This window comes from Canis aureus, chromosome X (genome assembly GCF_053574225.1).
Source record: "Canis aureus isolate CA01 chromosome X, VMU_Caureus_v.1.0, whole genome shotgun sequence".
Lineage (NCBI taxonomy): Eukaryota > Metazoa > Chordata > Mammalia > Carnivora > Canidae > Canis > Canis aureus.
This window is the reverse complement of record NC_135649.1, coordinates 1,720,573-1,830,839: the sequence shown is the minus strand read 5'-3', so window position 1 is coordinate 1,830,839 and position 110,267 is coordinate 1,720,573. Positions and strand designations below refer to the sequence as shown.

Below are 110,267 nucleotides of genomic sequence, written 5' to 3'. Positions count from 1 at the left end.
TCAGCGTTTCGGCGCCTGCCTTCGGCCCAGGGTGTGATCCTGGAGACCTGGGATCGAGTCCCATGTTGGGCTCCCGGCACGGAGCCTGCTTCTCCCTCTGCCTGTGTCTCTGCCCCGCCCCCCCTTCTCATGAATAAATAAATATTTAAAAAGAAAATTTTGAGAAACAATCAATCAATAAGTAAATAAATAAATAATAAATGAATAAGTAAATAATACGTGTGTACTTTGCAGGTGGAGGTGCTCGCCTCCCGCACAGAAAACCTGGAGATAAGCAAGAACATAGGCAGGTGAGGGGTGGGATTTACACAGGGGCGATGCGGCATCCTGTGGGCCTCTCCCCCCCCCCGGACAAGCGGCCGCCCGGGAGGAGCCCGCCACTCGCCGCATTTCCTCCCTGTCCACCTGCCCTTGGGTACTGAGGCCGGCTGTCGGCTCCTCCCTGTCGGAACATCTGTAGCCAGCGCTGTGCACGCACCCTCACCTGCATTTATGGGGGAGCTCTCTGCATCCCGTGGGGGCACGCTTCTTTGCCTAGTTACAGCAGCTTTGGGTCACGAGTCAGGGAGCAAACCCTACCAGTAAAGCACAAACGTGCCCGTGGGTAGCATGCGATCCCTACCCCAACCCCAAAGCAAGAAGGGAGAGCGAACAAAGCCAGATGTTGCTCGTGGAGACCCAAGGCCTGGAGGCTCCCAGCCCAAGTCCTTCCCAGCAAAGAGAGCCCACACGTTAAAAATAAATGGTCTTTTTATTGTGTCCACGAAAACAAAGTCAGGGTGGCCTGGGTTAATCCCCCCCGACGAGGTGACAACAGACAGGAGGCATGCAATGACAACAACCATGTTCTCCTCTCCAGGAGAAGGGTCTTACCCTCCTGGGCCCTGGATCAGAGGCAAGCAGGACCAGGAGACTCCAGAGGAAGGCCTGCCCGGGCCCGCCATGCCGCGGAGGGCCTGGGCTTGCCACCTCCTGGGCAGAACGAGGCAGGGGAGCAAGCACTGCCCTGGGCCAAGCCCAGCACACCGAAGCTAGAACACACAGAAAAGCCCCCACCCCCTCCCCCAGCAGACACTACTAAGGCAGTCAGCCAGGACTTCCGGGAACAGCTGGCCACGAAGCCAGCCCCTCAGGGCTCCGTCCAGAAGGGATTGCCATCCTCAGCCTGCATGGAGTAGTAAACAAAGAGCAGGAAGGCAGCAAAGACCAGGAACAGGAGCAGCTGGCCCCAGAGTGGGACCTGGCGGTCCTGGCCCAGACCAGCCCCAGGGGCCTGCTTTTCTGGCCGGATAGCACGACGGGTGAGCCACGAAGTGGGGGAAGATGAAGATGAGGATATGGGAGAGGTGGAAGAGGGTGTGGGATAATAGGACAGGCCCAGGGAGCTTCTGGAGATGTTGGAAACAGGGCGGTAGTGCACGATGTTCTGGTAGGCGCTGTCCCGGCCATACCCGGAGCGTTCCCTGAGGCAGAGGACAGCAGGTGAGCCAGGGGGCCTGCGCCCAGAACCACCCGCTGCCCGGCCCTTCCTGCCACTCACCTGTCCTTGCTGTCCTCTTCAGAAGAGAAGAGACTGTCATCGCGCACCTGCAGGTAACAGTCAGGGAGAGGGGACTGGCCAGCAGAGTCAGCAGCCTGTAGCCTGTCCCGTCCTCACTGCAAACTAGCCTAGCTGAAACACCCGGACCCTGTTCCCTCCAAAACCCTCCTGAGTTCCCAGCCTTAGCCCGGTAGGGCTTTGTCACCCGCTCCACAACTCGACAGGTATCCTGGCCGCCTGCACCTTACTTTCTGCCCCGGGGGGTCTGAGAAAGATCTCAAACCTAGATCCCAGGTCAGGGTGCACGGCGTCCCAGGTGCCCTAGTGTTAGGTCTGACACTCCCCCAAGGACGGCCCTGCCAAGGGAGGTGTGCACTTACCTTGCCTCTCGGGAAGCACAGGGCCTACCGCGTGCGCCCCCCCCCCCCCCGTCCAGGTTTTGTCCAAGCCCAGCTATGACCCCCACAGGTTGTATGCAGGTGCTCGGCAGCCAACTCACCTGGTGGTGAAAGGTGTCCGAATCTGCGAGTGAAGCTGATGGCTGGCGGAAGCCCTTGGAGGAGCCCACAGGCTCAGGGTCCCCGTAGGTCCTGGTGCTCAGGTAGCTCTCCTCGTAGTAGTCATCGCCGTAGCCTTGGGAAGGGGGGGAGAGCGGTAGCAAGGTGCACAGTGGCTGCGCCCACCTGGCCCTAATCTCAGTCCCACGTGGGAGCCTGTGGCACCGTCTCTCCCCTCTGGGGCTGCTGAGGATGACGGGCTTGAGATCCCAGGTCACCCCAACACCAGGCTCCCTGAGGGAGGGGGTAAGGGTGACAGGGTGCCCCCCCCAGGGTGCCCCCCCCCGCCCGCCCAGCCTTACCCTTGCTCTGGTAAAGCAAGGCGTCTTCTTTCTTGGGCAGATCGTACATATCCGAGTCCACGGATGCCGAATCTAAGTCTGGGGGGGGGGCGGGACCATTTGCCCCCGGCTCCCCTCCCTTCTTCCTGTGCCCCTCCCAGCCACCGCCCCTGCCACACCCTCCGGACCCCGTGCCCCCCGTCGCCCAAACCCCGTCCCCCTGGGAGGCCAGGTGGAGATCCGGGGCGGGGGCCTCACCCGAGAACCGATAGGAGAAATTGAAGGCGGACGAGTTGGGGGGCGACAGCCTCCGCCTCTGGGTCTCGTACTCGAAGATCTTCTTTTCGTAGAGCTTGCGCGTGGAACCTGGCCAGACACGGGACGCGGGGCGTCAGGGCCGCGGGCCGGACCCCGGGGGGGGGCGGGGAGGGGGCGCGCTCGCCGCCGCGTACCCACGACAGGCCCGTGCGGGATGTTGTACTGGCGCAGCACGGCGGCCAGCTCGGCGTCCGACAGGACCGCGTAGTCGTCCATGGCGGGCGGCGGGGACCCGGGGGCCCGGGCCTGGCGGGCGGCGGGCGGCGGGGAGCTGGGGGGGCCCGGGCCTGGCGACGCGGGCCCAGCTACCGCTGCCTCCGAGCACGGCGGGGGCGGCGCGAGCGTCTCGGGAGCGGCAGCGCTCGCGTCACGCCTGCGTCACGCTCGCGTCACGGCCGCGGGCTCTGCGGACTGCGCGCGGGGCGGGGCGGGGCCGGGCCGGCGGCGCCGGCGCGGAGCGGGGGACCGTGGGAGCGGGCGGGGCGGGCGTCATGACGTCAGACGTCGCAAGCGGGCGGGATAGGCTGGCGGCGGCGGCGGGGCGGGGCCGCGCTCCGGAGGGGCGGGGCCCGCCGGCCGAGGGGCGTCACGCGCCGGCGCGCAGGGGCGGGGCTCGAGCGAGGAGTCGGGCTTGCGGGGGCGGGGGACGAGCGTGGGCTCGCCGCGACGTGGGGGCGGGGCGGGGCGGGCGGTCGAGGCGTCACCGGCTGGCGTGTCGGGGTCGGGAGGGCGGGGGTGGGGGCCTACGCAAGTCGAACCGGCAGAAACCGGCCAGGACAGGAAAGCGGCGCAGGACTGACGCGCTGGGCGCGGCTCGCGCTCCCTGAGTCACGCGGGCTCCGACGGTCCCCGCAGCCCCTTGCCCCCTGCCCCCTCCGCACCCCGCGCTCCCCGGCCGCCCCGGGCCGGCCGCGCCTCCGCCGCAGCGCGAAGGGACCCCGATCCCGAGAGCGGGCCCTCGGGGCCGCGGGGCCCAGGCCCCGGCAGCAGCCGCCTCGGCCCCCGGTGCCACCCCGCCCCGCTCCGCTCTCCACCTGCGCCCGTCGTCCCGCAGGTCCCCAGCGCCTCCCACCCTCCCTCCCTCCCACTGCGCCCGGGAGGAAATGGGGCACTGGGCCAGGAGGCCGCGGGCACCCCAGGAGCGGGCATCCTTGCAAGGCACTGGGCGTGCCCGTGGGCGCTGGCAGGGGGCCGAGCCCGGCGTGCGGGCGGCGGCCAGCGTGCGCCCGACCCCCGCGCCAGCCACCTGGGGCGTCGGGGCTTTCCTCTGCTGTCCAGGGCGTCCCCGTGGCAGCCTGGGGGGGCGGGGAGCCTTCAAGCCCCCGACGACCTGCTGGGCCGGCTCTGCGCGCTTGGGCCTGGGTGGGCCCCGGGGTGAGCCGAGCACAGGGGGCCCCGGCGTACTCGCGGGTGAGCGCGCGAGGTTGCAAGGCCGTGGAGAGCCTGCACTGTCATTAGGAATTCGTGAAGGCCTTGGTCGCAAAGAGCTGTTCTGGGGGGATTGGAAAGGTGGTGACAATCATATTCTAAATGAAGCCAACTCAGGGAATGTGGGTACAAATGAAGCGCCCCCCCCCCGGAGGCCCAGAACTAGGAGCATAGGGAGAAGAGGTGCTATCTTTGATATCAGATGATAGCTAGTGACAGGGACAAGAGACAGGTCTCCGATTCATCCTGGTCCAGCTGGTGAGGGTCACAGACCAGTTCTCCTTGGGTCACAGGATGGAGAAGAGGAAGCCACACAGGGAGTGGTGAGATGGGGCCTTGGTGTGAACACACACACAGACTCGAGACGTGCCCCTGGCGGGGTTTGGGGTTTCAGAGCACAGGCCAAGCTGCTCCGTCTCCTGAAATAGGAGGAGGAGGTGCGTGGGCCTGCCGACAAGTGCATGGCAGTAAAGGGGAGGACAGCCCTGGGCAGGGCAGGCACTTGCTGCTTATCTTTCAGAGCAGGGAAGGAGATGGCATTTGGACTCTGGCGCGCAGAGGCTGCCTCATGGAATTTGGAGTTTTGGCAAGATCAGATTCCCCAGCACCTCTCCAAGCCTTCTTCTGCAATGCTGGCCCCTGTCCCAGAGGCTCAGTCCTCCCCCATGCCACCCCTCCCTGTAGGGATCCAAGCTGTTTCCTTATGAGGTCAAGGAATTCTAGGTTTGCCTTCTCCCCAAGGAGCACCCCCTCCCCCAGCACCTGCCTCGGCACTCTGCCTTTTATGTCCCACCTATGGCCCCACTATGGGGATCCCACCATCAATGGTACCAGGAGGCTGAACTGTGATGCTTCCGTGCGCCCGCCCCTTGGGCACCTGTAGCCCAGGTCCAGCCCCACCGCAGTGGAGACCTGCTCAGACCACCGGAAACCAGACACACTCTTGACCACGGGAGCTAAGAGGCCCTCTGCACCACCGCCATCACCGAGAGGAGGAATTGGGGGCCTAGAGAGGGCGCACACTTGCCCAAGGACCTCTAGTGCAGGAATTCAATCACGGACATTCCCACAGCTGGGTCCTAGTTCTCAGGGCAACGGCCTCGACGGTGTGGCCCAGTGGGGGTTCTGAGTCCTCAGAGAGGCTGGTGGGGGGAATCTTCAGCCTTTAGCGGGGCTTTCTGGGAAGGGTGTGCACAGGTAAATAAGAGGAAGAATTTTTCTGGAACTGCAGCCAGGGTGGGAAGAGGTAGGAAACCACTGATTCCAAGTCAATAATAAAAAGACAGTTTCCTTTGGGGCACTGGGTGGCTCAGTCGGTTAAGCACCTGCCTTCAGCTGAGGTCATGATCCCAAGGTCTCGGGATAGAGCCCTGAGTCAGGCTCCCTGCTCAGCGAGGAGTCTGCTTCTCCCTTTGCCCCACTCCCTGCGTGTGTGCTTTCTTCCTCCCAAATAAATCTTTTTTTTTAAGATTTTATGTATTTATTCATAAGAGACACGGAGACAGAGGCAGAGACACAGGCAGAGGGAGAAGCAGGCTCCCTGCGGGGAGCCCGATGTGGGACTCGATCCCAGAACCCCAGGATCATGCCCTGGGCCGAAGGCAGGTGCTCAACCGCTGAGCCACCCAGGCATACCCCAATAAAATCTTTAAAAAAAGAAAAAAGAAAAAAGTTTCTCTTTTAAGGATGGGAATGGTTCTAAGCAGTATACAGTGTAACTTAGGCTCCCAGCAGGGTTGAAGGTTAAAGGAAATGTATCAACTCAAGCACATTTCTCAGGATTAGTGTCCAAGGAGAGGATTGTTCAGTGAGCAATTAACATTTTCCTTAAAATCAGAATCTTCTTAATACTTTAGTTTGATACGAAACTTAACTCTTTGGCCCGCCTGGGTGGCTCAGAGACTCCTGATTTCAGCTCAGCTCAGGATCTCAGGGTCCTAGGATTGAGCCCATCAGGGCCTCCGGCTCCCCGCTCAGTGGGGAGTCCGCTTCTCCCTCTCCCTCTGCCCCTCCCCCTGCTCATGCTGCCTCCTAAATAAACTCCTTTAAACATTGTTTAAATATTTTTTTAAAAACTGAAGTTTTCAAGGATGTCAAAGATCCTTTGGATTTTACCTGCTGGTATTCAAATGCACTGAAACATTGCTCAGAGGCCGCCCCGGCGGCTCAGCCGTCTGCCTTCGGCCCAGTGCGTGACCCCGGGGTCCCGGGATCGAGTCCCGCATCGGGTTCCCTGCAGGGAGCCTGCTTCTCCCTCTGCCTGTGTCTGTGCCTCTGTGTCTCTCGTGGATAAGTAAATAAAATATTTTTAAAAAGAGAAAGAAACGTTGCTCAGAGAGTAACAAAAGTTGTAAGATCATGACTTGTGAAAATTATTATGTGGAAGATTGTCTCAATCAATATAAAACAGTGAATGGTTAGCTGACTAAACGCCTCTCAGAGAACGCCCTGTGTTCCAATTCTAGAACACGTTGGTTCATCTTGGTACTACTGACACGGCCAGGTGGAGATTCAGCCTGCCTTGGTGGCAAGAATGGAACTGATTCTAGTGGTTTTCCAGAACCTTCAACGCAAGGAGAAAAAGCCTGTAATTTCGTTTGATCTTCACCAGAGAGCCATGGGTGCTGTGGGTGCTGTGGGTGCCGTGGGTGCCGTACAAAGCTTTGCGCCCCCAAAGCCCGGAGGAAGGAGAGATCAAGAGCTGCCTGCCTTTCTGGCTTGCATGTGGAGGGGAAGGGAGGGGGGGTAGGTGTAAAAAAGGATTCAAATGGGGGTGGGGGTCCCATAGTCCAGCCATGTGGCTGGAGCCTCCCTCGTGCCCCCCCACCTGTTGCAGTGGCTCCGGTTGTAATGTCTGTGGTAGGGCGGGCCTCCGTCCTTGAAGGGCAGCCTTGGCCGTGAGCTCCAGCACAGCTACCCCACAGACCCGAATGCCTGCTGCCCATCTGTGCTCATCCATCGAGTGACGCAAAGCACTGCCCTCCCCAGCAGTGTGTGTGGGGGGGTTCCCACCAGAGGGAGCACAGGAGACCCCCACCCTCCTAGGAGATGCCACCGTGGGTGTGGGTGGAAAGGCCATCACCAGTAGAGCTAGCAAAGGTGGCAGTGAATGCCTGGGGGCCTTAGGGGACAACGGTGTCCTCCTGTAGTGTTAAGACTGTAGGTGGCTAGCCCAGTGCGTTCGGCAGCTACCACCAGCTTTGCCCTCCCTCCCTCCCTTTCTTGTTTTTTAAAAAAAAATTTAGGGCAGCCCAGGTGGCTCAGTGGTTGAGTGCCGCCTTCGGCCCAGGGTGTGATCCTGGAGACCCAGGATCAAGTCCCACATCGGGCTCCCTGCATGGGGCCTGCTTCTCCCTCTGCCTGTGTCTCTGCCTCTCTCTCTCTCTCTCTCTCTCTCTCTCTCTCTCTCTGTCTCTCATGAATAAGTAAATAAAATCTTTTAAAATTTTAGATTTATTTATTAGGGGGAGAGAGAGCGCGCACCTGCGTAGGGGGGTGTAGGGCAGAGGGAGAGAGAACCCCAAGCCCACTGCCGGCTGAGCACAGAACCCCACCTAGGGCTCCATCCCAGGACCCTGAGATCCCGACCTGAGTGCAGATCAAGAGTCCCGCGCTCAACCGTCTGAGCCACCCAGGCGCCCCTCTTCCTCCCTTTTAATGAGGTAGAAAAGAATAAAAAAGGTCAGAGCGCTTTTCAGGTACTTAGGAAAAGTCTCATTTTGTGAAACGTTTATTTCAGTTGTTTGCGTCCATGTGCGTGTGTGCGAGGGTGAGCACTCTCCCACGGCAAGGGCGCGCCACTGGCTCGGGACAGAAACCGTAGTTCTCACTGAGGGTTGTGGGCAAAATGTTAAAATGACACTTCTTAATGTGACCTTCCCCAAGGAAGTGACATTTGAGCCGCCTCTGAAGCTACCAAGAAGTAGGCCTGAGGAAGAGGAAGGGGGCCTGGCAGCGCCAGAGCGGAGGTGCCCACCCGGTCAGCAGTACCGGGCCGCGGCCAGGCGCCCTCCCACACTGCAGGCTGCACCCAGTCGTGGTCCGCAGGGGGCTCCCAGCCGGGCCTGGCACCCAGCAGGGGCCGCGTGGGGGGCAGTCAGGAGCTCGCTCCTCGGGTCCCTGCCCGCGGCGGCCCTGCGGGCGCCAGGAGCTCAGTGCACACCTGCAACGGCCTGCCGCGCGACCCCACCCGCAGCCCCGCCAGCCCAGGGGGCAGAGCCCCACTTGCCCCGCCGCCCCGGCTTGGGGCAAACGCAGGGGGCCGCGACTGTGGGCGGCTCCCTGGAGGGCGTGGCCTTGGCCGTTGGGCTGAGCCGTGGGCCCCGAGACCCCGCGGGATCTTGAGGCGAGCCCCCCCCCAGGCGGACCTCGCCGGGCGGTGAGCTCATCGCGGGCGGGGGGTGGCGGCGTCGCCGGGCGGCCGAGCTCTGGAGCTCACGGCGCGCCCGCCCCCCGGCTCCTGGGCGATTTTACCAATTAAGGCTTTCTCGCCGGGCCGGGCGCGGGGCGGGCGCGGGGCGGGCGCGGGGCGGGCGCGGGGCGGGGGTGCGGCCAAAAGAAGGCGGGCAGCGGCGGCCCATTCGCGTGGAGGCGCGCGGCGCTCAGCGGACGCCAGCGGAACCCCGAGGCGCCGGGCGCGGGCGCAGAGGCGACCCCGGCGCCACCCCCGCAGTCGCGGGCCGCCCGCAGGGACAGCAGGTGAGGCCTCCGCGCGACACGGCCGCCGCGCAGCCTGCGGCCCGGCCCGGGGAGCCGAAGGAGGGCGGAGGGGCGCCAAGAACGCAGGCGCCGGCGCGGAACCGCGCCCAGGCCGGGCGCAGCTGGGATTCCTGAACTTGGGAGCGCGGTGCCCGGGGGCTGCCGGCCCTGCTTTACCCGCGAACGTCCATCCGCGCCCAGGGCTGTGGGAGCCCCAGGCCGCAGGGGTCCCCCAGACACAGGGTGTCGGGCCGTCTGGCGCGACGTGGGCCAAGTGGGTGCCCGTGAGCCAGCCACCGCGTTACTGTCTGGGGAAGAAGGGCCCCGAGAGCAGGACGTTGTGCGGGCTGAGCGCGAGTGGCCACCTGGGACCGTCCGCAGCCAGTGTGGCCCCTGGGGGGGGGGACAACAGCGGGTTCCCCGCTGGCACCAGCTGCGTGGGGCACCGGGGAGCTGGTTCCGGGGCTGCGGCGCTCCATGGGGGCTGGGGCAGGGGTGTGGCCAGGCGCGAAGGCAGGGGCTCCTCCTATGGGCCACATTCCCCGGCTGGGCCCCGTCCCAGGTTGGCGCGGAGCTGGATGTTCACCGCCAGTCAGGATGTGAGCGCAACATCCCCCACATGCCCTTGCCAGCCGGGTCCAGGAAAAGTAGGTGAAATCCCCTGGCAGGTCCACCTGCACGTGCTCCAGGCCACAGGGTCAAGGTGGGAGCTCAGGGAATGAGTGTCCTCACCTGCGGCACCGGGGCTGGCCCTTCCCGCCCCGCTCTCTGCTCCCCGTGCCATTGTGCGGCTTTCTCCAGCCGCCCAAGCGCCCCCGTAGGAGGGCCTGGCCTGGGGTCTGAGGGCCCCGGGGTGGGGTGGGGGGCGGGGTGTGTCTAACATCCCAGAATCTACTCCAAATAAGGGAAAATATGAAAGAGCTGGATTTTGGTTTCCAAGGACTGCCCGATCTGGGGGCTTTGGGATGGGGCGCCATCTGGTGGCGATACTATGTTTCCTGGGGCCAAACCCCCTGTACACCCACCGACAGTCTCCCCCAAATAGGGAGAGGGTGGGACGGGAAGCCAGGACACCCAGCTTCTGTGCTCCTTTCTGCTGGAGCGGACTACGGATCGGTTGCTCCGACTTAGTGTCCCTGGCTGCTGACCGTCACTGAATGAACACATGACCCAGTCGATGGCACTTAGTGGAGAGAAAACCAATTCTCCGTGTAATTCTGTCCTTGGGAACTTGCTTTCCAGTGGGGCAGGGGGACAGACCAGGACAAATATCACCTCGCCCTGCATGGGCCCTGCGTAGGGAGAGGTCCGTATGGGTTCCCGCCCCCAGTTCCCAGGCACCGTGGTGTGCTTCGTGCAGGTGTGTCTGACAGTGGTCAGCAGAGGGAAGAGTGCAGATGGGGTGGGCCTCCGACTGGAAACCCCAGTGGGGTGACAGGCAGCCCCAAAGTGAGCGTCCTGGAGGGCAGGGGAGATGCCGAGTGGGACGGCAGCCCCACCGTGGGTAACGCAGGCGTCCAGGGCTGCCTCAGACTCAGCCATATTTGGGCATGACGCGCTGGCCACCCGGGCCTCCTGGTCCTCTGCTCTTTTTTTAAGATTCTTTTCTAAATTTGTATTTATTCATGAGAGACAGAGAGACAGAGACACAGGGCGAGGGAAAAGCAGGCCCCACGCAGGGAGCCGGACGTGGGACCCGATCCCGGGTCTCCAGGATCAGGCCCTGGGCTGAAGGCCGCGCTAGACCTCCGAGCGGCCCGGGCTGCCCTCGTCCTCTGCTCTTTATCACGTGACTTACTACTACTCTGAAGTTCGGTTTAACAAGTGGGAGACAGACCTGCCTTCCTCGGCCAACGCAGAGAAGGGACCCTGCAGAGGGACGTACAGAGGACCGGGAGGAGTGAGTCCCCGCTCAGTGAGCCCCGGCAGGCTGGCTCCTGAGGAAGAGGGTGGCAGTGGCGTCCGGGCAGGCCTCGGCCGCGGCGCCTTTGCGGTCTCGGTCTCCCCGGTGTGACCACCAAAAACTTGATTTTGAGTGAATAGCTCTCCACGGCCTTGCAACCTCGCGCGCTCACCCGCGAGTACGCCGGGGCCCCCTGTGCTCGGCTCACCCCGGGGCCCACCCAGGCCCAAGCGCGCAGAGCCGGCCCAGCAGGTCGTCGGGGGCTTGAAGGCTCCCCGCCCCCCCAGGCTGCCACGGGGACGCCCTGGACAGCAGAGGAAAGCCCCGACGCCCCAGGTGGCTGGCGCGGGGGTCGGGCGCACGCTGGCCGCCGCCCGCACGCCGGGCTCGGCCCCCTGCCAGCGCCCACGGGCACGCCCAGTGCCTTGCAAGGATGCCCGCTCCTGGGGTGCCCGCGGCCTCCTGGCCCAGTGCCCCATTTCCTCCCGGGCGCAGTGGGAGGGAGGGAGGGAGGGGGGGTGGGAGGCGCTGGGGACCTGCGGGACGACGGGCGCAGGTGGAGAGCGGAGCGGGGCGGGGTGGCACCGGGGGCCGAGGCGGCTGCTGCCCGGGCCTGGGCCCCGCGGCCCCGAGGGCCCGCTCTCGGGATCGGGGTCCCTTCGCGCTGCGGCGGAGGCGCGGCCGGCCCGGGGCGGCCGGGGAGCGCGGGGTGCGGAGGGGGCAGGGGGCAGGGGGCTGCGGGGACCGTCGGAGCCCGCGTGACTCAGGGAGCGGGAACACCGCCCCTCCTCCTCAGGGGCCTCGGAGGAGGAAAGTCCCTTGTATGGCGTGCCTGCCGGAGGCCGAGTGGTCCAGCGCCAGACGCCGCTCAGCCTTTCCTTGCTGCAGCGTTTCCTGCAGGGCTGGTGCAGGGCGGCGGGGCTGGGGTGCACCCTGACCCCCTCGGGGCGCGGCGACCTCCCCAGGGCCTCGGGGTCGGGCCGCGCCGCTGGGACTGGGGGCTGAAGGGGGCATTCCGACGGGCGGGGCGGGGCGGGCGCAGCCCCAAGCCCCACCCCGCGGCCCCGCCCCGCTGTGGCTCCGCCCCCACGGAACCCGCCCCCGCCCGCATTTAAAGGGCTCGTTCTCTCCGCAGCACAATCTTCACTGTCTGCCTCGTCCCGCGCGCGCGGAGGTGCCTGCGACTTTAATTAAAGGGCCGTCCCCTCGCCGAGGCTGCAGCACCGCCCCTCAGTTCCTCGCGCCTCAAAATGAGTAGCTCCCACTCCCGGGCGGGCCAGAGCGCGGCAGGCGCGGCTCCGGGCGGCGGTGCCGACACGCGAGACGCCGAGATGCCAGCCACCGAGAAGGACCTGGCCGAGGACGCGCCGTGGAAGAAGATCCAGCAGAACACGTTCACGCGCTGGTGCAACGAGCACCTGAAGTGCGTGAGCAAGCGCATCGCCAACCTGCAGACGGACCTGAGCGATGGGCTGCGGCTCATCGCGCTGCTGGAGGTGCTCAGCCAGAAGAAGATGCACCGCAAGCACAACCAGAGGCCCACCTTCCGCCAGATGCAGCTCGAGAACGTGTCGGTGGCGCTCGAGTTCCTGGACCGGGAGAGCATCAAGCTCGTGTCCATCGGTGAGGGCGCGGGTCGCTCCTGTGGCACGGGGGAGATCGAGGTCGAGGGCGGGGGCTCCACGCGTCCTCCTCTCTCCTGGGCTGGCCCCTCCCAGCCACCCCCCCCCCCACCCCAGCCCCGCCGCTGCCCCCGGGGCCGCCGGGCTCCTGCACGCAGGCCTCGAGAACAAAGGCGCGCTGGCAGGCTGGCCGGGCGTGCAGACCGCTACGCGCCCCCGCCCGCCGCACCCCGGCTGGCCCGCGCCCAGGCTGAGCTCACATCCTCCGCAGGCCGCGCCCCCGCCACTGCACCCGCGGTGGGAGATGGCCTGCGGAAGGCGGGCACTGGCCGGGCTCTGGCCCTGCGCCCAGCACCCCATCCCTGAGGAGGGGGAGCCAGGGGCTCACCACCCCCCACCCCCTTCAGCAGTCTGGGAAGGGCCCTCTGGCCTTCCCGAGCTTCTGTAGTTCCTAAACAGGGTGCTGGAGCTTAAGGGTCCCATTGTCTAGGGCTCTTGGCTCTCTTTGGCCTTAGTTGGTGGGTCCTTCATTGGAGATGGCCCCAACCCCCAGTTTAGATCTCCCCTGGGGAAACTGGGGGCCACAGAGGACCGTGGCTAGCCAAAGGGCACTTGAGAGGAGTTGGCCAGTGAAGGGAGCTGGTTTGTCGTCCACTCCAACACCAAGTTACTGTGGAGCTTCAGCCAAACTCTTGCTTCCATGTACGACTCGCTTTTCTGCATCTAGAATGCACGAGTTGGTTGGGAGGTACTCTAGCATGCACTGGGCTCGCCGCCAACCCGGCGTCCGTGTCACCGGACTCGTGAGGCTGGCATTGACCAGACCTACTGCAGCATCCCAGGCTCTTCTCAGGATGGGGGCCACTCAGGGACAGGCACCAGGACTGGTGACTCGGGGGCAGCGTGTTACAGCGGCAGGAGGAGCGCTTTCTTTTCTTCACAATTCTCCCAGTTGTCCCTGAGGCCAAGAGCCTTACGGAGCCTGGGAGTCTAAGGGACTCGGGACTCAGGTGCCCCCAGCCACTCAGAGGGCAGGTCTCCCGGGCCCCACCTCTTTCTTTGGAATGCCAGTCGAGGCTGAGGCCCACCCCTCAGTCCCAGCCTCCGTCTAGGCAAGCTGAGTCATCTCTGAGCCTTGGGTGGGGGGGCAACCGGATGTGGGGAGGCAGGCCACACCCCAGCTGTCTGGGGGGGGTCTCCTCCTCCCTCCTCCCGTCTTCTCCTCCTCTTGTGAGCTGGCTGGAGCAGGCCTAGTTCCCAGAGCTTTGCCATATAAGGCAAAAAAATGTTGGAAAGCAGCGGTGATTAGGGGAGGGAGGGGGCGGGCTAGCCCCGGGGCTGGGGAAAGGGGGTGGGATGGGGCGGGGCCACTCCAACGGGCTGTCTCCCAACCCTGGGCCCCGGTTCTCTTCCCTCCCTCTTTTGTGAGGGGGATGAGGAGGGCTTAGGCTGGCCTCCCATGGACCAGGGGGAGGGCCCAGCCCAACCCACTAAGGCTGATGCGCTTGGCCTTGTGCGTCCCAAGTCCCCGCAGGACTCTGGCGGTGGGGTTACTGGGAAGCCCTGGCTGGTCCTGGGCCCTCGGTCTTCTCTGAACCTTCCAGTCATCCCTGGCCCGAAGCCCCTCCGCCAGCTCCACCTGCCGAGTGGGGACGGCGCGGCAGTAGTGCAGAACTTGGGAGCAAGCTCAGTCTGGGACTTGCTTTGGGTGCCTCAGCTGGTCCTCGAGGTCCTGCCTCCTGGCTTCAGAGGCTGCCTGTCACTGGTGGCCCTCTTGCTGGTGTCCATCCCCTCCCTCCCACCCTCGAGTTGACTCATCCCACAAGTATTTTCTCTTGATGTCGATGGGGGGGTGCAGGACTCCAGTGGCTCTTAGACCGCCCTCCCCTTTTCAGGGCCCCACCCTTAGGAAGCTGAGACCCACAAGTGCCTTGGGTGGGGTCCAGAGCCTGGAGGGGTTGCCGTGGCGACAGGGTGCTGGGTGCCCGCCCTAACCACTTCCCCTGTGGTGAGCTTGGCAGCCACCCGCCTGAGGCCCAGCACCCCGTTAGGTGGTGAGGAGGGCAGGCGGCGGCGGCGGCGAGCTCTGCTGAGGCAGCAGGACTCCAGGACCCCACCCATGGCTCCTGCCACCCCAGCTCCCAAGCTGGGCCCCGGGTGCCCCACCCAGGCGTGTCAGCTCGGCCCTCCTCCCCCTCCCCCTTCCCCTCCTCCTCAGGCCGGGTGAGGGGCTCTCTGCAATGTGTCCTGCCCGGCACCCCAGGTGGCACCCCATCTCTGCTGGCTCCCCTCGAGTCCAGGCCACGCAGCGCCACCGGCGGCTCCTTTGTCCTCACTGCCACCCTCCCCAGGCCCGCTCCCAGTTTAGGTCTGTGGGGGGTGGTGGGGGAACTGAGGAAGTGGGGGTGGGGCTCACATCCTCCACCCAAAGGGTCCTTGCCCAACGCCTCCACTTCCCCTGCCTCCACTTCCCCTGCCAGGCCCTTGGCCCACCCGCCCACCCACCCTGAGGCAACAGCTTGCTTTCCCAACCGCCCCACTGGGCAGCCTTCCTCTTCTTTGGCCTTGGCCCCGGCCCCCGCTAGGGTCAGCTCAGGGGGCCCGTGTCGAGGCCTGCTGTGCCGCGCTGTCCTGACCGCTCCCCTGGGGACCCCAGGACACGGGCAGCCCCAGAGCCCTTCCAGCAGCACCCCTCCTCCGACTGTACGGTGGGGATCTGTCCCTCCCCGCGGTCCCTTTCATCTCCTTTACTCCCAAGGAGCCTAGCAGAGAGGTGACCGGCGTGCCACCCTCGGGGGGCCCCGCCCCCTCCCTAGGGCCCCGAGTCGCCTGGAGTGGCCACGCGGCCTGTGCGCACACAGCGACGCCCACGGCGGCCCCCTGCCCGCTCAGGCCTCGCTCTCCTCACAGACAGCAAGGCCATCGTGGATGGGAACCTGAAGCTGATCTTGGGCCTCATCTGGACTCTGATCCTGCACTACTCCATCTCCATGCCCATGTGGGATGAGGAGGAGGATGAGGAAGCCAAGAAGCAGACGCCCAAGCAGCGCCTCCTGGGCTGGATTCAGAACAAGCCTGCCGCAGCTCCCCATCACCAACTTCAGCCGGGACTGGCAGAGCGGCCGGGCCCTGGGTGCCCTCGTAGACAGCTGTGCCCCAGGTGAGCGGGGAAGGAGAGGGGCGTGGGGGCGGCCTGCAAGGGGGCCCGCGGACGTCTCCCCCTCCAACCCACAGCCTTCCTTGCGCCGCAGGCCTGTGTCCTGACTGGGACTCCTGGGACGCCAGCAAGCCCGTGAACAACGCGAGGGAAGCCATGCAGCAGGCTGATGACTGGCTGGGCATCCCTCAGGTACCCCTGCCCGGCTGCGTGGGGCCATCCAGGGCTTGCGGTCCCCGTGGGGAGCTGTGTCACATCCCGGGACCTGAGGCCTGGCGTTCAAGTGGCCTCTATCTGGCATCTGTGATAGGTGATCACGCCCGAGGAAATCGTGGATCCCAATGTGGACGAGCACTCCGTCATGACCTACCTGTCCCAGTTCCCCAAGGCCAAGCTGAAGCCAGGGGCTCCCCTGCGGCCCAAACTCAACCCGAAGAAAGCCCGAGCCTACGGGCCAGGTGAGGAGGGCGGGCTGGGGATGCCCTGCGTGCCAGCCGCGTCTCCTCGGGGCTCGGAGGTCTTGGGAACCCTTTGGTTCCGTAGGGGCTGGGTTGTCAGGTGCCCCCTCGCAGTCCAACGAATGGGTCGAGGCTGCACACACCTGGCCACCCGGCCAGAAGTTCCCCGAGTCAGCGCAAGGTGGAGCGTGGTCAGGGAGGGAGCGGCCGGCTGCGTTACCGTCAGCAGAGACAAAACCCCGCCAGGGTGTCGCGCAGGAGCTAGGGCCCAGGCATGCCCGAGCGAGGGTTCCAGAAAAAAGGCAGCAGGGCGCTGGGCCGGGGCTCACTGGGAATCCGTGGACCCGGCTCAGAGCACCCCTGAAGGGATGATGGCAGCGAAGGACGCTGGACCTGAAGCGGAGGGGCCCTGGGGTGGGGTGGCAGTGCTCGGAGCCGGCTCACAGCTCCCGGGCCCTGTCCGGCAGGCATCGAGCCCACGGGCAACATGGTGAAGAAGCGGGCGGAGTTCACGGTGGAGACCCGAAGCGCAGGCCAGGGAGAGGTGCTGGTGTACGTGGAGGACCCCGCCGGCCACCAGGAGGAGGTAGGGCCACCGAGCGGCGGGCGGGCGGGCGGGTGCGGCAGCGCCTCCCTTCAGAGCGGGGCTCACGCGCTCCTTCCCGCCGCAGGCGAAGGTGACAGCCAACAACGACAAGAACCGTACCTTCTCCGTCTGGTACGTCCCCGAGGTGACCGGGACTCACAAGGTGAGCCCTCAGCCCGCGGGGAGGCTGGCGGCGGGGGCAGTGGCCGGAAGGCCCTGACCCTGCCCTCACAGCCCGCCCCTCCCGGGGACAGGTCACCGTGCTCTTTGCCGGCCAGCATATCGCCAAGAGCCCCTTCGAGGTGTATGTGGACAAGTCCAGGGTGATGCGAGCAAGGTGACTGCCCAGGGCCCTGGCCTGGAGCCCAGCGGCAACATCGCCAACAAGACCACCTACTTCGAGATCTTCACGGCAGGTGAGGAGGCTGTTGCTGAGGGCAGAGCAGCGGGGGTCCAGGGACCATCTAGGAGCTGAGCCGGTCCCTTGTGGCAGGAGCTGGCACGGGTGAGGTGGAGGTCGTGATCCAGGACCCTACGGGGCAGAAGGGCACCGTGGAGCCTCAGCTGGAAGCCCGGGGCGACAGCACGTACCGCTGCAGCTACCAGCCCACCATGGAGGGCGTCCACACGGTGCACGTCACCTTCGCTGGCGTGCCCATCCCTCGCAGCCCCTACACTGTCACTGTTGGCCAAGGTAGGCCGGTCCCAGCCGCCCCCACGTGGGGCGCTGTAGACTGGGCCTCCCTCAGGAGGGGGCGCAGCTAGGGCGAGACTCCCCCCAGCCCCTGCCCTGGCACCCTGGGCCTCTATGCTTCCACTGTCCGGGCGCTCTTTCCTCCCCTGCTGGGGCCCTTCCTCCTCCTCCTCCTCTCGCCCTCCTCCGTCTCTCTCCTCCACGCTTTCACCTTCAGAAGATCTCGCTCCAGCTGTTAGAAACCTGCTGCTCTCTGCTCTGCCCACAGGGTCAACGGTACTTGGATCTGTCTTCCTCTGGGAGGGGGCGGGCGGGCGGGCGGTGGGCGGGGGGCCGGCCCCCCCGGGTCCCGGGGGCACGGTTCTTTCTTGCATGTCCTTCACCATCCTGTGGGACCCCCAGGTTCGGACGGCCCAGCCGTGGGAGGGGAGGGCGGGGTCCCCCGGTGCCGGCTCCCGGTGGCTTAGCTGGGCCTCTCCCCACAGCCTGTAACCCGGGGGCCTGCCGCGCCGTTGGCCGGGGCCTCCAGCCCAAGGGCGTGCGGGTGAAGGAGACCGCGGACTTCAAGGTGTACACGAAGGGCGCCGGCAGTGGGGACCTCAAGGTCACCGTGAAGGGCCCCAGTAAGTCGGGCTGCAGCTGGGATGGCCGCTGGTGGCCTCGGGGCTGCGGCTGGGCAGGCCTGACGCCCTCCCTTGTGTCGGGCAGAGGGCGAGGAGCGCGTGAAGCAGAAGGACCTGGGGGACGGCGTCTACGGCTTCGAGTATTACCCCATGGTCCCCGGCACGTACACCGTCACCATCACGTGGGGCGGCCAGAACATCGGGCGCAGGTGAGGCCGTGGCGGAGCCCTCGGCCAGGTGGCACCCCCCCCCCCACCGGGCCCTCACGGCCCCTGCTGTCTCTCCGCAGCCCCTTCGAGGTGAAGGTGGGCACCGAGTGTGGCAATCAGAAGGTACGGGCCTGGGGCCCCGGGCTGGAGGGCGGCGTCGTGGGCAAGTCCGCCGACTTCGTGGTGGAGGCCATCGGGGACGACGTGGGCACCTTGGGTGAGCTGGGGGCTGGGGTGGGGGGGCGGGGGGGCCACCGCGCGGGGCCGGGCGCTCACGGGACTCGCTGCTGTCGCCAGGCTTCTCTGTGGAGGGCCCGTCGCAGGCCAAGATCGAATGTGATGACAAGGGTGACGGCTCCTGCGATGTGCGCTACTGGCCCCAGGAGGCCGGCGAGTACGCGGTGCACGTGCTGTGCAACAGCGAGGACATCCGCCTCAGCCCCTTCATGGCCGACATCCGCGAGGCGCCCCAGGACTTCCACCCGGACAGGGTACGGGGCCCCTGCTGCACCCGCTTGGGGACCTGGGCACTCGGGGTCCCCGCGGGGGGCGGGGGACCACCCTTGATGTCCTGAGACCTGGGTGGCCTGTCCTCAGGTGAAGGCGCGCGGGCCTGGGCTGGAGAAGACAGGTGTGGCTGTCAATAAGCCGGCGGAGTTCACGGTGGACGCCAAGCACGGCGGGAAGGCCGCCCTCCGGGTGCAAGTGCAGGTGGGGCGGCGGGGACGCGGGGCGGGGACATGGGGCGCGGGGCGGGCGGGGACCGGGGCACTGACCCCCGGCTGCTCCTTCCCGCCCGTGCTCCAGGACAACGAGGGATGCCCCGTGGACGCAACGGTCAAGGACAACGGCAACGGCACGTACAGCTGCTCGTACGTGCCCAGGAAGCCCGTGAAGCACACGGCCATGGTGTCCTGGGGCGGCGTCAGCATTCCCAACAGCCCCTTCCGGGTGAGCCGGGCGCCCCGTCGCCCACCTGCCTCGGGTGCCTGCTTCGGGTCTCATCCGGGTCGGTTACAGAGAACCCCGGCACCGCCCGGGTCCCCCACTTCTAGTGTTCTGGGTGCCTTGGCGTCCGCTCGCTGCGCGCGTTTGGACGTTTCCATCATCCGCAAAGAAACCCGTCCCCCCTCCACCCCCCTCCACCCCCCTCCACCCCCCTCCACCCCCTTACCCTGAGCAACCGCTGCTCTGCGTCCCGGCCGCTGCCTATTCCCGACGTTTGCTCGGGACGCATTCGTACGGTGTGTGGCCTTTTGTACGCGGTTGCTCCTGCTCGTTATCCCCCCCGTAGCGTGAATCAGCACTTCCCGCCCGTTCAGGCCTCGATGAGTCTTCTGTTGTGGGCACGGACCACGTGGACTTTTTTTTTTTTTTTTTTTTTTTGCCTTTCGGCTGTTCGGAGTAATGCCACTGTGAACGTTTGAGGACAAGTGTTTGTGGGGATGAGTGACCTCCTCCCTCCCGACACATCGTCCCCTCCGGGTGGAACTGCCCTGCGAGGTGGCCACCCAGATGTTTAATCATTTGAAGAACCACTAAACCCCTTCCCGAGGTGGTGGTACCATTTGGTGTGCCTGTCGCCCGCCACTGGGTGAAAAAGCCCTGGCTCTCCAGGCTGGTCATGCCCTTGCCCTTGCCCCCCGTGCCCTGCAGGTGAACGTGGGAGCCGGGAGCCACCCGAACAAGGTCAAGGTATACGGGCCTGGAGTAGCCAAGACGGGGCTCAAGGCTCACGAGCCAACCTACTTCACTGTGGACTGCACTGAGGCCGGCCAGGGTGAGGCCCCGCCCTGGGCAGGTGGGCAGGTGCGCAAGGGGCGGGGTGGCCCGATGCGATCCCAGCCTCTGCTCCCACCTCCACAGGTGATGTCAGCATCGGCATCAAGTGTGCTCCTGGCGTGGTGGGCCCCACTGAGGCCGACATTGACTTTGACATCATCCGGAACGACAATGACACCTTCACGGTGAAGTATACGCCCCGTGGAGCTGGTAGCTATACCATCATGGTCCTCTTTGCTGACCAGGTGGGTGCCGCTGCCCCCAGCCCCTAACGGTGCTCAGTGTGGGGGTGCTGCTCTCCCCCTGAGCCCTACTCCTCCCACTGCCTGCAGGCCACACCCACCAGCCCCATCCGGGTCAAGGTGGAGCCCTCCCACGATGCCAGCAAGGTGAAGGCCGAGGGCCCTGGCCTCAGTCGCACTGGTGAGGAGGAGCAGCACCCTGTGGGGCGGTCGGGGGGCCACAAGGAGGCTTGGGGCAAGGTGCCCCTACATGGCCATTGTGCTTCCTCAGGCGTTGAGCTTGGAAAACCCACCCACTTCACGATCAATGCCAAAGCGGCCGGCAAAGGCAAGCCGGACGTCCAGTTCTCAGGGCTGGCCAAGGGGGACGCGGTGCGTGATGTGGACATCATTGACCACCACGACAACACCTACACGGTCAAGTACACTCCTGTGCAGCAGGTAACCTTGACCTCCCAGCAGCGCACTCCTCAATGACACCTCCCTCCCGAGCGCGTGGGCTTCCTGGAGCGGCGGGCTGGGCGGGCTGCTCCAGACAGCTCCCCCCCCACTCTCGAGTCCCAGCTGGGAGAGAGCTAGCACGGAAGGCTGGGGGTGGGGCAGGGGGCAGAGCCCGTGGTTTGCCCTCCTCCGTGCCCGAGTGGGGAGGGCACAGGCCAGGGCGACCAGGATGCTGACTCCAGACTCTGCCTTTCTGCACCCTTTCCAGGGTCCAGTGGGCATCAATGTCACTTATGGAGGTGATCCCATCCCCAAGAGCCCCTTCTCAGTGGGGGTGTCTCCGAGCCTAGACCTCAGCAAGATCAAGGTGTCTGGCCTGGGAGAGAGTAAGTAGCCGGGGCCCCGTCATGGTCACTGAGGATGCCCCAGGGGCTGCCTCGGCCGGTTGCCATATTTCTCTCCCTCGTTTCGTCATCTCAACAGAGGTGGATGTCGGCAAAGATCAGGAGTTCACAGTCAAATCGAAGGGTGCCGGTGGCCAAGGCAAAGTGGCGTCCAAGATCACGGGCCCCTCAGGCACAGCCGTGCCCTGCAAGGTGGAGCCAGGCCTGGGGGCTGACAACAGCGTGGTGCGCTTCGTGCCCCGAGAGGAGGGGCCCTATGAGGTCGAGGTGACTTACGATGGCGTGCCTGTGCCCGGCAGCCCCTTTCCTGTGGAAGCGCTGCCTCCCACCAAGCCTAGCAAGGTAAGGGGCATGGGAGGGCCCACCTCCTCTTGCCCAGGCTCGCCCTCCCCCTTTCTCAGCTTTGTCCTATGGCCGGAGGCCCTGCCCGGGGCCCCTAGCCAGTGGGGGGAGGGTAGCCAGAAGAAGAGAAAGGTCAGGTTGGGGGTCTGGGGTCAAGGGGCAGGGAGGTGATCTGGGTTTGGCGCCTGACCAGTCCCTCTTCCCTCAGGTGAAGGCGTTCGGGCCAGGGCTGCAGGGGGGCAGCGCAGGCTCCCCTGCCCGCTTCACTATCGACACCAAGGGGGCCGGCATGGGCGGCCTGGGCCTGACGGTGGAGGGCCCCTGCGAGGCCCAGCTCGAGTGCCTGGACAACGGGGACGGCACGTGCTCCGTGTCCTACGTGCCCACCGAACCCGGGGACTACAACATCAACATCCTCTTTGCTGACACCCACATCCCCGGCTCCCCATTCAAGGCCCACGTGGTTCCTTGCTTCGATGCCTCGAAGGTCAAGTGCTCGGGCCCCGGCCTGGAGCGGGCCACGGCGGGGGAGGCCGGCCAGTTCCACGTAGACTGCTCCAGCGCGGGCAGCGCGGAGCTGACCATCGAAATCCGCTCCGAGGCGGGGCTGCCGGCCGAGGTGCACATCCAGGACCACGGTGACGGCACACACACCATCACCTACATCCCGCTCTGCCCCGGGGCCTATACGGTCACCATCAAGTACGGCGGCCAGCCCGTGCCCAACTTCCCCAGCAAGCTGCAGGTGGAGCCTGCCGTAGACACCTCGGGCGTCCAGTGCTACGGGCCTGGGATCGAGGGCCAAGGTGAGGCCCTGCCGTGGGACGTGGGGGTGGGCGGAGGCCAGCGCCCCGAGGGTCCCCTGGAGCCCCACGCCTCCTCCTCACGCCCGCCCCTGCAGGTGTCTTCCGAGAGGCTACCACCGAGTTCAGCGTGGACGCCCGGGCCCTGACGCAGACCGGAGGGCCGCACGTCAAGGCGCGTGTGGCCAACCCCTCGGGTAACCTGACGGAGACGTACGTGCAGGACTGTGGCGACGGCACGTACAAAGTGGAGTACACGCCATATGAGGAGGGTACGTGCCGGGGCTCCCGGGGGACGGGGCCGCAGACACAGGGTGGCCTCGCCGCCCCCTGACCCGGCCTGCCCTCCTCCAGGGCTCCACTCTGTGGACGTGACCTATGATGGCAGCCCTGTGCCCAGCAGCCCCTTCCAAGTGCCTGTGACCGAGGGCTGCGACCCTTCCCGAGTGCGGGTCCACGGGCCAGGTATCCAGAGCGGCACCACCAACAAGCCCAACAAGTTCACCGTGGAGACGAGGTGAGCCCGCGCCTGGGCGGCCAGGGGCTGTGGGGCCGTGACGGTGGGCTTCGGAGCCCCCCGAGATAACGGATGACTGTTTGGAGCAGGGGTGCCGGCACCGGGGGCCTGGGCCTGGCTGTCGAGGGCCCCTCCGAGGCCAAGATGTCCTGCATGGATAACAAGGACGGCAGCTGTTCGGTGGAATACATCCCCTATGAGGCCGGTACCTACAGCCTTAACGTCACCTACGGTGGCCACCAAGTACCAGGTGAGGGGGCCTCGTAGCCCGGCCTGGGCCGCGACTGGTGGCCGGCCCTCGGCTCTCACACGCACATGGCCGTCCTCTTTCTTCCCTCTGCAGGCAGTCCTTTCAAGGTCCCAGTGCATGATGTGACGGATGCGTCCAAGGTCAAGTGCTCTGGGCCTGGCCTGAGTCCTGGCATGGTCCGTGCCAACCTCCCTCAGTCCTTCCAGGTAGACACGAGCAAGGCTGGTGTGGCCCCTCTGCAGGTGAAAGTGCAGGGGCCCAAAGGTGAGTGCTCGCCTGCCTGGGAGTGGGCGGGCAGGAGGGCACGGTCTTCTTGGATGATGTCCAGCACTCAGAGGCTGGGGCAGGCACTCAGGCAGTTCATGGAGGGGCCTCAGGCCACAGGGAAGCCAGTGGCCCAGGACAGAGGACCGCCAGGACATAGAACAGACACACTTGGTCCCTGAGCAGATGTGGCAGGAGGGGAGGGCGGGCCAGGCTCCAAGGTGGCACCCAGATTAGTGTCTGGTGTCACAGGGGCTCAGGACCATACCTAGAGAGGGGCAGGTGAGGACCAAGCAAGGTCTAGGCCTGAGGTGCGGACAGGAGGGCAAGCCAAGCCTTGGGGGGCACTGGGACCCCAGGCAACTGGCTGAGTGTCTCTCTGGGACTGGGACCAGGCTTGGTGGAGCCCGTGGACGTCGTGGACAACGCTGACGGCACCCAGACCGTCAACTACGTGCCCAGCCGGGAGGGGCCCTATAGCATCTCCGTGCTGTACGGGGAGGAAGAGGTGCCCCGCAGGTAGGAGGCCGGGCCTGCCGCCAGCGGGAAGGTGCTGCGCTGAGCACCCGGAGGCCTCCTGACCGTTCACGTAACCCTCCCCCCCCCGGCCCACAGCCCCTTCAAGGTCAAGGTGCTGCCTACACACGATGCCAGCAAGGTGAAGGCCAGCGGCCCCGGGCTCAACACCACCGGTGTGCCCGCCAGCCTGCCCGTGGAGTTCACCATCGACGCAAAGGACGCGGGAGAGGGCCTGCTGGCCGTGCAGATCACGGTGAGCTGACCGCCTGGCGAATCGCAGCCCCAGGCGCACGGGAGGCGAGGGACAGAGGAGCCTAGGCCCGAGCGGCGCGGTAGAGGGGGCAGCAGCCCAGGTCCGCGGCCTCCCTCGGGAGCCGTGCCAGCGAGGCCGGATCCCTTGCCTCGAGGCCGCCGGTGACGGGCGCGGGCCCCCCCCTGCCATGCACACACTGGCTCAGTGCGGACTTTGAGCACACAGCCAGAGCCCTTGCTGCCTCAGCTTGTCCACCTGGAACATTCTCGTGGGGTGGGTAGGAGGACCCCGAGATCTTCCAGGGGGCTCTTCCGAGTGCTGGAGCAGGCCCTGGGGCGGAAGGATGGGGGCCAGGAGGTGGTCGTGGCGCTAAAGCAGGCCGGGCACCCGGCTCCCCGGCCCTGGCCGTTGTCACGCAGCGGCGCATCGGGCATTCGGGACCCCCCTCTGGATCCCGGCCGGCTGTGGCAAAGTAAAGGTTGGCGCCGGGCGCAGGCAGCTGTTTGGAGCCACAGCGGTTGAGTGATTGGAGGCGGCCCCGGGTGCTGGCTCCTCCGAGAGGGTCTGAGGCCCTCCTGGGCCTGGCTTGGCCCCGGGCCGACCGCCTGCGCTATGCTCTGCCGCACAGGACCCCGAGGGCAAGCCCAAGAAGACGCACATCCAAGACAACCACGATGGCACGTACACGGTGGCCTACGTGCCAGACGTGACGGGCCGCTACACCATCCTAATCAAGTATGGTGGCGACGAGATCCCCTTCTCCCCCTATCGCGTCCGGGCTGTGCCCACCGGCGACGCCAGCAAGTGCACGGTCACAGGTGAGCCGGCCTGCCTGCGGCCGCGGCGCTCAGCACGGGGCTTGGGTGTGCCTGTGTGCAAGGGCTCGCTGCTTGGGGCGGCGTGTGGGAGTGGGGGCCGCCCCCCTGAGTGACTCACCTGACCTTTCTCCTTGCTCTCTGCCCTCTCACCTCAGTGTCAATCGGAGGTCACGGGCTAGGTAAGCTGCTTGCTGGGGCCACTCCCAATGCCCCTCCTGCCCAGAGGGCAGCTTCCTTTTTCCTCTTCCGTGCCGATTCCCAGGACAGTTCCAGCTGCAGCTCTTGGCAGGGATAGAGGGGGAGCTGGAGGGTTAGCGCCCGGGGAGGCCTCCAGAGCAGAGCGTGAGTGCTCCGGCCCTCCCTCTCTCTGGGCCTCCGTTTCCCCACCTGAGACGTCGGGTTGCAGCTGAGAGCTTTGGGGTGAGGTGCATCCTGAGACGCACCCCACTGAGGGGCTCTGGGGTCTGGGGATCTTGGCACCCTGGGGAAGTCCCAGGGGTGGGCAGCAGCAGGCCCTGCCTTCTCACTTCCTCCTTCCGTGGCAAGGGCTCCTGCGCGGGCTGAGGGGACGAGGGGTCTCCCGTTACCAGTGGGAGTCCCGGGCCCTGGCCAGATCCGCAGACCTCCATCCCCACGTCCCAGGGGCCTGTGTGTCCCAGGCCGGGGGAGGAACAGACTGCATGAGTGGGTGGGGCGGGCTGGTAGTGCAATAGCACCAGCGTCGACTGCTTGGGCGGGTAGCATGGCAGGGCCCAGCCCAGCCTCAGAGCCCCAAAGTGCACTCGGCGGCCTGCCCGCCCTCCCTGCCTCCTTCCCTCCCCCCGCCCCCTTCCCCAGCAGTGACGTTATTCAGATAGGACCCAACCAGGCATGGAGGTTCTCCTGCCTGGGCATGGGAGGGCAGCTCTCGCCCCAGCCAGGCACCCCAGGGACCCCGGTAAGAGGCGACAGTTACGTGGGAGCCTCTGGAGGCTGCAGGCCTGGAGCTTGGGTGGGGGAGCCAGGACAAGGTTTAGAGGGTGGCTAGAGTCTCTGGGCAAGGGCCCAATGGCTTGGCAGCGTAGGCGCCAGGGTCTGAGATGACAGGCACGTGTGCCCAGGGCGGGGGCCAGGGCCTCGGGACCAGGGGAACAGCGCCAAGACGTGGTCGAAGGAGTGGTCTCTGTTGACCTGGCCGCCGTGCGCAGAACGGAGGCAGAGAGCCCGACAGGAGACCCCACTTTTGGATCAGACCTAGTGGTGGCTTGGGCCAGCTTGGCAGCCATGCGGCTTAAGCGGGGAGCCAACTCGAGAAGGGTAGTTAGGATGGAGCAGCCAAGACCTGCCCAGGGACTTGGGCGGGGAAAGCGAGCAGTTGGAGGTGACCGAGGTCAGGGTGCCAGCCGCTAACTGGACGGGGGTCCAGATCACGAGCCGCGGAGAGCAGGCCGGGGGGAGGTGACGCCTCCCGGGGCGGGCCGGGTGGCAGGGGCCAGGTCTAGAGCGTCAGGGAGCCGTGGAAGGCCAGCGCGGAGCCGGGCGCGGCAGCAGCCCTCGGCCAGTGGGGGAGCTCAGCGGCAGGCCGGCCAGGGGGACCCCTTAAACAGCCCTTGAGTGGGCTGGGTGCTCCTAGCTGCTTCCCCGCGGGGCCGGGCTGCAGGAAGCACTCTCACTGCCAGGCCTCGCAGCCCACAGCCCCCCAGGCCTCCACGGCTAGGCTCAAACCATAACGTCACTGTCCCCCCCCTTTCCTCGGGCACTCTGGGGCCCTAGAGGCTGCTCAGCTGCTCTGCCCTTGCACCCTAGCGGCGGTGGCTGTGGCTTGGGCCCCCTGTCCCTCTCTCCCCTGGGTGCTGCCACTGCCTGCTGCGCTGTGCTGCTTGGGTGCTAACCCCGCTACCCCCCTGCTTCCCCGCTCCCAGCCCCCTGCCTGTGCCGGGCCGCGCCGGCCACCCCTCAGCACGAGCCCCCGGTTGAGCGAGTGTTCTCAGTTGTCAGGAAACTCCAGTTGCACCTTCAGGCCTGGGCGGGGGGCAAGTGTCACACTCGCACCCCACGCTGCAGCAGGACTCTCTGCCTCACCGCATCTGCACGTGGCGCTGCCAGGGCCAGGCTGCAGGGGCGGAGGTGCTGTGGACCCAGCCAGGGGGCCCGTGTTGGCCCACGGCGCCGGCTGAGGCCATGGGGGCCAGGGAGGTGGCAGCGGACAAGTCGTGTCCTGGCAGCAGCGGTGGCCTCGTGGGCCTCCAGGCCCTTCCTTGGTCCCAGACACCCGTGTGCCACCCATCCGGCCTTTCCCACGGAGGGCTCTCCCCAAGACAGGACTCCCTGGCTTGAGGCGGCTCGGGGAACCTTTCCTGCCTTCTGAGAAACCCCTCACCGTCCCGGCTTGGGGGGCGGGGGGGAGGCCTGGCTGCGCTTGGTGGTGGCGATCGAGGCCCGGGCGGGCGGCAGGCGCATGGCAGCAGCTCCGGTGCCGAGCTCACACGCCGGCCCCCCCTCTGGGGACCCGCCCCGCCCCACCAGGTGCTGGCATTGGCCCCACCATCCAGATCGGGGAGGAGACGGTGATCACCGTCGACACGAAGGCGGCGGGCAAGGGCAAGGTGACCTGCACGGTGTGCACACCCGACGGCTCCGAGGTGGACGTGGACGTGGTGGAGAACGAGGACGGCACCTTTGACATCTTCTACACGGCCCCCCAGCCGGGCAAATACGTCATCTGCGTGCGCTTTGGCGGCGAGCACGTGCCCAACAGCCCTTTCCAAGTGACGGTCAGGAGGGGCCAGGCTCGAGGGGCCGGGGTGGAGCCTGCCCTGTCCCCACCTTCCAGACACTAGACTCTCCGACCCCTTTTGTGTTGCTCCGCAGGCTCTAGCTGGGGACCAGCCCGCAGCGCAGCCCCCGCTTCGGCCTCAGCAGCTGGCCCCACCTTACACCTATGCCCAGGGTGGCCAGCAGACCTGGGTACGGCCTCACCTGCCTCATTTGGGCTCTCCTAGCCCTGGGGGACACTTGGGGACAGGCCAGTGGGGTGTCCTGTGAGGCCCCATCCTGCCACGTGTGAGGAGGGACCCCCAGATGCTTCCCCTGGGATTTCCGCCCCTCCTATGGCCCCTCACTCAGGCCCTCTGGTCTCCACCGCAGGCCCCGGAGAGACCCCTAATGGGTGTCAATGGGTTGGATGTGACCAGCCTGAGGCCCTTCGACCTTGTCATCCCCTTCACCATCAAGAAAGGCGAGATCACGGGTGAGTGGGGGCAGGAAAGAGCTCGAGAGCCACAGAGGCCAGGGTTTGCCAGAGGGTGCTCTGACCCTGGCCCCGCTGCCCCGCAGGGGAGGTGAGGATGCCCTCGGGCAAGGTGGCGCAGCCAGCCATCACCGACAACAAGGACGGCACTGTGACCGTTCGCTATGCACCCAGTGAAGCCGGCCTGCACGAGATGGACATCCGCTATGACAACATGCACATTCCAGGTGCGCCTCGATAGCACGCTGTCGCCGCCTCCAAGGGACCTGGGTTGGTGGGGAACCCGGGAAGGGGACACAAGACCCCGTGCACATGGCCCCTTGTCCTGCCTTAGGGAGCCCCCTGCAGTTCTACGTGGATTATGTCAACTGCGGCCACGTCACTGCGTACGGGCCTGGCCTCACGCACGGAGTGGTAAACAAGCCTGCCGTCTTCACCGTTAACACCAAGGATGCAGGAGAGGGTGAGCGGCGCCTCGAACCTTAGCTGGGCTGTGTGCCGCGGGGCCCCCGCCCGCATCCAGTGGCGAGCCGGGCGCAGGGGAGACGCTTCCCGAGTGGGGCTCCCCATGCTGCCCCTCTGGCCTCTCGGCCTGCCCACGGGGGCTCTTCCCTCCTCGGTGCGGCGGTCCTGGGCATGGTTTCCATCCTCACCGGTGACTCTCTCTAGGGGGCTTGTCCCTGGCCATCGAGGGCCCCTCCAAGGCAGAAATCAGCTGTACCGACAACCAAGATGGGACATGCAGCGTCTCCTACCTGCCCGTGCTGCCCGGGGATTACAGCATCCTGGTCAAGTACAACGAGCAGCACATCCCAGGCAGCCCCTTCACCGCCAGGGTCACAGGTGGGTGGCATTGGGAGCAGTGACAAAAGCAGGTAGGTGGCAGGGTGGCCACGGTCCCCCTCCGCACCTGGGCATACAGCAATCGTCCCCCGGCAGGTGACGACTCCATGCGCATGTCCCACCTGAAGGTGGGCTCCGCTGCCGACATCCCCATCAATATCTCCGAGACGGACCTCAGCCTGCTGACGGCCACTGTCGTGCCCCCCTCGGGCCGGGAGGAGCCCTGTCTGCTGAAGCGCCTGCGCAACGGCCACGTGGGTAAGAGGCTGGGGGCCAGGGCCTTCTGGAAAGGAGGGAGGCTGTGGGGGGGTGGGCAGGCCTTTCCTCCGCTGACCGCCCCGGCCTGTGCCCAGGGATCTCGTTCGTGCCCAAGGAGACAGGGGAGCACCTGGTGCACGTGAAGAAGAACGGCCAGCACGTGGCCAGCAGCCCCATCCCTGTGGTGATCAGCCAGTCGGAGATCGGGGATGCCAGCCGCGTGCGGGTCTCCGGCCAGGGCCTCCACGAAGGCCACACGTTTGAGCCTGCGGAGTTTATCATCGACACCCGTGACGCAGGTAGGTGGGGGGGGCCGACCAGCTGGGGCCAGAGCCCTGTGCTCGGGGCCCCGGCTCAGCGGCGTCCCTTCCGCAGGCTATGGCGGGCTTAGCCTGTCCATTGAGGGCCCCAGCAAGGTGGACATCAACACAGAGGACCTAGAGGATGGCACCTGCAGGGTCACCTACTGCCCCACGGAGCCCGGAAACTACATCATCAACATCAAGTTCGCCGACCAGCACGTGCCCGGTGAGTGGGGTACCCACACGCGGCCCCTCGGATGGAGCCACCCTCTGTGCCGCACCCCGGACCCCGCCGCGGAAACGTGACCCATACGACGCGCGGGCTGTGCTCTGTCCCCGCAGGCAGCCCCTTCTCCGTGAAGGTAACGGGAGAGGGCCGGGTGAAGGAGAGCATCACGCGCCGGCGACGGGCCCCGTCGGTAGCCAACGTTGGCAGTCACTGTGACCTCAGCCTGAAGATCCCCGGTAGGCACTGTGGGGAGCCGGGGGGGGCCTCGGGGGGCCCCGGGGCCCAGGCCTCCTGCTCACCAGGCTGTCCCCACCTGCAGAAATTAGCATCCAGGACATGACAGCCCAGGTAACCAGCCCATCGGGCAAGACCCACGAGGCCGAGATCGTAGAAGGGGAGAACCATACCTACTGCATCCGCTTCGTGCCTGCTGAGATGGGCATGCACACGGTCAGCGTCAAGTACAAGGGCCAGCACGTGCCCGGGAGCCCCTTCCAGTTCACCGTGGGGCCCCTGGGGGAAGGGGGAGCACACAAAGTCCGCGCTGGAGGCCCCGGCCTGGAGCGGGCTGAAGCTGGAGTGCCAGGTACGCTTGCTTCCCGCCAGGGTTTTGCTCCGCAGGGCTGGGGCGGCGCGGGGCAGCTGAGGAAGGAGCCAGCAGCCGTGCTGACGTCAGGAGAGCAGCCTTCCATGAGCACGCCCTGCTTTCCCACAGCTGAATTTAGCATCTGGACCAGGGAAGCTGGCGCTGGGGGCCTGGCCATTGCTGTCGAGGGCCCCAGCAAGGCTGAGATCTCCTTCGAGGACCGCAAGGACGGGTCCTGTGGTGTGGCTTATGTGGTCCAGGAGCCAGGTACGGAGAGCCTGGCTGGGGTCGCGGGGAGCGGCGCCTGGGTGTGGGTGCTGGCCTGGGTCTACACCGACAGCTCCACCTGGCTCCCACCCTCCACCCTGAGGGCCCAGGGCCACCCAGGCTGTTTGTGGGAAGTGGGAGGCGTCCGCGCTGACCGACGGGGCCCTCCAAGCACGTCCTCTGTGCTCTCTCCCTGCGCAGGTGACTACGAGGTCTCAGTCAAGTTCAACGAGGAGCACATCCCCGACAGCCCCTTCGTAGTGCCTGTGGCTTCTCCGTCTGGCGATGCCCGCCGCCTTACTGTTTCTAGTCTTCAGGTGAGGCACCGAGAGAAACCGCCCGCCTGGGGCCCCTGGGCCCGGCCAGACCAGAGCCGCCGCACAGAGCAGGCCTTGGCCCTGTGTCAAGTGACCCGCCCAGCCCAGCTCGGGGCGCCGGGCCTCTGCTCTGGCCGGGTGCAGCCCACGCTTGGGGTTGGCAGGAACCACCCCTGCCCGCTGTGTGGAGTTTTTCTCGTGTCTCAGGTCTAAAGGCTTTGAACAGAAGCCTGTGCCCGTTGTGCACCGGGGCTGAGGTTTAAAGAGGGACAGCCTGCCAGGGCTGAGGGCTGCCCTCCGTCCCTGCTGCCTGGGTGTGTGAGTGCCGAGTGTGGATCTGGGGGCGGGGGCGTGTGCGTGTAGCTTGCTGGCCCCCAAGAATCCGTGGCTCTCCCTCTTTAAACCAAATTGGACGCCAGATGGGTAAGTGTAACCCCAGGGGCCTTCCTGCTGCTGGGGCCCTGCTCTCCCATGCCCCTGCCACCGTGTCTAACCACGTCTGCTGTGCTTCCAGGAGTCAGGGCTAAAGGTCAACCAGCCAGCCTCTTTTGCAGTCAGCCTGAACGGGGCCAAGGGGGCGATCGATGCTAAGGTGCACAGCCCCTCGGGAGCCCTGGAGGAGTGCTATGTCACAGAGATCGACCAAGGTGAGGCCCTGTCCCTGCCCGGGCCACCCACCCATCTTCCCTGGCCCTGCTGGGAGCAGCAGGCCTGCCCAGCTGGCTGGAAGCCGCCTGAGAGTACAAAAGGAAGGTACAGATTCTGCAAGCAGGGCCCAAACTGGGGCTCCCTCAGCCAGGCGACCCCTCCCCGACTCCCAACCCAAGCCCTTGGGGGAGGCGGCTGGCTCAGAAGCCACAGGCACTAGGAAGGAGGCCTTCCGTAGGCAGTGCGATGCAGGCTCCTGGGGGAGACCCCCGAAGTCCAGCCACAGGCTGGCCCCTCCTCAGCCAGGGCCTGGCCCTTGCAGGACGGGACCGAGGCAGCCTGGAGGTGAGCGGAGCTGGTTCAGCCAACTTCACTAGTCTCACGGCTAGTCCCGCCCCTTCACAGCCCCGAGACCTTCCCGTAGCCCCTGCGCCCCTGGTGACACGCAGGGGCTGTGGCGATCGTGGTAATCTGTAGGGACGCAGGGAGGCAGGTGCTCGGCTCGTAGGTTTGCAGGCCCCATGAGCGCCAACGGGGGGCTGCTCGGCCATCCACGGCTGCAGCCGTCAGGCTTCGGGGAGTGGGTGCTGCGGGGAGCGGGTACCCCGTGCGGTCCCTGGAAGAAGGGGCGTGAGCCACACACACCTGCTGGACCGGCGGGCGAGGAGGCCTCCTCCCGGATGCCACGTGCTCGGTCCTGGAGAGCGGGGACCTCAGGCCCACAGCACGGCCCTCTGTCCCTCAGATAAGTATGCCGTACGCTTCATCCCGCGGGAGAACGGGGTCTACCTAATTGATGTCAAGTTCAATGGCACCCACATTCCTGGAAGCCCCTTCAAGATCCGAGTTGGGGAGCCTGGGCACGGAGGGGACCCAGGCCTGGTGTCTGCCTATGGAGCCGGCCTAGAAGGTGGTGTCACAGGTAGGTCGGTGGGCGCAATTTCCAGTGTGTCTCAGGGACGACAGGGGGGCGCGTGGAGGAGGTGACAGAGCTTCGCCGGGGGGCAGGGAATGGGAGTCGGGGGATGGGGCAATGGGCCAGGCTGGCCCTTCCTGACCTCCCACGCCCCCAGGGAGCCCAGCTGAGTTTATCGTGAACACGAGCAACGCGGGAGCTGGTGCCCTGTCGGTGACCATCGATGGGCCCTCCAAGGTGAAGATGGATTGCCAGGAGTGCCCCGAGGGCTACCGTGTCACCTACACTCCCATGGCACCTGGCAGCTACCTCATCTCCATCAAGTATGGTGGCCCCTACCACATCGGGGGCAGCCCCTTCAAGGCCAAAGTCACAGGTGAGCTTGGCACCAGTCTGCTGGTGCCCAACCCAATGCCTGGCCCTCTGGCCACATTGTAGTGCCCTACCCTGCCCTGCCCTGCCCTACCTGCAGGTCCCCGTCTCGTCAGCAACCACAGCCTCCATGAGACATCATCGGTGTTTGTGGACTCCCTGACCAAGACTGCCAGCGCCCCCCAGCACGGGGCCCTGGCAGGTTCCACTGATGCCAGCAAGGTGCTGGCCAAGGGCCTGGGGCTGAGCAAGGCCTATGTGGGCCAAAAGAGCAGCTTCACGGTGGACTGCAGCAAAGCAGGTGGGTGCCCCGCCCCCGCCCTTCCAGAAAGACGAGGCCAGAGATAGGATGGGATGACCAGTGCCCGGGGACGGGGGGAGGGTTACGCCGGGTAGGAGGGCCTTTGGAGACATGTGTGGCACTTCTAAAGCGGCTTCCCATCTGCCCCCACCCCCCGCCATCGTCTCTACCCTTCAGGAAAGTGGCTTGGGAGGAGCTAGAGTTTCCTGCGCTGGCCTGGGGAGCAGGGGAGCTGGCAACTCTTCAGGATGGGCGGTGTCACCCCTCAACAGATGTGGGTGGCAGGGGGAGGCCACCAGGGCGGAAAGAAAAGGGCTCAGCATGTGCTCGGCTGAAGGGAGGAGGGCTTGGGGCGTGCCACTGAGGCCCCTTCCCCCCCAGGCAACAACATGCTGCTGGTAGGGGTGCACGGCCCCCGGACGCCCTGCGAGGAGATCCTGGTGAAGCACGTGGGCAACCGGCTCTACAACGTGTCTTACCTACTCAAGGACAAGGGAGAGTACACGCTGGTGGTCAAGTGGGGTGACGAGCACATCCCGGGCAGCCCCTACCGTGTCCTGGTCCCCTGATCTCTGGGCCTGTGCCAGCTGCCAGCTCCCAGGACGAGACGTGCCCCCACACCCATCCCCCCAACCTGAGCAGCCCCCCTGGTCTCCTCAGCCCTGGAGCCCCGGCCAGCCCTGGCCGCCCCATCACCGCAGCCACCCCAGCCCTGCGTTGCACTCACCTGCCTCCACTTAGGCAAAGGAGAGAGGCGGGCAGAGGTAGCCTTTGGTGGCTCTGCCTATCTTCTTCGGTTCTGGGGGGGGGGGTGAGGGATGGGGGTAGTACGCACGACCACCCGCTAGTTCTCTTCCCCAGCCAAGAAGAATAAACGTTCTGCTTCCATTCTCCTGAGGGTGCCTCGAGCTTTCTTGGAGTGGGGCCTGCGGGATGGAGCAAAGTGTGGGTGCGAGCCACGGCTGCTAGCTCTCCAGGCCTGGCACCCGGGGCCCCTTATTGCCCCACCCATGCCCCATCCCCAACTAGGAGGCCCACTGGCGCTCAAGTCTTGTCTGCCTTCCTGGGTTCACACCAACGTAGGGTGAGAGGTGTGTAGCGCCCCCAGAACAGGACCTGACGCCGGTGCCATTTCCCCAGGCCACACCAGGAATAGATCCGGGCCTAAGGGAGAGCCAGGCCAGGATCAGACTGCTGGAGGCAAGGTGCTGGGTGGGAGGGCCGGATAAACAGGCCTTGAAGTCCCAGCAGGCCCTGGCCATCTCCCAGGCTTTTTTTTTTTTTTTAAGATTTTATTTATTTATTCTTGAGAGAGAGGGAGGGAGAGAGGCAGAGAAGCAGGCTCCGCGCGGGGAGCCTGACCTGGGACTCGATCCCAGGACTCCAGGATCACGCCCTGGGCTGAAGGCGGCGCTAAACCGCCAACCCACCCAGGCTGCCCTCCCAGGCTTCTTAAATGTGCCACCGTGCCCGTGGGACAAGGGGCTGACATGTGGACTTCCGCCGCAAGGGATCTCGAGGCCGCTCAGTGGCCAGGCGGACTCATTCGAGGTGGCCAGTTTGTCGACCTCCCACCCCAGCCCCATAGCCCTGTGTCACCTCCCTCCTGCCCTGACAAGGCCTTGCCATGGATCCCTCTTGTCAGCACGGTGGGGCCACCTGAGGCCCTCGCTTCCCTTCTACGCGGCATCCGTCCCTCACTTCCCATGGACCACCCCACTACCTTCCAGTCTAAAAAGCCTATCAAGGGATCCCTGGGTGGCACAGCGGTTTGGTGCCTGCCTTTGGCCCAGGGCGCGATCCTGTAGACCCAGGATCGATTCCCACGTCGGGCTCCCGGTGCGTGGAGCCTGCTTCTCTCTGCCTGTGTCTCTGCCTCTCTTTCTCTCTCTGTGATTATCATAAATAAATAAAAATTTAAAAAAATAAAAAAATAAAAAGCCTATCAAACCCTGCAAAGCTCCGGCCTGGTTCTGCGGCCATCTACACAGCACTGCTGATCTCCCTGCGGCCCCGGACAGCGACCCCTCTACGGCACCCCCACGTGCAGGGCAGGGCTTTAAACACAACCAGGCCTCAGCTTCCGGGCCTCCCTGACCCCCACCCCCACCTGGCCGCTCCAGGCTCGCTGGCAACACCTGCATTAGGAAGCACGTTCTGGGCCAGCGAGACCCAGCGCCTAGGGGCGCTTCTCCCAGCCCGCTGAAGCCCCAGGAGCCCAGCAAAGGGAGAAAGAGGACCAGGCAGTGGCCACCTTCCCAAGCCACAGACCCCCCTCCCCAAACACGCTAGGAAAACCCACAGCACGTGGAGTCACTGATCAGGAGAGTGGCGCTCGGGCATCTCCATGACTGCGGGCCTGCCGCCCCGCGCTCCTGGTGGCCGGCCCCGGGACCCCCCTGCGCACCCGAGGCAGAGGGCACCGGAGAAGGCGCTCAGGCCCCGCCGCCGGGCGAGCTGGCCGGGCCCCCACGGGAGACGCTCCGGAGCCGCGCCCCGCTAACCCGGGGTCCCCGGCCCTCCCCGGGCGGCTGTGACCCATGTCGGGCGGCCAGGCCAGGAGATGCCAGCTGGGGGACAGCCCCGCACGGAGGCCACAGGCCGGGCCCGAGCCCGACGCCCCCCCAGGCGGGGGCAGGAGGGAGCAGGACCGGGAGGCCGTCCCTGCGGAGGGCTCGGGGGTACACAGGCCCATGGCACCCGGCCAAGGCCCGCCAGGGCTCCATCCTGCGGGGGACAGACGGCCTGGGACCCTCCTACCCCCCCGCCCCCAGCCAGGCTCCCGGACTCGGGCACCGGGTGAGGAGGCCTGGTAGGTCCCCCAGAGCCAGCAGGGGGCGAGGCTCAGCCCCAGCAGGCCCCACACCAGCCCCGACCGCCAACCCCCCCCAGGGCCGGCCCCACATCATCCATTAGGTCCAGGGAGGGGACAGGGTCACCCTGGTCGGGAGCACCCCCGGCCCGCAGGTCCCGGCTGGTCCCCAGGTCCAGGCAGGCCCAGGCAGCAGATGGCCGAGGTGACCACCCCCACCCCACAGGCAGCCTGCAGCCCTGGCCCAGCCACACCTCTGCGGCGGACCCTCCCCTGTGTCCCCCCGCCCCTCCGGGTGAGGAAAGGGGAGCACTGGGCCTGCGGGGGGGCTGGGGCTGCTGCTCCACTGAGCCGGTGACGGAGTCCCAGCACTTGAACACAGGGATCGTCAGTCCGGGGACCGTTGGAGGTCCCTTGGGCCACCCAGCCCCGGTGGGCTCACCCCACTCCAGGACGCGGGGCCAAGGTGCTCCAGGGCAGCCCCACCGCCAGGGCCCCGACACAGCCAGGGGGACGAGGCTGGGGTGGCCCCCCAGACAGGCAGGGCCGGGAGCACGCAGGTGCCGCGTGACATGGGGACCTCAGGTGCACTCAGCGCTCTGCTGCCCCGGACCGCGGGGTCCTGGGCCCAGGCCGGCTGCGGACAGGCCCCCCGGAGGCCGGGGTCTCCTCCTTGGGGGGCAGGTGCCTCCGGGGGCGCTTCACCCAGCAGCCCCCGCCCCACCCGCTCAGTGATTGGGTGACAGGCCCGCCTCCGCCACTACCCGCGGGACAGTCCCCGAAGGTGTCACTGAGCCACCCTGAGGCCGCAGCCAGGGGCGGCGGAGGGTGAGGCGAGCCCTGCACAGTGGGAGCGGCTGCCTTTGCCCTGGGTCGGCACCCCTGCAGAGGACAGGCCTGCACACGCGGCGAGGAGAGAGGCAGGCCCCTGGGGGGGGGGGGCGTGGGGACAGGCCGGGGCCGGGTGGCAGGGCCACTCCCAGGGCGGCCACCAGTGGGAGCCCCTGTGCACGGGGGGAGGGAGGGCTGAGCACCCACCAGGCCTCCGCGGGACAGGCCGGCGGGATGGCGAGGTCGCGGGTGGCCCGGGGCTGCGGATCCAGGGGCCTCGGTGTGTCCGGGGAGCCCTCTCAGGACCCCGCGGCCCTGCCCCTGCTGACGGGTGTCCCCGGGAGCCCGAGCACGTCCCCGAGGCAAGGGGAAGGCCCAGCCAGCACCGCGGCCTGTGCCTCTGCGCCCGGGGAGCCTGCCCCGCTCCCGAGACACCCGCCGTCCTCGGGCTCGACGGGCACAGGGCGGCCACCAGGGGCCCCGCTGCGACAGCCAGCAGGACAAGCGGCCCCCGGAAGCCGCGTGACGCAGCAGAGCTGCCGAGCGAGTGGGAGCGTGTCACCGGGGAGTCCCGTGCCAGTCCCCGCCGGGGGGGAGGACGCGGTGGCACCTCTCCGGAGCAAGGACGTGCCGACAGCCGCTCCTCTGCGCCCCTGCCCGCGGCCCCGCCACCCCCAGCCGGGCCGCCCCCACCTGGGCTGTGCCCCCGGGCCTGTCCTCCGCACCCGCTGCCCCCACCCGCTTGGCAGCCGCCGGGGAGGCCAGGGCAGTGGGGGAGGCCAGGGAGGAGGCCTGTGTGCACACAGAGGGGACCCCTGCCTCAGGGCGGCCGCTCCCCCCACCGGGGGAAGGAGAGGACGGGGTGGGGGCAGGCCGGAGCCCCTGGGTGGGGCCCTGGGAGCCGGGAACCTGCTGCCACCCAGCCTGGGGGTCGACAGCTCCCCCGCGGGGCGCCCCCGGGCTGCGGATACGGCAAGGGCTTCCCGGGCCTCCCCTGCACCGGGCGGCGAACTCCTGCCAGAGGCCCGGAGGCGCCCCCCCTCGGGCCTCCCGGGGCGCTGGGGCCTCGCCTCCCCCGGGGGATGTGCCCTAGGACGGGGACCCTCTGAGCTGCGGAGCCGCCGCTCACTCAGTGGGCTGAGCGTCCCCTCTTGGTCTGGGCTCAGGTCACGGCGTCAGGGTCCTGGGATGGAGGCCGTGGGGCTCCCGGCTCAGCGGGGAGTCGGCTTGGGGATCCCGTCCCGCCCTCTCCCTCTGCTCCTCCTGGTCCCTTCGGTCTCGAAAAATAAACGTTTCTTTTTTTAAAGCTTTCCTTTATTTATCCGTGAGAGAGGCAGAGCCACAGGCAGGGGGAGAAGCGGGCTCCCCGCGGGGAGCCCGGCGCGGGACTGGATCCTACACCCCGGGATCAGGCCCGAGCCCAAACGCTGAGCCAGCCAGACACCCCTCAACTGAATCAATCTTAAAAAAGAAAAATGTGGAAAAGCCTGGAGAGTCCGATGACACCCAAACTCAAGTTGTGTGCCTGACCAGAGACAAACCCCAAACCACAGAGTCAAGGGACAAGTGACAGGCGGGGCAAAAATAGCAGGCAGATGTGACTCAGCGCGCGTCTCCTGACAGCAGAGCGCCAAGTGTCCACAAGGAAAAGGCCGAGGCGCCCGCGGGCGCAGGGCCGGGGAGGCCGAGGCCGAGGCCAGCCGAAGGCCACTCACCGGACCCCGCGGCCAGGACGCGCTCACGGGCCAGGGTCCCCGAGCTGCTCGCCCCGGGGACACGCGGTGGCCAGGGACCGGCCTTCTTGCCCTCCACCTGCCGCTCCCGCCGACCGCAGCCCCGGGCCAGAGCGCCGCCGTGGGTGGGGGAGCCGGGGGCAGGGAGCGGCCTCAGCCGGGGGCGGGGAAGAAGGGGTGCGAGGGGCAGCGCCCCAGGAGAGGCCGGCCGCGCCGAGCAGAGCGCTGGGGGCCCTCGGCGGCAGGCCCCGCGGCCGGGCTCCCCCAGGCCACTGTCGCCGTCCAGGCCGCTCCTGGCCCGGCTGGGGCGCGGCCGCGGGTCTCCGCCCTGCAGTCCGAGGTCCTCCCCTCCCGTCTCCTGGTGTCCACGTGCTGTCACCTGGGCCTGGGGCCGCCCGGCAGCGCCCCGAGCCGACGCCCCTTGCCCCCGGGCCGAGGCCGCTCCCCCCCACCCCGCCCACCCAGGCAGGGCAGGGTGACCGCCGCTCAGCGGGAAGTCCCCACCCCTCGAGGGCTGCAGCGCCAGGCGCGGGCCACGGGGACCCTGCGAAGGAGCGGGGCCCAGGAGGGCAGGGAGCATGCGCACACCTAGGACTCCCCGCCGGGCCCGGCTGCTGGGGGGCGGGGACGGGGGGGGGGCGGTCCCGGTCGCGCAGGCGCAGCAGCCGCAGCAGCCCGGAGCTGCCCGAGGCGCTGTTCTCAGGCCCCACCTCAGGTGTGCAAGCTCAGAGTCCGGGGCGGAGCCCGCGATCCGAGTGTGAACAGACCCTGCGGGGCTTCCCATGCGGCCCTGCAGCGTGAGAACCGCGGCGCGCCCGGGTCCCGAAGGCCCCGCTCCTCCAGCAGCCTGGAGCCGCCCGTGCCGGCGCACCCTGCTGCGCTCCCCCGACGGGCCGGCAGGCGGCACAGCTGACGGCCGCGGGGAGGGGCCGGAGCGGCCCGGGCGTGCGGGTGCACGACTCCCCCCCCCCCCCAGCACACCTGCCCAGGGCCGCGGGAAACGCTTCGTTACCTTCCTGCCGTGCCCACCGCACGAGTGTGCACACATGCCCCGGGGAGCACCGCGCCCCCGCGCACTGGCCGTGGTCCTGCCCACCTGCCGGGTACTGGGCGTGTGTGTGCACGCGTGTGCGTGTGCGTGTGCGTGTGCTGCCGGGACCTCTGGACCCGCGCTTTGCAGAGAACCGTCCCCATCACTGGCCGCCGCCCTGCCCACCTGCCGGGCACTGGGCGTGTGTGTGCACGCGTGTGCGTGTGCGCGTGCTGCCGGGACCTCGGGACCCGCGCTTTGCAGAGAACCGTCCCCATCACTGGCCGCCGCCCTGCCCACCTGCCGGGCACTGGGCGTGTGTGTGCACGCGTGTGCGTGTGCGTGTGCTGCCGGGACCTCGGGACCTGCGCTTTGCAGAGAACCGTGCGAGGCACCCCGAGGGCGCTGGGACACAGTGGCCTGCTGCAGGGGGTGCGCGCGGCGGGGCCCGTGGCGGGCGGGGCGAGGAGCAGGGCGCGCGCGTGGGTGTGGCAGGGCCACGGTCGGGGTCGGCCCTGCGAGGGGGACCGCCCCGGAGCCCCCCGCCGAGCCCTCTCAGGGGCCTGGCCTGCGACGGACTCGGTCCCCGGTCGCCCCGGGGGGGGCCCACCGCCCTGCCCCGACTCCGGCCCCGGGGGCCCCGGTACACCGCGCCCGGCCGTCTGCGGGTCAGACTCCCAGGACGGCGCGGGCGGGACCTGCAGGGCGCGCGGGAGAGGAGCCCGACGGAGCCCCCCACCGCGCCCCGGGGCCCGGACGCCCTAGGGGCTTCTCCTCGGCCTCCCCCGGAAGGACGGGGCCCCCAGGCCTCGGGGAAGGCGGCCTCCGGCCGGGCCCAGACCCCCGGAGCGGCGGGGCGGCAGCCCAGGGACCCGGGCGCGTCGGCAAGGCTGGGCCGTGGTTCCCGCGCGCTGGCCCCGCCCCGACGCCCCGGTGAGTCCCCTTACGTCCCTCAGCGCAGGCGCGGGGGCCCCGCCCCGCCCGTAGCGGGGCCCCGCCCTCCCGGCCCGCCCCTTCCGCTTCGTTCCGCCAATCACGAAGCTCGGTTCCGGACGGGCCCGCCCCCCCGGCCGCCTGAGAAAGCCCGGCCCCTGGGAGCCTGACGGACGCCCCGCTGCCCAATCACAACCCGCAGGCCCCTCGGGCTCCGCCCCCGCGCCCCTTCCTAGCCCCGGCCCGGGAGCGGCGGGAGGCCTGGACGCGGGCCCTGGGCCTCGGCGGTGGCGTGGGGACTGGGGACTCTGCAGAGTCGCCCTGCCTGTGTGCTTTGGTCTGGACTTGGGTCTGGCAGCGAGGAAACTCCGGGGAATGACCCGGAGCCTCCAGGGCGCTTCGCTCGGTTCTCCTAGGGCCGGCGTGTTGCACGACTGCGCGGGGCACACTAGCAAATGGCACGGGGCACCCGAGGGCCGCTCGGAGCGTGGTGCGTCCGTGTGCGCGCGCGCGGCCCCGCACGCGGGTAGATCCAAGTGACCCCTGGGCATCCTGCCCACTCGGTCCCTCCCGAGGAGCCCCCCGTTGGCCTAAGCACAGCCTCCTCCCCTCTCCTCCCGCCCCTCGGCCACCAGTGCTGTGTTCTGGTCTAGCGCTTGGTCCCTTGATCACTGAGGGAAACGGACCGGTGCGCTGTGCAGGCCGCATCAGTAACCCGGGGCGATGGCCCCCCCTCCCCCCCTCCCCTCACACCACGCCCTGGAGGCCCATCCAGATTGCTGCGTGTGTGCGTGTGTGCGTCCACAGTCGGTTCTTCCTGCCTATCGCGAGCTGCTGCAGCCCTTGCCCTGGGGCGGCCAGGGGCACGCGCATTCCCCCGCCCTGCCTGCGGAGGGCGGGATGCCTGTTGCCAGCTGCGGGTTCCTACCACTACACCTGCTGGAACATTCATGGACACGTTTCCGTGTCATCCTGTGTCCATCTGTTTGGTATAAATGCCCAAGGGTACAATGGTGGGGCCTGTGGCGATGGACGCTTGGCTTTAAAGTCTATCTTCTTCGGGATCCCTGGGTGGCGCAGCGGTTTAGCACCTGCCTTGGGCCCAGGGCGCGATCCTGGAGTCCCGGAATCCGGTCCCGGGTTGGGATCCCTGCGTGGAGCCTGCTTCTCCCTCTGCCTGTGTCTCTGCCTCTCTCTCTGTCTGTGTCTATCATGAATAAATGAATAAATCTTAAAAAAAATAAGGTCTATCTTCTCTGCACCCACTGTGGGGCTGGGGCTCAGGATCCCGAGATCGAGATTCCCACGCTCTGCAGACTGAGCCAGCCCACGCCCCTGGACGTTTAATTTTAAGGACCTGCCGGAGGGGCAGCCCCGATGGCCCAGCGCTTTGGCGCCGCCTTTGACCCAGGCCATGATCCTGGAGAATCAGGATGAAATCTCTCATGAATAAATGAATAAAATCTTAAAAAAAAAAAAGCTCTGTGGAAACCTTCCAGGTCATTAAACAAATGTCTAGCTCACTGCTTCTCGGGCTGCATGGCTTTGACAGCATCCATGTGCCATAGTTTACATAATGCGGCCCCCCAGTTGGTGGTACCTGTCCCTTTCTCCTCTCTCTCTGCGGTTCATCGCAGCGCTGCAAGTCCACACCGTGAAGGTGTCAGTCGCCCTCCAGGCCGCTCCCTCTTCCTGGTGGAATCGCCAGGTCACGGCCTGTGGGCACTGGACGTCTTAATACGCGAAGTAATTGCCTCCCCGAAGGACGCGTACTTGCCCTCCGCTAGGGCTCTTAGTTGTCACGAATGTTGCACGTGTTTCCCTCAGTACGTCTTTGTCTTGAAAGACTCAGCCTGCTGGTTGGGCTGTCAGGAGGTTATGGGTGTTGGGCGCGGGGTGGCTCAGCGGTTGAGCGTCTGCCTTTGGCTCAGGGCGTGATCCCGGGGTCCTGGGCTCCCCGCAGGGAGCTGCTTCTACTTCTGCCTGTGTCTCTGCCTCTCTCTCTGTGTCTCTCAGGCAGAGTCAGAGACAGTCAGAGGGAGAAGCAGGCCCCATGCAGGGAGCCTGACGCGGGACTGGATCCCGGGTCTCCAGGATCACGCCCTGGGCCGAAGGCGTGCTGAACCGCTGAGCCGCCCAAGATACCCCCCAATAAGTCTTTTTTTTTTTTTTACAAGAGAAGTTACGCCTCTTTTTTAAGATTTTACTTTGAAGCGCTGTGTACAGCCCCGTGGGGCTCGCACCCACAACCCCGAGGTCGAGTTGCTTGCTCCTCAGCGGAGCCGGCCAGGCGCCCCGAAGTTGCACTCGTTTGTAGGACCAAATGTACGAAGCTCCCAGTCGATGATCCCGGGCACAAAGGCCTCTTCCCTCGCGAGAGGCTGGTCAGGTGACTCGGGGGGAGCTCGGCAGTCCCCGCTGCCAGTCCCTCCGTGCTGGGCCCATCGCCGCGGCCCCGGGCGTCGTCCACACGGTCCCGTGCTGCCCGGGGCCGCAGGGTGGGGGCCGGCCCCGCCGCTCTGCCCCCGGGCCCTGCCGACCGGCCCCGGGAGGCCAGTCCAGTGCGGGAGAAGGGCAGGAAGTGGGGAATGGGGAAAGGTTAGTGACGCTGTTTCAGTGCATCGTGGCCCGCAGGTCAGCCAGGGAGATCCCTGGGGAGCAGAGCCCGGGAATGAGAGGAGGGAGCGGGGATGAGGCCGCGGCTGCGGGGGGAGCTGCCCTGGGGTTTCCCGGGTGCCAGGGGGGACGGCTTTCAGCAGGGACAGCAGGTCCCGCCAAACCCAAACCCAGGTTCTGGAAGGGTGAGCTCCGCGGGGGAAGGAAGGACAGGGATAGGAAAAGAGGTGGGCGTGAATGAGCTGCGGGTGGGGGCGCGGGGGAGATCCCCCCACTGCCGTCCCAGTGTCCCCGAGCAGGGGCTGCCTTCCCCAGGCTGCGGGCCCAGGGGCTCCAGCGGGCCCCCTGCTGCTGGAGGAGCCGCCCCCCACTGTCCTGCCAGCACTGCTGGCTCCTGGCCCAGCTCCCCAGGGGGGAGCCCGTCTGCAGGTGAGGAAAGGAGGAGAGCCCTCCAGCGGGTGGGGCGGCTTCCTCTGCACCCCGGCTGGCAGGCAGCTGAGGCCCCGTCCAGGTCCAGGCCGCAGGGCTGCCAGCCGAGCCCTTCGGGGGGCCTGCTCTACAGTCCCCCGGGGAACCCGTAGGCTCCTGAGGCCTGAGAGGGGGGCCCAGTCGAGTACCCCCGGGGGGCCTCGGGCCAGCACGCAGCCGAGGGCGGAGGGTGAGCCCGAGAAGGGCCTGCTCACGTGGTTAACCGTGTGTGCGCGTGTGTGCGCGTGTGTGTAGGGGGCTGCACCTCAGGGACTGACCTTTGAATCCTGCTGAGCTCACGGAGGGTGCTCACAGGTATTTACACACGGTTTGCACTACTGGGGTAGAAAGCCACTCGCTCCGCACGTGGCCACCAGCCCCTGAGCTACACGGACCCGAGGACCCAGGGCAAGGCGTCACGGGAAGAGCCGACATCCGAGGGGCCCAGGCCAGGCGCAGCTGGGCGGCCGGTCGCCAGGGCCGCACCCCTGCGTGTCGGGGTGGGGCGTCCCAGCCCCAGGCTGGGTGCGGGGCTTCCTTCAAACACAGGGGAGCGTCCAGGCAGGTGTGGGAAAGCACACGAGGCCTAAGAACCACAGTCATTGCAGCAGGAATGGCAGCGGGGGGCGGGGGTACAGCAGAGGTGGGGCGCCCAGGCCAGGCCCAGCGGCGGGAAGCCGGGGCCTCAGCAGCCCCCTCCTGCGCGGGGTCCCCCCTTGGAGGGTCATGTGGCTTCCTCCTTCCCCGCGGGCGACAGCAGTCCCCCCACGAGTCCAGGGCCCTCGCTTCGCAGGCCAGCCCCCCCTCCTGCCCTCGCCCTGGGCCTCAGGTTCCTCCCACAGCCCCGGGGCTCCGGGGGGCTCCGGGCCGCCCGTCCCCGCAGTCCCCGCCGTCAGGCCAAGGACCCTGCTGCTCGCCTGCAGTTCCCTCCGCCGAGGGACTGTTTCTAGAATGCTGACTCCTGCCGCCTGATTGGGGACTGAACCGGCGTGGGCCCCGAGCCGGACCGCCGGGATGGATCCTGGGGGCGGCTCCGCCCTTGCCCTTGGGGGGGTGAGACTCCGGGGCCGGGCGGCAGGGACCCCCCAGGCGGCAGGCTCCAGGCCCGGCGCGGGGAGCCGGGGGCGGGCGGGTGCTCCCCTGCCCGTGGTGCTCACCATGGCTGTGAGGTCGGGGTGCGCGAGGAGCCCGGGGCGCCCCGACAGCGCGGCGAGACGGCACGAGCGCAGGGTACTTCCCTGTCCGCTCGGCTCACAGTAGGACCAGCAGCGCCCCTGCACTGCAGCCCCCCAAATTCTCTTACTCCCTCTCCCTCAAGGGCTCAGGGCAGGAAATCAGACACGGGGTTTCATTGTGCGGCTCACAGATGCCAGCGTCAGTGGAATTCCCAGGCTCTCTGTGTTTCCCACGTGCAAGGGAGGCCGGCGTGGAGGAGCGCGGCCCTGCAGCCCGGAATTGGGACCCACGGTTGGCCTCGCTGGGAGCTGAGAATTGAGATGCCCTGGGTGCCTCTGAGCCCTGCTTGTGGGTGGAAGTAGTTGCTTTCTGCATCTAAGGGAGTAGTATTTCCTCGCTAGAGGAATGTGTCATTACTTCTGGGGTAGATGCCTTGCAAGGGAACTCAGTTGTCCTTGAGTCCCCGTGCAACAGCCCCTTTACCATTCAACCCATTACTAGGGTGCAATAATAGTATGTGCCACGGGGACAAAGTCTGAACCATGAGGAAATAGCCCGCAGATCAGTATAAATCCCCAGATTTAACTGGGGATTCACAAATGAGTCCAATTTGATTTTGCATCACAGTGCATTCTCGGGCTGTCACAGTAAGTAAGGAGGTGAATTGAGACAGTCAGTGGTGCTGAAATCACTGATTGTGGTGCACTTAGGAGAAGTTCCAGATTGAATGTGGTAGCGGGTGCGCTGGTGGGAAATCTAGCCCCACACTTGGTTTGTTGACTGCAATTTGGACTCACTGCTGTCCTTATTTGATTTTTTTAAGATTGTATTGATTTATTTATGAGACACACAGAGACAAAGAGAGTCATGGGTAGAGGGAGAAGCAGGCTCCCTGTGGGGAGCCCGATGTGGGACTCTATCCCAGGACCCCAGGGTCACGCCCTGAGCCAAAGCTGATGCTCAACCACTGTGCCACCCAGGTTCCTGTACTTGATGGGTTTCAGTGCTAGGATTGCCTTCGTATGAGGTAGAGAAGGGAATCCAACGTGTTAGGGGGAGAAAAAACAAAGTGTTAGATGGAGGGACGCCTGGGTGGCTCAGTGGTTGAGCGCCTGCGTTCAGCCCAGGGCGTGATCCTGGAGTCCCCAGGATTGAGTCCCACGTCGGGCTCCCTGCATGGAGCCTGCTTCTCCATCTGCTTGTGTCTGTGCCTATCTTTCATGAGTAAATAAATTAAATCTTTTTTGAAAAAGTGTCAGAGGGAGGGCAATTTGTAGGTAGATTCATCACAGTGGATCTGAACACCCCACTCTCTATGTTCCATGGAAAGCCCTAGAAGCAGCTCTTTTTATTTTTATTTTTTAAAGATCATTTATTTATTTATTTATTCATTCATTCATTCATTCATTCATTCATGAGAGACACATACAGAGAGAGGGAAAGAGAGAGGGCAGCCCTGGTGGTGCAGCGGTTTAGTGCTGCCTTCCGCCCAAGGTGTGATCCTGGAGACCCTGGATCGAGTCCCATGTTGGGTTCCCTGCAAGGAGCCTATTTCTCCCTCTGCCTGTGTCTCTTCCTCTCTCTGTGTGTGTCTCTATGAATAAATAAGTAAAATCTTTAAAAAAAAAAAAAGAAAGAGAGAGAGACAGGCAGAGGGAGAAGCAGGCTCCAATCAGGGAGCCTGAGGTGGGACTCGACCCTAGAACCCCAGGATCACGCCCTGGGCCGAAGGCAGGCGCTCAACCACTGAGCCACCCAGGGACCCTGAAGCAGCTCTTTTTAGTGAAGCTTTGAGAGAACATTTAGAGTGGGAACCCTTGCATCTTTCAAAAGCTCTGAAAAGCTCACCATGGGGCTGCCTGGAAGGCTCAGCTGGTAAAGCATGAGAGTCTTGATCCCTGGGTCAAGAGTTCAAGCCCTCAAAAAAAATTTTTTTAAGTTTTTTTATTTATGATAGGCACACAGTGAGAGAGAGGGGGAGTTTTTTAAGTTTTTTTATTTATGATAGGCACACAGTGAGAGAGAGGGGGAGTTTTTTAAGTTTTTTTATTTATGATAGTCACACAGAGAGAGAGAGAGAGGCAGAGACCCAGGCAGAGGGAGAAGCAGACTCCATGTACCGGGAGCCCGACCTGGGACTCGATCCCCGGTCTCCAGGATCGCGCCCTGGGCCGAAGGCAGGCGCTAAACCGCTGCGCCACCCAGGGATCCCCCAAAAAAATTTTTTTTAAAGATCATCATGAATGAAATAAGAAGCCAGAACGGTGTACCATGTTTGATACACATAACTCTAAATGCTGTAGGTTGGGAACAAAATAACCTTTCGTTGTTCTGGTGGAATCATAGACTGTTACGGAGTTTCCAGAACCACGGGGAGCTGGGTTCCCTGGGAAGCCCTCTGCACTACTGTTCTAAGGAGAAACCACAGGAGACCTGCAGGCATTTACTCAACGGACAGTTGTCCTGGAGAAGAACTGGTGTGCTTGGTCAGGAGTGCCTCCTTGGTAGGCCACACCTATCAAGTGACACGGTTAAGACCTTGTCATCTTTGTCCTGTTCCCCACCTCCAGAACGGTGGGCACTTCTGGCCGGGACTGAGATGGCTGGTAACCGCAGCGCCGCTTCGGCGGCCCTACTGGAGTCCACTCCTGTGGGCGGGGGGGCTTTATTGTAGGGCGATCCATTTCAGAGGCACACTCTAGGCGCTGGCACGCAGAGGCGGGACAAGGGGGCGTGTGCGGCAGGGCCACCATCTGGGGCCCGGGGCGGTGGAAGCGCCCACGAGCGCCCAGTAAGGCGGCTCTCAGAGGCTAGGAGTGGGGCGCGGCCAGAGAAGGAATGACAGTGCTCCTTTGCCGTCTCGGGTGGGGGTTGCCGCCCTCGTTCTCCAAGTCACCCGGGGCGCCCCAAGTTTCTTTTCTCTGCCGGGTCAGGGTGGGCGGGGAGGGGATAGGCGGGGCGGGAGCAAATGGGCACACGGGGTCTCTCGGGCACCCGATCACGGGTGAGGCGCCCGCCCCCCCGCGCGGGCCTTTTTCTCGCGAGAGCGCGCAGCCCCGCCCTGCGCCTCCGGCGAACGAGGGATCTGCGCGTGGTTCCCAGCCGAGCCAGGTCCGGAGCGTCCGGTTAGGGCGGGGGAGGCGTGGGCGGGGGGAGCCCGCGGCTCCGCCGACAAAGGAACGCTGAGCGAGACTCCAGCCTGGCGTGTGTCGTGGGGCCCTGGAGCCCAGGGGGAGGGTGTCAGCCCCGTGACCCCCAGGAAGCCGCACGCAGCCGCGTAAGCCCCACTCGAGGGTGTTTTCCTTCTTTTTCAGGACCACAGGTCTCTCACAGTTAGGGCAAAGCCTCGGCCAAGAGCCCTACACCCAAGATGGCCAGCCGGAAACTGGCCTCTCCGCGCCGATGTGGCGACGCCCGATTGGCCGGCCGGCCGCCCGCGCACCAGCTCCCGGCGGGGACCCAGCCCGCGCAGGTCCGGACGCCACGCCCGTGCGCAGGCGCACCGGGCGGCTGCATCTATGGTCCGGAAGTGTGGCAGAGCGCCCGCCCGCCCCGGCCGCGACTCTATGGTAACTGCGCGGGAAGATAGTCCGCCTATATAAGGCCTGCGCAGGCGTGGGAGCGCCTCTTTTTCCTTCGGCGCGGTGAGTAGCCGGGGTTCCGGGCTTGTCCCGTGCCCTCTCTGACTCTCTGGCCTGCTTGGAGGCCTGTCTCCGTCTTCTCTTCCGACTTTGTCTGTTTCGTTGCAGCCACTGAAGATCTGGTGTCGCCATGGGTCGCCGCCCCGCCCGGTGGTGAGTGCCCAACCCGTACAATTTGGCAGCTGAGAAAGGAGGGAGGACTGCGCTTGGCTGCTAAAAGCAGCCGTGGGGTGGGGCCTCGAGTGGAGCGCTCCTGTGCTGGGGGCACACTCCACGTCTCTCCCAGTGCCTCCCGGGTCGCTTGGGATCTTCGATTATACTGTTTAAGGTCCATGCGGCTTTTCAGAGCATCTTCTGTTTTGTTGGGTGTTGGTGTGGCCGATTTTCCTTGGACTGGCTGCGCTCCGTCACTTTCGGCCTGGAAGCCACGTCCGCCTTGCATCCTTCCTGTCTTGGAAATTCGCCGCCTTAGGAAGCTCGATACCCTTTCAGGGCCTTTGTGTGCTATCCCGGTCTTATTTCCGGGCGACATGCCCGTGCCTTCTCGGGCGCCAAGGGCCGCCCTGAAAAGCGGGCTCAGTCGCCTTGTATGTCCTGCAGGGGGCGTTAGAATCTCTCCACACGTGGTCCGGAGCCCCGATTTAATGCCACGTGCCCAAAAGTCGGTGGATAGCATGAAACTGACTCACTAATACTCAGCAAATCTTCCGTGTCTTGAAGTGAGAGGGTCTTTTTTTTTGTACCTAGAAAAGTCCCCTAGGATCTGTTAGAAGTATGAGGCCATAAAGGATCAAGCGAGGTTTTTGGGCTTTTATATTCTTAGAATGGGTGTTTTCTAAGTTCTGACCACCTTGTTTTGGTTGTCTTGCTTAGATCCAGTTTCCAGGACTGGAAACCGATTGATACGTTGTTGCCCTCCCCATTCGCAGCCCTCCTTTGGTTTTAACTTAAGGGAGCCTCAAAGTGTTTATTGTTACATTCACTTGTGAACTTTAAACTTCGGTTTCCTCCCCTCTCCGCAGTTACCGGTACTGTAAGAACAAGCCGTATCCAAAGTCTCGCTTCTGCAGAGGTGTCCCTGGTAAGTAGTGGGCGTGCTCCTAAACTGGTTTGGCCGCACTGACTCAATTGCCAATGGTACCCCCCTCCCCCACACACCTAACCAAGGTCTTTTCAGATGCCAAGATTCGCATCTTTGATCTGGGGCGGAAGAAGGCAAAAGTGGATGAGTTCCCATTATGTGGCCACATGGTGTCAGATGAGTATGAGCAGCTCTCCTCTGAAGGTGAGGCAGGATTCCTTAATGGCTGTCCCTTCTAGCTGCCCCCCACCAGACCCAGAACACACTGCACTGGATTTCTATTTTAATGAGTGCCTAACGGTGAGCCTTTCTGAAAAACTCACCCATCAGTACAGATATACTGTGAGTCGGGGAGGGTTACAATAAAAACGTGTGTGTTTATCTCCTCTCACTCTGTTGCCACATGTCATCACCCTAGCCCTGGAGGCTGCCCGTATTTGTGCCAACAAGTACATGGTGAAAAGCTGTGGCAAAGATGGTTTTCACATCCGAGTGCGGCTCCATCCCTTCCATGTTATCCGTATCAACAAGATGTTGTCCTGTGCTGGAGCTGACAGGTGAGCTGGGTCTTGGGTCTCTGCTTTTTCAGGTGTTTACTCATAACTTGAGGCCTTTGTTTGGCTTGATTTTTTTCATTAGGGCAAAGAGATGGCCTCACACAGAATTCAACCATTTAATAATACAGCCAGGTTAAATTTAGGCTATGAAACGGATCTTAATGGGCCATTTTTGCCCCATAACACCACAGAGAACTGATTTGCAGGAACAAGCACAAAAGACATTGTGACTGTCTTAGCCTCTTGGTGACAGGTGGAGGGGGCTCCTTCTGAGGGAGTAACTTTAATCCTGATGCCAGCCATCTGCCAGCAAGCAGGTAGCTGAAGCAGTCACAGGTTGGAGGGCTTTCAGATGAGCCAATGACCCCTTAGAGGAACTGGCTAGTCTGTTTTGAGTTTTCTGTTTTCTGCAGCCAATTAAGCCGACTGTGCTCTTTCTCCATGGGGGCCCAGTGTGCCATGGCTGCAAACAGTAGCCTCCTTGGTAGTGTATGCAGCCTGTTGATTGTATGGGTTGCCCTAAGGGACCTTGGAGACAGCCCTTTGTGGTCAGACTTAGAGGTCTGACATAATGTTATCTCCAATCTAGGCTGCAGACAGGTATGCGAGGTGCCTTTGGGAAGCCCCAGGGCACAGTAGCCAGGGTCCACATTGGCCAAGTCATCATGTCCATCCGTACCAAGCTGCAGAACAAGGAGCATGTGATTGAGGCCCTACGCAGGGCCAAGTTCAAGTTCCCTGGCCGCCAGAAGGTGAGTTGTGCTGAAACCACCGTCCTGCCTTTGCTTGCCCCAGTGTCTAGGTTTCCTGATGCCATCCTCTTCATCTCTCCCTAGATCCACATTTCCAAGAAGTGGGGCTTTACTAAGTTTAATGCGGACGAATTTGAAGATATGGTGGCCGAAAAGCGGCTCATCCCAGATGGCTGTGGGGTCAAATACATCCCTAATCGTGGCCCCTTGGACAAATGGAGGGCTCTCCACTCATGAGAACCTTGCACCACCCGAACCCTATTCATGCCCACCAATAAATCCTGCTTCCTGTCTGTCTGTCTTTGCATCTGGATTCATGGAGGGTGGGGGGCTCTTTGGAAATCATGAAAAGACTACAAACTGGCCCTGGGCCAGCAAGGAAACATTAGGAATATGGCCTAGAACATACCATCCTCCAAGTTGCCTAAATGGCACTATGATTTGGACCTGCTTAGGTCAGAAATTCAGTTCAGAATCTCTTTCCACAAATCCAGGCTGTGATGACTCCATAGGCATTGAATGCTTCTTTAGGCCAGTGCCCTGCCCCAGTGTGATGAAAAAGGGCTTGTGGCCTACAGTTAACTTGGAGCTGCTGCAAAAGTTCTCGCTGAGGACCCTACCAGAAACATAACTGGAAATGGGGAGAAGTGAGACTAGGCCTGGTTCCAGACACCTTTTAAGCCAGTCCTCTAGAAGACAGGTCTTGAAGTTGGCTCATGAAGAGTTGTGCTCAAGTTTTCAGGCAGCAGTCCTGACTCCACTCCTTCTGAGGACTCCTTTCACATCCTTGGCCACTGTGGCCAGTGTCCATTCTGATACCCAGCTCCCAACCTTAAGTGGCCCATAGGGCTTAGCAAGAAGACCTCATGGCAAGTAGTGTGCAGCTCCCCTGGGCCTGGGGATTCCGGAGTGCTGTCTGGCACCTCAACTGTGTGCCAGGTTTACAAGAGTAGCGTTGGATTCCACATCCTGGAGGAGGAAAGATACCCCCAGGAACTCTGTTAGGCCTGATGGCACGTGGCTCTGCACCCAGAAGAGAATCCTAAAGGAATCTGGCTCCAGAGCAGGGCACAGTGGTTGCAGAGGCCCCCTCTGCTTGCCCAGGCTGGGCTGTGTGCTGCATGTAAGCTCTGTGGCCCATCTTCTGACCTTTTGCAATCCTTACTAAACAGCCATTTCTAAGGTTTAAAATCCCTTTTATTTTTGGCCTTCAAATGGTTCTAATCTGTAAGTATTTGTGCTAAAATGGCCCTGATACCTGCTAGGTGGTTTTACTGAGCTGTTCCCCGAAAATTGAAACTGGGGGAAGGGAGAGTTCTGTGATCCCGACATCCTAATAAAGAGTCCTTAACCTACAAGCCCGCGTATCCACACAGTTGCTATTACGTGAGAAGTGTTACATCTATTTTCTGTATGCACCTGTCGCCTGGGTAACCAGCCTGAGCCATGCCTCCTACACCTGCCAGTCAGTGTGGACTGGCGGTACCCTGGGCGGAGGGAGGCTGAGCTGCACAATGGTCGTGAATGGTCGTGAACGTGGGCTTGACAGAAGGCAGCAGCAGGGCTGTTTGCAGCTACTTTGATTTATTAGATTACAACGAGTTTAAACATACTCTGTTCACTAGTTACTGCGTGTGTAAACTGCTTATCGGTCATTGTATCTGCTGGAATCTTAATACAGATTCCTGTGAATCCTGTATGCAATAAAAATGGCTCTCGGGCACATCTGCTCCACATGTGTAATATCCCCAAATTTAGCTTTTTCTCAGCGTGTAAGTTCCCTCTTTGTCCTATAATAAAATCTGTTCTGTTGTGATTCCCTTTTCTGAGCCTTGCAGTTGAGCCAAAATCACCTGAGCCCCCTTTCCTCCTCCCCCAGCCCTAGAGCCTACTCTATCCCCTCTCGTAACACTAGCCAGGGGCAGAGTGCCATGGGTCTAGCCTCAGGGTCCCTGCCGCCTTCTACATTCTAATGCCAGGCAGGGGCCCAACCAAAGAACACAAACCAAAGCCAAAGAAAAGGCAGGTGGAGACGGGTTGCAGTCCAGTGGGGCAGAGCTATAGTCAGATGGAGGAGGGCTGCAGCCGAAGCCCCTCAGGAGTCTCTCTGGGTCCCCGGAGCAGAGAGGAGAGACCACGATTTGAGTCCCGAAGGCAGCACAGTCCTCCCATCTGTGGGTAGCAGGCCCCAGGCTGGTTCAGGCCACCAGGCCCAGCTAGGGGAGCAGGAGTAGCAGCAACAGCAACAGAGCAGCCAGGCCAAGAGGCTGGACCCTGGGTGCCGCCCGGCTCAGCTCCACTTCCACAGGGTAGTGGTCGCTGATGTTGAGGGCCTGGGGGAAGGCAGTGGGGGGACAGCGTCAGTGTCTCAGTGTCGGGCGGGGGGACTTGGCCGTGAGCCGGTCCCTGCCTCGCCCCTTTACCTCCTCTTCGTTGAGTCTGAAGCTCCTGGGGAAGTTAAAGGCGGCCGCGGAGCTGAGCAGACTCTGGCAGCGCTCCCCGTGCAGCACTATGCGGTCGTAAGCGCAGTGGGTGCTGGCCCGCACCGTGGTGTCCTCCCCGTCGGCGATCACCCAGCGGAAGCCCGCCTCGGTCCGCAGCGCCAGCTCAGCCAGGCGCTTTTTGTTCAGTGAGGCGCAGTCAGCGTTGAAGTCCCCAAGCAGGATCATGTCCTGGGCAGGGGGACAGCAGTCAGGCCCGGCCACCCAGCCATCGTGTCCCTGGCCCTCCTGTGCGATCTGGCCAGCCCTACCTTGCTCTGCCAGCGCTGGGAGACGTCCAGAAACACGTCGTACAGGGCATTCAGCTCCTTCTCCACGGCCTTCGGAGTGGTGTGCAGTGGGACCAGCACCAGGCTGGGAAGGACTGCAAGGCCCCAGGATGAGGCTCCCACCCGCTCCGGGCATTCCCCACCCAGCCTCTGCCAGTAACCAAGCCCTCAGGGAACCAGCCAGACCCCCCTGCCCGCTCCCACACAGCAGGGCCACCCTTCTTCCCTTCCTACCCTTGCTGGGAAAAGTGAACTGGGCCACGAACGGCTCCCGGGCAAAGAGATCATCCTTGTCCTCGTACACGTAGGAATCCAATACCTGTGTCTTGTGGGACCTGGGGGACCAGGGGATGAGAAGCAGTGGCCCCCCCATCACCGATTTGGCTTCGCGAGTGCCTACGTCAGAGCTGGCACTCAGCGAGGGGCCCTCCACGACTAGCCCTGTTTCATGTGACTGCAGCCTTCCTCGCTGCTTTTCCAGAACTTGTTTTTTATTGAGACATAATTCACACGCACATACCACGGAATTCACCTGTTTCAAACCCAGAATTCAGTGGCGCTTAGCACATTCACAGGGTTGTCAAACCATCGCCACGATCCGTTTTGGAACACTCTTACGGCCCGAAAGAGAAATCTCGTACCCATGAGCAGTGCCCCACCCATGCCCCTCTGCTCCGCCCCTGGCAGCCACTGATCTGTTTTCTGTCTGTAGATTTGCCTGTTTTGGACACTTGGTGTGAATGGAAAGAAAATACTACGTGGTCTTTTGTGTCTGGCTCCTTTCCCTTAGCAGAGGTTTTCAAGGCCCATTGGCTCTGCAGCATGGCTCCCAGCTTCACTCCTTCCTGTGGCTGCGTGACATTCCAGTGCACAAAGAGACCGCCTTTTGTTTACCCAGTCAGCGGCTGATGGGCACCTGGACAGCTACTTCTGATTTGGGGCTGTTATGAGCAATCCTACATGGATGTGTTTCTGCAACCCCCCGCCCCCATTATTTGGGAGTGAATTCTAGACACGTGATTTCATCTATATAAATAGATCTCCTTACCTGACCACCCCCTTGCCCTCTCTATCCTGACCCTGGAGGGCTCCCCCCACCCCAGGCTGTCTGAAGGACTTAGGGCGGTCTCTGGAGAGCGGGCCTGCCCAAGGCCCACAGTCAGCCCCCGTCGTTGTCTCTTCCCAGGAGCTTCGGCCGGCCATTCTCAAAGAGCAGCCCAGCCTGCCCTGAGCCCTTGCAGGGGGGCCCCACATCTGAGCATGGATAGGGAAGGCCTCCTGCGGTAGGGACACGTGGGCGGGAAAGCTGGCTGGGGTAGAGGGGAGTAAGATACCAAAAGAAAACCACTGAGGAGGAAAAAAGTGCAATGAGAAGGCGAGGGCCCCAGCAGGAGGAAGGATCCTGTAGCTCTTGGGACTACGGAGCCATCTCACACACGGCCAATGCCACGTCCGCCCTGGCCGCCACCTGCGCTTACCGGTAGATGTACACGTACTTCTCCATGTATGTGTTGCGCCCTAGCAAGGGGCTGCTCAAGAAGCTGTAGAACCCGGAGTTATCAAATCTGCCAGGACAGGGAAACCCAGGTCAGGGGCCCTGAGGCTCTGGGGGGCCCTCGGTCAGACCCCCAGAGCCCTCCTCACCGATTGAGTTCTCGAAGCAGGAGGGATATAGCACTGCCAGAAGAGTCCACCACCTCCTGCAGCACCATGATGTCGCAGCGAGCCAGGATCTGCAAGACCCGGGAGGGCCGGCCCCGCTCAGTGCCAGCGACCCCAGGAGCAAGGTGGGGTCCCTGGGGAAGTGGTACCGATGCGGCTCTCTGGCTGAGGCTCCCAGACAGCACCGGGACCAGACAGGACCCGGGAGAAGCCTGAGTGCCACCCCAACCACGCCGCACCCGCATCACAGAGGAGGAGACTGGGGTCAGCGTCTCGATGTCCTCCCTCCTCTGGGCAGGCAGGGCAGGGGGCTTCGGGCGGGGGCACCTACCCGGACAAAGATGTCCATCACATGTTCCCTGGCCACCTTGGAAAGCGTCAGCCGCTGGGCATTGAAGGCACAGATGCGAAAGGCCTCAGCCCCACCGGGCAGGAGAAGCAGGAGCACGGCTGGGTAATGCATGGCTGTGTGGGCGCTGCTGGGACCTTCTGGAGGAATCCAGGTCGTCCCAGGGTACGGTCCCGGCGAGGCTCAGTTCTGCTTCTCAGAGGACATGGCATGTGGAACAGAGGAAGTGATGCTCACCCTGCCACCCAGTTCGAACCTCCCAGAAGTGCCAGCATCAGCACTGCAGATTTCCCGCCTTTGTCCCTTTGGACACCTTCCAACATCGGCACATATGGCTTGACTTCATTATTTTTTTTTATGATTTTATTTTTAAGTGGGGATCCTGGTGGTGCAGTCGGTTGGGCATCCAACACTTGATTTTGGCTCAGGTCACGATCTCGGGGTTGTGGGATCGAGCCCTGTGTTGTCGGGCTCCAGGCTCTGGGAGGAGTCAGCTTCTCTCTCTTTCTCTCTCGCTTCCTCTCCCTCCGCCCCTCCCCCTGCTCACATGCACTCTGTCTAAAATAAATACATATTTTTAAAAAAGATTTCAAAAAAAAAAGATTTCATTTATTTATTCATGAGAGGCAGAGAGAGAGAGAGGCAGAGACACAGGCAGAGGGAGAAGCAGGCCCCACGCAGGGAGCCCGACGCGGGACTCGATCCCGGGCCTCCAGGGTCACGCCCTGGGCCGAAGGTGGCGCTAAACCTCTGGGCCACCGGGGCTGCCCAATAAATACATATTTTAAAAAAGATTTTTAGGCAATCTCTACATCCAACGTGGGGCTTAAACTCACAACCCTGAGATCAAGAGTCTCATGCTCCACTGACTGAGCCAGCCAAGCGCCCCTGGGACTTCATTCTTTTTAAATATGGTAAAATACACATAGTATAGGATTTACCATCTTAGCCGGGTTTCTTTCTTTCTTTTTTTTTAACCATCTTAACCATTTTTGAGGGTACAGTTCAGTGGCATTAAGTACATTTCCATTGTGATGCAACCATCACCACCACCCATCGCCAGAATTTTTCCAACTTTCCAAACTGAAACTGTCACCATTAGACACCCCCTCTCCCCCAGCAGCCCCCCTTCCTCTCTCCTTATTTTTTTAAAGAGATTTTTATTTATTTATTCATTCACGAGGGACACACATGCAGTGAGAGAGAGAGAGAGAGGCAGAGACACAGGCAGAGGGAGAAGCAGGCCCCATGCAGGGAGCCCAAGCGGGACTCGATCCCAGGACCCCAGGATCAGGCCCTGGGCTGAAGGCAGCGCTAAACCGCTGAGCCACCCAGGGATCCCCCCCCCTTTTTTTTACATTCCCACCAACAACAGGTCACAAGAGTTCAACCTCACAGCTAATTTCAACTTCTCACCACCATTATCAACAGGAGGATCGCCTTCACACCTACCTCCCTGCTGCTGAGATGATATCTCCAAGACAAACTCCCACCAGTGGAATGGCCTGGTTCAAGGGCATATAGCACCGGAAGTGATCTCAGCCAGGCCAAATCCCCCGCGGCAGTGTGTGATGCACCCCTTTCCCACAGCCCTGCCACCACCGGACAGCCCCTCTTGCTCATCCTACCAGCTGAAGCCCCCTCTTTCGGAGCGTCTCTCGGCTGATCTTTGGTGCAGATGCACCCAAACTTTGTCGTGTCATTGGGGTTCAGCCCCCTCGCTTGATCCCCATCTGTGTCATTGTCATTTAAGCAACATAAGTCCCTCTACTTCTGTCTGCCTGTTTCTCTCTGTCACCTTTGTAGCCAAACTCAAGGGGTTCACCACTTGGGGTGCCCCAAATTGAGCAGAACCCAAGGAAATGTTGAAAGCAAAGAGGTTTCAACTTTTTGTTACAAGGAGATATGGAGATAAATCTCAAAGTACTGTCTCCCCCTGAGGCTAATACAGGAAGCTTTTATCCCGTGTCTTAGCGGGTGGGGCCAGGGGGCTTACACAGGCACTTCTGGCTCAACTGTGCGTGCCTAGCACGTCGACATGCTAGTGCATACAACGTATGTTCAAAACATGGAATAAAAAAATTTTAAAAAATTAAAAAAACAAAACAAAACATGGTGGAAAGCTGTGCCTATAGGAGATTTACTTTAGGAGAACCCAGCAGAGGGGGATCCCTGGGTGGCTCATCGGTTTGGCGCCTGCCTTTGGCCTGGGGTGTGATCCTGGAGACCCGGGATCGAGTCCTGCGTCAGGCTCCTGGCATGGAGCCTGCTTCTCCCTCCTCCTGTGTCTCTGCCTCTCTCTCTCTCTCTCTCTCTCTCACACACACACACAAATTAATAAATCTTTTTTTTTTTTTTTTTAAGAAGGAGAACTCAGAAGAGCTTTGGCGCTCAGCTCCAGTCTAGCTCAGACTGGCTCACATAAGGCGCGATTGGGGCAAAACCCTTGTAGCAAGGGCCTATGGGGTGGAACGCCTAGTTAGTTGGGTCATTTCTTGGCTGGAACTGTTGACTCTGCAAAAGGAATCATATTCGTCCTCTGCTTTTGTCCCTTGCCCCCGTCCCTTCCACTGATAGCGTTCAGCACTCTTCTTTATTTTTATTTTATTTTTATTTTTTTTAAAGATTCTATTTATTTATTTATTCATGAGAGGCACACACACACACACACAGAGAGGCAGAGATGCAGGCAGAGAGGAAGCAGGCTCCATGCTGGGAGCCCGATGTGGGACTCGATCCCGGGTCCCCAGGATCACACCCCCGGCTGAAGACGGCGCCAAACCGGTGAGCCACCAGGGCTGCCCCTTTTCTGTATTTTTATTTTTATTTTTTATTTTTTTAAATTATTTGATTTTATTTATTCATGATAGGCACACAGTGAGAGAGAGAGAGAGAGAGAGAGAGAGAGAGAGAGAGAGAGAGAGAGAGGCAGAGACACAGGCTCCATGCAGCGGGAGCCCGACGTGGGACTCGATCCCGGGTTTCCGGGATCGCGCCCTGGGCCAAAGGCAGGCGCTAAACTGCTGCGCCACCCAGGGATCCCCCTTTTCTGTATTTTTAAAGATGACTTTCTTGGGCAGCCCGGGTGGCCCATTGGTTTAGTGCTGCCTTTGGCCCGGGGTGTGATTCTGGGGACCCGGGATCGAGTCTCACGTCGGGCTCCCTGCACGGGGCTGCTTCTCCCTCTGCATCTCTCTCTGTAATAAATACATCTTTTAAAAAAATAAAGATTAATTTCTTTATTTTAGAGAGAGAGCACAAATAGGGAGCAAGAGGGAGAGAGAAGCCCAAGCAGACTCCGCACTGAGCACAGAGCCCTACTCGGGGCTCAATCTCACGACCCTGAAGACCCGAGATTGGGACCTGAGCTGAAACCCAGTAGGACGTTCAGTCGCGGCGCCACCCAGCCGCCCCTTTCAGCCCTGTTTGAGTCACTTCTCAGTGCATTCCAGCTGCCACTTGGTCACCTCCCCCGGGGGGCTCACTGTGTGCCTCACTCAGGCCCTGTATGCCTCTTTCGCCCCGTCTCTTCTCCGTTCCTCCCTCTTTGTCATAGGGTCTCTGCGTCTCCTTCACGATCCTGGCTGGCCTGAGTGCCCGTCTCTCCCGGGCCACCTGCTCCGTCACTCATGCTGGCTTGGGTGTCCTGCCCTGGTTACTATTCTGGGATGTACGGTGGACATTTGAGCAGCCTGGGGCTGTCAAGGGAAGGCTTGGGGGTTCTAGGGTCAGGGGTCCCCTCCCCCCCATCAGGGCAGAAAGACCCGGAGTGAGTCTCCCGGCTCTAGTCCACAGCGCAGCCCCGGCCCCCAGCCCCCAGCCTTGGCCCCAGCCGCGGGGCTCCCGTCCCCTCTCACCGCAGGCCTCAGGCGGGGTCACCCCCCCTCCGCCCGCAGGGCCCCCTACCTACTCAGAGCGGCCGGTATCCGCGCCCGCGGAGCTGTGAGCAGATCGCAGCACCCCCGCGGGACCGCAGCGCCGTCTGGGCAGGCCCGGGTGGGGGAAGAGGAAGAGGCCGGGCCGCCCCGCCCTTCCTGGCGCTGGTGTGCCCCGCGGGCCGGCGCCCCGGCTCCACCTCCGCCCCCCACGTGGAAGCAGGCGCCGGCGGCCACGGCTGCGGGCGGTGACAGGCCTGAGTCCGTCGGGGCACCAGGCCAGCGGCTGCGCCCGTCCCCACGGCTGGGCGATCGCCGGGAGCCGCCCGCGGGGGACCGCGCCCCAGACGGGGAGGCTACAAGGCCGGCAGCCCGGGGCCCGTGGGCGCCTGCTCTGTCGCGGTGGGGACGACCCGGGCACTCCGGGGACTCTGTAGGCCGGCGGCGGGTCCTCGCCGTTGATGGCGGCGCAATCGCGAGGGCAATGTCCCGTTGGCAGCAGCCGTGGGCCTTAGCACGTTACGACTGCCACGGCGATGAGAAGACTCGAAAGCCTTTTTTTTTTATTTATTTATGATAACACGCATAGAGAGAGAGAGAGGCAGACACCCAGGCAGAGGGAGAAGCAGGCTCCATGCAGGGAGCCCGATGCGGGACTCGATCCCGGAACTCCAGGGTCACACCCTGGGCCCAAGGCAGTCGCCAAACCGCTGAGCCACCCCGGGATCCCCGAAAGTTTTTTTTTAAGATTTTATTTGTTGGGATCCCTGGGTGGCGCAGCGGTTTCGCGCCTGCCTTTGGCCCGGGCGTGATCCTGGAGACCGGGGATCGAATCCCACGTCGGGCTCCCGGTGCATGGAGCCTGCTTCTCCCTCTGCCTGTGTCTCTGCCTCTCTCTCTCTCTGTGAGTATCATAAATAAATAAAAATTTAAAAAGAAAGATTTTATTTGTTTATTCATGAGACACACAGAGAGAGGCAGAGACACAGGCAGAGGGAGAAGCAGGCCCCCTGCAGGGAGCCCGAGGTGGGACTCGATTCCAGGACCCCAGGGTCACGTCCTGAGCCGAAGGCAGATGTTCAACTGCTGAGCCCCCCAGGTGCCCCTTCTAACTGGTTTTTATGTAGAAACTCACTCTTTGGGCCTTCAGCCCAGAGCGTGATCCACCCAGGCTGCCTCTCAAAAGTTTTTTGGTTTTTATTATATTTTAAAGATTTTGGGCAGCCCGGGTGGCTCAGCGGTCGAGCGTCTGCATTCAGCTCAGGGCATGATCCCAGGGTCTCGGGATCCAGTCCCACATTAGGCTCCCTGCGAAGAACCTGCTTCTCTGTCTGCCTGTGTCTCTGCCTCTCTCTCTGTGTGTGTATCTCTCATGAATAAATAAATACAAATTAAAAAAAATATTTTGGGGATACTTGGGTGGCTCAGCTATTTAGTGCCTACCTTCAGCCCAGGGCGTGATCCCAGAGTCCTGGGATGGAGTCCCACATCGGGCTACCTGCATGGAGCCTGCTCTTCCCTCTGCCTGTGTGTCTGCCTCTCTCTCTCTCTGTGTGTGTCTCTCATTGATGGATGAATAAAATCTTTAAAAAAAAGATTTTAAGTTATCTCTATGCCCAATGTGGGTCTTGAACTCAGGACCCTGAATTCAAGGGTGCATGCCTTACCGTCTCAGCCGGCGAGGTGTCCCTATTTCTTATTTTTTTTTTAAAGATTTTATTTATTTATTCATGATAGTCACACAGAGAGAGAGAGAGAGAGAAGCAGAGACACAGGCAGAGGGAGAAGCAGGCTCCATGCACCGGGAGCCCGACGGGGGATTCGATCCCGAGTCTCCAGGATCGCGCCCCGGGCCAAAGGCAGGCACCAAACCGCTGTGCCACCCAGGGATCCCCTTATTTCTTATTTTTGAAGCACAAGTGGATTGACCTTAAAAAATGTTCCCAGGCTTAGAAAAAATAAAGAAGAAAAATGTAGCCTGCTGAGCGGATCCAGGGCTCGCTTCTGGGGTGCTGACCATGTTCAGACCATGTTCTGGAACTAGCTCAAGGCCGTGGGGGACAACACTGGAAGTGCACTCAATGATACATAGTATTCTGTGATCCTAGGCCTGTGTTGGAAGATCCATCACATACTACACATAACACATGTATACACGTACCGCACAAGCCTGTAATATTGCAACGGTGGCAACTGTGTGCGGACGGCAGGTAAAATCACACAATGTATCATAATATGCACGTAAAGTACACTGTGTAATATAAAATGCTACAAGACCGTAGGAAACGGTTAATTCCACGATGTGCACTTAGTCTCAACAACAAGGAAGGGGGCCGCGGGGTCCGGTAACGGCGCCGCCAGCCCGATGGCGGCGGGGACACTTCGGGGACGAACCGAGGGGCCGAAGGGGCGCGCGGCCGCCGGGCCGGGAGCGCGCGGGGGCGGGGGCGGGGCGGGAGCCCGGGGACCCGCCCCCGCTGCCGTCAAGCGGCCTGCGAGCATTTTGCGACAGGCCGTGGGCAGCCGGCCGCCGTCGCCGGCTCGGTTTGCGGCGGGGGCGCGGGGGCGCGGGGCCCCCGTGGCTGCGGCCGCCGCCCCTCTCGCGTCCCGCTGCGACCCCCGGGTCCGGAGCCCGGGGGCGGCTCGGCTGTGGCGACGGAGCGGGGCGGGCCCGGGGCGGCCTGACCTGCGAGGTGACCTTGGTCGAGTCCCCCCGTCGCGCGGGGCCGCGGCGGCCGCCTGGGCCGGAGCGGGGGCGCCGGGTCGGGCGGGGGCGATGCCCCTCCACGTGAAGTGGCCGTTCCCCGCGGTGCCGCCGTTCACCTGGACTCTGGCCAGCAGCGTCGTCATGGGCCTGGTGGGCACCTACAGCTGCTTCTGGACCAGTGAGTGGACCCGAAGCCGAGGCGGCATCGGTCACGGCTCCCCGCGCCCGGCCGGAGTTGGGGTTCCGGGCTGTGGGCGCGGGCAGGGGCTAGTCGGGCTGGGGAGCCCCGGGCCCCAGGGAGGATGAGGCCAAGACCCCTCCCCACGGTCCGGCTCTCCCCCCCAGAGTACATGAACCACCTCACCGTGCACAACAAGGAGGTGCTGTATGAGCTCATCGAGAACCGAGGCCCAGCCACGCCTCTCATCACCGTCTCCAATCACCAGTCCTGCATGGATGACCCTCATCTCTGGGGTACCTGGCACCAGGGTTCTGGGCACAGGGAGGCCTGGGGACAACCCGGGACGGGGCCAAAAGAGCAGAGCAAACGCACTCTTCACTGAGCTCTGGACCTATCCCTGGCACTCGTGCTTTGGGGGGGGGGGGCTGCCCCAACAATGAAAATATGATTTGGGACTTCTTCAGGATCCTCTCTCCGAAAATGATGTGGCGAGGGCCACAGACATTCAGAGGGAATGAGGAAGTGAGGAAACGACCGCAGGGCAGAGTCTGATGGCTGCTTCACCTTGAAGCAACCCTCCATTCTCTAAAGCGTTCAAAGTCCCACAAACTATTGGAACAAGTCTGGGAACCGTACGGTGGCCCATTAGGGAAGGTCTGGCTAGAGGCTGGGTGACCTTGTCCTGGCTCCAGGTTTGGTGCAGGCTGAGCTTGTACCCTCCAACCTACCTCACTTGGGAGTCTGTCGCCTGGGAGGTCCCGCTCTGCTGACTTCACAGGGAGCTAGGTGCTCGGCCCCAGTACCCCCGATGCCTGGGTAGAGAGATACCCAGGGCTTTTATTGATGAATTCAGAAGGTCACACTGTCCGACAGCTCGTGGGAAGCCAGTTGGGCAAATCGAAGCCTCACCCTGGCCACTGAGCAGAGAAGGGCCTGTAGAGTGCCACAGGCAGGTCCCATGAGGCCAGGAAGGAGCTTCTAGAGCCATTCAGTAACCTGGACTAGGATGGTGGCAGTAACACGGGAGGGGGAGAATAGGCAGTGGCAAAACGTGCCAGGGTGCTAGGCAGGCCAGATGTGGTGACTAACAAGGTATATGCAGAGGTGGAAGGGAGAGAGCATCAGAGACAACTTGGGGTCCAGCCCAAGAGTCTGGAAGATGCTACTTTGGGCCACAGGGAGATGGTAGTGCTGCCCTCCCTGTTCCTCATTCCCTGAAACTAGGTGACAGAAAAAGATGCTCCCTAGGGACAAGGCGTGTTGGAGCATGAAGCTGTTTCTTCTCTAGGGATCCTGAAACTCCGCCACATCTGGAACCTGAAGTTGATGCGTTGGTGAGGAGGAATGGGCCCCTGGCAGGCCTCACCCATTTCTGCCCAGATTTGCCCTCCTCCTGCTCTGCCCAGGAGGCGGCATCCAGCAGTACAGGCAGGGCATGGGGTGGGATCCCACAGGCCCTCCTGTGCCTTTCCACATTGCCGACGATGTCAGGCGTCATGTTGGGCGGCGGGCAGGGAATTAGGGTGCAGGGGAGGCAGGGATGACCGCATCTGTCCCTACTTCAGGACCCCCGCAGCTGCAGACATCTGCTTCACAAAAGAGCTACACTCCCGCTTCTTCAGCTTGGGCAAGTGTGTGCCCGTGTGCCGAGGTAAGCTGATCCTCCAAAAAGGGGCTCGTGGGCTAGTGAACGCAGGGAGGCACCCCTGAGGCCTTCTCTGGTTTACTTTGGAGTGAGGACTGGTGGCTAGTGCCTCTGGCTTAGCAGTACGGGGAGTGGAGGGACCCAGGTGGGACGTGGAACCTGGGAATGAAGGGAGCCAGAGGCCACTACCCCACTAGTGTGAGTCCCAGTTGCATGGCGTGGTTGCAGGGGCGGCACTGGTTGCTGGAAGAGTGAGGGGGGCCTGCAGGAGAGCACTCATTTCCTGGGACTGCCTGAGGCTTGTCAGGGAGGCATTGCCCACAGCTGAGAGACTCCCTGATGGCAGTGAGGTGTCATTGGTCTGCGATGGTGGTGGCATGTGCTGGAGGCTGCACAGTTTGGGGAACAAACAGGCTTGTGGAGTGAGGGTATGACATTGAGTGACTACTCGGCACTTCTCAAGTGCTTCAGGAGATAGGGAGCATTTTGATGCCCATTCTCCAGATAAAGGGGTTTGGAAGGATTAAGCTGCTGGCCCAGCGTCATGGGGTGACAGATGGCAGAGCGAGGGTTTGATTCCAGGTTGCTCTTTCCTCCGGGGAAGTACGACATTTTCTAGGCAGAGTATGAAACGCAAGGTGTTCTAGACACAGGAAGCGCATGCCAGGCGCTGAAGAGCTAAGCAGTAAAGGTAGAAAATGTAGGTTGCAGGCCCCATGTGAAAGTTCTGGAATAGTCACGTTAAGAATTTTGGACTCGATTGGCTCATCAGGGTAGTGATGTGCCTTCATCTGTGGTTCAGAGAGAGCACCCTGGCTGCAGCGTGGCTGGTGATGGGAGCGGAGCCCACGGGAGGCAGGAAGCCCAGCTGGGGTTGTCTCAGTAATTCTGGCAGCAGAGGGTTGTAGCTGGGCCGCTGGAGGCCGCTATGGAGAGAGAGCTGGACAAGGGGGCTGCTCCGGACGACGCAGAGCTGGTAGAACTTGTTCATAGATTGGGAATGGAGAGGGGTAAGGAAAAGATAGCTCGAAGATGCCACGAGGTGACATCTGATGACACTGAGCCGCTGGGAGGGTGGGATGAAGGCGAAGCAGTGTGAGGGTTGGGAGGGGAACTGAGTTCTGCTTTGCACATGTTTCATCCGAGGAGCCTATTGCTCGAGGAGGGAGCAGTCCCAGAGTCAGTGGGAGGTGCAGTTCTGGAACTCAAAGGAGCAGTCGGGGACGTATTAGGGACACAAGCACTAACAAAGTTGCAAAAGTAGAGATAAGATTGCTGAGAAGAGGGATCCCTGGGTGGCTCAGCGGTTCAGCATCTGCCTTTGGCCCAGGGCGTGATCCTGGAGTCCCGGGATCGAGTCCCACATCAGGCTCCCTGCATGGAGCCTGCTTCTCCCTCTGCCTGTGTCTCTGCCCCTCTCTCTCTCTCTCTCTCTCTCTGTTCTCTGTCTCTCATCAATGAATAAATACAATCTTAAAAAAAAGATTGCTGAGATGGAGAACAGATGGAGAGCAGGGGCCAAGACAGCCCCTCAGAGCGTGAATTGACAGACAGGCCACCAAGGCAGCAGGAAGCAATGGCCAGAGAGGAAGGAAGGAAAGCAAGCGGGGCCCCTTGACACTGTGGAAACCTCCACTGACCCCAGATAAGCCATTTCTGTCAAGTGACAGCTGCAGGAGCTGCCGGGACAGGACAGAGCAGAGATAGCAGGGATGTCCCCTCCTCTCAGCAGTTCAGTCGTGAGGAGGAGGAGGAGGTAACCAAAGGGTGTCACAGGGCAAGGGAGAGTTTCTTTTCTTTTTTAAAAAGATTTATTTATTTATTTACTCGTAAGAGACAGAGAGAGGCAGAGACACAGGCAGAGGGAGAAGCAGGCTCCCTGTGGGGAGCCCAATGCAGGACTCGAACCCAGGACCCTGGGATCACACTCTGAGCCAAAGGCAGACGCTCAGCCACTGAGCCACCCAGGTGTCCCCAAGGGAGAGTTTCTTATTTCTACTTGGTCAAAGTAAAATGTGAAGTGCAATAAAGTCACCTCAAAAAATAAGGAAGAGCTTTTAATGAAAAGCTGCAGAGCCCACCCCTCAAGATCCTCAGATCTACTCCTTAGAGACAACTAACTGCCTTGGATGCTTTCACTTCCTGCTACATTTGAAGGCTACTTCATTTCTCTGAAACAGAAGCAGAAGCTACAGTGTTGTGGCTAGTGACCATGGAATTGTTTATCACAGCCCACCTGACAGATGGAGACTCTGCTCGGGTACCCTGTTCCTGAGTCCCAGTACCTCCTTTCTGTAGCCTCATGCAGAGGCTTTCCAGGTCTGCTTTTTATTTTTAAGATTTGTTTATATTTTTTTAAAGATTTTGTTGGTTTATTCATGAGAGACACAGAGAGAGAGGCAGAGGCCTAGGTGGAGGGAGGAACAGGTTCCCCACAAGGAGCCTAATATGGCACTCGATCCCATGACCCCGGGATCATGACCTGAGCCAAAGGCAGACACTCAACCACTGAGCCACCCAGGTGCCCCTTAAGATTGATTGATTGATTGATAAGTTTCTTTTTTTTTAGTAATCTCTACACTCAGTGTGGAGCTTGGACTCATGACCCTGAGGTCAAGCGTCATATGCTCTTCTGATGAAAACACCCAAACACCCTCCATGTCAACTCCTTGTCTTGTTGTTTTTGATTTGCATCTAAGTTTTATTGTATAATTAGAAGGATAAAACAATTCTTTTTTAAAAAGATTTAATTATTTATTCATGAGACACAGAGGCAGAGACCCAGGCAGAGGGAGAAGCAGACTCCCCGCGGGGGGCCCAGTATGGGACTAGATCCCAGGACCCCGGGATCACACTCCAAGCCAAAGGCAGACGCTCAACCACTGAGCCACCCAGGCGTCCCCAGAAAACAAAATCTTAATTCTAAGCACCTTCAGTGACAGAAAGTGGGCAGGGACAACCTGTGAATGTGAATCCAACATATATGATGTGCAGCAGAGATCTAACAACATGTGTTAAAGCAAAGGAAGCATCTGGCATATTTGGCTTCTGTATTCCAAAATACTCCATTTCCCCCTCAAACATAGGCCTTACGATATGACATGAAGTATCAGAGGGACCTTGTACAAGTTACACAAGTGAGTAGAAGTAGCATTTGCAAAAGCTAAATATTCGTGTGCTGTTCCAAAATCATAGTAGTAGTAGTTTTTCCCTTTTATTTATTTAAGATTTCTTTTCTTCTTTTTTACTGAAGTATAGTTGGTACACACTGTTACAGTAGTCTCAGGCGTACGTGTAGTGATTGACGACTATACATTACGCCGTGCTCGCCACAAGTGTGGCTACCACCTGTCACCATACACCACTATTACAATCCCATTGACTATATTCCCTGTGCGGTACCTTCCACCCATGTGACTTATATTCACTCGGTAACTGGGAGCCTGTATGTCCCACTCTCCACCCATTTTGCCCATCCCTCCACCCCTGCTCCTCCAGCAGCCATCAGTTTGTTCTCTGTATTTGTGGGTCTATTTCTGCTTTTGGGTTATTCGTTTGTTTTGATTTTGATATTCCACATATAAGTGAAGTCATCTGGTATTTGTTTTTCTCTGACTTATTTCTCTTAGGATAATGTTATTGCAGATGGCAATATCTTTTGTCAGTTTTTAACAGTGGGGGAGAGGCAGAGTGGGAGAGAGAATCAGCCTGACATGGGTCTTGATCTCATAGCCCTGAGATCATGATCTGAGCTGAAACCAAGAGTTAGATGCTTAACCAACTGAGCACCCAGGGGCCCCTTATATATTTGTTTGTTTATTTATTTACTGACTTATTTTTTTTTAAGATATTATTTATTCATGAGAGACGCAGAAAAAGAGGCAGAGACACAGGCAGAGGGAGAAGCGGGCTCCATGTAAGGAACCTGATGTGGGACTCGATCCCAGGAATCCCGGATCACACCCTGAGCCAAAGGCAGACACTCAAGTGCTGAGCCACCCAGGCATCCCTATTTTTTTTTTAAGTACGCTCCATGCCCAGTGTGGGACTTGAACTCAAAACCCTGAGATCAAGAGTCTCATGCCCTACTGACTGAGCCAGCCAGGTACCCTAAGATCGCATTCTTTTTTATGGCTGAGTAATTTTCTGTGTGTGTGTGTGTGTGTGTACACGTGTATGTACACATCACGTTTATTCATCTATCAGTGGACACATAACATGGTTCCATGTCTTGGCTGTTGTAAAGCTGCAATAAATATAGGGGTGCACATATCTTTTTGAATTAGTGTTTTTTTTTCTTTTTTTTAAGATTTTATTTATTTATTCATGAGAGACACAGAGAGAGAGAGGCAGAGATACAGGCGGAGGGAGAAGCAGGCCCCATGCAGGGAGCCCGATGTGGGACTCAATCCCTGGACTCCAGGATCGCGCCCTGGGCCGAAGGCAGACGCCCAACTGCTGAGCCACCCAGGCGTCCCAGTGTTTTTGTTTTCTTTGGGTAAATACCCAGTAGTGGTATTGCTGATCATATGCCACTTTTATTTTTAATTTTTTGAGGAACCTCCGTACTGCTTTCCACAGTGGCCACACCAGTCTGCATTCCCACCAACAGTGCACAAGTGTTCTTTTAACTCCACATCCTCGCCAACTTTTGTTATTTCTTGTCTTTTTGATACTAGCCTTTCTGACAGGTGTGAAGTGGTATCTCATGGTGGTTTTGATTTGCCTTTCCCTGATGATCAGTGATGTTGAGCATCTTTTCATGTGTATATTAGCCATCTGTATGTCTTTGGAGAAATGTCTAAGTTTTTAAATTGGATTATTTGGATTTTTCGTGTTGAGTTATTTAAGTACTTTATAAAGTTTGGATTTTTGGAAATACCATTTGCAAATATCTTTTCTCATTCAGTAGGTTGCCTTTTCATTTTGTTCATGGTTTCCTTTGCTGTGCTGTGCAAAAGCTTTTTATTTTGATGTACTCCCAATACTTATTTTTTCTTTTGTTTCCCTTGCCTGAGGAGACATACATATAATAATGTTGCTAAGACCAATGTCAAAGAGACCACTGCTTGTGTTTTCTTCTAGAAGTTTTATGGTTTCAGGTCTTTAATCCATTTTGAGTTTATTTTTGTGTATGATGATATAAAATAGTCCAGTTTGATTCTTTTGTGTGTGGCTGTCCAGTTTTTCCCAGCACGGTTTGTTGAAGAGACTGTCTTTTCCCCATTGTATAGTCTTGCCTCCCTAGTTGTAGGTTAATTGGTCATATAAGCATGGGTTCATTTCTGGACTCTCTATTCTACTCCATTGGTCTGTGTGTCTGTTTTTGTGCTGGTACTATACTGCTTTGGGTCACACGGATGTTTTAACAACCCTAATTCTTCCAATCCATGAGCATGGAATATCTTTCCATTTGTTTGTCATCATTCATCATGATGAATTTCCTTCATCAGTGTTTTATAAGTACATGTCTTTCACCTTGGTTAAGCATATTCCTAGGTATTTTGTTTTTTTTTTTTTGGTATAACTGTAAATGGAATTGTTTTCTTAATTTCTCCTTCAGCTATTTCATTATTAATATATAGAAATGCAGTAGATTCTATATGTTAATTTTTTAAAGATTTTATTTATTTATTCATGAGAGACACAGAGTGAGAGAGAGAGGCAGGGACACAGGCAGAGGGAGAAGCAGGCTCCATGCAGGGAGCTCGATGTGGGACTCAATCCTGGGACTTTGGGATCATGCCCTGAGCCAAAGGCAGATGCCCAACCGCTGAGCCACCCAGGCATCCCTCCCTATATGTTAATTTTTTAATATTTTATTTATTTATTTGAGAGAGAGAGCAGAAGCAGGGGGGCAGGGCAGAGGGAGAGGGAGAAGCAGACTCTCTGCTGAGCAAGGAGCCTGATGTGGGGCTCCATCCCAGCACCCTGAGATCATGACCTGAGCTGAAGGCAGATGTTTAACCGACTAAGCCACCCAGGCACCCCATCTATATGTTAATTTTATAGCCTATAACTTTATTGAATTCATTTATTACTTTTTTAAAAAAAAGATTGTATTTATTCATGAGAGACAGAGGGAGGCAGAGACCCAGGCAGAGGGAGCAGCAGGCTCCATGCAGGAATCCCAATGCGGGACTCGATCCCGGGACTCCAGGATCACACCCTGAGCCAAATGCAGGTGCTCAACCACTGAACCAAAGACACAGATGCAGGACTGATGCAGTCCTGATGCAGGACTCGATCCCCAAACTACAAGATCATGCCCTGAGCTGAAGGTGACGCTCAACCGATGAGCCACCCAGGTGCCCCTACTTCTAATACTTTTTTGGTGGAGTCTTCAGAGTTTTCTTTTTTTTTTTAATTTTATTTATTTATTCATGAGAGGCACAGAGAGAGAGGCAGAGGCATCGGTCAAGGGAAAAGCAGGCTCCATGCAGGAAGCCCCATGCGGGACCCAATCCCGGGACTCCGGGATCACGCCCTGAGCCAAAGGCAGACGCTCAACTGCTGAGCCACCCAGGCGTCCCTCTTCAGTTTTCTACGCATAGTATCATGGCATCTGCAGTAGAGACAGCTTAATTCCTTCCTCACCAACATGGGTGCCTCTTACTTCTTTTTCTTGTTTGACTGTTGTGGCTGGGATTTCTAGTACTATGTTTTGTAAAAATGGCAAGAGTGGACATCCTTGTCTTATTCCTAATCTTAGAGGAAAATTTCTCGGTTTTTCACCATTGAGTATGATGTTAGCTGTGGGTTTGTCATATATGGCTTCTTTATATTGAGTTAAGTTCCCCCTGAACCCACTTTGTTGAGAGTTTTTATCACGAACAGATATTGAATTTTTTCAAATGCTTTTTCTGGATCTATTGAGATGACCGTATGATTGTTATCCGTCATTTTGTTAACGGGGTGTATTGCATCGATTGATTTGCAGATATTGAACCATCCTTGAGTCCCTGGAATAAATCCCACTCAGTCGTGGTGAATGATCCTTTTAGTTGAATTCAGTTAGCTAATATTTTGTTGAGGGTTTTTGCATCTATGTTCATCAGGGATATTGGCCTGTAGTTCTCTTTTTTGTAACGTATTTGGGTTTTTATTTATTTTTTTTATTTTTTTATTTTTATTTTTTTTCGTATTTGGTTTTGGTATCAGGATAATGCTGGCCTTGCAGAATGTATTTGGAAGCTTTCCTTCCTATTCTGTTTTTTGAAACAGTTTGAGAAGAGTAGGTACTAACTCTTCATTAAATGTTTGACAGACTTCACCTGTGAATCCTTCTGGTCCTGGACTTTTGTTTGTTGAGAGTGTTGTGATTCTCAATTCAAATAATCATTTACTAGTAGGCAGCCTGTTCAGCTTTTCTATTTCTTCCTGATTCTGTTTGGCACATGTATCCATTTCTTTTAGGTTGTCTGATTTGTTGGCATAACGTTTTTCATATTACTCTTTTATAATCCTTTGTGTACCTGTGATCTCAGTTGTCATTTCTCCTCTTTCGTTTCTGATTTTATTTGGATCCTCTCTTCTTTTTTCTTGATGAGTTTAGCTAGAGGTTTATCAATTTTGTTTATCTTTTCGGGACACCTGGGTGGCTCAGCAGTTGAGTGCCTGCCTTCGCTCAGGGCATGATCCTGGGATCTGGGATTGAGTCCTACGTTGGGCTCCTTGAGTGAAGCCTGCCTCTCCCTCTGCCTGTGTCTCTACCTCCCTCTCTCTCTCTCTATCTCTCTCTGTCTCTCATGAATAAAAAAAATAAAATCTTTTAAAAAATTTGTCTTTTCAAAGAACCAGCTCTTGGTTTCATTGATTTTTTTATTTTTAGTCTATTTCATTTATTTCCACTCTGATTTTTTTTTTCCACTCTGATCTTTATTGTTTCCTTCTTTCTACTAACTTTGGGCTTTGCTCTTCTTTTTCTAGTTCTTTAGGTATGAGGTTAGATTGCTTATTTGAGATCTTTCATGTTTCTTGAGGTAGGTCTGTATCGTTATAAATTGCCTTCTTAGAACTGCTTTTGCTGCGTCCCAAAGATTTAGGAGCATTGTAGTTTAGTATAATTTTGATTTCAAGCTGGATGGCTTAGTTACACCAGTAGGGTATAGTAGAGAAGGAGATAACACCTCTGAAGCTCACCTCCTGCCAGGTAATGCTATCCCAAGTAGGGAAGGCACTGCTCCCATGATGCCCTGAGGAACTGTGGTGAGGGATTGCTCTTCAACTCCAGCCCCCAAGGGAGCTGCTGGGCCAGGTCCCCATTGGGTTATGTTGGGTTGAGACTCTGGATGCCTCACTAGCACCTTCTAAACACTCAGCCTTGCAGAAAACAGGTTAAAAGTCCATTTCTTGGTGCACTGACCTGAGATAGTCCCAATGTCTGTCTCCTCGTCTTTTTTTAAAGATTTTATTTATTTATTCGTGAGAGAGACCAAGAGAGGCAGAGAGAGGCAGAGACACAGGTAGAGGGAGAAGCAGGCTCCATGCAGGGAGCCTGACGCGGGACTCAATCCCGGGTCTCCAGGATCACACCCTGGGCCGAAGGCGCGCTAAACTGCTGAGCCGCCTGGGCTGCCCTGTCTACTTGTCTTTATGCCATGTCTCTCCCTACTCGATAAGTCTGTCCGTCACTGTCCACTATATGGACAAGGTTGGGGAGATTGTTACTGCGTGTGGTCACAGATTGTCTCCACAGGACTCCCAGTTGAAAGCCAGCACGTAGCATTAGGCATCTGTATCTGTGTTGTTGCTAACTGCCAGGCCACCTGGGTCCAGTGTCATGGTCTCCAGGTGTCTCCAAGGTGAGTGTCGTTAGCCTCGGGGGCAGCTGAATCCCCCTGTTTTCAGCCCAACAAGTTTGAGTCTTTCCCAACTCTTAGTGACACCATGTGTTGCATCGAATGTTCTCCCTTTCCCAAGAGTCCTCGATAAGCAAGTGTCTGGTTTCAGGGGCGAAGCGGTCAGCAGGAGGGAGGGATGGTGAGGCTGAGGGCTCAGGCGGGGCTGGGAGGCCCGTGAGGCTGGGCTGTGGGGACTGGCCTCACTGAGACCTCAGGAAAGGGTGGCTGTCCGGGATCTGGGGCCCAAGGGGGCCTGGAGATCACGAACAGATGTGCTTTGCTCCAGCAGCTCGGGGCCAGGGGCAGCAGATGGTAGGCTCGCGCCAGGCCGGGGCGTCCCACCGAGAGAAGGCTCCGGGAGCTGGAGAGGGCGGTAGGGCATGGCGCAGGTGTCGCGGCTCAGCGGGGGAGGCTGTGTGGTGGCACCAGCGGGCGCAGGGCGGGCTGGAGGCTGGTGGACATTGGAATCGCCGGTTCGGCATCTGAGTTGGAGGCAGTGTCACCGCCGTGCAGGTGACAGGCACTTAGAGGTCGTCCTTGAACGAGGACAGCAGGGGCCACGGTGCGAGCAGGCTGAGTCCCCAGAGACGGCGGTTGGAGGGTGTCCATGTGGACAGTGCAGCGGGGGCTGAGGAGGCCCTGGAGCGGCTGCTTCATCCCCAGGGGAAGCAGGGAGCCCTGGGAGAGCGGAGACCGACGGCGCAGGCCTTTTCTCGGCAGGAGACGGCGTCTACCAGAAGGGAATGGACTTCATTCTGGACAAGCTCAACCACGGGGACTGGGTGCACATCTTCCCCGAAGGTCAGTGGGGTTGGCGAGGTTGGACACGCCCCCAGCCCCCCAGGCCTCACCTCTGGCCTCTCTCTCCACAGGGAAAGTGAACATGAGCTCCGAGTTCCTCCGCTTCAAGTGGGGTAGGTGCTGCTGCCCGCCGGCCGGGGCGGGGGTGGCGGGGCTCGCGGAGGAGCTGGGCCACGGGAGTTGGTGTTGCTTGGAAGTGGGCGGGGGTGGCTTCGCTGTAGGCTGGCACCGAAGCTTCGCTCGTGCCAACGTTTCTGTCTCTCCCCGGGGCAGGAATTGGACGCCTCATTGCTGAGTGTCATCTCAACCCTGTCATCCTGCCGCTGTGGCACGTCGGTGAGCCTCCCTCTGGGGCCCAGTCGGCAGCCTGGGGATGGGGGTGGGAGAGATGGGGTGGTGGGGCCCTGGGGTTGGGGCTGGGGCCCTGGGGTGGGGGCTGGGGCTTCATCTGTTCCCAGACTGCCCTGCTCCACCCCATGCCCACTTCCTGGCCTCTGTCCATTGTGCTGCAGGAATGAACGATGTCCTTCCTAACAGCCCGCCCTACTTCCCCCGCTTTGGACAGGTGGGTAGGGGCTGCTGACCTTCACCCATCTGTCTTGTCTGCCATCTGCCTCATGTGTCCCACTCGGCACCACTGAAGCCAGATTCAGGAGGAGCTGAGCTTAAAACTGCAGCAGGGGGACCCGAGTGGGACAGAGGGGGGGTCCTTCCTGGCACCAAGGCTGGTAGAAGGAAAGCAAAAGAAATCCAGCTGGGTGGGGGTGAGGTGAGCCCCGGGCTTTGGACAGGACAGGCCATCTGGAGCGTGGACTGCAGGACTGAATGTCACCGAGCCTGACCACCTCGGTTTAAAGAGGGAGCGTGGTCATGAGGGAGCATGTAGCAAGTTAGGGGCAGGGCTTGGCTTCTGGCTCTCTGGGGCGGTGCGGCCGTGGCGGTGGCCACTGTCCCTGTTGCTGTCACCCGCTGTGGCCGCTCTCCCTACAGAAGATCACTGTGCTGATCGGGAGGCCCTTCAGTGCCCTGCCTGTGCTCGAACGGCTGCGGGCAGAGAACAAGTCCGCTGTGAGTTGTCTTTCTCCCCGCCCTCCCCCTCCCCGGCTGCCCTGTAGCTGTCTTAGCCTCCCCGGGCCCTTGGGCGAAGGTCCCCGAGGGCTGCAGGCCAGCCCCAGTCCTTCCCCTCAGGTGGAGATGCGCAAAGCTCTGACCGACTTCATTCAGGAAGAATTCCAGCGCCTGAAGGTCCAGGCGGAGCAGCTCCACAACCACCTGCAGCCCGGGAGCTAGGCGCCGCCCGGCCCAGACCTGCCCTCGCTGCCTCCTGCAGGGCCGCTGGCCCCCAGCCCGGGGGGAGGCAGCTCCCACCCAGGCCCCAGCCGCCTGCTCTCGGGGCTGCCTTCGGGTTCTTGCCCCACACAGAGCTGAACTGGGGGAACGCGCTGATGTTTTGAGATCAGATACGTGTTTTTAGACAGATTTATGCTTAACCCTTGATGGGTAGCGTGTCCTCGTTGGTGAGCATTCCTTCTGCTTTGAGCTGCTTCAGTTGAAGGAAGTGCTCCTCCCACTTGGCCACGAAAAGAGGAGGAAATTTTGGCGGGGGCCTGCCTCCTCCTTGCCTTCAGGTGTTCTCCGCCAGGGCTGGCATCGGGATGGAGGGTACTTGAAGGGGGGTGGGCGGCCAGGCCAAAACTTTGGGTAAGGGGCCCAGGAGGCCCTTAGCCCGGCGTCCACCCACCGGCCCCGATCTGGGAGCCGTCCAGCACCTCCTCAGGGATGGCCGCAGCCACGTCTTCCTTCTGCCCACACTTCCCGCAGATGTGGGGTCCTCGGGCAGGGCCCAACCCTGGGCTGCAAGCAGAAGAGCAGCCTTTTGCCAGGAGTGGAAGCCAGCTGAACGGAGCCTGCAGCAAGGGCCTGACACCCAGCCACTTGCCCATGTGCCAGGGCCCACCAACTGCTCTGTCTTGTCCAGCTCCCTGGCATCACAGGAGTCCCCCCTGGGCCTGGGTTTTTGTATTTTGTAACCAATAAAGCATCTGTGTCGTGTTTTACCTTTGGCCTCTTCACAGGGTGGGCATGGGAGGTGACCTGCTGGACACCCTTAGAGCAACAAGAGCACCTGAGCAGGTGGGCGTCAAGCTCTCCACGTGCACCAGTCACTTAAAACTTCAGTCGTTATCGGGGCGCTGCGGGGCTCGGCTGGTTAAATGTCTAACTCTCGATCTCAGTTCAGGTCTTGATCTCAGGGTTGGGAGTTCAAGCCCTGTGTTGAGTAGGCCCAGTGTGGAGCCTACTTAAAAAAAAAGAAAAAAAAGAAAAAAAAACTTCACTCATTATCTGTAATCCCTATAACAACCTTGCAAAAGTGGGGGTTAATCTTACTTTGCAAAGGAGGCTGAGTAGAGCTAATGGACTCGTTTCAAAACCCAAATCTGGTAAGGTAGGGAGAAGCAAATACAATTCAATCCTCTCCAGGCCAGTTCCCAGGACGGAGGAGTTCTCCGAAGGGCCCAGCCAGCCACCATGAACACGTGCTGTGGTGGGAGGGGAGAGCGGCGACACCTTGATTGAGCTTGAGACCCTTGGTAGGAGCAAAGGCCGTGGTGGTGGTGCTCCTAGTAGAAGCAAAAGCAAATCCTCTAGAGAAAAGTGAGTCCAGTTTGGGTCTCCAGTTCATCCACAAGTTAACATCAACCCACAAGACTTCACAAAGATCACCGAACGTATGGAAGTGTCTGCAGAAACGATAGTTTGAAACCTGTAGGAACTTCTGAAATGGACAGAGATGGATCATGGAGAATAATAGAAATGTGGAAAGAAAGAAAAGCTGGAGCCACAGGAGTAAGCCAGCAAGAAGGGAAGACTCGAAGACGATCAGGGCTGTAACTGCAAATCTGCAATTATTTCAAAATATAACGTCTTTAAAAAATATATATAAAATATATAAATATAAAATATATATAAAATATATAAAGTATAAATATAAAAAATATATGTATATATATTACGTCTTTAAAAATCACCAGAAGGGGAAAAAAATCACTTGGGGGCAGGGAGACAGGCTGTCGGCCAATTTGCATTCGCAGCTCCAAATGTGGCATCACTTTTTTCCCACATATAGTCATTTGAACAACTACAGATATTTACTGTCCAGATGCTCCTGCAATTTGATTATTTCACATAGACTATTTTTTTAGAGTAGTTTTATGTTCACAGTGAAATTTGGCTGGTCCTGGGATTGTGAAATTTATAAATACCACTCACCATATTAAAGAAGAAAAAGAGAAAGCATAAAGGAGAAAGAAAATCCATGTGGTTATTTCAATAGATACAGAAGATGCACTTGATAAAATATTCATAATTTTAAAATTTTTTAACTATAAGCAGAAGGGAGCTTTTTAAAAAATATTTAATGTATTTGTTCATGAGAGACAGGCTCCCTGCAGGGAGCCCCATTTGGGACTCAATCCCAGGACCCCGGGATCACGCCCTGAGCCAAAGATGCTCAACCACTGAGCCACCCAGGTGCCCCTGGGAGGGAACTTAAAAAAAAAAAAAGATTTATTTTAGAGAGATGGGGAGGAGCAGAGGGAGACGGAAAGGGAGAACCTTAAGCAGACTCTTTTCCCAGCACGGAACTAGATGTAGGACTCGATCTCACAACCCTGAGATCATGATGTGAGCCAAAATCCAGAGTCTGCTGCTTAACCGACTGAGCCACCCAGGTGCCTCAAATGGAACTTTCTTAATCTGAAAAAGTCTATCTATAAAAAACCCTTTTTTTAAAAAGATTTTATTTTTTTATTTGACACAGAGATCACAAGGCAGGGGGAAGAGCAGAGGGAGAAGCAGACTCCCTGCCGAGGAGAGAACCTGATGCGGAACTTGATCCCAGGACCCTGGGCCAAAGGCAGATGCTTAACTGACTGAGCCACTCAGGTGCCCCCCAAAAACCTTTCTTAATCTGCTGTAAACTATAAAAAACTAGAGTAAATATTATTTTTTGAGTTTGAAATTTTAGAAACATTCCCTTCAAAATTTGGAACAAAATGAGGATGCCAACACTGTGCTGGTGGTACCAGACGAGTAAGACAAGGAAAGGAAATCAAAGTATAATGATTGTAAGGAAAGAAAGAAAACATTCATTGTATGCTGATTATAGGATTGTCTACATAGAAAACCCAAAAGAATTTACAATTTTTTTGAAATAAGGGCTTAGGAAGTTTCCCAGCTATAAGATCAATATGTACAATATTGATTGTATTTCTTTTTTTTTTTAAGATTTTATTTATTCATGAGAGACACACAGAGAGAGAGAGAGAGAGAGAGAGGCAGAGATACAGGCAGAGGGAGAAGCAGGCTCCATGCAGGGAGCCCGACGTGGGACTTGATCCCAGGTCCCCAGGATCATGCCCTGGGCCCAAGGCAGGCACCAAACCACTGAGCCACCCAGGCTGCCCTCGATTGTATTTCTATACACACACTAGCAATAAAGAATTAAATCATATAATTGAAAATAAGACACTATTTACAAAAGCTACAAAGTACCTAGGAATCAATCTAACAAAATATGTGAAAGACCCATATAAGGAAAATCTTTTTTTAAGATTTAATTTTTTTATTTTTTAAAGATTTTTAAAAAAGATTTTATTTATTTATTCATGAGAGACAGAGAGAGAGAGAGAGAGAGAGAGAGAGACACAGGCAGAGGGAGAAGCAGGCTCCACTCAGGGAGCCTGATATGGGACTTGATCCCGGGACCCTAGGATCAGGCCCTGGGCTGAATGAAGGCAGACACCCAACCGCTGAGCCCCCCAGGCATCCCGGATGTGGAGCCCACTTAAAGAGAATGGGTAAAATGTAAATGTATTGTGGATATTTTACAGGAAAATTTTATCATATGGTTTCACTCCTATGTGGAATATAAGAAATAGTGAAAGTGTCTCTAAGGGAAAGGAAGGGAACTGAGTGGGAAAAATTAGAGAGGGAGACAAACCATGAGGGACTCCTGACTCTGGGAAACAAAGGTTGCGGGAGCGGAGGTGGGCGGGGGGTGGGGGGAGATGGGGTAACTGGGGGATGGGCACTGAGGGGGGACACTGGATGAGATGAGCACTGGGTGTTATATATTGGCAAATTGATTTTAAATAAAATATTAAATAAAAATTGGCTAAGATGGAAAATTGTGTATACCACAACTTTATCTTATTTATTTTTTTATTTTTTGAAGATCTTATTTATTTATTCATGAGAGACACACAGAGAGAGGAGCAGAGACACGGGCAGAGGGAGAAGCAGACTCCCTGCGGGGAGCCCGACGTGGGACTCGATCCCAGGACCCTGGGATCACGCCCTGAGTGGAAGACAGACACTTAACCAACTGGAGGCACGCTGGTGCCCCTACTTTACCACAATTTTAAATACTCAAGATTTTAGAAATCATCTAATGAATCTGACAAGTTGATTCTAAAATTTATATGGAAGCAAAGTAGCCCAAGAAGAGCCTGTTGAAAAAGAACAAGTAGGAGAACTTTACCAGGTATCAAAGTTTACTATGGGGGATCCCCGGGTGGCTTAGTGGTTTGGTGCCTGCCTTCGGCCCAGGGCGTGATCCTGGGGTCTCAGGATCGAATCCCACATCGGGCTCCCTGCATGGAGCCTGCTTCTCCCTCTGCCTGGGTCTCTGCCTCTCTCTCTCTCTGTGCCTCTCATGAATAAATAAATAAAATCTATAAAATAAAAAGAAATATGTTATCAAAGTTGCATAATTTCATTTGGCACTGCCAGCAGGTTAAAGTCTCAAATTAAGTCCTTAACATAATACTCATTTTTATTTTTTATTTAATTTATTTTATTTTTATTTTTTTAAAGATATTATTTATTCATTCATGAGAGACAGAGAGAGAGAGAGGCCGAGACACAGGCAGAGGGAGAAACAGGCTCCATGCAAGGAGCCTGATGTGGGACTGGATCCCGGGAATCCTGGATCGAATCCTCACGCCCTGAGGCAAAGGCAGGCGTTCAACCACTGAGCCACTTAGGCGCCCCTATTTTTTATTTTTTTAATACTCATTTTTAGTCAATGAAAAGTTAAAAAGTTCTCAAACCTTCTTTATCCTCTTGAATTTACCCTTCTTTTTTTTTAAAGAAAGATTTATTTATTTATTTATTTATTTATTTATTTATTTATTTATTTATTCATTATAGACACAGAGATTGAGAGAGAGGCAGAGACACAGGAGGACGGTGCACCGGGAACCCGACGCGGGACTTGATCCCGGGACTCCAGGACTGCGCCCTGGGCCAAAGGCAGGTGCTAAACCGCTGAGCCACCCAGGGATCCCCAAATTTACCCTTCTAAATGATCCTCAGACTGCAATTCCTAGTTTGCAAATAAAAGAATGCACTATGCATCATACTTCAAGGAAAGATGTCGAACTAACCTGCTTCTGGATCTTTTCCTTGCTCCTTTCAACCTCCTTTATAATTTCCGCTACTATGCATACCAACGAGGTGAGACCCACAAGAAACAGCAAATACACTATCTCAGGTAATTTAATTATTGTACCATTTATGGTGTTGGGCTTTCTTACTAATACACGAATAAATTTAATCATTTCAAAGGCATTCTGTTGGTTTAGAAGTTGATCCCCAGGAGTGCAGTATTTCAGCTACTGTTATTTCTCTTATCCCCTGTAGTGTATGCAGCTCAGATACTTTGTGTTACTGTTTTTGTATCAAATCTTTTGCCCAGGATGCAATCACTGTCAGATCACTGTTCTTTTCTTTCTTTTTGTGATTGAAAAGCCTATACTGCAATTTGAAATAAATGTTTGCTTTTCTTAGTAAGTGTAAATGGTTGGTTTTTTTTTAAGTTATGAGTCTTTGGTCTAGAAAAAACAATACAGGGTTGTCAAATGGCCTTCTAGGTAAAGTAGCCTTGTCTATAATTAACACTTAGTCGTAGAATGAAAAGTACTTAAGAGTGATTGGGCTAAAGTTTATGACTGATTATATGAACATGTTAATGCCTCTTTTTTTTTAATTTTTATTTATTTATGATAGTCACACACAGAGAGAGCGAGAGAGGCAGAGACATAGGCAGAGGGAGAAGCAGGCTCCATACACCGGGAGCCTGACGTGGGATTCGATCCCGGGTCTCCAGGATCGCGCCCTGGGCCAAAGGCAGGCGCTAAACCGCTGCGCCACCCAGGGATCCCTTAATGCCTCTTTTTTGAGTTACCTATAAATATACACTTTGCCAAGTATCATTTTGTCAGCCCCTATATATAAATCCAAGTACCTCACCTAAATAATTGAATTTTATTTTTCTTGCTGTCTTTCTTTCTTAGAAGTATAGAATATGCTATACTTAGAGAACAGAAATGCCCCAAGTTCAAATAGATGGTTTATGAACCAGAGTATATATGGAAGACTCTGTGCTGACGTTGCTTTTTGAGTGTCTGCAGCTTCTTTGGTTTAGATTGAAGCACTACCCTGAGCCTGTCCCTTCTTGGCCTTCCATCATTTGTTCTCTGCTTTCCTTTTGATTCATTGGGCATGCCAGAGAAATAGTCTGATTTACTCACATAATGCCAGTTTTTAGAATTGCTTGGTGAGGTGTGGGTAATTTATTTTGTGTGTGTTGTTGTGGCAAATTTGGGCCAGAAATTCAAAATTAGAAGTCCATGTCTCGGTTGAATATTTCTCCCTGAAAGAGAAATGGATTTCAAATTCTTACATGTTTAATTCTTCTTGAAATTCGTGAGTTTTGTATTTTATAATTATTCTACATTTTTTAAACTGTCAGGATAAACTACTCTTAGTTTCTTCTATTTTTTAGATTCTATTTCTTCATGAGACACACACACAGAGAGAGAGAGAGGCAGAGACACAGGCAGAGGGAGAAACAGGCTCCACGTAGGGAGCCTGATGTGGGACTTGATCCTGGGATTCCAGGATCATTATCAAACTTTCTTCTCTCTATATTTTTATTATGAAAAATGTCAAACATACAGCGTATTAGTTTATTAGGGCTGCTATAACAGATTCCCACAAAACTACAGGCTTTTTTTTAAAAAAATATTTATTTGAGAGAGAGAGAGAGAGAGAGAGAGAGAGAGAGAGAAAGCACACAAGCAGGTGGTGCGGCAGGCAGAGGGAGAAGGAGAAGCAGGCTCCCCTCAGTGGAGTAGGAAGCCTGATGCGGGCTCGATCCCAGGACCCTGGGATCATGACCTGGGCCAAAGGCAGATGCTAACCGACTGAGCCACCCAGGCACGCCCCACAAATCAGCAGGCTTAAAACAACAGAAATCTCTTCTCTCAGTTCTGGAGGCTAGAAGTCCAAAATCAAGGTACAGGCATGTGCCCACTCTCTCTGAATGAAAGCCCCTAGGAAGGAATGTTTCCTGCCTCTTCGGCTTCTGGCGGGTCCTGGGGTTCCTCACTCTAGCTCTACTGTACAGTGGCCTTTTTCCCTGTGTTCAAATTTTCCTCTTCTTATAAGGACACTAGTCATGGGGTTTAGGGCTCACCTGAATCCAGCATGACCGTATCTGGATCACATCTGGAAAGACCCTATTTCCAAATAAGACCACATTTCTGGATGGATCATGAATTTAGGGGGTCAACCTTATATCCAGTACCTATAGGAAGGTCAAAAAACAACCCTACAGTGCCCACCCATAGATCCACCCCCTAGGTTCTGCCATTAGCAGTTTACTATGGTTGCTTCATCACACACCTATGTCTGTAGTCCCACTTCGCTCTATTTTATTTTTGGGGCATTTCAGACTGAGTTGCGGGCATCACTTCAGTTCCTCCGAAATCAGTGCGCATACCCTTAACGGGAGCTCAAAATTTAATTATAGTTTCCAGTGTTTCGACTGTTGATCTCTAATAGTCACCAACCTGAGAAATCAAAAATGACCCAGGAAAAGGAAGTCTTCCAATGGGTTTGACGCGGTGTCTCCCACCTTGACTCTAGCTGTCCCATGGCCTCTTTCCTCTCTTTAAAGCAAACGTCGAGAAAGGACGATCTACAACCACGTCTCCTTCCCCCCATTGACATCGCTCCTGCCAAGGCCTCCAGGTGTTGCCAAGTCCAAGAAACGGTTTTCTGTCCTCATCCTACGTGCTTCTTGGCAGCAAGTGACACTGACATTGCTCATCTTGGTGCCCTTGAAACCGCGCTTCTCCCTGGCTCCTCCCCTCCCCCCGACGCTCCTCCTCCTCCCCGCCCATTTTCAGTGCAGGACCTTCCTCTGGAAGTTAGCCCGGGCCCTCCGGCCGCCTCCTCTGTCTCGGCGGGGCCCACCTCTGGGAAAAAGAAGCCACTCCTGCCATTTTAAGCGAAAGGAGGATTAAAGCCGGGAGACGCGAAGCCTGGAGGGCGGGGACCCGGCGAGCCGAGCCGCCCCGGCCCCGCCCCGGCCCCGCCCCGGCCCCGCCCCGGCCCCGCCCCGCTCCCGCTGGGAGCCCGCGGTGGGAGCCGGCCGAGCCCCGCCCTGCCGCCTTTCCCGCACGGAGCGTGCCCGCCGGAGGCACGTACAGCCAATCCGTGCGAAGGAGCGGCCCTGAGTGGCGTGAGCCTTGTCCAATCACCGGCGGGCCTGGCGAGCCGGCCTGCGCCCAAGCCAATGGGGGCGCGGGGCGGAGCTCGGGCGGAGGCGACGGTCACCTGATCTGCGGCGGCAGCGGCGGCCGAGGCAGTGGAGGCCGAGGCTGTGATGGCGGCGATGGCTGCGGCTCGGGTGCTGGCGGGGACGCGCCGGGCCCCAGCGCTCAGACAGATGCGGTGGCTGCCGCTGTTGCTGGTGGCGGTGGCGGCGGCGGAGCAGCAGGTGCCGCTGGTGCTGTGGTCGAGTGACCGGTGAGCGTGGCGGGCCGGGCCGGGGCAGGCTGCGCTGCGCGCCGCGGCGGCTGAGGCGCCCTCGCCCGGCTCCGGGGCTATCCTCAGCGAGCGGCGGCCGAGGGGGGCAGAGGCGGACTGTCCCTTCCTCGGCGGCCCGTGGGGAGCCAGCCGGGTCAGAGCTCGGGGCCCCGCGCGTCACGATGGTCGCAAGCCTGCACCCCCCACTTGACAGCACCTCTTCTGTGCCCTGCCAGGGACTTGTGGGGTCCTGCGGCCAGCACCCACGAGGGCCACATCACCAGCGACATGCAGCTCTCTACCTACTTAGACCCCGCCCTGGAGCTGGGCCCCCGGAATGTGCTGCTGTTCCTGCAGGACAAGGTGCGCCCGCCCCAGCCCTCTCTCCCTGTCATCGGAAGAAGTCAGGCCCCCCTCCCCCCAGGACACCGAGCCCATTCCCCAGGGGAGGCTTCAGTGACCTTGTCCCAACCGTAGGGAAGTGTGGCTCCTCTCTTGGGAAGGCCTGCAGGAGAAGGTTCCGTGGGAACGGTGAGGGCCTTGAAATGGCACTGACTTGATTCGGTTGAAGCCCCGGGTCAGAGGCCAGATGCCTACCCAGTACCAAGCACTTATCCGAGCTACTCTATGTGGGGGGGATTATCGTCCCCCTTTACAGATGAGAAGACTCGGGTCCAAGGACGGCAAATGACTTGCCTAGGGTCACTCAGCTAATGGGTGACAGAGCTGTGATCCTAACTTTGATGACGATAGTAGAGATAATTGAAAAATGATCACTTAATTGAGTGCTTCACATGCACGGTGCTAAGCTGATGTCATTATCTTGGATTCACTGCCAAGGGAACTAAGGCTGGTAGAGGTGCAACCATTGACGAATGATCCGTGGCTTATGCGCACCACACTTGGTTGGTTCCAGCCGGAGTCTGTCAGACACCCTCCACTTTGTGCTCAGGCACACAGTTTTCCCTGCCATGCAGGTCTCTGCCTCCGAAGCAGGCATATGGACCATGAGAAGATTCTAGGGCAGTGTAGAATTGGTGTTTGGGAGCTTATTGAGCCTCTGCTTATTCCTTCCTCAGGGGTGGCCTGTGTGGCTCATTCTCCTGTGGTCTTGCTCAGTTGCTCTCTGGGCACGTCATGGTGGTCATGCTGGCCTCCACTCCTTCCAGGAGGTGGTAAATAATGTAGTTAGACGGGAACTCAGTTCTGGTTCTACTACTTACCACCCTTTGGATGTGGGAGATAATCTGTGAATGCCTGTTTCCTCCTCTGTACAATGAAGATACCACCTGTATCAGAAGACTGTGAGGAGCGATTCTTATAAGCCTCGTAAAACACCTTTCCGGGGTCCCCTTATGGGATCCATCCATTCATTCATTGGCCAAATATGGACTGCCTGTAGTGTCCCAGGTTGCAAGTGTTGGGGACATAGCAGCGAGCAGAGTAACCCAAGCCCCTCCCGGAGGAAGCTGGCAGCCTCGGGAGGGCAACAGGTACATGCTAAGTTGGTGTATGATATAATGGCAATGCTGCTGTAGTTTTCAGAGAAAGAAGCAGGCCATGGGAACAGAATGATTGGCGATACTGTTTAAGATAAGGGTGATCAGACGGGCTCACTGAGGAGGGCTATCTGAGCAGATACCTAAATGGAGGGAGGCACACAGCCATGTGGGTATGGGTGGAAGAGTGCTCCTGGCAGAGGGAACAGTAGGTGCAAAGGCCCTGGGCAAGGAGTGCGCTTGGTGAGCCCATGAAAGAGCTGGTGTGGCTGGAGTGTAGTAGAGGAGAGCCAGGTAGCCAGGTAGCCAAGGGATGACAACCGGGGAAAGGCTGGTTGCAGTTCTAAATGTGGCAGGAAGCTTTGGGCAATTTTGAGCAAGGAGTCCTGAGAGGACACGGTGGTGGTTCCTGGGCTTTCAGAATGAGAGCCAAACAGGGTTAGGATTCCTGTCTAGATGGCAGAGGAGGCTGGGCAAGTGTGTATACTAAACAGAATCAGGTTAGAGAAACGGATTAAGATCGCTTCTGGGCCTAACTGGGAAAAGCCAGAGGAAGCTGGGAGTCGGGTGGAGGGCAGGAGTTGAAGGACACGTCTAGGTTGCAGAGGAAAAGGGATGGGATCGTGGTTACTGTGGTCCGGAGAGCTCCAAGGACTTCAGTGCTCTTTCCAGCAGATTCTACCATCTTCCTCTCTCCCCTTCCACCAAAACCAGGCAGGGAAGGAACTTCTTGTTCTCTTTGAAAAAGGGTCTTGTCCAGGTTGGACATAGGCGGTGCTAGGCGTTGCAGCTGGCACGCAGGTTCTCCTTTTCTCTGACTTCCGCCCCGGGGATGGGGCGGTGGTGGCAGTGGGGGAGCTGCCGAAAATGTTCCTCGCTGTCCCCCAGCCCCTCCCCCAGCTTCCCTCTTCCCCAGCCAGTTCCTCATCTGAAGGCAGGTGGCTGACTCTGAATCTTGAGGTTACGAGTCAGCTGCCTGCAGATTGCCTTCCAACCCCATGACCACCTTCCATGTTTTCTCACCCTACCAGGAAGGAGAAAAAGAGAACCTCCCATCCCTCCACTCGCTACCCCCAAACGTGCCTTTGTCCACCCTTTTGACTAGACCGTGTCTGATTGCAAATGAGATTTGGCTGTCCCTGCCCATGCGCAGGGAAGGTGTCTGCCCCCTGTCCTGGCCCAACCTTCTGAGGCACCTTCTCTGCTTCCCTACTAGCTGAGCATTGAGGACTTCACAGCATATGGCGGCGTGTTTGGAAACAAGCAGGATAGCGCCTTTTCTAACCTGGAGGTAAGAGTCCTCTCCCAGCCAAGGGCCATGGGGGCTCTCCTGCACTCTCTACCTCCATTCAATAAATACTGTCCCATTAGGAACCAGAGGTGCTGGCTTTAGAGGGTAGAAAGGCCTGAGATGTCAGGGACCAGGAGTGTGGGGTGTTTTCTTTCTGACTCTGAATAAGACCCTGGTGTGAGTGTGGGTGTGCCTGTGCCTTGCCCGAGAGGTTTGGGGGCTGGCTCAGGCCTGCTGGTCCCTTGCTAACCTATCCTTCTGTCTCTCCCTGGCCCCCAGAATGCCCTGGACCTGGCACCTTCCTCTCTGGTGCTTCCTGCTGTCGACTGGTATGCGGTCAGCACTCTGACCACTTACCTGCAGGAGAAGCTCGGGGCCAGCCCCCTGCACGTGGACCTGGCCACCCTGCGGGAGCTGAAACTCAATGCCAGCCTCCCGGCCTTGCTGCTTATCCGCCTGCCCTACACGTCCAGGTATGCCCCAGCTTCGGAGCCCAGAGAGTGGTGAGGCTCTGGGCTGTGGTGGCACAGGTCAGCCAGAGACAATGGTCCTCCCGTTTAGTCCCTTGAAGCCCGATCAGAAGGTGCTTTGTGTGTCCGGAAGAGGCGGGAAGGGCCTCTGGTCAGCGGGGACTCAGGAGTTAGTGCCCGGCACTGCGTGAGGCCTGTCGGGCCTCCAGAGATGTGGCAGACGTGGGCCCTGCTGGCGGGGGAGCTAGCTCCCTGAGCCGGGACATGTTCCCGGAGCAGCTGGCACAGGGGTGACGAGGGCAGGGCCAGGCAGTCAGCGAAGGTGCAGAGGGAGGAGTGAGCGTGGCCTCCAGAGCCCCCAGCTATACTGTGCTACTTGAACGCGGCCCGTGGGGAAGGACGGTGGCCTGGAGGGGAGGGTGTGCTGGAGGCGTAGACAGGAGCTGTCCCGAGGCGGTGGGGCGCTGTCCGGATTGCGGGGGCTCTCATGCTCTGCCTCTCTTCCACAGCTCAGGTCTCATGGCACCGAGGGAGGTTCTCACGGGCAATGGTGAGTAGCAGGGTCAGGGAGGGCACACGTTTTCCAGCCTTGCTCAGCCCTTGGCTGCAGAGAGCTGCCTCGCGGCTCCTCCTCAGTCCCTCTTCATTCCCAGGGCGGCTCCCCTGCTCCCCGGAACAACTGGCAGCTGAGCAGAAAGATGCTGGCCCCCCGGGCCTCGCCCCTCCACAGCTGGGCAGAGGTGTTAGGGCATCTGTGGGCCTTCCGAGTGAGAGCCTGTGGAGCCAGTCTCCACTCCAGCAGCGCAAGTCCTAGAAGTTTGGGTTTGGGAGACCAGCAACGTTTCAAAAAACAGTTCTGAGGGCTCCTTTTCTGCTATAAAGGGCAGTCGTTCCCCACGGAAAGGTCATTGAAAACGTATAGGCGGATTTGGAGTTTTCTTGATCTCTGTGTCTTGTGTAAGTTAGTTGGGGCTTGGCATTAGGGAGCCAACTACTGAGGCCGGCCGCAGGTTTCCCCAGGGAGGCTGGGGTGGACGGGTAGGAGGAGTAGCTGCTCGTGGGGGGCCTTGGTGGAAACGGAAAACACGAGTGAATCTGGATGGGAGCTGGCTCTGGGAAGGTCTCAGCGCCCCACCACAGAGGACGTGCCAGTTGCCAGGGGTGGGAGATGTCTGCTGGTCCCCACCCCAACGACAGGATTCCCCTGAACCCCACTAATGTGGCACATGGAAGGGCCCGGCCTCATGTCAGCAGTCTTCTGCGTGGGACGGCCAGATGGTTTCTAGCCGGCGTTAGGGTGTTGCTGTGAGGAGCTGCCCACGACCTGGTCCTTTGCTCTCCCTGTTGCTCCTCAGATGAGGTCATCGGGCAGGTGCTGAGCACACTCAAGTCTGAAGATGTCCCGTACACAGCAGCCCTCACAGCGGTCCGCCCTTCCAGGGTAGGCAGCGTAGCCTTCGGCAGGGCTCTGGGAGGTGTGGGCAGCCACCGCAGGGCGAGTGGGCCTGGAGGGTGTGTGGCTCTGAGCAGAGTGCCTTAGGGGGGTCGCCTTCTTCCCTGGGCCTGTGGAGGCCGCGGTGGGGGGACCAGGATGGACCAGAAAGTCCTGCTTCCTCCTTCCAGGCGGCAGCTTTCCTTCTTGTCCGGTGGGTCTTATTTCCTGGCTTGGTCGGACGGTATGTCCAAGTGTTCCTACTTTGGGGAGACCAGGAACATCATAGGGCTTAGGGCTCAGCCAGGAAAAGCTTCCTGGAGAGGGGCCTCTGAGCACGACCAATAGAACTGCAGATGCTAGACTGGGTGCCCAGTGGGGACACTGAGCTCAGGTCATGTGATTCTGGGCCATTCTGAGAGAAGGCTTGTGGGTTGTTTGTGCAGGTGGCCCGTGATGTAGCCATGGTGGCCGGGGGGCTAGGTCGCCAGCTGCTGCAGAAACAGCTAGCGTCGGCTACGGTCTATCCCCCTGTGAGTTACAATGATACTGCCCCCCGGATCCTGTTCTGGGCCCAGAACTTCTCGGTGGCATACAGGGACCATTGGGAGGATCTGACCTTCCTCACCTTTGGGATCCAGGAGCTCAACCTGACTGGATCCTTCTGGAATGACTCCTACGCCAGGTAAGGGCAGGTACCTGTCCCTGCAGGTGGGTGGGTATGGGGGAGGCGTTCACTGTGGGAAGCAGATGGGATAGTGGGGTGGGGCTGCTGGAGGGCTCTTGGGATGGGGCTTGCTCAAGAGTGCCTCTCCATGCCTTCTAGTCCTTTTCTGGAACCTTGGTTGTTAACACTTCCCAGTCACCTGGGAACCTGACACTCCCCTACCCCTACCCCTACCCCTGCCCTTAACAGCCTCAAGGCAACTGCCCAGGGGCATCTCCCAGGCCTGAGGTCCTTTAAAGGCTTCTGTACCCTCCCTGTGTGGAGAGACAGATACTGACGGACAGACTACCTTTATCCCCAAAGCCCAATCTAGGCATCTCAGTAACCTCAAGGGGGAGCTGAAAGGAGGGGCAGTGGGCTCAGGGAAATCAGAAGAAGGTGCTTTCAGCTGGAGGTGCGGAACCTGGGTGCTGGTTTCTGAGCTAGGTGTGATAGGGCGTCAGTTTTCCCATTTGTCGTGGGCGGGGGCACTGCTTCCCAGGAGGCTGTAAGGACCTGGGACAGCATAGATGGGCTAGGCCTGAGGAGCTCGCTCTCCCGGCTCACCTCTTACTCTGGCCCTGCAGGCTTTCGCTGACCTATGAGGAACTCTTTGGTACCACAGTGACATTCAGGTGAGTCGGAGGGGCAGTTGACATGTGGGCAGGCTGGCGTGGCTCCAGCCTTCCCAGCTGCCTGACACCCCACATGACTGCCTCAGGTTCATTCTGGCCAACCGCTTCTACCCAGTGTCTGCCCGGCACTGGTTTACCATGGAGCGCCTCGAAATCCACAGCAATGGCTCTGTCGCCTACTTCAATGCCTCCCAGGTCACGGGGCCCAGCATCTACTCCTTTCACTGCGAGTATGTCAGCAGCCTTAGCAAGAACGGCAATCTCCTCGTGCCCCGCCTGCAGCCATCTCTCTGGGAGGTGACTCTTCGGGACTTCCAGGTAGGGAATGTGGGGCCCAGACTGGAGATAGTGGGGTACTGGTAGAGAGGCGGGAGGGAGCAGAGACCCGATGGCATCGCAGCATCTCTAGGTCCGGGCTCGGGCTCGGACATGTACTCCAGAGTCCTATCCCACAGTGCTCCCATCCCACGAGATTTGGACTACCCACTAATTTGGGCACGATGGCCCTCACCGGGTGTCCCTCGGTGTGGGGCCACATGGTCCTTTCTCTCCCCTCCCAGATCCAAGCGTTCAACGTGAGCGGCGAGCAGTTCTCCTACGCCAGTGACTGTGCGGGCTTCTTCTCCCCGGGCATCTGGATGGGGCTGCTTACCTCTCTGTTCATGCTGTTCATCTTCACCTATGGCTTGCACATGATCCTCAGTCTCAAGACCATGGACCGCTTTGATGACCACAAGGGCCCCACCATCTCTTTGACCCAGATCGTGTGACCTTATTCCTGTGGGGGAGTTGCAGGCGTGATGGTGTCCAGGTTGTCACTTTCCCACCTCCAGGCATCCTGGACTGAAGGGCTTCCCCTCTTCCTAACCGTAGCATGAACCCCCAGTTTCCCTCAGCCTGTCTTGTTCCCTGTTCAACCCACTGAGGGGCTTCCCACCCCTATTTGTACCAACAAGGTGTACATATTCTTCATAGATAGTAGACAAATCTCCCAGGCCCGGTCATTGTAGGAGAGGTCATGAGTTCTAGGACCCTTCTCCTCCCCCTTATTTATTCTCATCTCCATCTTCACCCCTTGCTGTTTATAGTGCTTTTGTGTAGCAAATGCTCCCTCCCCGGGCTTAAGGGGGTCCCTGCAGCAGCTACAAGCTGGAGGTTCCCTGAGTTTGGGGGGTGTGGAAGTACTATTTAACCGTCCTGCTTGGCTGGTGTCCTTGTCTTTTGGTGATGTTGTGCTAATAATAAGCAGTACATTGGGGTTTATCTCTGTGGCCCGAGAACCAAGGGGCCTCCACAGCAGCTGGTCCGGGGGTGATCACTGGTTTTCTGGCACGTTCCAGCCAGGAGTGCCTGGCAGGAGCCTGGGTTTCTCGGTGGTTTCCTTCCTAATAAAATAAAGACAGGTTGACACGCTCCGGCCTCTTGTCCCTCATTTCTGCGCTGGGCACAGGGGATGCCCTGGGCTGAGGGCTGCCGCGGGAGGCGCCCGGATGTAGCCGCACCAGAGCCAGGCCCAAGGGGAGGCCGGAGGGTCTCGGGCAAGCCAGCCCGGCGGGCGACGCTACGGAGGGTCTGCGGCGCGCGGGCAGGGCGCGGCGGCCGGCGCCCGCGGGGAGGGGCCCGTCGTGACAATAGCCGCCCTGCCGTCCCGCGGGCCGCCCCCGGCTGCCGCAGCAGCGCGCGCCCGCCGCGCCCAGCCTCGGGGGCGGGGGGGGGGGGGGGCGGGGCGGGGCGGGGCGGGGGGCGCGCGGCTCCCGCGCACGGATCCCTCGCGGCCGCAGCACCGGTCGCCGGCCGCCCCGCCCCGCCCGCCCCTCTCCGGCCCCCTCGGGGCCCTCGGCGGGCGGGGCCGGCCGCGCAACGGCGCTGGCGCTGGGGCCCGGGCCCGGGCCGCCCCTCCGGGCCGCGCGCCGGGGAGGCGGGGGCCCCGGCGGGCGCGGCGGGACGCGGGGAGGGGCTGGGACTCTTTGACGCGGCGGAGGGGTCAAGCGGCGTCGGCCGCCGCCATCTTTGGTCCAGTGCGGCGGCGGCAGCGGCGGCGGCTGTGGTGAAGGAGGAGGAGGAGGAGCGTCGCGAGCTGCCAGCTAGGCCTGACCATGGACGAGGAATACGATGTGATCGTGCTGGGGACCGGCCTCACCGTAAGTGCGGCCTCGGGCGCCCGGGAGCCCGCACCGGCCTCCTCCCCGCGGCGCCGCCGCCCCCGGCCGCCGCCCCCATCCTCCGGCGCGGCCGCCGCGCTGCCTCCCCGGCGCCCGGCTTCCCGAGACGACAGCCCCGTGCCCAACCCCCACCTCCTCCCCCGTCCGCGACATCGTCTTCTCGACCGCCGTGGCCCCGTCTCCGTGACACGGCCCCCTCCCTGGCCGCCCCCGGGGCCCGACCCCCGGCCCGTCCCTCCCTCCCTCCCTGTCGAGGCCTCCTGGGCCCGAAGACGCAGCCCCGTCGGCCCGAGGCCCCCCCCTCCGTGCCCCCGACCCCGCCCACCCGGCCCCCACCCGTCATCCGCGCCCCTCACCCGCCCAGCATCCCCCCCTCCCCCGGCCTGTGGTGGTTCCGGTGGGGATGAAGTACAAGGACCCTGGCTGAGGGGGGCTTCGCCTGCGTGGGCCGTCCTCCTGCGTTCCTGGTTTCTCATGGGGCCCGGGGACCCAGGGAATGTTCCAGAAGGAGCAGCAGTGGGGCCAGTGAGCACATTCCCGCTACCCCACCACGGTTTCCCATGGAGATTTCGGGCGGAGTAGTATGTGCAGCCTTTGTCCTTGGCCTGCTGACAGTAACTGCCGAGGGCGTTTCTGCTCCCCCTTCCCCGGACCCTCCTGGACAGCTCCCCTGGAGACACTGCTCTGCCCGTGTCAGGGTGCCCGAGCCCCTCCCGTGGCTGGGCAGGCACAGGGTCTGAGGCTCCTGTCCTTTGAGGGAAGAGCAGCCCAGGGTGGGGCCTGAGATTGCGGGACAGTGCTCGGCCTTTCTTCACTTCCCTTTCTGGTGCCCTTGGCTGTTCAGCTGGATCTCCTCCTCTGTGGCTCATTGTGTCTCGTCTGCCTTTAAGCGTGGCCCTACCTAGGTAGAGGACTTTCTTGGCATGGAAGTTGCCAGAAGACCATCCTTGGGTCTGCTGGACGCTCTTTTTCAGCACCGTCGTTATTTGTCTTCCCTCATTCAACCCTTTGCCCAGCAAAGTTACAACAGAGACTGGCCCGGTGAAGCGGTCACCCCTGATTTTAGGCAAGGCAGCCTAAAAGGTGGAAGGACCTTTCACTGGGGCAAAGTTGCTAGCTTTGCTCTCCTCTCAGATTTAGGGTGGGGAACAAATCAGGGCTGCTGGTGGGAACGTGGGCAGGTGGGAGTGCCGCGCATGTTGCCCTCTTCCCCAGGAATGTATCTTGTCGGGCATCATGTCCGTGAACGGCAAGAAAGTGCTGCATATGGACCGGAACCCCTACTATGGGGGTGAGAGCTCCTCCATCACACCCCTGGAAGAGGTGAGGCTGCCAGGCCTGGACCCATCCCCCAGTAACCTCTCCCGTAGGGTGCTACAGCAGCTCCCCAGGTTTTCTGGGAAGGGGGGCAGGGACAGGAAGCGATGGTCCTCGAGGTGCCTCTCTTTCTCCTGATTGCAGCTCTATAAGCGTTTTCAATTGCTGGAGGGGCCCCCTGAGGCAATGGGCAGGGGCCGAGACTGGAACGTTGACCTGATCCCGAAGTTCCTCATGGCCAATGGTGAGAGGGATGAAAGAGATATTGTGGGGGGTGGTTAGGATGACCAGAGTAGGGTCAGGCTCCCGAAAAGGGACAGCCACACCAGCTAGGGAGCTTCTGGGGGGAAGTATGCTGATGTTGTTTTCACCCCACCGCCTCACAGGGCAGCTGGTAAAGATGCTGCTGTATACAGAGGTGACGCGCTACCTGGACTTCAAGGTGGTGGAGGGCAGCTTCGTCTACAAGGGGGGAAAGATCTATAAAGTGCCATCCACTGAGACCGAAGCCTTGGCTTCCAGTGAGTACACGTTCCCATGGCGAGGGGCAGAGAGCAGGGTGCCCCTTGACCAAGGGAGCGTTCCCCATGCAGTACCGGAAGCCCGCTTGCTCTGTGCTCCCTCAGTTGCCTTGAGCCCCACGATGGATGCCTGGAGGGAAGTCCACATGCCGAGGGGAATGCGTGGGTGGTTGCTCTATCTTGAAAGACTTAAGCCTTTTGACAAGGGCTGGACTCGACCGGTGAAACATCCCCAAGTGTTGCAGCCAGGAGGGTCCTCAGAGCTTGTCCAGTCCAATCCCCTCTTTGTACAGATGGGGAAACTGAGGCCAAGAAGCTCAGAGAGGCTAATTTAAAGTTAACACTGCTGTCAGCAGCAAAACACAGCTGGGAGCAGGGTGCCCGCTTTCCTGGTCTGCCTGGTGGTAAGGAGATGTTCCCGGTCTGTGGCGTGAGGGTTCTTCTCACGTTGCCTCCATAGATCTGATGGGCATGTTTGAGAAACGCCGTTTCCGCAAGTTCCTGGTATTTGTGGCAAACTTTGATGAAAATGACCCCAAGACCTTCGAGGGTGTTGACCCCCAGAGCACCAGCATGCGTGACGTCTACCGGAAGTTTGACTTGGGCCAGGATGTCATCGACTTCACTGGCCATGCCCTGGCCCTCTACCGCACTGATGAGTGAGGGGAAGCTGGCATGGCAGACCGCCCCCTGTTGGCCTGCACCCCGCTCTCCCCATTCCCATGTGCCGCTCCCTTGACCCGCCCTGCACATTTCTCGTACTCAGCCACATGCTCATCCATTGCCTTTTTTTGTTGTTCCTTCTTTGCATTTATTTGACCCGTAATCTTCCCCAGGCTGTAGAGGGTGGTGGGGGAGGTCAGCCTGGTGCTTGGGGGGAGGTGAGCTGGGTTTGCTGCCGCTGGAGCCTCTTCTCTTGACCCGGTCCCCCCAGCTACCTGGACCAGCCCTGTCTTGAGACCATCAACCGCATCAAGTTGTACAGTGAGTCCCTGGCTCGGTATGGAAAGAGTCCTTATTTGTACCCACTCTACGGCCTTGGTGAGCTGCCCCAGGGCTTTGCAAGGTGAGGGCTTGGTTTCTTTCTGGTGACAGAACTCAGGAGGACTAAAGCCAAGAATGGAAATGGCCCCCCTGAGCATCTAGCATTCGTAGTTTCCCGGCGTGGTCTAATTTACTTCATGCCGTGCTTGGGTGACAGGGTGGGGGACAGTGTGCTGCAGCAGGGCGTTGAAGTGCAGGCCTGCACCAGCAGGCTTGCTTGGCTTCCAGCCTGAGTCAGGCAGCACCAGGGCTGGTCCTGGAGCCTTAGAACCTGGAGTCAGAGGGCTTTTCCAGAGGCCTTTGTTCTGTTCCCCAGACTGTTCCCCAGAGGAGCTAGCTGTACCTTCAGGCCACCCTCATACTAGCTCTTTGCAGAATATTCTAGGTGGAAGCTCCAGAGAGGAAGGAGTACTCCAGATAAAATCCCGAGTCTGTGGCAGTGACAGAGCTGGGAAGAACCACCAGGTCTCCTGAGCTCTGCCTGCCTAGGGCAGCCTTCTCTGTACCCCACTGCTGGTGGAGGAGCGCACAGTGGCACTAGTCCCTGTTTCCTCCTGGAAAGGGGATTCTTTGGTCGTTCTCCCCACCACAGATTGAGTGCCATCTACGGAGGGACATACATGCTGAACAAACCTGTGGATGACATCATCATGGAGAATGGCAAGGTGGTGGGTGTGAAGTCTGAGGGAGAGGTACGTCGTCGCCACAGTGCAAGCATCATGGTCTGGGTGGGGCTTGGCCGCTTTCAGGGCACTCTGCCCAGTGAGTGACTCTGGCCCTGCTGGGCCTGCTGCTAATCAGGTCCAAGAGCCTTGGGCTGGGGACCAGAGCTCCAAAAGAAGTCCACGTAGCTAATTCTGTTGGCGAGAGGTATCTCAAACCCACGTGCCGCGTCAGGGACCAGGGAGTGTTCTTGATCACAGTGTCTCAGCAGAAGGGTTTTCCCAGCCCTGCATAGGGGAGCCAGCTCCCTGAGGTACAGGATGAAGCGGAACACTACAGGAGAGTCAGTGGTGACAGCTCAGAGGAGCATAGTGCCGGCCCTCACTGTGCACTCAGCCCCACAACCACCCAGGGGAGTGCTTGGATGGGCCCGCTGGTGTCTTCACAGGTGGCCCGCTGCAAGCAGCTGATCTGTGACCCCAGCTACATTCCGGACCGAGTGCGGAAGGCCGGTCAGGTTATCCGCATCATCTGTATCCTCAGCCACCCCATCAAGAACACCAATGATGCCAACTCCTGCCAAATCATTATCCCCCAGAACCAAGTTAACAGGAAGTCAGGTAGTTGAGTCTCACGTGACTTCTTCCAGTGTGTTCTCTCTTGAGAGTGGCTTTGCCTTTCTCTGTCACTCTTGGGACTGCCTAATCCCTGCATGGAAGGACGGGGACCTGCGTAGCAGTCCCCACGGCTTGGGGCCTTAGTGATTAGGTGGCTTGGACTCTCCTCCTCTGTGAGGGTGGGTTTGGATGCTGCTTGCTGGGCAGGGCTGGGGAGGAGTGGGCCCGCACACCTGAATCGAGTCCAGCCTCCAGGAGCCCTGTGCCCATGTTAACGGAGACCCTTCTTGTGGGCAGACATCTACGTGTGCATGATCTCCTACGCACACAACGTGGCTGCACAGGGCAAGTACATCGCCATTGCCAGCACCACAGTGGAGACAGCTGAGCCGGAGAAGGAGGTTGAGCCTGCCCTGGAGCTCCTGGAGCCCATTGACCAGAAGTGAGGGGCTGGGGCCGAGGCTGAGGCTGGGGGGAAAGAAGGGGGCCAAGGGGCTGGGGGGGCAGAGACCAAGGAGACGAAGGCTTGTTGCGAGGTCTTCCCCCTCCCCTCTCTGCCCCTCAGGTTTGTGGCCATCAGTGACTTATACGAGCCCATTGATGACGGTTCTGAGAGCCAGGTAAGCAGGCTGTCTTGGCCCCAGCTCCTAGCTGCTCACCCAGGGCCCCTGCCCGACTCACCTTGGCCCTGGGCTCTGGATGTTTCCAGGTGTTCTGTTCCTGCTCCTATGATGCCACCACACACTTCGAGACAACCTGCAATGACATCAAAGACATCTACAAGCGCATGGCAGGCTCCGCTTTTGACTTTGAGAACATGAAGCGCAAACAGAATGACGTGTTTGGAGAAGCTGACCAGTGATTGGCGACCCCACCCCACCCCAGCCCTTGGTGCCCCCTCTCCTGACCCAAGTCTGTTCTCCTCGAGGGCTGGGGAGATGGGTGTGGCTGGGCACCCCGGTTTCCAGCATTCTCTGCTTCCCCCACCACATTCTACATTCCTGTCACCCACCTCATTGATTCACTGACCAAATCCTTAACCTTAGCGATGGTTTGGGAGACGGGGGGTTGGATAGCATCCTCTTTCTTGGCCCTTCCTTATTCTGGGAAAAGAGGGTTTTTCTCCTTGTGTGTGTCTCTTCCCCCTCCACTCCTAATTCTTCTGCTCTGTTTGGGAAGAACGTGGAGGAAAAGCTGACTTCTGCCCCCACTGCTCTTACCCCTACTGTAGTGGCCTTTGGAGATGCCCCCTGCCTCCCCCCACCAACTCTCTTGTGTGTTGGAGAGAAGGGGCCCTCCCAGCACAAAGTTGCATTCCTCCCCCCCCTCCGCCCCGCCCTCGTTAATTTATTCTAATTTATTAACTCTGGCCCGCCCGATCTGAGAAGGGAGCACTGTGCCTCTCGCCGCAGCCTTGTGGTGCGGCCTGGGAGGGGAGAGGGCTTGGGTGCGGCCCAGTTGAAGGTTGATCTTGCTGTTTTTGTTTCTTGTTTTTGTGTTTGTGTTCTCTGGCATTTGCTGAGAGAGAAAAGAAATGTGAGCAAAGCAGAAGGAGGTGGGAAAATGGATCCAAACCCCAGTATGCCCTACCCCACCCCACGACCTGTCCCTTAGTGGTGGGAACCCCTTACCTTGCAAAGTGAATGTGTCCCCTTCCCCAACCTCTAGTGTATTTCACAGAAAACTTCCCAATAAAACTGTGTTGAAACCTGAGCCCAGATCTTTAGCCTTATTTCCCAAACCTGGGCAGTGGGCGGGGCGCCGGCTTCCTGGGCTGTTACGTTGTATCAGTATCAGACTTCCGCTCCGGGAGTGTACAGGCGGCCCCCTTCATCAGGCGATTAGCTCCTGGGTCAAAAGGGCAAGTGTTGCCCCCTGCGAGCCCACGGCCACCCAGCAAGTTGGTGCTGGCACCGGGCCGGCAGCCCCTGGGGGTCAGCGGGGGGACGCAGGGCGAAAGGGGTCCGGCCCAGGGCGCGGGAGGAAGCGGAAGCGGCAGCGGGGCCCGTCTCCAGGTCGAGGAGGAGGCACCCAGAGGGCACCCGGGCCGCTCCGTGGCGCGCACGGGAGGTGGGCCGGCGCTTGGGTGGGGTCGAGGGAAGGAGCGGGAAGCCGGGCGGCCTCGGGCAGGGCGGGGCGAGGGCCCTGGAGCGGGCTCAGGACGGCAGCGGGGGCGCGGCGCTCGGGCTTGGGGCAGCGGCACGAAGTAGGGCTGGGGACCGGTCTCGGGCCGGGGTTGACGCGGAGGAGTTGACGGGGAACCAAGGGCGCGGGGAATGGGGTCCGGCCCCGGGGCCGGCGGGGCGGGGCGGGGCGGGGCGCGGGGGGCGGGGCGACTGCGCGTCCCCTGGTGGCCGACGTCACCGCGCGGGCGTCAGCTGACTGCACGGCTGCTGCCGTCCCTGCAGTCGCTGAGACTCCAGGCCGCTGTCGCCTCTGCCGCCGCCGCCGCCGTCTCTGCCACCGCCACCGCCGCCATGGCTCAGTACAAGGGCGCCGCGAGCGAGGCGGGCCGCGCCATGCACCTGATGAAGAAGAGGGAGAAGCAGCGCGAGCAGATGGAGCAGATGAAACAGCGGATCGCCGAGGTGCGGGCCAGGCCGGGCCGCCCCGAGCACGCGCGCTGCCCGCCGCCCCGGCCCTCCCGGGCCCCGCGAGAGCCTGGGCGGCGGCCGCACGGCCCGGATGGCGGGCCGGGGCGGGGCCCTTGCTTGCTCAGCGCCAGGAAAGGGCGGAAGCGATCCGGCGACAGTCTCATCCGTAAAACGTGCCCAGGTGGCCGAGATGAGCTAGCTTGTGACAAGCCTCCGACAGGAGGGAGCCATAGCCAGGGGTCCCATTGGGGGAATTAGGGTCCCCCCCCCCCCCAGTCCGCAGAACATCTTCCCTGGCCCCTCAGGCCTGAGAACCAGGCCTCTGCCCTGATCCAATGGATGCTGGGAAAGGGAGGCCCCACAGGCCCTGGCCCTCCACCGGCCACCGAGGCTCGTTGCAGAGCCCTCTGCGCCGGGACAAAGGCAAGGTTCAGCATCCTGGGCGCTGGCGGTTCACCGAGGGCTTCAGTGAGTGGCCAGTGGCGGTGGACTGTCCGGAAGAAAGGGTTCCTCTGCTTGGGCCTTTTGGGGAGACTTGTCCGAAGAGCAGGGACTCGGGGCGAGAGGGAGAGTGAGCTACCTTAGGCGCCGTAGAAGCCAGGCCCAAGGAAGCAGCCGCACGCCGAGGCCCGGCTTCCTCACTTCACGCTGGGTTCCCAGCGCTGCTGTCTCAGGGTGGACCCGTTGGCCAGCTGGACTTGCCTTTCTCTGCTGGCCACCTCCTCTGGAGGCCACCAGCCAGAGGGGACCTGTGTGGTACCAAGTGGGATGGGTCTGGACTGGAGCGCAGGCTCATGGGAGCTGTTGGCAACATCTAGGGCCAAGACAGAGCCACATGGCTCAATGGAGGACTAGGTCCCTTGGCCGGTCTTCACTCTGTCCTGTCACCCCTTGGCTGGGGTCTCCACGTGGAGCTTAAATGGGTGTGAAGAGCACCAAAGGCAGGTAGAGCCTGTGAGCCCAGGCCACTGGGGGAGCTCTGGGCCCCAGAAGGAGACATGGAGGGGCCAGGAGAGCACAGGGTGCTGAGAACCACCTCCTTTGGCATCCTCAGCACTGGAAGGGCCCCTCATAGCCCCGTAGAACCTTCCAGTGACCAAGGAAAGGGGACATGTCTTTCCCAAGGTCACGAGTCCAGAGGCCAACCTGGACTAGAACCCAGGTGTCCACTTCCACGGTGGGGCGGCAGGTGGTCCTCACTGCTGTCCTCTGTCCTCAACAGGAGAACATAATGAAATCTAACATCGACAAGAAGTTCTCTGCGCACTACGACGCTGTGGAGGCAGAGCTCAAGTCCAGCACCGTGGGTGAGTGAAGCCTGTGCGTGCCACCCCGTCCTGGCCCCGGATGCCGGTTGCTTGGCTGGCTCTGGGTGACCGACCCTGCCTCCCATCTCTCCGCACCTCACAGGTCTCGTAACCCTGAATGATATGAAGGCCAAGCAGGAGGCCCTGGTGAAGGAGCGGGAGAAGCAGTTGGCCAAGAAAGAGCAGTCGAAGGAGCTGCAGCTGTGGGTGCCCGTCATTTCAGCCGTCAGTCCTCCCCTCAAGCCAGAGCCAGTGCTTGGGAGGGGGGGCAGGCCAGGCTGTTCTTGCCCCTTGGTGGGGTCCACCCGTGAGCTTGACATGCCCCAGGCCGGTAGGATCGCTAGGACCGCTCTGGGCCTGTGCTGCGTGCTCCCCCCACCCCCCACCCCCCCGCACTGAGCGCGGGCAGCTCTGGGTCACGGGAGGAGCCTCGGGGTGGGGACGTGGTGCCTCATGGTGCGTGTGCCTTGGTAGGAAGCTCGAGAAGCTACGAGAGAAGGAACGCAAGAAGGAGGCCAAGCGGAAGATCTCCAGCCTGTCCTTCACCCTGGAGGAAGAGGAGGAGGCCGGGGACGAGGAGGACGAGGTGGCCGTGTATGAGGAGGAGCTGGAAAGGGAAGGTGAGGGCCGGTTCTAGCGACCAGGCTCCAGCAGGAAGACGCGGCCCTGCCGCCGGCCTTGGTGGCCCCTGTGCTCCCGGTCTTGAGGCTCAGGCAGAGGTTCAGGCCGCAGAGGGGACCCGATCCGCACCGCGGGGTCCAGCCTCACGGGGTGGGGCTCGCCGCCAGGCCCCACCTGAATCCGAGGCAGGTGGCTGGCCTCTGCGCCGGGGCACGGGGCCTTTGGGCCAAGAGGCCGCCAGAGGGAGGCTGATGCCTCAGCAAGACGTCTTCGGAAGCTGCCCTTCACAAGTGCCAGGAAGAATGGGTTTCCTGTGATCGTGAAATTGTTCACGTTTGTGCGGCCAGGTGGCTGCCGAGCACGTGGCTGGTGTGACTGGGACACCGAACTGTGCACTGTGACAAATTTCAGGTTGAACTGACACAGCCCCAGACGCCCAGGGGCTACTCAGTGGGCAGGAGAGGTCTCAGCCGAGGGCCGAAGGGGGGTGAAGGGACGGTTCTGGAAGGCTGGGTAACAAGGATGAACCAGCACGGGCCCCGTGTGGCCCATGCCTGCTCTGGGCCGGCCCCGAGGCCGACAGGTGGGGTGCCATCCCTCTCCTTGAGTCACGCGGGCCGGTCTGTGCCCTGCTTAGGGGTCGGGGGCCGGGTCGGGGCCAGGGAAAGCGTCCTGTGGGGGGGACAGTGGAGATGGGCCTTTAGGATGAGAAGAATTTCACGAGCAACCAGAGAGACTACAGGGGGGGAGGCGTGTAGCGCCGAGTGATGAGTGTGCTCAGAAGCAGAGCCGGCGGGGGCAGGCGTGGGGGCCACATCTGAAGCCCTGGGGGGCTGTGGCGGTGGTGGCCGGGGAACTGAAGCAGGGGATGGCATGCACGGTGCGGCCACCGCCGCCGTGATGGGTGCCATTAGGAGGAAGAGCGCGTGCCTCCTGGGGTCTCGTGTGTTCCCAGAGCCGCAGAAGGGACTGTGGCTCTATTAGGGGCTTTCGGTACCATTCGGTCATATTAAGTGTTGAGTAATGTCTGGTGGCATCCCAGGGGGACCACTGTTTGGGACAGCACGGGTCTGGGGGCAAGGCTGTTAAGGTCACTGCGTGTCGCCAGGGCCTCGCGAATGCTTCCCCCCCTCACCCCACCGTGATTTGGTTTAGGGGGCCCCTCGACCGGGCAGTAGCGCGGGATCGTCTCTGGGTGGTGTGAGGTGCAGGCGGCCTCTGGAACCGCTGCCCTGGAGCGGCAGGCTGGCGTGTAGGCTCGTCTCCTAGGTCCCCGGTTTCTAAAAAGTGCTCCTAGGAGTCTGTACGACCCTTTCAGGGGGTCTGCGAGGTCAAGACCACTTTCCTGATTGTGCCCAAACCATTCTCGGCCTTTTGCACTGCGGTCTCTCTTGAGCTTGGGGCGTGATGACGTCATCACTCCATCAGCCTACAGAGCCGTGCCTCCCTGGTTCAGAGTCCCCCCCCCCCCCCCCCCCCCCCGCCGCCCCTAGACAAGCGCTCTCCAGGGTCCTCGGAGCCGCGAGAGTGTTCGCAGGTGCTAGCGCAGCCAGCGGAGGAACCGCCATGCTACTTTATCCATGTCCTGATTGTGGAAACTGAGTCAGAGTCCGAGATGCCGGGCGAGCCCTGGTGGGGCTTCTCTCCCATCTCCCCTCCGGCCCCGGTGTTGTAGCTGTGGGGCTTCGGGCTTCCGTTTGCTTCCCGGGGAGCAAGCAGCGCGTACGGGTCTGGGGCTGCCGTGACCATCGGGTGGCAGGTCAGGTGTGCAGCTGTGAGCAGCACGGCGCCTGGCGTGGCGGGGGTCCTGCCTGGGTGTCCAGCTTTCTGAGGGTGCCCCCATTCCTCCCATGCAGCACAGCCTTCGCTCCCTCAGATGCTGGCACTGGTGCCTTAGGGCCCCCGACGCACGTCAGGCCACAACTGATGGGGTGAGAGCACAGGCCCCCATCTCCTGCCCAGCTTGGTGCTGGAGACCGAGGCCAAGGCCCCTTGGCCGGGATGGGTCTCCACGGGGCTGTGGGGAGGACAGTCGGCTGCTCTGGCTGGGAGCAGCTGGCGGGGCCAGCAAGCTCCAGGGAGCCTCCGAGGAGGTCGTGTCAGAGTTCAGGCTTGAGAAACAAGGGTTCCAGGTGCCCTGGACGTGGGGCCTGTGACGCAGTTGACTCCTTGTTTCTTTTTGCTCCAGAGGTCTCCACAAAGAAGAGGAAATTGGGGAAGAACCCCGATGTGGACACCAGCTTCCTGCCTGACCGAGACCGCGAGGTAAGAGCGGCTGATCCCAGCTCGGGCCGAGGCTTCTGCTCAGGCTGTGGGGCGCTGTGTGCCCCCCGAGCAGCCCTGGGCCTCCGTCCTTGACCCGTTTCCTCTCCCAGGAAGAGGAAAACCGGCTGCGGGAGGAGCTGCGGCAGGAGTGGGAAGCCAAGCAGGAGAAGATCAAGAGTGAGTGCTTGCTGCGGGGGATGCGGGGCAGAGGCTGCTGCTGCCCCCACTTTCCAGGGCAGCGCCCCGCGCTCCCGGGCACTTGCAGAGGCCAAGGCGCAATTCTGCTTTGTAGGTGAGGAGATCGAAATCACCTTCAGTTACTGGGATGGGTCTGGGCACCGGCGGACGGTCAAGGTAGGTCGTGTGGGGCTCGCACCCCGCTCCCCAGGAGCTCCTCTGGAAGGAGCTTTCTTTTTTTTTAAATTTAATTAAATTAAATTAATTAATTAATTATTTTGGAAGGAGCTTTCAATCCCGACCTGGGTGCTTCATGGGCCCTTTCCTGTGGGTGGGCCCCCGGAGCCCCTGGGGGAGCAGGGACGGGGGCCTGGCCCTCAGAGGGGTAGCCGGGGGTTCCAGGGTGCCTGGCCGTGGCCTCCGGGCCCCTGCCCTCTGGAGAGCGCCTCTCCAGGCTTCCATGTCCCCTTCCTCACCGCTCACTTTCCCGGACCCTGGCACTCGGGCGCTCGTGCAGATGAAAAAGGGCAACACGATGCAGCAGTTCCTGCAGAAAGCACTAGAGATCCTGCGCAAAGACTTCAGCGAGCTCAGGTCAGGGCGCAGGCGGCGTACGCCTGGCTCGGCTCCCCGAGACTCCCACCAGGATGCCCGGCCTGGGCACTGTGCTTCTGAGGCGGGGAGCTCGGGTCGGGGTGCCAGAGTGGAGGGCGGTGGGGTCCTGGGCTCCCGAGCCTTGCAGCGTGCTTCTGGAGCCTTCGGGGCTGCTGCCCCCCGGCTGCGCGCTGGGTTTCCTTGGCTGGCCACTCCCCTCGGCCCCACCGTCCTGCCTTTCTCCCTCAGGTCCGCAGGGGTGGAGCAGCTCATGTACATCAAGGAGGACCTGATCATACCCCATGTGAGTCCCTTCTCTTCCTGCGGCCCTAGGCGGGGGCTTGGGGGTGCCCAAGGGCTTCTCGCCAGCATCCCTGCGCCCCAGCCTGTGGGGCTTGGTGGTCGGGCGTGCGGGCGGGAGAAGGCGACACGGGTCCTGAGCCATCACTTCCTGCCCTCGGCTCCTAGCACCACAGCTTCTACGACTTCATCGTCACCAAGGCACGAGGGAAGAGTGGTAAGTGCGCCCGCCAGCCCTGCCCCTTCCCCGCACCTCGGCCCCAGCGCCGCAGGGTGCCCCGACAGCAGCTCTCTCCCCACAGGGCCGCTCTTTAACTTTGACGTCCACGACGACGTGCGGCTGCTCAGTGATGCCACCGTGGAGAAGGATGAGGTGCGGTGGCCCGGGGGCAGCGGGCAGGAGGGCAGGCGCCCGGCGGCCCCGAGCTGATGGCCCGGCCCGTGTCCTTCCTCAGTCCCACGCGGGCAAGGTGGTGCTGCGGAGCTGGTACGAGAAGAACAAGCACATCTTCCCCGCCAGCCGCTGGGAGCCCTACGACCCTGAGAAGAAGTGGGACAAGTACACGGTGAGTGGGTCCCCTGGGGTGGCCCAAGCTGGGGGCACGGGAGCCAGCCTGGCTGCAGGGTGGCCGCCCGAAGAGCACCGCAACACTAGCCTCCTCTGTGCTCTTGTCATGCCAGATCCGGTGAATGCCGAGGCTCCCCGGGCTCCCTCGGTTCTCGGCCCCTCCCGGGGTCTCCGGGACTCCAGGCGCTGCTCCCGCCCCCCACTTCCCTCAGCCCTGACGTGACAGGGGTGAGACACGACGGGGCTGGCCGTCCCCTGCCCCCGGTGGCGTCCTGTACCGCTCTGTTTCTTTTATGGTAAATAAATGCACACGTCAGAGTTGGAGCACCTGCACTGTGCTTTGTTCTAAACGTTTTTTTATCGAGCTGAAGTTCACCATTCTGATCATTTAAAGGTGTACAAATCGGGGGTCTTGAGTACATTCGGTGTTGTGCAGCCATCACCTCTACTTCCAGAACACCTCTGTCACCCCACAAGGAGGCCCTGTGCCCATTAGCAGTCTCTCCCGGCCCCTGGTACCCCCTTGTCTACTTTCTCTCTGTGGACTTGTCTCTTCTAGATATTTCACAGAAATGGAATCAGACAGTTTCTGGTCTTTGTATCTGGTGAGGAAGCGGATACTTGGTGGCGGTGGGAGGGTGGAAGAGTAATATGAGTCTGCAGAGGGCCATGGGTGACCCACTGGGGCCTGGCGGGCCCGCGTCCCGGCAGCCAAGCGGCACCCCACAGGGCACCTCATGGCCCTGCGGTCGTTTACTGTGAGCGGTCTTGCGGTTCCTTTTCTGTCTCCTAGCTGCCAGTCCGAAGGGGACACGGCTGCCCTGTGGCTCCCAGCTGCCCGACATCCCCACCACAGCTCTAGAAACGAGCTTTGCCCTCCCGGGGCTGCAGCCCACCCGGCATCTCTTCGCAGTCCCCGCGTGGGAAGGCTGCTGGGGGTGCCCCACGCTCGCTGCTCAGCTCGGACTGCCGTCCTGGCCCCGAGGGCAACCTGCCTCGGGGTGGGCGCTCTTGCTCCCTGTCCTTGCCGCAACAGCCAGATCCCCTGGCTCCCCTCGGGTAAGCAGAGGGAACAGGGTCAAGCCCTGGCTGGGAGTCAGCATCCCAGCTCTGGGCCCGGTCCCACGTGCTGGACAAATACCTAGATATGACAGTGGGCGACTTCGCCAGGTACAGAAGCTCCTGTGCCCTCCTCCCACGGGCAGGGCTCTGTGTCCCTTTCTAATGCGGCGTGGCCGATCCTGGCTGGCAGTTAGGAGCTCTCTTTTGGGCTTCCTGGCCCTGTGTCTGGGGCAGAGCCATCCGGGGTCATTTGGAGGAGGAGGTGGGGGAGGGAAGTCGCCTAGGCCAGAGACCTCCGGGCACAGCAGGCAACGGGTGGCCCAGCCTGACCCTGGGTCCTGGATGTGGGGGACAAGTGTGAGGACCTCAATGGGGCCTTTTGTTTGGCACTGGGAAGCCTGGAGAAGGGATCATCTGGTCTTCTGCACCAACCCCCCTGCCGTCTTTGAAAAGAGTAGGCTTCTCCCGGCCAGGGAGCCCCTCTCAGCCAGCTTACCCAGTGGAAATGGTTTGCAAGGGAACCGCCTCAGGCCCCATAGCTTCGGGAAAGCAAGCGCCTTAAGGCCCAGTCTTAGCTCCCGGCAGGAGCCGACCTGGTTCTGGAAGCACTGAACTCACAGATCACTGGGGCAAGTTGACCTCGTGAAGCCAGATCCTCAGATGGCCCCAAGCTTCCCACCTCCCAGCATACAGGCCTGTGTGACCCCCTCCCCCGGAGGCGCACACACACGGTGGGCCAGGTGGGCCCTCACTCCCGGGGTTCCGTTGTTCCTCCGAAGGGAGAGTGTGCGGGTGGGCGTGGCCTCCTCAGGGGAGCCCCCTGGGAGTGGAGGGCATTCCCTGGCCAACAGCCGATGAGAGAAGGGCCTCAGTCCTCGAGGCACAGGTTGGGTGCGGTTGGGGCCGGGAGGGAGCCTTCGCGATCAGGGCCCGGGGGCAGGGGGTCTGGAAGGAAGGGAGAGCCGCTTCCTTCTAGCCAGCGAAGGGTCGCAGCCACGGCGGGACTGGGGCTGATGGAGGGCCCCTTGTCCTCAGTGAGGCTGCTGGCGCCGGGCCTCTGGCCTCACGCTTGGCTGGCCCGGGCCGGAGTTCCTGGGAGGAGGGCGCTGCAGCTCTGGGGGCCCTCTTCTTGGGACCTTGCACCCGTTTGAACGTGCAGCTCACAGAGGATGGGCCGCAGACGAGCTGGGAAGCTGCGGGGACGGCTGTTGGGCTCCGGAACTACACGAGGCCACCAGGCCCGGTGAGCGGTCACCCAGCCGGCCCGGGGGGCAGCGTGGGCCGGGGTGGGCCGGGTGCCGAGGATGCACCCGAGAGACAAGGCCGGCCCTCTCTTGCTTGGCCAGGCCTCCTTGCTGGGGGGCGAGTCCGCACGTGGGCGATAGAAGCACCAAGCGGCAGCAAGAAGCGCCTGAGATGGAGAGGCCCTCCTGAGGTCCTGACGCGAGCAGGGGCGAGAAGCCAGCCGTTCCACGACGGAGGACGGGGCGTTCCAGCAGAGCATGCTGCGGGCAGCTTGCGGGTGAGCAGGGCAGGGCCGGGGCGGGGGGGGGGCAGGCCAGACAGGTGGAGCCTGGGACGTGAGCCAGAGGGTGGATGCCCGCGTCCCGTCACTCCCCACCAGCGGACATGCAACCTGAGCCACGTGTTCTCCCAGCGTAGGGTTTGATTAAATTTTCAAAGATTTGTTTTTTATGAGAGAGAGAGAGAGAGCACAGGAGGTGTGGAAGGGGCGAGGGAGACGGAGAACCACCAAGCAGACTCCGCGCTGAGTGCAGGGCCCCACTGAGGATCCTGGGACCCCAAGATCATGACCTGAGCCGAAATCGAGTCAGGTGCTTAACCGACTTAGGACGCCCAGACGCCCCTTATTTAATTAGAAGTACTTTTTGGCAACTGAGGAAAAATTCACAGAACAGAAAACCAGTAACCATTGAAAAATGTACGTATCAAAGTGGCATTTAGTATGTTCACAGTGTAGTCCGGCTGTCACCTCTGTCTGGTCCCAGAACATTCCCGTCACCGCAGAGGGAGACCCTGTGCCCATTCAGCAGCCTCCCCTCATCCCCTCCCCGAGCTCCTGACAACCACTCATCTACTTCTGTTTCTGTGCCTTTGCCTCTTCTGGAAATTTCACAGGAATGGAATTGTACGATTACAGATCTGTTTAGAGGCAAAGACGTTTCATGCTCCTGGATTGGGGGACTCGGTAGAGTCGGGGTGTCTGTTCTAGGCTTCTGCTGCCGTGTAACAGATCGGTGAGAACTCGGTGGCTTGTGACGACACCGGGCTCTTACCTGACACTTTCTGCAGCTCACGGGTCCCAGTGTGACATCACTGTGTCCTCTGCTCCGGGTCTCGCGGGGTTGCCATGGAGGTCGCCATGGAGGGTCGCCTGGGCTGCCTTCTCATCAGAGACTTGGGGCCTGTCCCCAGCTCACGTCGTTCTTGGTAGAGGTCAGTTTCCTGGGACTCTAGGACTCCGGTCCCTCTTCTCATGCCGTGCCACCTGGTGCCCTCCAGAGGCCCGTTCCTGCTTCGAGCATCTCTCCTTGGAGGAAGGGCCCCTTCGCAGTGCGGGGCTCCCCTGAGGAGGCCACGCCGTCCCGCACACTCTCCCTTTGGAGGAACTCAGCTGGTTAGTAATGTAACCCCCATAACCCCGGGAGGGATGGCTCACCGTGCGTGCATGCGTGTGTGCGTGCACCTCCAGGGGAGGGGGTCACACAGGCCTGTATGCTGGGAGGTGGGAGCCTTGGGGCCATCTGAGGATCTAGCTTGCCCCAGTGATCTGTGGACTCCATGCAATCCCCGTCCAAACCCCAGTGTGTTCTTGTAGAAACTGGCAAGCTCACCGTCAGGGTATATAGACACGCGAAGGACCTAGAAAGAAGAGCAAAGTTGCAGGGCTCTCATTACCTGATTGCAGAGCTTACTACGAAGCCACGGTGATCGAGGCAATGTGGTCTAAGCACGAGGGTAGGTGCAGAGGTGGGGGGCACGGAACTAGCAGTCCAGACATAAATCCTTAGTTTCTGGTTAAGAAATGATGCTGGAGCAGTCAGATATCTGTGTGGAAAAAGTGAACTTGACCCCTCGATGTGATGGGTTGCATTGTGTCCCTAGAAAGAAATGTTGCAGTACCCCCCCCCCCAGGACCCTTCACTGCGACCTGGGCTTTGAGATGGAATCAAATTGAGATGAGATCATACTCGAGAATGGTCCCTAATCCAAGATGACCAGTGTCCTAACAGAGGAGACAGACATGCATATGCAGGGAGAAGGCTGTGTGGCAGCAGAGATAGGAGCAGTGCTCCTGCGGGCCGCGAACACTGCGGCAACAGCGGCTGCTGGAAGAGGCGAGGAGGGCTCGGCGAGGGAGCTCCGCCCGGCCCACACCCGCATCTCTGACTTCCAGCCTCCGGAGCCGGGGACCATGACTGTCTCTTATTTTAAACCCCTTGGTAGGGGATCGTGGGTGGCTCAGTGGATGAGCGTCTGCCTTCAGCTCAGGGCGTGACCCCGGGGTCCCGGGACAGAGTCCCTCATCGGGTTCCCCACAGGGAGTCTGCTTCTCCCTCTGCCTGTGTCTCTCTGTGTGTCTCTCATGAATAAATAAATAAAACTCTTAAAAAAAGAAAGAAACCGGTTAGAAGTAACAAATGTGTTCAACAAGGTTGCTGGACAAAAGATCGTGGCAGAAACCACTTGGATTTCTACACACTAGCAATCAGCAGCCCAAACTGAAATCAAGAAAATTCTTTCATTTACAAATAGCAACAGGAAGAAAAAGACACTTGGGGAATAAATGCAACAAAAGAAGTACCCAGCTCGTACCCTGAGAACTACACAGTATCACTGAAAGAACTGGAAGAAGAGTAAACAGAAACATCTGCTTAGTCCCTGCTCTTCAGAGAAACCTAGCGGGACACACACAGCCTGTACGCTGAGGACTGGGCTCACCCGCGTGAGCTCACGCGAGTGTGGGGGCCGGCAATCCGGCGAGCCCAAGCTGCAGGGCAGGCAAGCGGCTGCAGACTCAGGCGGGATTCCTATGTTGCAATCTTGAGGCCGAGTTGAACTGCTCCAGGAAACCTTAACTTTTGCGGTTAAGGCCTTCGCTTGAGTGGACGGGACCCACACCAACTGCAGAGGGCACTCTTTTTTCTTTTTTTATTCTTTTTCAGGGGGCACTCTTTACTTAAGGTCACTCAGTTGTAGGTGTTGACCACATATGCAAGGTACCTTCACGGCAACCTAGATGAATGTTTGCTTAAATAACTGGGGGAGGGGCAGCCCTGGTGGCGCAGCAGTTTAGCGCTGGTTCAGCCCAGGGCATGATCCTGGAGACCCGGGATCGAGTCCCGCATCGGGCTCCCTGCATGGAGCCTGCTTCTCCCTCTACCTGTGTCTCTGCCTCTCTCTCTCTGTGTGTCTCATAAATAAATTTTTAAAAGATTTTATTTATTTGTTTATTTATTTATTTCTGAGCCACCTTGGCTGCCCAAATAAAATCTTTAAAAAAAATAAAGGGGAAAAAGAAAACAGGGCCAATTAATGAAATTAATCCAGGAGGAGGGAGGGAAGCAGGTGGCAGTGGTGCAGGAGGTAGTGACACTGCCCTGTGTGTATCTTCTTGTGTAGTTGTGACTTCTGAAGACATGATAATAAAAGAATAAAAAAAGAATAGGGGGGGAGCTGAAATCGAATAAAAACAGAAATGATCCCAAGAGTATTTCAAGTACATAACATGACCATATTGTAGGGGAATGTACAAAAATGTCTATCCAAGGAATGTTTACTACAGCATTCTTACGTTACACAGTTGGTTTTTTTTTTTAAGATTTTATTTATTTATTCATGAGAGACAGAGAGACGCAGAGACCCAGGCAGAGGGAGAAGCAGGCTCCCTGCAGGGAGCCTGATTCGGGACTCGATCCCAGGACCCCGGGGTCATGCCCTGAGCCGGAGGGAGATGCTCAACTGCTGAGCCACCCGGGCGTCCCACAGTCTCAGTCTTAAGACAGGAGACACCAAACAACAAAACTCTGCAACTAAATCGTACACTCCACTTGGTAGGTTTATTTGTCCTGGGGATGCGGG

The 110,267-nt window shown here is 60.0% G+C and overlaps 8 protein-coding genes, 1 long non-coding RNA gene and 1 other non-coding gene across 31 annotated transcripts; 7 read left to right on the top strand and 3 right to left on the bottom strand.

The window, feature by feature from the left end:
- Positions 1–732: 732 nt before the first annotated feature.
- On the bottom strand, positions 733–3,007 carry EMD (emerin). 2 transcript variants are annotated; one of them, XM_077887389.1, is made up of 6 exons: positions 2,831–3,007; positions 2,637–2,744; positions 2,400–2,477; positions 2,040–2,173; positions 1,541–1,614; positions 733–1,463 (listed from the first exon to the last, which is right to left on the bottom strand). In XM_077887389.1, exons 1-6 carry the CDS (start codon positions 2,910–2,912, stop codon positions 1,130–1,132), a joined length of 810 nt encoding a protein of 269 aa, XP_077743515.1. In that variant the 5' UTR covers positions 2,913–3,007; the 3' UTR covers positions 733–1,129. The 2 variants fall into 2 exon arrangements, with proteins under 2 accessions (XP_077743515.1, XP_077743514.1); XM_077887388.1 differs by having other exon boundaries at positions 1,541–1,587; positions 2,831–3,001.
- Positions 3,008–8,668: 5,661 nt separating this feature from the next.
- FLNA (filamin A) lies at positions 8,669–33,874 on the top strand. Its single transcript, XM_077888053.1, is given in 50 exon segments — positions 8,669–8,822; positions 11,861–12,348; positions 15,258–15,421; positions 15,423–15,507; positions 15,599–15,696; positions 15,815–15,962; positions 16,430–16,548; positions 16,634–16,711; positions 16,803–16,863; positions 16,866–16,964; positions 17,042–17,242; positions 17,728–17,865; positions 17,951–18,074; positions 18,155–18,291; positions 18,372–18,565; positions 18,672–18,785; positions 18,882–19,025; positions 19,731–19,854; positions 19,941–20,101; positions 20,189–20,279; positions 20,370–20,539; positions 20,808–20,925; positions 21,023–21,285; positions 21,494–22,091; positions 22,187–22,360; positions 22,443–22,605; positions 22,695–22,855; positions 22,949–23,119; positions 23,515–23,638; positions 23,735–23,891; positions 24,520–24,709; positions 24,865–24,888; positions 27,215–27,462; positions 27,560–27,655; positions 27,836–27,938; positions 28,025–28,165; positions 28,273–28,401; positions 28,608–28,781; positions 28,878–29,039; positions 29,135–29,338; positions 29,415–29,567; positions 29,684–29,806; positions 29,890–30,156; positions 30,286–30,423; positions 30,625–30,740; positions 31,255–31,387; positions 32,134–32,310; positions 32,462–32,680; positions 32,777–32,977; positions 33,359–33,874. Coding segments are annotated over 49 exon segments (7,938 nt in total). The 5' UTR covers positions 8,669–8,822; positions 11,861–11,975; the 3' UTR covers positions 33,547–33,874.
- Positions 33,875–48,203: 14,329 nt separating this feature from the next.
- RPL10 (ribosomal protein L10) lies at positions 48,204–50,900 on the top strand. Of its 2 annotated transcripts, XM_077888867.1 has the most exons (6): positions 48,205–48,370; positions 49,240–49,298; positions 49,395–49,502; positions 49,717–49,855; positions 50,445–50,607; positions 50,692–50,900. In XM_077888867.1, exons 1-6 carry the CDS (start codon positions 48,348–48,350, stop codon positions 50,842–50,844), a joined length of 645 nt encoding a protein of 214 aa, XP_077744993.1. In that variant the 5' UTR covers positions 48,205–48,347; the 3' UTR covers positions 50,845–50,900. The 2 variants fall into 2 exon arrangements, with proteins under 2 accessions (XP_077744994.1, XP_077744993.1); XM_077888868.1 differs by lacking the exon at positions 50,692–50,900 and having other exon boundaries at positions 48,204–48,370; positions 50,456–50,579.
- On the top strand, positions 50,263–50,396 carry LOC144309310 (small nucleolar RNA SNORA70). The gene has a single exon (XR_013375355.1). It is a non-coding gene; the product is annotated as a small nucleolar RNA SNORA70 (small nucleolar RNA).
- Positions 50,901–52,172: 1,272 nt separating the features above from the next.
- DNASE1L1 (deoxyribonuclease 1 like 1) lies at positions 52,173–59,456 on the bottom strand. 2 transcript variants are annotated; one of them, XM_077888865.1, is made up of 8 exons: positions 59,299–59,455; positions 55,371–55,580; positions 55,022–55,110; positions 54,856–54,942; positions 53,612–53,712; positions 53,360–53,472; positions 53,031–53,279; positions 52,173–52,940 (listed from the first exon to the last, which is right to left on the bottom strand). In XM_077888865.1, the coding sequence occupies exons 2-8, from the start codon at positions 55,500–55,502 to the stop codon at positions 52,824–52,826; spliced, it is 888 nt and encodes a 295-aa protein (XP_077744991.1). In that variant the 5' UTR covers positions 55,503–55,580; positions 59,299–59,455; the 3' UTR covers positions 52,173–52,823. The 2 variants fall into 2 exon arrangements, with proteins under 2 accessions (XP_077744991.1, XP_077744992.1); XM_077888866.1 differs by lacking the exon at positions 54,856–54,942 and having other exon boundaries at positions 59,299–59,456.
- Positions 59,457–61,835: 2,379 nt separating this feature from the next.
- On the top strand, positions 61,836–80,295 carry TAFAZZIN (tafazzin, phospholipid-lysophospholipid transacylase). 10 transcript variants are annotated; one of them, XR_013374710.1, is made up of 13 exons: positions 61,836–62,148; positions 62,316–62,444; positions 63,440–63,485; positions 63,717–63,802; positions 72,926–73,012; positions 73,360–73,440; positions 73,512–73,553; positions 73,714–73,776; positions 73,953–74,005; positions 74,431–74,508; positions 77,261–77,385; positions 78,677–78,985; positions 79,654–80,295. XR_013374710.1 is itself a non-coding variant. In XM_077888241.1 (12 exons), exons 1-11 carry the CDS (start codon positions 62,040–62,042, stop codon positions 75,531–75,533), a joined length of 792 nt encoding a protein of 263 aa, XP_077744367.1. In that variant the 5' UTR covers positions 61,838–62,039; the 3' UTR covers positions 75,534–75,573; positions 77,261–77,380. The 10 variants fall into 10 exon arrangements, 8 of the variants coding, with proteins under 8 accessions (XP_077744361.1, XP_077744362.1, XP_077744363.1 ...); XR_013374711.1 differs by lacking the exon at positions 78,677–78,985; XM_077888241.1 differs by lacking the exons at positions 78,677–78,985; positions 79,654–80,295 and adding an exon at positions 75,516–75,573 and having other exon boundaries at positions 61,838–62,148; positions 77,261–77,380.
- A 2,831-nt stretch (positions 80,296–83,126) lies between these two features.
- On the top strand, positions 83,127–90,765 carry ATP6AP1 (ATPase H+ transporting accessory protein 1). The gene is made up of 10 exons (XM_077888234.1): positions 83,127–83,319; positions 83,556–83,682; positions 86,035–86,109; positions 86,389–86,582; positions 87,089–87,129; positions 87,935–88,020; positions 88,458–88,696; positions 89,305–89,352; positions 89,439–89,670; positions 89,913–90,765. Exons 1-10 carry the CDS (start codon positions 83,177–83,179, stop codon positions 90,120–90,122), a joined length of 1,395 nt encoding a protein of 464 aa, XP_077744360.1. The 5' UTR covers positions 83,127–83,176; the 3' UTR covers positions 90,123–90,765.
- Positions 90,766–91,334: 569 nt separating this feature from the next.
- On the top strand, positions 91,335–97,389 carry GDI1 (GDP dissociation inhibitor 1). The gene is made up of 11 exons (XM_077888625.1): positions 91,335–91,493; positions 92,730–92,837; positions 92,976–93,075; positions 93,218–93,352; positions 93,813–94,011; positions 94,287–94,418; positions 94,989–95,088; positions 95,508–95,679; positions 95,974–96,118; positions 96,242–96,296; positions 96,386–97,389. The coding sequence occupies exons 1-11, from the start codon at positions 91,449–91,451 to the stop codon at positions 96,536–96,538; spliced, it is 1,344 nt and encodes a 447-aa protein (XP_077744751.1). The 5' UTR covers positions 91,335–91,448; the 3' UTR covers positions 96,539–97,389.
- Positions 93,872–97,969, bottom strand: LOC144308296 (uncharacterized). The gene is made up of 2 exons (XR_013374802.1): positions 96,358–97,969; positions 93,872–96,144 (listed from the first exon to the last, which is right to left on the bottom strand). It is a non-coding gene; the product is annotated as an uncharacterized LOC144308296 (long non-coding RNA).
- On the top strand, positions 97,585–109,627 carry FAM50A (family with sequence similarity 50 member A). Of its 10 annotated transcripts, none has more exons than XM_077888617.1 (17): positions 97,585–97,746; positions 98,085–98,264; positions 99,493–99,577; positions 99,681–99,780; positions 100,052–100,197; positions 102,387–102,463; positions 102,574–102,640; positions 102,756–102,817; positions 103,158–103,234; positions 103,484–103,538; positions 103,703–103,751; positions 103,837–103,907; positions 103,990–104,100; positions 104,662–104,707; positions 104,896–106,686; positions 107,478–107,802; positions 108,004–109,627. In XM_077888617.1, exons 2-15 carry the CDS (start codon positions 98,154–98,156, stop codon positions 105,774–105,776), a joined length of 1,938 nt encoding a protein of 645 aa, XP_077744743.1. In that variant the 5' UTR covers positions 97,585–97,746; positions 98,085–98,153; the 3' UTR covers positions 105,777–106,686; positions 107,478–107,802; positions 108,004–109,627. The 10 variants fall into 10 exon arrangements, with proteins under 10 accessions (XP_077744743.1, XP_077744744.1, XP_077744746.1 ...); XM_077888618.1 differs by lacking the exon at positions 97,585–97,746 and having other exon boundaries at positions 98,048–98,264; positions 104,896–106,407; positions 106,511–106,686; XM_077888620.1 differs by lacking the exon at positions 97,585–97,746 and having other exon boundaries at positions 98,048–98,264; positions 108,004–108,143; positions 108,942–109,627.
- Positions 109,628–110,267: the final 640 nt, after the last annotated feature.

Bases quoted from the DNA above. Each gene is read 5' to 3' on its own strand.
- EMD (XM_077887389.1), bottom strand. From the start codon at position 2,912: ATGGACGACTACGCGGTCCTGTCGGACGCCGAGCTGGCCGCCGTGCTG. The intron at 2,745-2,830 runs GTACGCGGCGGC...GTGTCTGGCCAG, and splicing joins CCCGCACGGGCCTGTCGTGG to GTTCCACGCGCAAGCTCTAC. The intron at 2,478-2,636 runs GTGAGGCCCCCG...CCCCCCCCCCAG, and splicing joins TTTCTCCTATCGGTTCTCGG to ACTTAGATTCGGCATCCGTG.
- RPL10 (XM_077888867.1), top strand. From the start codon at position 48,348: ATGGGTCGCCGCCCCGCCCGGTG. The intron at 49,299-49,394 runs GTAAGTAGTGGG...AGGTCTTTTCAG, and splicing joins CTTCTGCAGAGGTGTCCCTG to ATGCCAAGATTCGCATCTTT. The intron at 49,856-50,444 runs GTGAGCTGGGTC...TCTCCAATCTAG, and splicing joins TCCTGTGCTGGAGCTGACAG to GCTGCAGACAGGTATGCGAG.
- DNASE1L1 (XM_077888865.1), bottom strand. From the start codon at position 55,502: ATGCATTACCCAGCCGTGCTCCTGCTTCTCCTGCCCGGTGGGGCTGAG. The intron at 53,713-54,855 runs GTAAGCGCAGGT...CTGGTCCCCCAG, and splicing joins AAGTACGTGTACATCTACCG to GTCCCACAAGACACAGGTAT. The intron at 53,473-53,611 runs GTAGGAAGGGAA...GGGGCCTTGCAG, and splicing joins GTTCACTTTTCCCAGCAAGG to TCCTTCCCAGCCTGGTGCTG.
- TAFAZZIN (XM_077888235.1), top strand. From the start codon at position 62,040: ATGCCCCTCCACGTGAAGTGGCCGTTCCCCGCGGTGCCGCCGTTCACC. The intron at 62,149-62,315 runs GTGAGTGGACCC...TCTCCCCCCCAG, and splicing joins CTACAGCTGCTTCTGGACCA to AGTACATGAACCACCTCACC. The intron at 63,803-72,925 runs GTAAGCTGATCC...GCTTTGCTCCAG, and splicing joins GTGTGTGCCCGTGTGCCGAG to CAGCTCGGGGCCAGGGGCAG.
- ATP6AP1 (XM_077888234.1), top strand. From the start codon at position 83,177: ATGGCGGCGATGGCTGCGGCTCGGGTGCTGGCGGGGACGCGCCGGGCC. The intron at 86,583-87,088 runs GTATGCCCCAGC...TCTCTTCCACAG, and splicing joins CGCCTGCCCTACACGTCCAG to CTCAGGTCTCATGGCACCGA. The intron at 89,353-89,438 runs GTGAGTCGGAGG...TGACTGCCTCAG, and splicing joins GGTACCACAGTGACATTCAG to GTTCATTCTGGCCAACCGCT.
- GDI1 (XM_077888625.1), top strand. From the start codon at position 91,449: ATGGACGAGGAATACGATGTGATCGTGCTGGGGACCGGCCTCACC. The intron at 92,838-92,975 runs GTGAGGCTGCCA...TCCTGATTGCAG, and splicing joins CCATCACACCCCTGGAAGAG to CTCTATAAGCGTTTTCAATT. The intron at 95,680-95,973 runs GTAGTTGAGTCT...TCTTGTGGGCAG, and splicing joins CCAAGTTAACAGGAAGTCAG to ACATCTACGTGTGCATGATC.
- FAM50A (XM_077888617.1), top strand. From the start codon at position 98,154: ATGGCTCAGTACAAGGGCGCCGCGAGCGAGGCGGGCCGCGCCATGCAC. The intron at 98,265-99,492 runs GTGCGGGCCAGG...TGTCCTCAACAG, and splicing joins TGAAACAGCGGATCGCCGAG to GAGAACATAATGAAATCTAA. The intron at 103,235-103,483 runs GTCAGGGCGCAG...TTTCTCCCTCAG, and splicing joins AAAGACTTCAGCGAGCTCAG to GTCCGCAGGGGTGGAGCAGC.